The 124,748-nt window shown below is 40.3% G+C and overlaps 1 protein-coding gene across 1 annotated transcript; it reads left to right on the top strand.

The window, feature by feature from the left end:
• The first annotated feature begins 301 nt into the window (after positions 1-301).
• LOC126195286 (cytoplasmic dynein 2 intermediate chain 2-like) lies at positions 302-99,776 on the top strand. Its single transcript, XM_049933833.1, has 10 exons — positions 302-510; positions 632-716; positions 40,485-40,712; positions 40,788-40,909; positions 46,026-46,141; positions 68,633-68,825; positions 73,549-73,733; positions 83,905-84,059; positions 96,546-96,736; positions 99,161-99,776. Exons 1-10 carry the CDS (start codon positions 452-454, stop codon positions 99,243-99,245), a joined length of 1,419 nt encoding a protein of 472 aa, XP_049789790.1. The 5' UTR covers positions 302-451; the 3' UTR covers positions 99,246-99,776.
• Positions 99,777-124,748: the final 24,972 nt, after the last annotated feature.

Genomic DNA, 124,748 nt, shown 5'->3' on the forward strand with positions numbered 1-124,748 from the left:
TAATATTCTTTGTTAAGACACTGGTCCCATATTCCGGCGAATGGAAGCTCATGCTTAATATGGGCATCGTAATTTAGGTTTCGTAAGTCATTACAAATGCCCGGTTACTTTCTTCACTAAAGCACACCCGGCCCAGCCCTCGATAAAAACGTGTGATTATTCATGTATCTAAAGTGATTCTTTTAGAGTAACAGATTACTAATACTAATATGGAAACGTGTAGCTTATACAGCTAAAATAATAACATTAGCGCTGATGTAGGTACAGTACAGTGACTAATATTTATGTGGTCAATATTCCGTTGCTTTGGTAGCACTGAATCCCAAGTTGCGACAAGTTGTGTTGGTTGCTAAGGTAACCGAAAGTAAATAAACAAGGGTAGAGTGTAAAGTACGGAAGGTGTGAAGAGAAGGAGTGTTGACAACGCGGAATCTAAAACTAATAACTTGTTATGTTCAGCGAACATTCTTCTGAATCTGTAGGTTTCTCGTCTGCTTGGAAATCAGAAAGGTAACCAGAAGCGAAATGTAGCCCTGCGGTATTGTGTTCTGAACGTTGATCTCATTTCACTTGTGATTTAGAATTTCTTACACGTAGCTTCCTACTATGTACAATATTTTATGTATTTCAGAGCTGTCTGTGATGGAGAGACCCAAACAAATGATTGTCAGAGTGTTGACAAAGAGGCCCAATCGGTGACTTCGAGACATGCGGAGGTAATTCAATATGATTTAGGGTTAATAAAACAAATTGTTTTATTATCGAAATAGAATAATAACAGAATGTAGAAAATAACATTAAACGGAAAGGAATGTTTAGCGTTACTTAAGGCGACGTTGTCATTCTTGAGATGTATTATTGTACGCTTAAAGGCCTCATTCTTAACTCACATATCGCATAAAAAAATACCGTGGTAGCATTGATAACATGTCATTACGATCCTTGTGCAGAGACTATGGTATATTCCAACAGAGCATTTGGTAATTGCCACCGAAACATAACTCACTGTAGTATAGTTACACTTTTCCCAGTTCCAAACTGTAGAGTAACGCTATTTCAGTGAGGTCTGCATATGATTGCTGTAGTAATTCTAATGGTCTGAACGGTGTACTTACAACATGAAAAGTTTTGTATAATGCTAGCCTGTAGTTGTAAAATAAGTATGTAATATGGTGTAATTATGAATGTCTGGCCAAAAATGGCATATTTTGTTAAAGTAACAACTTTCAAAAGTTGCACACTACAATGATGAAACCTAACATATGATTGTAGAAGAATTGAAGTTCATAGAACAATACAGGTTTATTGTACTCCCCCCCCCCCTTTTCAGTGATAGAGAATATGTGACCTTCTCATTACCCTGTTGTATATTTATTAGCTATGTTATGTTTTTTTTTTTCTTTTTTGTGGTCATCTGAGTTTAAAAAAAGGGAACCTTTGAGAGGTGTTATAATTGCTTGTACAGTGAGTATATTGTACTGTTGTACACGAGGGTTCGGTTGAAATTTTTTTATTTATTTATTCGTCCAGGGATCATCTTGTATAATGGTGCTGGATTGGTCATCATAATACACTGAAAATATACATACCCACAGAATATATAAATATGCTTTATGAGGATAGGGCAGGTGGTTGATCTTGGCCCTGATGAAGGAATCACCTTGGCAGTCGCTTGAAATGATTTAGGAAAACCTTAATCAGCATGGCCAGACATAGTGAACTCCATCCTCTCGAAGATGAGGTCAGCGTATAAACAAATGCACTGGCTTATTTTGTTAGTCCTCATTGTACAATGTTCTTTGATAGAAACACAGTTTTCTTCTTCATTTGCTACACATATCAAGGACACCTGCCAGTGACTCCAGAACTGTGAGCTTGTTGCTATGCCCCTCGCACTTAACTCTGACCCATTCAGAAAGTTGATTCCATTCCTGTAAACATTCCACTATTCTCCATCTTCATGTCCTCGTATTAGTCCACCTGAAAAACTGAGTTATCATCCCCCACATGGTGAGTAAGATGTTGTTATTAGGAGAATATCGAGACATTACTATCATGCACTGTAGATCTTGGCACTTGATTTTCTTCCAAAAGCATTATGGTATTGTAGTGTGACAAAGTATTGTAGTTATCCACTTGCATTTTTAACCACTACTCCGAACGGTGTGTTGAAAAATACTAGTGTGTTCTCCAGCATTGTCCTCTACCATCAGACCTGCCACAGATTGCTGCCTATCCTGCTTAAGTGAGAGGCGAGTATCTGACCTCCATGTTCTTAGATGAGGTGTGTACATCTAACACATTGGCCCCTACTTGTAGTTCAGCTTGCTTCGACCACTTTTCATAGCTATTCACGACAGTAGGATGTGAGCAGCCAGACAGCTTTGCCATTTCAGAAAGGCTCGTTCCCAGGCACCAGGCAGTGTCAGTCTCCCCTTTAGTTATTAAAGTTACGTCTGTCTGTGGATTTTCCCTCTTTGAGCCTGTATCGTCATGAGAATGATTTCCCATCATCTCTGCTCCATGTTTATATGGACTGTACTGTCTCTCATGTCCATAACACAACCAGGTAGCATTCAGTCTTGCGGTGGACATTGGTCGTGACATTTTGAGTCGTCGTGTGCAGGCATACCAAACAACATGATGTGTGCCACCATCCACAAGAACTAAATGATGTGATGTAAACAAAACACATGAATAATATCTCCAACAGAAACTTACAGATGAAAACATACCAGATGTCATCTACATGGCATATGTCAAGACTTCAAAGAATTTACCTGTGGCTCAAATAGTTCACTAGACACTTTCACACTGTGTGTTGTGATATACCTTTTGTGTCAGACACAGTAGCATTTTGTCTAAGAATACTGTTGGTTGTGAAATTACGGAGTATATTATGTTGAGATCCGTGCAAATTGTGTGGTGCAGTGAGTGAGCACCAAAATTAATCCAAAGATCTGGGGCTCATCCCCAGTTGGTCTGTTTTTGGTAATTAATTGCTTCTTTCAACTCAGGATAATTCCATGTCAGTTCAACACAGAAAAGCAACATTTTCAACCTGACCTTCTCAGTTTTTGGTGCATACATTGATCCAGATAGGAGATGGAAAACTGCCAGTTTGCAGGGGCATATGATACTTGAGAAAAAAGTTACAAGTCTGCAAAATTTGGAATTTGTGTGAAATTTACCTGTTTCTGTCTCAGCATAAATGACTGGTAATTCTGGTTCTAATCCTGATGTAGCAGTGAAACTTGGACTGAGCGAGGTGGCGCAGTGGTTAGCACACTGGACTCGCATTCGGGAGGACGACGGTTCAATCCCGCGTCCAGCCATCCTGATTTAGGTTTTCCGTGATTTCCCTAAATCGCTCCAGACAAATGCCGGGATGGTTCCCTTGAAAGGGCACAGCCGACTTCCTTCCCAGTCCTTCCCTAAACCGATGAGACCGATGACCTCGCAGTTTGGTCTCTTCCCCCAAAACTACCCTACTAGTGAACTTGTATTATTGGAAAGCTAATTAGTAGAGCTTCATGTTGATATGCAACATGGCAGGTTTCAAATAATTTTCACATTGAATGTCATGGACCCTAAATTTCACATTGAATGTCATTGACTGTAACCTTTGAGCATGTTATCTCCAAACATCCCACAATTAACATTTTTTATAAAAAATAAATTGTATTGTTTCAGTATGCTACTATAAACATGTTAAATTTCAAGATGGCACAGCAAAGACATATTACCAAAAATTTATTTTATGAGCAACAGTACACTATCAGAATGCAGAAGGCAGCACATAAATATGAAACACAAATTATTAAAAAGTACAATTCATAAGTACTTTTGTATAGAAATATGGTTTATATTATTTTAGCGGTATTATGAACCATGTACAGTGTAGCTTCAGTGAAAAGGCAATAAAACTTGGTTAAATCTTGTCTCACAAATCTTCAGTCAAGTTAGTAATGTTCACCACATTTGATGCAGGTAGAGTGTTTGTCCTTCCAGTTGGTGTCACTGGATCCAGTCTTATGAGAATGTCACATGTTATGATAACACAAGTGTCTTGTTTGGCAGGAGACACTAGATAGAGATGGTCCATTTGGCTGCAAGAAGCTGGTTCTTCGTAAGTTTGTAAGACATATGCAATCCACCAGTGACTGTCATACATAAAAGCAACAGATCTGCGTATGTCTGTTAACTGCATTTCTTTCACCACAGCGGCCACTGACTCTTCTATGTTCTCTAAAGAAGCAGAATATGTGTTTCTTTTCACTATATCTTTGTTAATATATATTGTACAATGGTGACTTAAGACTTGACCTTATATTTTTAAAACATTGCTTCAGCTTGGCATTGTCTTAATTATGATTAGAAGCTGATACATAGTGGAAGACACATGGATGAAGTTTTTTTTTCATTGCACGATTGAAACAACAAGTTGTGATGTCAAAATATGGTTTTTATGAGGTTGCTTGAGGCTGTTGTGTGGCTAATATCTTCACAGCCCCTGTAACCTCATCACAAGGTCCTTTACCAGATACTGTAGCAAAAAAACAAAATTCCATTCAACTTCCTCTTGGTAGGACAGATTCATGAGATTCTTTATGTTTTTGTATAGGGCAGCACACCCATCCAAAAAGTAATAAATGTGTTTCGGAGTTGGAAAGTGACATTTTGAGAAATTGATGAACTTCTACTGGAAAGAATACACACACAATGTATCATGCTGAAGGCAGTCATATTTTTCCACATATGTCACATGGTATATTTCATTAGTATTCTTATCTCTGTAGTAAGCTACATATAGATGACTTGTAACGAATCACAAAGAAGAAGATATTCATCTACTTGGAGTTTCTCTGTGGTGATTCTAAAGAACTGTGACTGTCACCGTGTGATAAATGGGTGCGGTAGTAGCAATTGTAAACTTGCTACGAACACCTCAATCATAGTCGATTTTCTTATAGTCTTTATAACTACTCTGCCTGTAGTTAACTAACAGTTGTACATAGCTTCATCAGTGCAGTTTGTACCAAGCAGATAATCTGTCATTCTTGCAACACTTGGAAAACACCTAAGAAATGTGCTGTAAATGCAGGATTGCCTGTAACAAATGCTAATCAGTGTATGACAGTCATGCGCTTTCTTCACACTTACTTCTCTCCATTAACACACTGTAATCATTAATGTAAAATTCTGATGTGAGACACACACTACTCTTCCTGATTTATTGATGACTCTGTGGAATATATGAGTCCCCAAAAAATTATCCTGTTTGCCAATGACACCAGCATATTGCTTACTGGATCCAGCCCAGGAGACATTGTAGTCAACAGCGGGAAGTTCTATGAAAAGACTTTCTGAGTGGTTCACAAAAAACAAAGTCATTGTAAATATTGGAAAAGGTTGTTTGTCAATTTTCACTTATTTCCTCCATGTAATAAAATTCTGTATACGAGCACAGTCAAAAACTGATCCCCTATAATATATGTCACAAAATTTTTGGGTCTTTGGGTTCAGCAGGACTTAAGTGGGACATCTACATAAATAACTTGTCTAGGAAACTCTCATCCCTGTGCTATGGTGTATGAATATTAACGTCTACAGCAAGCTAAACAACAGTACTGCAGGCATATTATGCACAGTTCCTCACACTGTTTCAACGTGGGATCATTTTTTGGGGACACTCAACTCACAGCGTAAAGATTTTAGAACATAAAAAAGAGCTCTAAGAACAACTTGTGGCCATAAAAAAGGTGGAGTCCAGTAAATCTCATTTTATTGAGCTTGGTGTTCTGAATGATGAAAGCTTATTCATTGACGAAATTATCTTGTTCACTAGAGACTACCTCTTGAAAACAGGAGGGAAATCAGATATGCCAAAAATATAGCAAAAATGCAGCCTAGTACATGAGCATAATTAACATTGGAATTATATTAGCCTACACAATTAGATACCATAGAAAATAAAAAACAATGCTATGTAGCCAAAATTTAAAATTAAACTAAAGGTGTTACTAATAAAGCATTGTTTCTGCTGTGTAAAAGAATTTCTGAATATGTAACGTTACTTAAAAATTAAATTATAAGAAGAGGTACCTCATTTTAATTTGCTTACTATTTGCTAATACTACATATTATTGCAATTCTTCTTTGACCTGTCCAATATCAGTTGTACAATTTGTGTTGCATGATAAAACTGGACCAATAAAAAAATCAGTCAATCATCAGACAGCATGGGTCCCAGTGGCATTGGCAAGAACATAGTACTTTGGCCGCAGCTTCAAAATTTTGACAGTTCAGTATTTATATCTGGGTATGTATCTTCGAAATATGTGTACAATTCCTTAAGATGTGTAACACCAGCCACTTCTTCTTATGCACTTTAATTCCATTTCCTTTCATAAAGACAGTCTTCATCCTAGCATCACACAGCTTACATTGATATCACAGTAAAAATCACATTGAACAGTTTTCTCACACAATGTTTTATGTGGCTTTGGATTTGGTGTCACCAATATACTGTGTGCTACTAGCTATTTTGGTCTTTATACCATATAATCTGAATTTTGTTATGTTCCAGCTCTTTAAAAGTATTGTCAAAATTTGCATTTTGCTACACATAGAGTCTGAATTGTGAAACTTATCTTTAAGCTGGGCTGTGATCCCTCTTTCTTCATTTTTATCACACACTTCTTACTCCAGCAGTGCCACATAAGTATGATCCATCCTGTGCACACATTTTCTCATGATGGAGATTCACCTAAATAACAAAGACTAGTATTTAAAGAATCCAGTGTCAGATCTGATACTATTTCATCTTCACTTACATCTTCTCTGGTAGTACCTAACACAGCTGAGGCAACACCTGCAGGGGTTGGTGGGTTTTATGATGTTTGCTTTCTATACGTGCTGCAAATTTTTCCACCTAGCAATATGCTACAACATTTCTTTACCATCCACTCCTGAACATTCTTCAAATTATTTTATACTCTAGCATGATATTCTTCTTTAAAAAATGGATTTCAGCAGTACAGTTTTGACAGGAAATCCATATTTTACAAACTACTACTACATACTACTTCATGGCACATGTACACAGCAGTTGATTAAACAAACCTCACCCGCGAAACAAGCTAATGATGAGTGGTTGAAATAAAAGTGTCTCTAGTTGGGTGTTCGCAGCAATAAATGTTCACCAGTTAGTCAGAATAATAGTGATTGCTGCTGGCTGCTGTTTTCAATTAAAAAAGGATACATGGCTGCTTATTGCATTTTGTTAGTGTTGTGATGTAGAGAAATACATTTTTGGGCATGATGCCTTTGGTGTGCGATCTTGATGTTTATCATGTGTATAGTAACATATTGGAGCAATACAATGTTTTGTTTTCCAAAACTATTGGAGGTGGGTTGTTTAAAGATATTCAAGGTTAAGGGTTTAGGTCAGTGATTTTGAATGTGAAACTGCTTAGAAATTTGCCATGTTACATATCAGTGTAAAACCCTGCTCATTAGGCTTTTCAATATATAAGTTTTATTTTTGTATCTGGATTAGAACCAGAATTGTAGTCAAAAATGGTTCAAATGGCTCTGAGCACTATGGGACTCAACATCTTAGGTCATAAGTCCCCTAGAACTTAGAACTACTTAAACCTAACTAACCTAAGGACATCACACACACCCATGCCCGAGGCGGGATTCGAACCCGCGACCGTAGCAGTCCCGCGCAGAATTGTAGTCATTTATGTTAAATAGATGCATGTAAATTTCACACAATTTCAAAACTTTGCAGTAAGGTCGCTGAGTGAACCAAATTTGGAAAAAAATCCGAGTGTGACATATTGAGAGTCGCTTTGAATTGACATGGAATTATCTTTTGAATTGACATGGAATTATCTTTTGGCCATGGTATGTTTCATGTGAAAAATGTAAATTTACACCATAATATCGAGTTCATATTAAATGGTAGATCCTAGCATAACTGGCTGGATAAACCAGTTTCAAGGCCAGAAGAGGGCAAGGAAATCCACTCCCAATAGGATCATGCTTAGTAAAGCACAGTGGTGTTTAAATCAACATTCAGGATGAATATAGCTTTACCCTTTTATGTCCGTTGAAGATCAGATGTGTAGCAGTCATTTTAGGAAGGTGAGAACTTAGAAATTGCCCCCCCCCCCAATTTCCATGTCGAATGGACGATTATTTGTTATTATTTTATCCAAATGCATTGAAAAGATAGCAACAGGTTTTAGATAGTATTCTTCTCTGCATTTCTAATTCCCATGATCCACAAATAAATTGGTAGGCCCTAATTTCTGAAGATTTTTGTATCCAGGTATGTACTAAACAGGCTATTGGCTCACGCTACTTATTGGAACTTAATGTGCTTCCTGTCCAGTTGGAGCAAGTCACTCATGCTGGCAGAAATGACAGAAATCCTTCACCTCTGGAAAATTCAACACTGCCAGCAGGTGTTGATCCTCTGCAGGTCTTCCTATATTCCACTTCGGTTTTATAGAATTGTGACTTCACTCTGGCAATACATACCTCATTCTTCTTTTCAGACCGCACAGTCATCCACAGACAGCTACTCTGAGCTTCCAGTCTTATCCATAAGATCATTTATTTATTACATGAATAGTAATGACTATCTGACACAGCCTTGGAGTATACCAGAAACTGATTTCTTGTCTGATGATTTGATGCCTTCTGAATCTTAGGAACAGAAGAAGCCAAGTTTCAGAAGACATTTATGTGTAAAATCCATGTTGGTTCCTACAGAGAAGACTTTTGTTCATATAGTAGATATTGTAAGCAAGGATCAAATGTGTTCCGTAATTCTACAGCAGATTGTTATCAGCAGTGTTTCTTGAAAACAGAAATAATCAGTACATTTTTCAATAGCTTGGATTTATGATAAATTTTTTCTAGAAGAGTTACTAGTTATTTACAATAATCTGTCAAGAAACATATACATGCCCATCATGTCTAGTCACCTTTCCTCTAATGAACAATTTTAGCTCTTTTCCTCTATTCTAATAATAGCAATAGTAGTAGTTTGGTCATCTGTAGATCTCCTTTACAAGACTATTTGAAATTCAGAAATAGTATAATTCACATATACAGACATTTACGACTTTCAGGTCTAATAGGACAAGGGTGGAACCTCTGTGGCCTTATAGTAGGGACCATTCCACCATTCGCTGAAGTAATTTGTGGAAACCACAGAAAACATAACCACAGTGGTCGGATGAAGATTAGAACCATCCCCTCTCCAAATACAAGGCCACTCTTTTTGGAACAGTGTTGCATCATTTGGTTCATCCCTATTGTACAATACCATTGTATAAATAAGTTATTTAGTAATGTAAAAGGTGAGTGCTATGCTGTTCATTCACTTCTCACACTAAGTCACCACACACTCTGTACACACATCGTTTCATAATTCTGCACTACACATTCTGTGATTTCTCTTCTCAGTGTGTCATTTTAGCATCTGTGTGGTGAATGAAAGGGGGATCTGTAGTATAATCATTCTCAGTTAAACAGCTTTTGAAAGTGGTGTTCAGTATTTTGGACTTCTATGTCATCCTCTATTCTGGTGCCACTGTGATCACTGAGTGTCTGTGTAAGTAATTTTGAGCCATTTATTAATTTCACACAAGATCAAAACTAGGATTTTTTAATGAAATCATTGCACAGAATTTTACCATTAAATTCCTTTAATAATATTCACATTGCTCTCCTTGTGCAAATTTCGCTCTTGATTATCAACAACTCATCTACTTCTTCTGAAACTACGAGGAAGCTCTCTGCTTTAATAACAACTTTCTGACATGACTTCTAAACAAGTGTAGTTTTAACCCATCCCATACAACTTTTCTGTATATATACATGTCTATATTGTAATGTTCGTTACTCTGTTTTATCAGTGGCTGCTTCGTATTTTATCTCCATAAGGGGTATTGATGTTGCCTTCGCAGGTAAATTGCAATCTGTTTCTTTTTGTACCTTCCAAGCAGAAATATGTACCATTTTTTAATAAGATTTCTTTTAATTTGCCATTGATTCTATAGCAGTCCTGTGGTCACTGATTCCCTCCTCTGATTAACTGTACCAAAAAGTTCAATCATTTGTAGATGTAACATATCAGCGTCATGAATAGTTTTCCATGCAAATACTCAAGGTAATTTTGAGATAAGATGTTCTGTACAGTACCACATGATTTTGTCTCTGAAACCTTTCTGAACAACCCAAGTCTCCCAGAGTGCAGCTGATAAAATGAAATTGCCCCTGTTACCTTAGCCTGATAACAGACTTTACGCATGGTATTCACAGAGTTTTTCATAAAGCCTTCTTCCAGCACAGTGCCCGAGGCAGATGAGCTATAAAAATAACCAGTGACCATATTTGATCCATCTTTGGCAGAAGATAAGCACAAGATAATTCTACATGCAGAAACTATCCAAACTTCACTAGATATGATTGATTTTGCTATGGAAACAAATATGCCACCATCATTGATGTCTAGCTTATCCTTGCAGTATATATTCCACTGGAATTCACGAAGTTCTACCATTATTCACTTTTAGTAGCAAACAGTCTTTATTACCATTAATAAGTTAAATGCAGAGGCAATGCTGGACAGGGCAGGCAAGGACATTGTCATCTAAAGGAGTTCTTTTCAATAACCAAGGTAGTTAAAAGTCGACTCATTATATTCAGTGGACAAAGTACATATGGGCATCCTCTGGTTAGCCCTTGAGGCTGTCAGCCAGTCATAGTGATCATGAGAAGAAGTTAATTTCTGTCTCAGATCAAAGCCTGAGAAATAAGGAGAATAGAAATGAATTCATGCCAAGGCTCACTGAAAGCCAGCACCACAAAAAGCTTGTGCTGGGAGCCAACACCAGTCTGTGGAGCCCGAGAACAAGTGAACAGTGAGCGTGTCAACAGTTAACATTCAACAGGTACAGAGAACCTTTGCATAAATGATGGTCCTGTATGAGAATGTGAAAGTGAAAAAGTAGAAATAAAATAATATTTCTATTATTTACCCCATTTCCTTAAATGACACAAAATGCATATACTATATTTATAGATTTATTTATTCCTATTCAAGAATTCATCTAGGGTATAGAAGAAGTTGTCAAGGAGATATGATTTCAGTTTATTTTTGAAGCTACTACTGCTGTCAGTCAGTCACATTTCATTTCATCTCGTAATTTGTCAAAAATTTTTATAGCAGCATATTTACCCCTTTCTGTGCCAAAGATGGGTTGAGTAAAGGATAGTGTAAGTCTTTCTTTTTTCTGGTATTATAATCATGAATGTCACTGTTGTTTTTAAACTGGACCATGTTGTTGAGAGCAAATTTCATTAGTGAGTAAATGTACTGTGAGGCTGTTGTAAGAATTCCCAATCTTTTAAAAAGATGCCTACAAGATGTGCAACTATGAACCCCACACATTATTCTAACCACTTTCTTTTGAGCAGTGGATACTTTTTGTCTAAATATTGAGTTACCCAAAAATATTATTCCGTATGACATCAGAGAGTGAAAGTATGCAAAGTATGTTAGCTTACTAATTTCTATATCCTCAGAACTGGCAATTATTCTGATTACAAAAGTTGCTGAACCTAGTCACTTTTGAAGATCCAAAATATGAATTTTCCAATTAAGATTCTCATCTATATGTACACCCAAAAACTTAATATGCTCTACCCTGTCTACTGACTTATGTTGAGAGAGGTTCTCCAAATCTTTCCATGAAGATAAATTAAGCTCGATAAACAAAATTCAGTGTATACATCACACACAGCATGGGTCATTGTTTCTCCAAGAAATTATGAAAGTTACACATAGCAACAGGGTGTAGCCGTAACTACAAGTGGTGCTCATGTGGTCGTCAGGCACACAGAAAATCCAACAAAGTTGTATAGTTAATACACGTAAGTACAATCACATTACTCACAGCAGTGTTAGAAACTTGTTCACTAGAGGGTGTACGTTAAAAAAATTGTGCTATTATTCAGTTGAAATAATAGTGTGGAGCCCAAAGGAATAACTCTTTAGTTCTACTACAAAGAAAAATAGGGTAGTACAAAAATAATGCAAATATCAGAAAAAAGATGTAACAACAAACATGTGTTAGTCACCTAAATTTGTCTTATATACTAAGGGAAGATTGACAATATAAGAAAAAGGTAGAGTGCTACTCACCATAAAGATGAAAAGATGAATTGTAGATAGGTGCAATGAAAAGACTGTTACACATTTAGCTTTCGGCCATAGCCTTCTTCAGAAAAGGAAACACACATGCACATTCATTCACACCTAGCATGCACAGCTCACAAACATGTCTGCCATCTCTGGCAGCTCAGAATGGAGTGCAACTGTCACGTTGAATGGAAGCTGCAGTCTGGAGGGGACAGGGAAGGGGAAGAGGTAGCAGGGTACAGGTGGGAGAAGAGAAGATAACTGTCTGGCAGAGCGTGCAGGGACTAGAAGGAGGCATGACAGGACTGCCACCAGGCCCAGTGTCAAGAGGCTATGGTGAGGCAGGGAGGTGGGGAGGGGAAAAAGGAGAGGTGCAGGGAAGGGGAAAGATGGGTGGGTGCATTGGCAGAGGATGGCATATGAAGGGGTGAGAGGACAGAGGAGGTGGAAACAATTGGGTGGAGGGTATGGGACAGTAAGTTACCTTAGATTGAGGCCGGGATAATTTTGGGAGAAGAGAATGTGTTGTAGGGATAACTTCCATTTTCACTGTTTAGAAAAACGTATGGTGGGGCTGAGGATTTGTGTGGTCCAGGTTGTAAAGCAACCATTAAAATCAAGTGTGTTATGTTCAGCTGCATTTCGTGCCACAGGTTGGTCTACTTTGCCCTTGACCACAGTTTCATTGTGGCCATTCATCCTGGTGGAAAGATGGTCGGTTGCCATACCATTATAAAATACTGTGCAATGATTGCAGCAGATGTGGTGTATGACATGGCTGCCTTCACAGATGGCCTGGCCTCTGATGCAGTAGGATAAACCTGTGACAGGACTGGAATATGAAATACTGAGTGGGTGTATTAGGCAGGTTTTTCACCAGTGTCTTCCACATGGATATGATCCCTGTGGCAAGGGGTTTGGATTGGGAATGGCATAGGGGTAGACTAGGAAGTTATGGAAGTTGGGTGGGCAATGGAATATAACATTAGAAGGCATGGCAAGGGTCTTAGGTAGGATTTGCCGCATTTCAAAGCATGATGATAGTTAACTAAAGCCCTGATGAAGGATGTGGTTCAGTTGTTCCAATCCTGGGTGGTATTTGATGACGAAGGGGGCGCTCTTTTATAGCTCATTCTTAGAGGTTGTGGGAAAGTTGGCGGGGGGGGGGGGATGGAGAAATGACACAGGAGATATATTTGTGGGCTAGGTCTGGGGGTAGTGCCTGTCTGTGAAGGCCCTTGTTAACCCCTTCAACATACTGGGCTAGGGAATTCTTGTCACTGCAGATATGCCATCCCAGGTGCTCAGGCTATATGGGAGGGATATTTTGATTTGGAAGGGATTACATCTATCTAAATCTAGTTACTGCTGATGGTTGGTGGGTTTAATGTGGACAGAGGTGTGGATGGAATCATCAGCGGTCAAGAGGTCAATGTCCAGGAAGGTGGCATGCTGGGTTGAGGACCAGGTGAAGTGGATGATAGAGGAGGTGTTGAGTTTGTTAAAGAAGGAAGGTAGGGTGCCTTGGCCCTGAGTCTGAACCTCAACCAGACTGGGGGCTTGGCGTTTTGTGACTTTAGGAAGATCTCCTCTAGGTGGCCCATAAACAAGTTGGCATAGGAATGTGCCATGCGAGTGCCCATGGCTGTGCTGCAGATGTGTTTCTATACCTGCCCGTCGAAGGAGAAGGGAGGAAGCCCATGTAGGCAAAGGGTGAACAAAAGGAAAACATTTACAAGTTTTGCATTGAGGCAAACTTTATTCAGTGTAAATACCAGAAGGATGAAGTTTGGGAAAGACCTGCTATAGTGCTACCCAAAAGTATTTCCTTATTCTCATTTATGTAAAAATCCCAGTCGCTCTTAACAGGAGTATGGCCAGTAATGAAGAGACAGGAAACAGATTCAGAGTAGTGAACACTGTTTTTATTCTGGGTCAGCTCAGCTGAGATGATATGCACGAGAAAAAGGGGGGTGGTGCACATGTCTACATTGTCTGCAAGAGGACAGTCCATACAGGGAATGAAACCCAAGACAGAACCAGACTATAAATCGCATGTGGCATGCGGACTCGTATTAATTTAGGGTTTGGGTACTGTATTGTTTGAATGAAATATGCAAGCACAACAGAATACCTCTGCTACTATAACCGAGATTGCTTAGTGGCTACAGAAAACTTCCCAAACCTGCTTGTAATGTAACACATGAAAAGTGGATGGCAAAGGGAAACATAACTTGACATGTGAGGAACTAGATTTCGATCACAGAACAGTAGTGGAAAGACAAAGAAGGCACTTTCCGAGTGTGTCATTGAAAAGGGCACACTATATCAAGACACCTCTTTAGGAAATGTCTTGGAGGATGTGGCTACATGTTCAATTTGGGGGTTGCACAGGGTAGCCACACAGTCTGAGACACCTTGCCACAGTTCGCGCGGCTTCCCCCCTCGAAGGTTCGAGACCTCCCTCGAGCATGGGTGTGTGCTGTCCTTAGCATAAGTTAGATTAAGTAGTGTGTAGGTCTAGGGACCAGTGACCTCAGCTGTTTGGTCCCATACAAACTTACCACAAATTAAAAATTAAATTCTGATGATTTTTTGAAAACCACGAACACTATGCACTGTTTGGGTTCCCATTTGCCACTTAGATGGGAAGCCAGGGGTTCACAGTAAACAGATAGTCAACAAAATGGAACTCAGGGACTACAAGTTAAGACACGAGATTAAGCAACATCTCAGTCAAGGGGATAGTGGTTTGGAGTGTTTTAGAGTAATGTAAGACATTTTCAGATATGCAAATGAGTTTCTGTAATACATAAATAATCCTTGGTGACAGGACAGAAGAATACTAAGTCACAGGTTAACTTTATTTGTCTGGCTCTGTTATAGCTGCAAAACATATGCCGCACACACTCCTTGGCTTCATGTCTCATTGGTATTGCCTTCCAAAATGAGATAACAGTTGGCTATTACCTTGCCGTGGCACTGTGTAGTGTATAGAAGACAGCTGAGTGGGTAAAATTTTAGTTGTTGCAGAGGCGACATAGTGTGATGATGTTGGCAATGACCATTGAATGCTGGGAATTCACGACGACCAATCACCGCACAGGTGCAGGCAACCAATTGGATTTTAGCTGGTTGTAGTTAATTTATCTCCACAACAAAAACATAATTATTTTGATAAAGTTGATCAGGAGTTTCAGTTCCACGATGAAGGACAAATACTGGTCGGGGGTGTAAATTCAGAATTTGCCTAGGTGTTGATTATAATATGTATGTCTTTGATGCGAGTAGTAGATGCTCGTAAAATTGCTCCACCAGTGCGAAATCCTCTTGTAAACTGTTTGTTTGAAGTGTTTGTTAATGTTATATATATAGTCTCAGGTGTCATACACTTTAATTCCATGTCCGTAGCAGACTGCACACAGTGCTTCAGTGTCAGATGCGTTAAATTTGCTATGAAAAATGACGTCTTTAATGTATAATGGCCAGACGGACTGTTCGTGTGGAAATCATCTCTGGAAATCTAACCGCACCGGATCATGAGAATAATCCTGTCTGTTTTCCATCAATAAAATGTAGCTTTGTTGCAGTACTTCAGTAATTCATCGAAACTGGGCAGACATTTGGAGCAAAAAAACAGTGAAACATTTGTGACAAGCAGCATTATAATCAACGAGACGGAAGAAAATGTTGCAAGATGTCAATACGCTTTGAAAACAACCGTATACAGGGTGTCACAAAAAGGTACGGCCAAACTTTCAGGAAACATTCCTCACACACAAATAAAGAAAAGATGTTATGTGGACATGTGTCCGGAAACGCTTAATTTCCATGTTAGGGCTCATTTTAGTTTCGTCAGTATGTACTGTACTTCCTCGATTCACCACCATGATTTCATATGGGATACTATACCTGTGCTGCTAGAACATGTGCCTTTACAAGTACAACACAACATGTGGTTCATGTACGATGGAGCTCCTGCACATTTCAGTCGAAGTGTTCATATGTTTCTCAACAATAGATTCAGTGACAGATGGATTGGTAGAGGCGGACCAATTCCATGGCCTCCATGCTCTCCTGACCTCAACCCTCTTGACTTTCATTTATGGGGGCATTTGAAAGCTCTTGTCTACGCAACCCCGGTACCAAATGTAGAGACTCTTCATGCTCGTATTGTGGACGGCTGTGATACAATACGCCATTCGCCAGGGCTGCATCAGCGCATCAGGGATTCCATGCGACGGAGGGTGGATGCATGTATCCTCGCTAACGGAGGACATTTTGAACATTTCCTGTAACAAAGTGTTTGAAGTCACGCTGGTATGTTCTGTTGCTGTGTGTTTCCATTCCATGAATAATGTGATTTGAAGAGAAGTAATAAAATGAGCTCTAACATGGAAAGTAAGCGTTTCCGGACACATGTCCACATAACAGATTTTCTTTCTTTGTGTGTGATGAATGTTTCCTGAAAGTTTGGCCGTACCTTTTTGTAACACCCTGTGTAATGGGGGAATAGCCTTTTGTGTTGACTGAAGTAAATAAAGAATGCTATCCACGCTTTGTTTGACAGGTTCTTGTATGGAGCCTTGTCTGCTAAATTACAAAAATGTTTGGGTTAATATGAAGAGATCGACGTGGAAAGAATTCCATCAAAACAAAAAGTGAATGTCTTTGGATACCATATACTATCATCCGACCAGCTAGTACCAATGTCATATAATTCCCAGCATTCAACAGTCATTGCCAACAGCAGCACACTAAGCTGCTGTTTAAGTATAATGCACTCAAAAGGTAAATTTTAAATATACTAATTCAGAGGCAGGGTCATGACTGCAGGAGAGATTGTAATATGAAGGCAAAATGTTCAACGAATATGTAGTACATGTACAATAAATTAAAAAACGTATGTCCAAGGGTAAAATAAGACTTTTCTTCTTTAAAAAACATGCATATTACAGCAAGAAATGGTGTCTTATCACAATATGTAGTGATCATGCTGAGACTGTTATGAATGTACACTGAAGATTGAATAGTTTTGTTTGAGCCCCCACGTGCTATGACACGAAAATATATATATTTGTAACACTCAACATTCAGCTTAATTGAGCAGCCCAGAGATATGGCTGGTCTCAATGTTTGGCTACGTATTTAGTCATGGTGCCAGCTCACACCTGTCATAAACTCAGTTTTCAAGCTGAAATAAAAATATAAAAAACAATGCAGAAAAGGTATTGCGGTGAAATTTAAAAAAAAATATTGAGCCACTCACATGGACTTATAATTTGAACAAGTAGTTTATTTCTATTTTTCGACAAATAGTCTTCAATATATTGAGTAAACACTTGAAACAAAGTCAGAGGGCTTTTTTACGCAAGGGCAGTCGTTAATAACTGATGCTACAACACTTCACTATAAAATTAATATGTTGCGATCGCGGCACTCGATAGTCTGTTCACAGTTCATAAAATACACTATTGTCTGGTGTCCTAAACCACTAAATTGCGCTCAACATTATGGTTTTCAAACGTCGCTACATACATACTTGTCCCGAAATGTGGCTACAGCCCACTAGTACCCGAACATGGATGACATGTCGGCTCGTAGTGTCACTCAAACTCAACTGTCCTCAAAGATGGCTGCCCTATACACCATCAGAACGACTGCCTATCCCAAAACAGTGTTTGACAAAACAATTTCGAATATTCTAAAACTAAACACAAAAACACACATGATACATTGAAATATATGGAAATTTTCCGGGCAACAACAATCTCAAGTGCAATTTTTTGTATCTGCCACTATTTTTTCACAAATAATGTTCTTGTGGTGTGATTTTGCTTTTCCCACATTATTGATACCAAATAAAAATACATACTTAATTACTCATCTACCTCTTTAAACTTTAGAAGGCTGCCGCTAATTTCGTCTCTCTAAATTTATTACCAAAACACAGTTTCTCTCAGTCAAATCCCATATTCCGACCTCTCATGCAAATGATTGCTCAATGCAGCTCTACTAGCCGCATCTGTAGACACTTAAACTATTACATATTTTTGTGGCGCGTCTAGATAATTTAGCTTAACATACTTTTCTGTCTGAGTGCGAACTCACATCTCCGTGTCACTCTTAGTTTTGTTTTTATCAATTTTTCTCTGGAATATAAATTCCTCCAAGAGCGAAAACATGGTCATATGCGCCCCTGCCAAGTGCTCGGGTTTTTCCAAGGTCGCGTAAATGCTATCTGCTCGCCACAGCCCCTTAGCAACCGCTAGCCACGTGCTCTGCGGCAGGAAACTGCCACTCTAATCTCCCACCACAGCTTGTGTGCTCACATTCTACATCCTGAAAAATGCCAATTAATAACTTTAACAACAAACACAGCGATGCACGTGCATCCTGTCATTAACACTGGCACCTGAGTCGGCAGGTATATCGATGGCAAGAAGAGCAGGGTTTGACAGTTGTGGGCCATGCTGGGCTGGACGAGCTTTGCGGCGTGTCAGTAGGTAGAGGCACCTTCGACGCGCAGTGATTGGCGGAGCTCAGAGTATGAGAAAACTTAACTGCAGGTAGCAAGCTTGACGATCTAAACACGGGGTGGGAAAAACTCAACCATTTGAGGGTAGCCACCATGGCCGAACCAACTGAATAAAGAAAATATGCAATAAGGGAAACTCTAAATAAAAACTGAACCAAATCAGTGACAGAGAAACCAGACACATGGTTTTAATGACAAAACTTAGACGAGAGTGTGAGTGAAGATGCTACAAGTTATTAAATGTTACATGTTTTTGATGGTAAAAGCTCTATACAGATTAATAACTCACTAACGCCTTAAGCCATACATACAAACGTAGTGTCGATCGATAGGACTCAGTGAGCACTATCGAAATCGTCCATTCAGTTTCCTGCGAGTGTGTCATATTTTTAACCACAGGGGGGAATCTAAATACCGTACACGTAAAAGTGAATTTTGTTCCAATTAAAACGTGTAACAGAAAGTAGCGATAGCATCAGTGTATAGAGTTAATGAGAGATGTACGACTATAATTAGTTTAATTGTTTAATGTTTGTTAGTGATATAACAACACAAAACGGCGCCCATATGAGCAAAAACACTACTTGTCAGAAAACCATTAAGGTTACACGAAAACTACGATCAGCATTGAAAAGCTTATGAATTTTGCGTCCAGATTCACGTGTAATATGTCTTATACAGCATTAAATTTATAGTTCGTATACCATACGTTTTCCTAAGGCTAAATGTACACTGCCCATGATGCGATGCAATGCCGAGCAGAGCGGAGCGATGAAGCGCTGAAATCACTTGACAGTGGGAAGGCTTGGTTTAACAGTGGCAACAGAGCGGTGCCCGTTTAGACTGCAGGCTGGGCCAAGCAATGTGATGCGGTGCGATGTGATGACTACGCTGTAGTCGCAACTGAGCTTGCGTTTCGCCCAAGTGTTTGGAGCGATTGCTTGTTTGCGCTTGTGTCTGGAGTAATTGCTTGCTTGTGATGGACGTCGAAATTGAGAAACAAATGTTGAAATCAGAAACGCAAGATGACAGCTATCATTTTGTAGTGAGTTTGCTGCCAGCAATGCGAAAACTTATCACCAGCAGCCCAGTTGAGAGCCAGGATAAAAATTCAGCAGGTTCTTTTGGAAGAATTGGAACAATCAACCACTTCCACTGCACATTCATTGATGTCACCCTATGCACCTGAAAATCCAGTTGAAATCGTAATTGCTGGAAATCTGCAGAATGAAATAGTCATTTCTGAAATTCAACCTGATGACATTGTTATTTCAAGCCACCAAGATTCTGAAAACTTTGATACTTAAGTGAGTGAACTGTGATGTATTTTACTTCTCATTGTCATTTACGTCAAAATTTATTAAAAGAAAGTTTGAATCTATCACAATTTGTAAATTTTTCATAATAAAATGATTGCTGTAAACTTAATATTGTGTACTTACCTGATGGTGATCATAACTTTCTCTTCAGGGGTAATAGCCATTCTGAAATTTGTGTTTTGCTTCTGTAATCCATTTGAAACAGACAACACTATATAATCAAATGTGTCTGTACTCATTCTGAAATAATTCCAAAATTTATCATCTTTTCTCAAGTCACTGTACAAATGATGAAATTCTCCTAAAGCCCTCCTCTCCTTGTTGATTTCATGCACCCATTCACGACTGCGTTGAATTCTCAGAGCACTGATTTCTGATTAAAAAAATTTACTGGGTCGAGGAAACAAGACATTGTGCCGAGACTGCTCAGTTGCTGGCCAAATTTCACGCGTGCGCTGTATCGTGTGCAATGTAAACGCTCCATCGCATTGCATCACTTTGGCCATTATGCCTCACGTCGCGTCGCATCGCATCGCAGGCAGTGTAAACGTACACCAAGTCCGAAATATTCTGACACGTGCATTCAGTGCGAGGCTATGACGTATCGGCGGCCATTTTCACACGACACAGTTGGATTTCGGCGCAGTTGAAATGGTGCTCGTGTAGAAACAGATCTTATGTGCGGCTGAAGTCACCTTTTGTGTGTGTGTGTGTGTGTGTGTGTGTGTGTGTAACCGAGATATTTCTAAGTATTCGGCTGGGACTTCCAAAAGTTCCGCATAAGACAATTGTTAGGAATTCTGAAATAATTTCAGCTTGTGTGGATGTTGAATAAATTCACGACACGTGAAGGATTGGTTGCGACTATAAATATTTCACGAGTGTCGATCGCAAAGAGTTTGAAATAATGTTCAGCATTTGGTCTCTTGAATAACTTTGCTTAAGGCGACATTGTCTAAACATCTATGAACTGTTCAGCAGTTAACATTGACGGTGATCTGCAGTTAAAAACGTCATTAGTTCGCGATTACAGAAACTTCAGCTTAGAAGTGTGTTGAAGCACTTTGAATAATTTTGTGTACGAGGGCTATCCACAAAGTACATTACGTTTTGGAATTAAAAATAAATAAAGTATTGGAAAATTTTTTAATTATATACAGATGAAAGCCACACTTAAATACTACTTTCCTACATAGTTGCCATTTAAATTAAGGCACTTATCGTAGCGATGGATGAGCTTGGAAATTCCTTTATCGTAAAATTCGACCGCCTGTGCCTTCAACCACGTGGTTACCTCTTCTTGAAGCTGTGTGTCGTCATCAAAATGCTGCATAGCCAACCACTTCTTCATTCCTGGGAATAAGTGGAAGTCGCTCGGTGCCAGGTCGGGACTGTATGGCAGATGAGGAAACAACTCCCACTTAAAAGATTCGAGAACTTCACGAGTGGCATTTGCCGTGTGGGCCTGGGCATTGTCGTGAATCAGCAAGATCTTTGAGCTCAACTTTCCCCTGCGCTTGTTTTGTATTGATCTTCTGAGGTTGTGCAGAGTTTGGCAATACCTTTGAGAGTTTATTGTAGTGCCTCTTTCCAGGAAATCCACAAAAATCACACCTATTCTGTCCCAAAAGACAGTCACCATCACCTTCCTTGCCGACATTGTCTGCATGCATTTCTTGGGTTTTTGGGGTGAATTTGTGTGCCCCCACTGCATTGACTGCAATTTTATCTCGCAGTTCACATGCTTAACCCATGTTTCGTCACCAGTAACGATGCGATCGAGTAATGAGTCGCCATCTTTCTCGTAAGCGTCCAAAAACATTAACACTGCAGCCATTCGCTGATTTTTGTGAATCTCTGTCAAGATTTTTGGTATCCATCTTGCACAAAACTTGTGGTAACCAAGCTTTTCGGTAATGATTTCGTGCGACAAACTTCATGAAATTTGTGGAAAACTCATAGAGTTCCGTTATTGTGAAATTACGGTTTTCACGGACCGCGGCATCGACTTTTTCGACAAGTTCGGCAGTCACTATGCTGGGTCTTCCACTTCGCTCTTTGTCGTGAACGTTAGTTCGGCCATTTTTAAATTTTATGACCCATTGACGCACTCCACCTTCAGTGATTATGTTGTCTCCATACACTTCACAAAGCTGCCGATAGATTTCTATCGGTGTACAGTTTTTTGCAGTCAGAAACCTTATTACAGCACGCACTTCACACTTCACGGCATTTTCAATTAACGCTGATATTTCAAACTGTCACAGTAACTCAACGGAGTACAGCACGAACCTCTCACTAGTATGGCAGGATGCCGACTGAGCGGCGGAATGCCATGACACCAAGATGGCCGCGCTAGCCCTGCCCCTAACGGACACAAACGAAAACGTAATGTACTTTGTGGATAGCCCTCGTATTTCCTGAAGGTTAAGTGAACACTTGATGCTGGTCAACTTTTAGATTCTCGCACAGACATATATTAATTTAATAATATATTGTTGTGGATACTGTGAAAGAATATTTCGCTTGTTTTTCTGGAATAAATTCAGACTGTGAAAAATGAAAAGTGAACATCATTTCACCGCAAATTCCCACCTGCAATTTTAATAAACTTGTGATTTCTTTCATTTAGGGCTAAATGTGATGGATGTATTTGTTGGCTCCTGGACAGAGACGAAGTAAATATTTGGAAATCCAACCACACACTGGAAATCCCTATGAACGATTTTCTTGCTTCAATTAATTTTTTATTCGTGCTGACGCATGTGGTGGCTCACGAGTCGTACTTTGTTGGAAGCAGCAGTGAATAACTTCACCATTAGCCATTTACTCTTTCACTAAGCAAGTACCAAAAAGAAGGGAGCGTTTTAAAACAAACATTTTCCCTCCAAATATTACCCTTACTACGTTGCAATGTGCAGGCACTGCTGAAATGAGCGTTCTTTAGTGACAAAATGACAGTTTGATGCTGACAAAACTGGTTGAGCGTTAAGAGAGTAAACAAGGTGGGTGGAAGGGTGATTGCAGAAACTGGACTTAGTGGATTTTAGAGAAGAAAACATGGAAAAACATATTGAAATGGTGAAAGATTTAGATGAATGAACTCGGTGGTGTCACAACCTCAAGGTCTTCCACTTGCACATACCAAGAGTGACGGCAAGCGTTGCCATGAAGTGACTATTCATGTTAAAAGTTTAATGTGAAAGCCCTGTTGGGATTATGTGCATATACAAGTGATTTTGATGTTTTAACTTACATTTACTGCAATGAAAATGGCTACACAGTGACCGAAATCTGAATATCAAATAATATTTGTGACTGATTATTGTACCCTTCACTACTTTGTACGAAAATTAGTCTTTTGTGACCCATCAGTAGCCTGGCTATACAGTAAGGGCACGAGAATTGGCCGCTGGCCATTCCAATACTGATCATTAGAAGTCGGCACCGTACAGATTCACATTTTGCATTGACTGTTCTGTTTCATACCACTGTCAACCTCAACGATATGGTGTTGTGTTGTCTGCATGAGCAGATGGTTAATTAATAACAGTAATTATACTTACATTTAAACACATTATGCAATATGAGACACAATCACAAATTGAGACTGAGTTTTCACTCTGTAGCAGTGTGTGCTGATTTGAAACTTACTAGCAGTTTACAGCTGTGTCCAGATTAGGACGACTCGTACTTGGCACCCACACCTTATGCAGGTAAGTAATCTACCTGAGCACAACACATCAGCCAGCCCATTGCTTATCCTTTAACCCTACAATGGCCACACTTCTTACTCCTCTGCCCCTGAGGCAAGCAGCCACCTGTACTTAGCTTACCACTGAATTCACCAATGTCAGTTAAAATTAAGCACTAAATATTTTTGTTTGTTACTGAGCAGGGAAACTGCAGTCTTAACCTTATTTGACATTTTTGGTTTCAGTTCTTGGTTACTAGATGCATATTATAAAATAATGGATGAGAACCATGGGCCACACGAATACTTGATTAGGGTTGACAGTCATCCCCATTCCTGTGCACCAGAACAGCCCCAATGCCATAGGCAGACGTATCAGTTGCCACTACCAATGGGCAACTGGGAGAGAATGACGTGAGGCAAGGGGCAGATTTCAGCATAGTTTTCAATTGGGTAAAAGCCCAGTCACAGGCAGGAGTCCAGTTTATGGGCATCCTTTGTTGCAAATGCTCTTCACAGGAGGGTCTCGTGACAGTCATATCATCCTAATAATTCAAACAAGCCAGAATTTGCTGCGAGAGCTGTTCAAGTAACCTTTGGAAAATTGCGGGGACTGAGGCAATGCCAAATGGGAGGCGCATGTACCTGCACAATCTAAAAAATGTATTAATTGCAATGATGTACTGTGTACCTCATCTCAGGGTAACTGGAGGTAAGCATCAGTGAGGCCAATTTTGGAGTAGTATTCCACTCCAGTTAGTATGGTGAGGTCGTCTTCAGGCCACGGGATAGGATAAGTTTCCACCTGTGATTGAGCGTTGATTGTAGCCGTGAAATCTCTACACAGTTGGAGAGAACCACTGGAGTTTCTGATGATGACTGGTGGAGTGGCCCGTGTTCTAGATTTCACTGGCTCGATAACCCCAGCAGCCTGGAGACAATTTAGTTCCTGCTTCACATCAGCATGTAAGGCAATTGGAACTGGTCTGGCACAGTAAAAATAAGGTGTGGCGTCTGGCCAAAGGATGATATGCACTTGAAAATCTGAGGCACAGCCTAAATCTGGCTCAAATATAGATGCAAACACAGGCAGATATCATACAGTTCCTGCAGAGGAATTGCGGCTGATACAACCTTTACTTCGGCTGAAGTAGAAAACCCGAACCGTGTAAAAGGCATTGGGGCCAAAAAAGTCAGTAGTAGATGGACAGTCAACAGAATAATGTGATGACCCATGTAACACTTTTGTATGCCGCAGTGATTGAAAACTCCCCACAAAGTGGAATAGAATGTTCCGCATAGTTCACCAAATGCTGCGAGGGCAGTGACACCTGGACATGCCCAGTTCTGCATACATCACCTGATTTATCAAATAAACAGTGGCCCCTGTGTCCACGTGGAAACAGATGTCTTGGTGAGAAATGCGAAGCATGAGAAACAATTTCTGCATGGAGGGGTCACCTGAAGGGGACTCATGACTGCAGCACTATTGGGGGTAGGGATTCGAGTAGGTTGCACAGATTCGACACACTAAGTTGAGGTGACCCTCTTTACCACAGCATATGCAGGACGCCCAGCAGTCAAGATAGTATGTTAGTGAGCGGAAAACATTATGGCATGAATGGAGCAGTTCACGTGACCTCAACGAGGAGCTGCTAGAGGCACATACAGCTTAGAGATGTCGGACATCAATGAATCACAGTGTTGCTGCAACCTGGGGGACACCCTATGCCTGTGAAGTGGGTTCAGAACACTTAGTGATGCACGAACCCCATAACTTTTGGTCTCGCTGGAAGTCATTCGTTAGATGCCTGCATAATTTTGAACGAGTGTATGACGTGCAAGATGCCCTCCAGTAATGTGTTATCCAGTTTCGGTGCTGCTTTGCTTACCTCGGTATTGGGTACCAACTGAACCTCATCACGAATCAAGGAGTCCCCGTGAAAAGCCTTGCAGCCTTGACGGGCGCAAGTGAAATCACTTTTGCGGCTGAGACCTTGAAAGTCACCGATTCAGAAGCATGTTTATGGTATTGGTGAAACTTGAGCATGGAGGCAAGCAAATGATATCTCCATGAATAATAATTAGTCAGCAGAGTGCATTTCTCCTGAAAGGAGAGCACAGTGGGCTCAGACAATGGTGCCAATTTGTGGAGCAGAAGAAACATGTCTGGTGACACCTGAGACAGAAATAATGATCACTGCAATGAATTATTTATAACTTTAAACTGTGAAATGTTTATTCAGTCGATGCAGATAGGTGTCCCAGCTCTCCGTAGTGTCATTGAAAAGTGGAAACTACAAGGACAAATGGGGACATCAAGGGTGTGGGGGGATGGAACTGAGGCCTCGAGCAAAGTTGCCTTGTGTGCTTGGAGATTGTCCATCTGAAGCTGCATTGACTTTAGTAACAAGTCTGTGTGATGCTGTTGCTCCAACAGGCAAACAAATTCTCAAAAGCTTGCAAATTTGAACAAATAATGAAGCCATGAAATTTGTCCCTTGATCTGTATCATACCAGGACTTCCATTAGGTAGAATGAAATGTGTAACTAATGCTTTTGCTGCAGTTTCTGCTGTCACATCAGCAATTGGGGCGAAGGCTAGGTAACGTGAAAAGTGATCAATCACCAATAATATGTTGTGTCTGTGGGTATGTTCCTAGGGTGTCCAAAGCTACATTTCAAAGGGGCTGAGGACTTCAAGTAGTGTTTGGAGTAGGATTTTAGTCTTGGACTGTTGTGCATGCTGTGCACAAGGAATACAGTCAAGGATATGATATTCAGTGTTATTCCACTGACCTTTCTACCAATATTTAATGGTCTCACATAGACATTTATTGCTCACGTCCCACCGTGTCAAGCTGGAACACTGTCGTGACAGTGGGCAGTTACATGTGACTGAAATCCATTAAATCTTATGAGTAAGTTTCCTTGCAGGGTTTTATATTAGAAATGACCAACTTCCGACACCAATTCTGGTAGAGCAGAAAGTTGCTGGCATTCTTCATCTTTTCCCTGTGACACTTCCAATTCTTCTAACTGAATTTCGTACAATTTCAATACACGGACTTTCCTACTTAGTACATCAGCATTTTGGTGAAGTTTGCCACACTTATCTTGAATTTCATAATCGTACTCACTGAGTCTTATGGTACATTATATCAACTGTATACTTGGGTCCTTTAAATTTATATGTCATAGTAGTGCAGAACGGTCAGGGTTACTGTAAAACATCTGCCATGAAGGTACCACTTGAAATAATTTACACTGAGTACTAGAGCCAGCAGCTCGTTCTTGGAAGCAGTGTGATTAATTTCTACTCTGTGAATCTGTCGGGATCCACAAAAAATTGGTTTCTCAACACCCACTAGTTCTGACTGAGAACAAAGCCAAAACTAATTGCTGGTATCGTGTAACAACTTTTTCAAAGTCTCAATAGGATGGTGGATGGGATTTTGTCAAAACATCGTTAATTTTCTCTATTGCCATGTCACATTTAGTAATCTAATGGAAATTTACTCTCTTTTTCAACAATTTAGTCAAAGGCTTTGTGACCATTGCATAATTGCATTGAGTGTTTCATTGACATAGAGGAGTGGATAAGAGTCAAGTGTGATACCTCAATTTACTGCTCACATATAGACACAGAGGTGATAATTTCCTTCCCCATTTATACCTTTTTTAGTTACTATGATGATGCCCACACAGGCCAGAAGAAGGCTGAATTGTTTCTGGATCTAATTGCTGTTGAAGGCTTTCTTCTATAGTGAACTGCAAGTGATAGGGAATTTGGTAAGGCTTCTGAGTCTCTTCTCATGGCTTTGCATCTCCACCTGCGATTCAACTAGTTGGCTGAGCTCTGAGCACTATGGGACTCAACTGCTGTGGTTATCAGTCTCAACTATTTGGGTGAGGACACTTTCTGGGGTACGTCATCTTCTTACGTTGCCTCTTGTCCTCTTTTACCCCCATGACAATATTGGATTTCTCTGCATCCAATATGGTTGCCAGTCCGTTGTGGTGTGGCTGTCATGTATCCATTTGGTGGTAGCCCCCTGACAACACAGGGATCGCACTACTGATGTCTGAGCTGTAAACTCCCCACGTTATGCCAAGGAGTAGATGCCTGTCTTCCTTGGGCATCAGGGCTCCCAGCAACAGCCATCATGCCAATTGGCCTTTGCTGTGGCTGGGTAGCGTCTGTGGGGAGAGCCCCTGATCGGAGTGGGTGGCATCAGGGCGGATGACCCGCAATGGAGCGGACTAAGTCATCTCTTGCTGGTGACCGTACGGCACCAGCAGTCCCTAAGAGAGGCAAGATCGAATACAGTGCCGACAGGTATGACCCTAAATCGTTTCCCTCCCTCGCTACACCATGGAAGGAATGTAGGGCTCCAGAATGGAGAGAGCCATATTCACCTCAGTTTTTAGTCTGTAGCAGAACTGATGGAGACTCCTTTCTACCTACAAAACCTCAGTTTTTTTTTTTTTTGACCACCTTGAGGATAAGTTTGGAGAAGTGACAGTGCTGTCCAAGATGCAAAGTGGTGCAGTCTTGATTCAGACAGCATCCTCAGCCCAATCCCAAGCGTTAGTCACCTGTGACAAGCTGGGTGATGTTTCTGTTTCTGTCACTCGCCATAAAAGCCTCAACATGGTCCAGGGGATCATTTTCCATCATGATCTCCTCTTTCAGTCTGACAAGGAGCTCCGCGCCAATTTAAAATGGCAAGGTATTCATTTCATCCAGCGCATTTACAGGTCACCCAAAGGCAACAGGGTTGCTACCAGTGCTGTCATCTTCGCCTTTGAGGGTGATTCATTGCCTGAAAAGGTCAAGGTGACGGTTTACCACTGTGACGTTAAACCATACGTCCCTCCCCCTATGCGGTGCTTTAAGTGCTGGAAGGTCGGGCACATGTCTTCCCGCTGCACTTCCAGCACCACATGTTGATACTGCGGATGTCCACTGCACCCAGATACTCCATGTGGGCCACCCCCCACTTGCATCAACTGTGGAGAGCACCACTCCCCCTGTTTGCAAGACTGCCCAGTACTCCAAAAGGAGCAGAAAATCATGGAGTACAAGACCCTGGACCAGTTGACTTACACAGAGGCTAAAAGTAAATTTGAAAGATTACACCCCATTTGGTTGACATCAACATATGCTGCAGCTATGTCACCATCGCCATCCCAAGTGCCAGTGGTTCCTCACTCTGTACCATGAACAGTGAGCCCTCCGGGCCACTGGAATACACCTGCCCCCTTGGTGGTAGGGACAAATCTTCCTCCAGTGCTCCAAAAGCACCTACTTCAGGAGCAAGGACCCCCAGACGCAGGGGACATCGGTCCTCTCCCCCTGCTGGAGAAGCAACAGCATCCTCCAGCTCCTCTCGTGTGGGAGGGGGGACCCCTAGGGGCCCTCTCTCCCAAGGTATCCACTAATGCCACAGCAGACACTCGCCAGTGGCTCAAGGAGACAAAAGGTCCTGGACGAAGAGCTTCACAGTCTTCCTCTGTGCTCCCCCCTGCGGGTTCGGGGGTTAGAGTAGGCCCGCGGTATTCCTGCCTGTCGTAAGAGGCGACTAAAAGGAGTCTCAAACGTTTCGGCCTTAATGTGATGGTCCCCATTAGGGTTTGACCTCCATTTTTCCAAATTCCACAGAAGTACGAGCCTTTTGGGGAAGGACACCTTACGTGGTGCACCATCAGTCCTCTGTGCACCAAGGCCTTGGCACTCTTGATCGTCTTGGCGTCGTCACTGCACCTTCCATCCGTAATTTTGTGCATACGCATCTGATGGATAGTGTACGTAACGCCCTTAGTGCGTCACCATCTGCACCCACGATCACTATGGACTACCCATGGCACCCAAAATCCAGCACGGTAGCCAGCCCGTTGTGGTGGGGTCGTCATGTACCCTCTAGGTTGTAGCCCCCTGACAACACAGGGATCGTACTGCCGATGCCTGAGCTGACACCTCCCCTCGTAAGCCAAGGAGTCGATGCTCGTCTCTCTGGGGCATCAGGACTCCCGGCAACGGCCATCCTGCCAGGTGGCCTTTGCTGTGGCTGGGTGGCGCCCGTGGGGAGAGCCCCTGGTCGGAGTGTGTGGCATCGGGGCGGATGCCCCGCAATGAAGCGGGTGAAGTCTCAATCCGGTGGTCGCACGACCGCCAACGTCTCTAAGCGCGGTAAGACAGAATTTAATGCTGTGACATATAACCCCAAATCGTTCCCTTCCCTAGCCACGCCATGGGAGGAACGTAGGGCTGCGGACAGACAGGAGCCGTATTCACCGCGATACCTTGTGTGCAGCAGAACCGATGGGGATTCGTTTTTGGGGACTAAGCCTCTCTTCTTTGTTCACCATCTTGAAGATAAGTTTGGGGAAGTGGCATCCGTTTCCAAAATGAGGAGCGGGGCTATTTTGATTCAAGCAGTTTCATCTGCACAGTCACGAGCGTTACTCGCCTGTGAGAAGCTCGGTGACATCCCCGTTCATGTCACCCCCCATAAGTCCTTAAATTTGGTCCAGGGGATTATTTTTCATAAAGATCTTCTGCTACAGTCTGATGACGAGCTACGGGAGAACCTGGCACGACGAGGTGTGCACTTTGTCCGTCGTGTCTTTAGGGGGCCCAAGGATAATAGGGTCGCTACCAGTGCCTTCATCCTGGCCTTTGAGGGTGACTGCTTGCCTGAGAAGGTCAAGGTCATGATCTACCGGTGCGATGTCAAGCCCTATGTCCCACCCCCTATGCGATGCTTCCAGTGCTGGAAGTTCGGACATATGTCCTCCAGATGCACTGCCAGCCCCATGTGCCGTGATTGTGGACGACCTTCACATCCTAATGCTCCATGTGCTCCGCCTCCCACCTGCGTTAACTGTGGGGAGCATCATTCTCCTGCTCGCCAGACTGTGCAGTCTACCAAAGAGAGCGGAAGATACAAGAAATTAAGACCCTGGACCGTTTACCTTACCAAGAGGTAAGAAGCTAGAACGGCTCAACCCCACATCTATGTTGAGGAGTTATGCTGCTGCAACTCTGCCGCCACCGGTTCCTGCAAAGACTCCCTTCTCAGTTGGCGCACAGAACAGTAAAGTTACGCCTGCCCCACCGCTGGTAGGGGCCACGCTCTCTTCCACTGCTCCCAAAACACCCGGTTTGGGGGCAGTGGACCCCGAACAACTGGAGACATCCATCCCCACCTCTCAGCCGGAGAGGCACCAGCCTCCTCCGGCTGCTCAGCCGGAGAGGAAAGAACCTCTTCCGGCTCCTCAGCTAGAGAGGCAACAGCCTCCTCCAGCTGCTCAGCCGGAGAGGCAACGGCCTCCTCCGGCCTCACTCGTTCGGAAGGGGTCCCTTGGGGGAGTCCCTTCCAAGGATTTTACCAGTGTCTCGCTAGACGCTAGCCAGTGGCTGAGGAAGCCACCAGCTGCTGGTCGAAGGGCTTCACGCTCTTCCTCTGTTCCTGACACTGCATCAGGAAAGCACTCCCAGCATGCGAACCCTACTCCCAAAGACAAGAGAGAGAAGAGGAAGCTCTCTAAGAAGCCTAAGGACCCAGTGGCTTCCGCGCCAACGCTTCCTGTCAGCTCAGCCTCTGAGGATGAGGTCGAGCTCTTTGCGTCCCCAGATGACCTCGATCTCGCCGTCTCAGAAACGATGGCAGTTGCGACGTCAGTCACTCAGTCGGTGGCAGCATGTGACTCTGTGAAGTAATTTGCTTTTTCAGTACCTTCATGCCCTTACAGGACACGCTTTGTACGATCCTCCAGTGGAATTGTGGCGGTTATTTTAGCCATCTCCCTGAGCTACGACAGCTTCTAAGCCTGACACCTGCTTTCTGCATTGCCCTCCAGGAAACCTGGTTCCCGGCAATGCGGACCCCTGTCCTTCGTGGATACAGGGGTTATTACTGCAACCGTAGCACTTACAATTGTGTGTCAGGTGGAGCCTGCGTGTATGTCCTTACCTCTGTATATAGTGCTCCTGTGCCCCTTCAAACATCATTGGAAGCTGTGGCTGTACGCGTAAGGACTACCCAGGACATAACCGTCTGCAGTGTCTATCTCCCTCCAGGTGGTACAGTCTCCCTGACCGAATTGGCTGCACTTGTCGCCCAACTCCCCACGCCTTTTCTTCTCCTGGGGGATTTTAACGCCCACAATCCCCTGTGGGGTGGAACGAAGGTTACTGGCCGAGGCAGAGAGGTCGAGAATCTCATCTCCCAACTCGACCTCTGCCTCTTAAACACTGGCGCCGCCACACATTTCAGTGTGGCGCATGGCACGTTCTCGGCCATAGATCTGTCATTGTGCAGCCCAGGGCTTGTACCATCGGTCCACTGGAGAGTCCATGATGACTTGTGTGGTAGTGACCATTTTCCCATCTTCCTTTCACTACCCCAGCGTCGCTCCCATGAACGCTTGCCTAGATGGGCATTTAGCAAGGCAAACTGGGAAACGTTCTCCTCTGCTGCCACTGTTGACTCTCTCCCCCATGGTACCATCGATGTGGCGGTTGAGACACTGACTGCAGCGATTGCTTCCTCTGCGCAACGTACCATTCCTCGTTCATTAGGGTGCCCCCGGCGAAAGTCAGTGCCTTGGTGGTCTCCAGAGGTCGCTGAAGCCATTAAAGAACGTCGGCGGGCTCTTCAGCGACATAAGCGGCACCCATCTTTGGAGAACCTCATTTTTTTCAAACGTCTCCGTGCTCAGGCATGACGGCTCATCAAAAGGCGGAAACAGGAGTGCTGGGAGAGGTACGTTTCCACCATTGGTTCCCGTACTTCACCCTCCCAGTTGTGGATGAAGATTCGGCGCATCTTTGGATTGCAGCACTCTACAGGTGTCGCAGGGCTTACCATCAACGGGGCGGTATCCACCGATGCCGATGCAATCACCGAGCATTTCTCCCAGCACTATGTTCGGGCCTCTGCGTCGAGGAATTACCCGCCCGCGTTCCGCGCGCTCAAACGCCAGGAGGAATGCAAACGGCTTTCTTTCGCTTCTCGCCACCCCGAGGCGTCTAACACCCCATTTAGTTTGTGCGAACTCCAAAGCGCCCTGGCACAGTGCCCCGATACCGCCTCTGGGCCAGATGGCATCCACAATCAGATGATCAAACACCTGTCTCCGGATTGTCAGCAGTGTGTTCTTGCCATCTTCAACCGCATATGGGGCGATGGTGTCTTTCCGTCGCAGTGGCGGGAGAGTACCGTCATTCCGGTGCTGAAGCCTGGTAAGGACCCGCTTAATGTGGATAGCTATCGGCCCATCAGCTTGACAAATACTCTGTGCAAGCTATTGGAACGCATGGTGAGTCGACGGCTGTGTTGGCTGCTCGAGTCTCGGGGTCTTCTGGCTCCGTGCCAGAGCGGCTTCCGTCGGGGCCGTTCCACCGCCGATACTTTGGTCTTTCTTGAGTCTGCAATCCGCACTGCTTTTTCCAGCGCCAACACCTTGTCTCCGTCTTTTTCGATCTCTCCAGAGCATATGACACGACGTGGCGGCACCATATTCTCGCCACGTTGCACGGGTGGGGTCTCTGGGGGTCTCTCCCCATTTTTATTCAGAATTTTTTATCTGTTCGAACATTCCGCGTTTTAATTGGTACATCCCATAGTTCACTTCATATCCAGGAGAACGGCGTTCCTCAGGGCTCTGTATTGAGCGTGCCCCTTTTCCTTGTGGCCATTAATGGCCTTGCAGCAGCAGTAGGGTCGTCTGTCTCACCCACGTTATATGCTGACGATTTCTGCATCTTTTTCAGCTCCTCCACCATTGGTGTTGCAGAACGTCGGTTGCAGGGAGCCATACGCAAGGCGCAGGCGTGGGCCCTAGCCCATGGGTTTCAGTTTTCCCCTGCGAAGACTTGTGTTATGCACTTTTGTCGGCGTCGAACTGTCCATCCCCACCCTGAGCTGTATCTTCAGAATGCCATTCTCAGGGTTGTTGACACTTACCGTTTTCTGGGATTGCTGTTCGATGCCCGGCTTACTTGGCTTCCACATATTCGTCAGCTCAAGCGTCAGTGCTGGCAGCATCTGAATGCCCTCCGCTGCCTCAGCAACACAACTTGGGGTGCAGATCGTAACACGCTGCTGCAGCTCTACAAAGCCCTTGTGCTGTCCCGGCTTGATTATGGGAGTGTGGCGTATGGCTCGCCGTCGCCCTCGGCGTTGCAACTGCTGGACCCCGTTCACCACTGTGGGGTTCGACAGGCGACAGGAGCATTCCGCACCAGCCCTGTTAATAGCCTCCTTGCTGAGGCTGGGGTTCCTCCGCTTCGTATTCGGCGTCAACAATTGTTAGCCAACTATGCTGCCCACGTCCGTTGTTCTCCCCGTCACCCTAACTACCGTCTCCTTTTCGCCGATGCGGCAGTCCATATCCCACACCGGCGGCCTCGATCGGGCCATACCATTGGGATCCGTGTTCGGTCACTGTTAGTGACCTCGAGTCTTTGCCTCTTCCATCTGCTTTTCAGGTCCACCAACGTACACCACCTTGGTGTATTCGTCGGCCGCAGCTTCGGCTGGAGCTCTCACAATGGCAAAAGGATTCAGTTCCTCCTGCAGTCTTGCGCCGTCAATTTTGTGCTCTCCTCGACGCATCCCGCGACTCGGAGGCTATCTATACAGATGGCTCGATGGTTGATGGCCGTGTGGGGTACGCTTATGCTCATGCGGACTATGTAGACCAGCGCTCCTTGCCGGACGGCTGCAGTGTTTACACCACAGAGCTAACGGCCATTTTTCGTGCCCTTGAGCGTATTCGTACCAGCACTGGAGAGTCTTTTGTCATTTGCAGTGACTCTCTCAGTAGTCTGCAGGCTCTTGGCCAGTGCTACCCACGCCATCCCATTGTTGTTGCCATCCAGGAGTCCGTTCATGCTCTTGACCAGCGTGGATGTTCAGTGGTGTTCATATGGACCCCGGGACACGTTGGGATAGCAGGAAACGAACACGCCGACAAGTTAGCTAAAGCAGCCACCCGCAAACTGCCGTTGGAGATCGGCCTCCCGGCCACTGATCTCCGATCGGTGTTACGCCGTCGGGTCTTTGGGATGTGGGCAGACGAATGGCGCACTCTGTCTGTACCCAACAAGCTGCGGCGTGTAAAGGAGACCACGACCGTGTGGGGTTCCTCCATGCGGGCCTCTCGCAGGGATTCTGTTATTCTCTGTAGGCTGCGCATTGGTCACTCCTGGCTGACGCATGGTCATCTGCTGCGTCGAGAGGACCCCCCTCGTTTTCGCTGTGGTGCAACCATGACGGTGGCCCATCTGTTGTTGGAATGTCCTCTTTTAACCGCTCTCAGACGTGCTTTTAATCTCCAGGGTGATTTATCATCTCTTTTAGGTGACAATGTCTCTATGGCAGATCGTGTTTTAAGTTTTATTCGCGCAAGCGGCTTTTATAGGTCCATTTAATTTTATTACATCACCCTCTTTTGTGCTGTATCTTTTACTTTGTTTTGTGTTGTCATTTGACTCCACCCTAATCTTTTAGGCTGGAGGTTTTAACATGTTGCAGAGTGGCTGGCTCATCCTATTATTTTCGTGATCAGCCAGCCACAGTCCTCTGCTGTGCAGTTTTAATTCCTTCTGCCTTTCTTCTCTGTGTTGTTTTTGTTGCTGTGCTCCGTTTTCCATGTTTCTTTATTATTGACCTTGGGGATTTTCTTCCCCTGGAATTTTTATCTTGTGCTTCGATTGACTAGTGGGTGGTTTCCCTGTGCTCTGTGTGTTTATGAAACAAGGGACCGATGACCTCTGCAGTTTGGTCCCTTTAATCCTCAAACCAACCAACCAACCTTCCTCTGTGCCTGAAGCTGCTTCAGAGAAATCTTTTCAGCAAGCCCCTAAAGAGAAGCGAGACAGCAAGCAAACTAAGAAGTAGTCTGCTAAGACTACACTCCGTTTCAATTCTGCATCTGAGGATGTGGTGGAGATCTTAAGAGTCCCCTGCTGACCTTTATTTCACTGATGCCTCATCCACTATAGAAATGGCTGCAAATACTCAGTCTGTGGCAGCAGGTAACCCTGAGGCATAACCTGCCTCCTTGCACACTTCATGCCTTCCCAGCCTCACGATAACGCCATCCTCCAGTGGAATTGCAGTGGTTTTTTCCACCACCTGGCTGAACTACGGCAACACTTAAGCTTTACACCTGCTTTCTGCATTGCCCTTCAGGAAACTTGGTTCCTGGAAATGTGGACCCTTGTGCTTCACGGCTATAGGGGATATTACAAGAACCATAGTGACTATTGAGTGTCACGTGGAGTTTGTGTCTATGTCCTGAACTCAGTATGCAGTGAACCTGTGCCCCTTCAAGCCCCTCTTGAAGATGTGGCTGTCAGGATAAGGACAATGGAGGAAATAACTGTCTGCAATGTATATCTTCCTCCAGATGGTGCAGTACCCCTGAATGCATTGGCTGCACTGATTGATCAACTCTCTAAACCTTTCCTACTTTTGGGAGATTTTAATGCTCATAACCTCTTGTGGGGTGGCACCGTGCTTACTGGCCTAGGCAGAGATGTCATAAATTTACTGTCACAGCTCAACCTATGCCTCTTAAATAAAGGTGCCCCCACACATTTCAGTGTGGCATATGGCACATATTCAGCCATTGATCTCTCGGTTTGCAGTTCTGGCCTTTTCCCATGTATCCACTAGAGAGCATGTGACGACCTGTGTGGTGTGACCACTTCCCCATCATCCTGTTACTGCCCCGGCATCAGGCCCATGGACATCTGCCCAGATGGGCTTTAAACAAGGCAGACTGGGAAGCCTTCACCTCTGCTGTCACCATTGAATCTTGCCCACATGGTAACAATGACGTGCTGGTTGAGCAGGTAACTACAATGATCATTTCTGCAGCAGAAAATGTGATCCCTCATTCTTTAGGGTGCCCCCAGCGAAAAACAGTCCTTTGGTAGTTGCCGGAAGTCGCTGAGGCAATTAAGGAGCATCGGCAAGCTCTACATTGGCATAAGCATCACCCTTCCCTGGAGCACATAGCCTTTAAATGGCTCTGTGCCCACATTTGCCAGCTTATCAAATGATGGAAACAGGAGTGCTGGGAGAGATACGTCTTGACCATTGGGTGCCATACATCACCTTCCCAAGTCTGGTCGAAGATCAAACGAGTTTTTGGGTGCCAGACCTCAACAGGTGTTCCCGGTGTTAACATAAATGACGTGTTACCTACCAGTGCAAATCCGATTGCCGAGCACTAAGCTCGCGCCTCAGTGTTGGAGAATTCCCCACCCAGCCTTCCGTCCTGGCGGATGGAAGGGAAAGTCCTCTCGTTCACTACACACCACAGTGAACCCTATAATACCCCATTTACAGAGTGGGAGCTCCTCAGTGCCCTTGCACATGGCCCTGACAGAGCTTCTGGGCCAGATCGGATCCACAGTCATATGATTAAACATCTCTCGTCTGACTGCAAGTGACGTCTCCTCATGATCTTCAACCGGATCTGGTGCGGTGACGTCTTTCCATTGCACTGGTGGGAGAGCACCATCATACCAGTGCTCAAATCCAACAAAAACACACTTGATGTGGATAGCTATCAGCCCATCATCCTCACAAAGGTTCTTTGTAAGCTGCTGGAACGTATGGTGTGTCTGCAGTTGGGTTGGGTTGGGTTGGGTCGGGTCGGGTCCTGGAGCCCCGTAGCCTACTGGCTCTGTGCCAGGGCGGTTTCCTCCTGGGTTGCTCTAACACTGATAATATTGTGTCCCTCAATTGTGCCATCTGAACAACCTTTTCGAGATGCCAACACCTTGTTGCCATCTTTTTTGATTAACAAAAAGTGTGTGACACGACCTGGCGAAATCGTGTCCTTGCCACATTATACGAGTGGGGTCTCCGAGGCCCGCACCCAAGTTTTACGCAGAATTTACTGTCGCTTCATACTTTCCATGTCCAAGTTGGTGCCTCCCATAGTGTCCCCCCCCCCCCCCCCAATATTCAGGAGAATGGGGTCCCGCAGGGCTCTGTATTGATTGTATCTCTAGTTTTAGTGGCCATTAATGGTCTAGCAGCAGCTGTAGGGCCGTCTGTCTCACTCTCTCTGTGTGCAGACAACTTCTGCATTTCGTACTGCTCCACCAGTACTGGTGTTGCTGAGCGGCACCTACAGGCAGCCATCCACAAGGCGCAGTCATGGGCTCTAGCCAATGGCTTGCAGTTTTCAGCCACATAGTCATGTGTTATGCACTTCTGCCAGTGTTGTTCATCTGGAACCACAACTTTACCTCACTGATGATCCCCTCACTGCACATATTGATTTTTAGGACTGGTTTTCGATGCCCAATTGACTTGGCTTCCTCACCTTCGTCAGCTGAAGTGGAAGTGCTGGCAGCACCTCAATGCCCTCCGCTGCCTGAGCTACACCAACTGCGGTGCAGATCGCTCTACACTGCTGCATCTCTACAGAGCTCTTGTTCAATCCTGCCTTGACTATGGGAGTTTGGTTTATGGTTCGGCGGCATCCCCAGTATTGCATGTACTCGACCCAGTGCACCACTGTGGCATTCGACTAGCAGCAGAAGCTTTTAGGATGAGTCCAGTGACCAGTGTCCTGGCGGAGGCTGGAGTCCCTCCATTGCAGGTCAGGCATACACAACTGCTCACCAGTTACATTGCACACGTTTGTAGTTCTCCATGGTGTACACTTAGGCAGCGGCTTCGCCTGGACCTTTCACATGGCCCAAAGGACTCAGTTCACCCCACAGCTCTCTGCTGTCACTTCCTCTAGATTCTTGACATGTACTGAGGCCATGAAGTGGTTTACACCCATGGCTCGATTGCTGATGGTCATGTCGGCTTCGCATATGTCCATCAAGGACGTATTGAACAGCATTCCTTGCGTGATGGCTGCAGTGTTTTCACTGCAGGGCGGGTGGCTAAATCGTGCTCTTGAGCAGATCCATTCACACCCTGGGGAGTCGTTTCTTTTGTGTACTGTCCCCTGGAGCAGCCTACAAGCTATCGACTAGTGCTACCCTCGCCATCCGTTGGCAGCAAACATCCAGGAGTCCATCTATGCCCTGGAATGGTCTGGTCATTCAGTGGTGTTTGTGTGGACCCAGGACATGTTGGAATCCCAGGCAGCGAACTTGCTGACAGGATGGCCAAACAGGATTAATGCAAACCACTTATGGAGATCGACATTCCAATAACTGACCTCCGTTCATTTTTACGCCACCAGGTCTTTCGGCTTTGGGCAACAGAATGGCATAGTCTCAGTATGCACAACAGACTGCGTGCCATTAAGGACACTACGAATGTGTGGCAGTCCTCCATGCAGGCCTCTTGCAAGGACTCTGTGGTGCTCTGCCGGCTCCACATTGGCCACGCTTGGGTACCCCACGGCCACCTCCTGTGTGTTGATGACCTGCCCGAGTGTCGATGCAGCGCCCTGTTGACAGTTGCCCATATTCTGGTGCACTGTCCCACTTTGACTGCCCTGTGACGAAATCTTCGGTTACGGTCTCGTTGCCGATAATTTGATCTGACAACACCTCATTGGCTCATTTAGTTTGACGTTTTATTCATGAGGGTGGGTTTTATCATTTGATCTAAGTTTTAGTGCATGTCCTTTATCCCCCTGTGTCATCCACCGTAGTGCTTTTCGGGTGGAGGTTTGAGTGTGTTGCTTCTCCTTTTTATTCTCATGGTCAGCCAGCCATGGTAATCTGTTTTGTCGTTTTAATCTTTTCTACCTGTTTCTTGCGTTTCTGTGGGTTTCTTCTCCCCTTTTGTCAATTTAAGTGTTTGTTGCCATTCCATCGTTCTTGTAGTTTTTCCTTTCTCTCCATTTTGTGTTGTCAGTCTCGCTTGTTTTATTCTCACCCTTGTGGCATTGTTTTATTTGGAACAAGGGACCAATGACCTAGCAGTTTGGTCCCTTCCCCTCTCTTTTTAAACAGACCAACCAACCAACTATATGCCGAACACAATAGCCTTCCCTCTCGGTAGTGCCACATGGCCATCTGGAGCCCAGTCTTGCGACCGTACCTTTGCATAGCTACCATTGCCAGTGATTGTGTACATTGGCTGCATTCCTACCAAGTCTTTTTACAATATCACAGAAGGAACTCCCAGCTTCTCGTAGCCCTATTACATTACCTTGTTCAGTTTCAGTGAGGTGTTGATAACAGCATCTTTGTCGCCATAAAGGCATGCTTTGTTAACATCAACCCACTGTGTCCAGTCTCAAAGGCAACTAACACTCATTACTGTTACAGCATATATTTAAAGCAAACCTGATTTGCATCCTCATAGTGGTGCTACTAGCCCCACTCTTATGCAACTGGTGTGAAATTTGAATAGATGTCATCTTTAAGATGTAGGTAAATGCCTTCGAACTTCCATTTATGTCACACAACTCCTTCCTAGTGTTGCAACTTTTTTTTTTCCAGCAGTGTGTATAGTGCTGTGCTGCTAATACTTATCGCCATATTGATTCTGCATAGTAAAGTAAGTTAATTATTTGCTATGACTCTTGAGTTATTCTTGTCCAAATTTATATGAATATGAAAGTTTTACTCTTTTTTTCTTCAGTTGTGTTACACAAGTGTTGCCTACTAAGTAAAACAATGTCAGTGAACAAGTAAGTACTGTGTTGTATTTTGGTTGCCTATGTTCTTATCTTGTGTGTTCATCATTTCTGTTTTAGATTCAGACAGAGGATAAAGAGCAGACTTCCTGTGCTCCTCAAGTGGACTATTCTAGACTTGCTTCATTTTTAAACAGGGTTTGCCCTGCAGTCGTAACAGAACTCGAAAAGAATAACAGAAGCCGTGCATTTGATGATTTACGCTATGCAAACAATTATGAAGATGACATAACTCAAGCACAAAAGTTGTACACTCTACAGCCATCCAGTGCAGCATGTGATGTAGAGGTATGGGTCCAGTGTTCTTTATTGAAATGGCTAATATATTTATATAGTATATCTAACTTGTTGCTTCCAAAACAGGTAAAAGTCACAGGAGTGTCATGGAACTGCAATGGCAGTATCTTAGCTGTGGCATCCAGTGCTGTGAAGCATGAGGCATGGTGTGACCACAGGGGATCAGTCTCCCTGTACAGTGTCAGTAGGTAAGATCATGTTAAATACTGAGTTTGTGTTCACTAAAGGGTTAGATGTGCTCTGTAATATAGGCTAAATAGGTGGCTACTAGCTAAAAGGCAAGTTATCACATTTCAGTCTAATTCTATCATGGATAATAAAGTTATCAGGAAACCTGTCACAGACTCCCATTTGTTGCTTCAGGCAATCAAAGAAAAAGAAGTGGATAGTACATGCAAAGATAATTGCATAATATAATTACCACTACTTTTACCGATGCAAGTGATACCATTCTAAGCTGAAGTGCCATTTGCTGTACTTCAAATTACTGTCAGGCTCAGAAAGGACAAAGAAAAATATGACACAATTAGGTTCGTGCTGTTGATTCATTGAGGTGTTCAAAATTAGCTGCTGTGATGCATCTGTAGAGTCTGACAGAAGCTCACGAAACAAAACAGGTCAGATTTATCACACAGCATCTTTTAAATTAGTGGCAGTGTTAGGAGGTCAGCTCGCATCTCACCGTGTGGAAATATCTTCAGCAGTGGACAGGCAAGAAGAACAGGATAACAACTTGCCAAACCACAACTGTTCTATGCAGTGTAAAATTATTTATTGACTGAAGTTTTTACACTATCAGGTTTCAGGGACTGAGCCCTATCTTCAGGTGTGTCTAAAAACGTGTGCCTGTATCAAAGCTTACTGACAAGACACCACATCTGCCGTACATGACTTATCCAATTGAGTTTGCAGATGTGCCCTGCAAAAAACACTTCTCAGCTGTAAGTCATCTCATCCTTGCTGAGCAGCATATGTGTTAACTGAATTATCTGAATAGGTACCCATATTGAATGCTGCAAGTGATTGCAGTAAAGTTGGTGGATAGGCTGTTTGCCCAGGCAGCCCTACCTCTAATGTAGAAAAAATGGCAATGACAAGGTTGGGATAGTAGTCACTGTGTGACTGTTTGGAAGAGGCTTGCATCTGGGTAAGGGGCTGGAAGCAGTGTTAAAAGATGGACAGATGAGATTATTATGTAAGAATGAGCACTGAAAATACCTCTTTGATCAGAGTGCGAAGAGTATCCTCATTTCAAGGCACATTGAGAGTTAGTCTAAGATCTGTTGGAGAATGGGGTTCACTTGGTCCAGTCCTATGTAGTACTCGGTAATAGACGGGATACTTTTTCAAGATCATCATCAGTGCATGAGGGATGTTGGGTTTATATAGAGATATGTTTCAGGACGAATTGAGGAGTACAGATTCCATTTGCAAAAGCCTCAACCTGACACTGCAGATGCTGCAGCCATTGTTGGCAAAGCTGTTTAGAAGAGATTTTTCAGTTTGGAATGGGCTGTTGGCGTTCAGGTATTGCCAGTGACTGGTAAGTTTAATGTGAACAAACATTGTAATGAAACTGCTGTTAGGTGAAAGTTAACATCCAGGTAGGGTATCCTCTGAGACAAGGAGGGACAATTGGAAGAGAAGGTGTTGAGATTCTGGACAAATGAGGATAGGGTTTCTCTCTTTGGGTCAGGGTCATAAAATGTGTCGTCAATGAGTTTGATGCATGTGAGTGATTATGGATTGTAGGTGACTAGAAAAGATTCCCCTCATGCTCCTACATAAAATATCAGTTTCGTAACAGTGACCAAACCTGAAGCCCTGTATACGGTCATTTAAAGTTAAGCAAATAACTCTTAGATGTGAATGTCCTATAGTCGAATCAACATAAGGTCCCTCATAGTTGTAGTAGGCCGGGCTTGGCAATTTCACATATCTATCTCAACCGGTAATGTAACATGATAATGTAAACATTTCTATGGTAATGCCTTGGTGTTGCCAGAGCACTGTAGATGGCTATTGTTTCCACCTGCAGCCATTTGCACTTCACAGCTAAAAGCTGGCAGCAGTGCTACCGGCTGTCTGGAATCTTGTTACTCCAACTCTACTAGACAATGAAAATTTTCCAAGAATTAGATTTGTAATTACAAGAAACACAAAATACTAATAGTACAAAGGAATTCAAAATGAAATACCTGTGTTGGATCATCTTCATTTAAAAGCTTCATTTTTAGGGTTCCATAGGCTACCTCAGTCGGTAAACCCGGAACTCATACAAGATCACTTTGTTGTCTGCTCATCTGTTTGTCCATCTGATTGTTAAAAGCCCTTTTTCTCAGGAATGGATAGAAGTATCAAGTTGAAATTTATTTTAAATGCTAAGATCTACGGTTTCTTGGTGGTGTAAAGAATTTAAGCTTCTAAGTCAATACAGTCCAAAGATATTGCCACATATGTCACATTTTTTTAAACTCGCAAGCTCCTACATCAAAACCTATAGATGAACTATCTATAAGGGCCAGTGAAATGAAAATAAGACAGACAGAATAAAATTAAGTAAACTGTTTATTATTTCAAAAGTAATTGCTGCAGCTGTTAATACATGTGTCCCACTGTGAGACAAGAAGGTCAGTGCCTTCATGAAAAAATGTTTGCAGTTGCCGACAGAAGCACGATTTCATGTACTTCTTTGTCCGAAGTGTGTCTTTCTTGAGGGCTCCAAAAATATAGAAAGCACACAGAGAGAGACTGAAACTGTACAGAAGATGTGTAACGCCGTTACAACAAAATTTCTGTCGCATACTCGAAAGAACCTTGGTAACACATTTTCATTTGACTGCCCCTTATGTGTACAATCAAGCCTGGTGGTCTAGTGGTGAAGCTTGTGGCTGGTAACTGAGAGGTCACAGGATCGAATCAAATCTTGGTCAGACCACTTTATTTTTTAGTTTTCATTTTAACGTAGCCTTCACCTCTCAGTGATATAAGGCGGCCCCAGAAATATGTATTTTGGATTCCACTTTAAACTGTAGGTCCTCCTTCCCTGGTTGCATAATTGGGGTTGGTTAGGGACAAGTAAGTCACCAAAGTGGCGTCCGATGGAAAGATTTGCATCAAGCCAATGAGCCACATGGAACTGTTGTTATTATCTATATACATAATTAAGTTTGTACAGAACCCTCTGAGCAGGGGTCCTAGTTGTCAGTGGATACTTTTTTTGGTGGTGGTGGTGGTGGGGGGGGGGGGGGGGTGTTAATGATTTCTGAAACCTCCGGTGTGCCAGACAGGATTTGGAACCACATCAGTTGAGCTATCTAGTGTAGTGCCACCACTATTATTTGGTGCCACTGACTAAGGAAACTCCCTATCACACCCCTCCCAGATTCAGTGGTAAGAGTTTTCAGTGGACAGCCCATCAGAAAGATCCAGCATGAAAGTAGGAAGAAGGTGTACTGAACTGTGAAAAAAAAGCAAAATACAAACAGTGAATGGTCCAAGGACAAGTGCAGTATAGAGCAGCCTAAAAGAGCAATGGCATTGTGGTTAAGTGGTAACAATGTTGGACAGCCAAGCAGACGAACCGTTTTCAAATCTCCCTCCTACCAGTTTCTTTTTTTCCACTGTGTTCAAATTTGTGTCTGTGTCGTGGTGTAACATCCATTTGCAACAGCAAGGTGTGAGGAAGGGACATACAGTGACAGCTGATTCTGCACAACTACTCTATTAGCAGCCAAAAGGAAGTACTTTTTGAACGGGAACCGCAAATGTTTTATGACAAGTCAACCAAATCCTCCATCAGAAAATTCATGTGGCATTTCATACGCAGCATTAGTGACAGTATGTGTGTCACATGATAGTAATCTCTTATTGACGCAACTAATTTTTATGCCTAGTAAGTGAGTAGATATGCCTCCTTGCCTGATTTAGGAGTTCGTATTAATGTGAATGTAATCACTCCCAAGGAAATGATGAAAACATAATAGTTTGGCACAGAAGCTGCAACAAATGAATGAAACAGTTTCATAATGACACAGGCTCTATGCTGTGTCAAAGCATATGCTTTTAACATTTTTGAAGTTACGTTCTGTTTTGAAAGTTTTGACTCTTGAAGTCCTTTGTTGTAACATAGCTAACACCCGTTTATTTGTTGTTTTCATTTCTGTGAGACCTCTACATGATAGCTCGTCTGCCCTAACTATTCATTACATTTACTTGCAACAGTAATGTAATTTAACCACATAACACATATTCAATAATCATTGTATAGTATGACAACTGCCAAGACTACAGAAAGAGAACAAACATGTTAGTGACGGGATGGACAGTCCATAATGTTGTGAAGTTGGAGGGGGGGGGGGGGGGGGGAAGAAGTAGATAGCATGAGTGAATTTTGAACACAGCCCATCTGGCTTGCAGTACAACACTGTAACCAGTTAGCCACAATACCATGGCTGTTTGTTTTCAACCACTAAATCTGATGGGGTGCGATGGGGAGTTTCCCTTTGAGTAAAGTAGCAGTGCTGCCCTGGCTGTTGGAAAAGGCCACGGGAGTAGGCAAGTGCATAGCAGACCAAAGTACTGTTACATCAGCTGCAGCAATGCCACTGGTCAGTTTCCACAAAGCGAGTTTGGATAGTAGTAGAGATGTAATGGCAGAGCTGAAGCTGTGGACGTGGATTGTGTGTCTTTCTGCGATAGCTCAGTTGGCAATGTAAGGTTCCAGCTTCAAGTCCTGGTCTGCCACACACTCTTAATCTGCCAAGAAGTTTCGAAACAGCACTCACTGTGCTGCAGAATGAAAGATTTATTCTATGTTAATGATTTCTATCAAGGTGAAATAATGTTGGGAGTTTTTTCTCATACTTTGAAACTGCTACAAGAGGTCATGGAGAGGAGGCTGAAGAAAGAAGATTAAAGCAATATAGGCTTTAAGTTTGGTGTAAGTTTTGCTAGTGAGGAATATCGAGTGCATCAAAAACATATTTTTAGACAAGAAGAAGATTATTATGAATGTTGTGATCAGTTAAGGGTGGTAATGCTTCAAAAACATCTAAAACTGATTTTTAGACAAAATAATGAAAGGCACATTATTGCAAATCTACATCAGTAAAATGTGACCGTATGAGAAAGCAGCAATCATTGTGATGGATTATTATTAAATTATAGATGGAAGATTTCACTCTGAAGTTGACTTTAATTTTTGCAAATATAAATGATCATATTGTTGAAATGTTTTTTTTTCCCCATCTGGTTTATACATTTAGACCTAACACTTTTTTATTTGTCATTGCTACTTAACAGAAAGAATTTCGACCCTACAGCTGCTCCACAGAAAACATTGGAAACAACTTCTTGCACAACAGCCCTCGCATATCATCCATATGTGCCATCTGTACTAGCTGCTGGAACATTCAGTGGTATGTGAAAAAATGTCAGCTTTATGTCTGTAAATTATTTTATAAATAGTATTGACTGTGTGGGGCGGCAGGTACAGTTCTTCAAATGATGATAATAGTTGGTTATTTGTACAGTTCACTGTCTTATTCATGCAAGCCTGGCAATTAATTTTGTGGTCAGCCAGAAAATGAAGGGAAACATACTGACCTTAGTTTCCTGTCTGGACAGCCACATTCTGATCCAGCCCACTGAAAGAAATGTTTCTATTCTCCTTCTACTTAGCGGGATCAGGGCTATGATTTTAAATGACAATATAAATTTCTAGTTAATATCTTTTAACAGAATTTTTCATCGGTTCTTGGTAGAACAACATGAACATAAATGAAAAGTACCAGTTTGCTTTTGTTCTATTGTATTGCTTTTCATTTATTCTAGTTAATACATATTTTGAGTAAAGTCTCTCATGTATGAGGGTCACTCCAAAAGAAATGCACACTATTTTTGTAAAAATACAGTTTTCATTCTGCATGTGTGAAAGTTTTACAGTGTGTAGATACACCCTTCCCTCTTGTTTTCAAACTTAGTTCAACGTGAGATTTTTCACTCTGCAGCGGAGTTCAACGTGTTCCTGTGAGTGGCACCGTCACAGCATGTCTTCAAGATGGCTGCTACACTTGATGTTCGTCAGAAGCAACCTGCTGTCATAGAATTCCTGTGCTGTGAAAATGAGACAGTGGGAAACATCCACAAGAGGTTGAAAAAGGTGTATGGAGATTCAGCTGTCGATCGCAGTACAGTTAGTCGGTGGGCAAGCAGGTGATGTGATGAAAGCGGGCACAACAATATTGAGGATTGTCCTCGCAGTGGCAGGCTTCGTACTGCACACACATGTGCAGAGAGTTAACGAATTGGTGACTGCTAATTGTCATGCTATGTTGGGATAGGGAAAGGAAGTGTTTGCAGAATACTGAAAGTGTTGGCGTTAAAAGTGGTTTGTGCCAGGTGGGTTCCCAGGATGTTGACAGTGGCTCACAAAGAAACAAGAAAAACGGTATGCAGCGAACTTTTGGAAGAGTACAGGAATGGTGGAGATGAATTCCTTGGAAGAATTGTGACAGGTGATGAAACATGACTCCATCATTTTTCACCAGAGACGAAGAGGCAATCAGTGGAATGGCATCATGCAAATTCACCCAAGAAAAAAAAATCAAAATCACACCTTCTGCTGGAAAAGTTATGGCTACAGTGTTTTTTGATTCCAAAGGACTCTTGCTTGTGGACATCATGCCAAGTGGAACCACCATAAATTCTTATGCATATGTGACGACACTGAAGAAACTTAAAGCTCGACTGAGTCATGTTCAACCACATCGGCAAAAGCAGGATGTTCTGCTGTTGCATGACAATGCACGGCCACTTGTCAGCCAAAAAACCATGGAAGCGATTACAAAACTTGGATGGACAACACTGAAACACCCGCCTTACAATCCTGACCTGACTCCATGTGACTATCATCTCTTTGGGAAACTGAAAGATTCTTCATGGAACAAGATTTGAAGATGATGACTCCCTTGTACACGCTGCCAAACAGTGGCTCCAACAGGTTGGTCCAGAATTATACCGTGCGGGTATACAGATGCTGGTTACAAGATGGCATAAGGCAGTTGAGAGGGATGGAAATTATGTGGAGAAATGAAAATATTGTTCCTGAAGGATGTATCTACACACTGTAAAACTTTCAAACATGTAGAATAAAAGATGGATTTTAAAAAATAATGTGCATTTCTTTTTTAGTGACCCACGTACAACACTTTGAAATTCACTATGTACAATCGACAGTAGATATTTCTATTCTAAATAGCACTTTTAAAAGTTCTGAGGTGCCCTCTACGGTAAATTCCTACCAGATTGGAGCTTCAAAATAAATGTTCAAAATTAATGCTCGCCATAAAAATTGGAATAATAGTTGCCACTTACCACATGTATTTGTAAATATCATGGACGGCACACTAACAGTTACTTTGGTGAATTCTAAGTGATCTATTGTCTCAGTCCAGCTGTGACATCATCCGAGGCAGAGCGCGATCCGACATTTAACAGACGTGGATCTTACAGTGGCTAAGTGCGAAGTGAACCTCCTTACTGCCTCTCGGGCTGTATTTATATAGGTGCCGCTGCAGCAGACGGCTGAAGGAACATTTGTTGTCTACTGTTTTAACACACAGCAGCAGCCTCAGAACGATCGCTTTCTTGGACACACAATGTTTAATATCATAGTTATTAATTAATTCAGAAACTTCTTAATTTTTACATCTATTCAGGTAAGTTATTTGAAAACCCAGAAAAAGTTTCAGCTCGCTTGAATAAAAATTTTGCCTTCTAGAATTTTTATAATGGGACTAACGGTAGATCATTACCTCTGAACCATACCTTTACTAGAACATGTATTGGCTGTTATTAATAGTACAACTCTAAAATTTGGTATATTTCTATTATTTGGTAGGTTTTATCATCTGCTTAAACCAAACTTCTCTACTATTAAAATTACAGGTATTTAACCTACAACAATTGGTTATATTTTAGTTCCAAATCTGGTTTTTACTTAATTACTCAAAAACTATAAGAGTTAGCTTAACGTGGTCTCTTAGTTATGGTTTTTTTGGGTGAACTGAAGCATAAACCAAATTTTTACCTTTCTAATTGCAAGTCCCATATTTTATGCCTTCCATTTTCCTAAAAACATGGATTCCAGTGTTAATTTTCGTTTTTTAGCTTCGAAACTTGCACCACTTATTTATGAGCTCCATAGGCTCATTCTGATCAAATTCTGGCTTTCTAGCTTTATTATTTAGCACCACTTATTTTTCTCTTAAAACTGCATTTTTACCGAAACTATCAAGTCTAGGTACCTACAGACATCATATTTGTAACATTATTGTACTAAACTATGTTTTAACAAAGTTTTAAACGTTATTTTTGACTTTTAATTTCATACTTAATTGTGGCGTAATACTTGTGCGCTAGGCGCAGATGCGTTAAGGTGACATGTCGCTACTAGCAGTGAACTGGGGAAGTCCTGGCACACTCGCTCGCCTCTCACCCATGATATAGTGCTTTCTTTGCATCATCACCCCCTATTTATTTTTGTGTAACAATCTATTTTTGAATAAAATTAAATATCCAAAAAACAAGTGATGTAATGATTTAGTTTACCTCTTTTAAATAAAATTGATTTTTTTAGAAATTTCTTTATTGCTACACATACAAAATTAATCACACTTATATACACACATAGAAAATATAATGTAAAAGACTTTCACAAAATCATTTACAAAATGTACAAAGAAACATTACATAAATTTTTCAATAGTTACAAAAAATTTTTTGCTTATAAATTTTTCAGTCTTTACCTGAAAAGAAACTCGCATGCATTTTTTTCACTTTACTTGTACTTACATTTCTCACCACAATTGTAGGCACTAAGGTGGACATCTGTATTAGACTTTTTCGCTAACTGATTATAAATGTGGGAGGAGAATCTACTTTTTCATTCTATTTCATTATAAAAGGAAAGGAAATGTTTCACTGCAGTTTGGGTCGTCCATGCGTCCATTCCCACTGTAGCTTGAAGGTAGTCTTTCATGCAGTCTCCATGTCCCTGAGAAACAGGCAACATAGCCTAAGCTTCTGTTCTCAACTTACATCTAAGGGAGGACAAAGCACATTTTACTGTCTATATTCTGGCAAGAGTGCTAATAATTAAGATGTTATCAGAACGACAATTAGCAATAAGTTATATTTGAGAAAACAAGTCATTTTACTTCATAATTTAGCCTGAATCACAAACTTTGCATTCATGCTTTTCTTTTCTTTTGTAAATCATAGCTTTTATGTATTCCAGTTACCTATATGTTCTTAAACAGTGACTTTTTGGCAAATTTGCAGTTTATTTTATTATTTGAGATGTTCCATTAACTTAGAAGATTGAATAACCTTTGCAAGTTTTACTTTTGCTTGGCTCAATTATCATGTGGATTAGTTTACTAAAGAAGTCATTTGCTTAACAGCTCTTACTTTGCCTTCTTGTATGCATTATTAAAATTCGTTTTTATTTTCAACATATTGATTTTTATGATCTGCATTTCCCAACGTTTTTGTAGGATTCTGTTGTCTATTTTTACCAATTAAATTTACTATCTGCCTTAAGCAAAATTAAGCGTTTTTCCACCATTTTATGAGACGCGAGGAAAATTATTCATCAATTCTCCATTTAATCATATATCTCAGCCTATTTACTTCACTTCTCCATTTACGCATTGCAAAGTACATCTATTTCGCCACTTCTTTCTCTCTTTGTCTCTTTGTCAGCCCACTGATCTCCTTATTTATTTATATATTTGGTGTGATCCTCTCACCACTTCCACAAATCTCCCTTTGATTAAAGTTAAAATGCTATTGCTTGCCTCTAGGGGCATTACATTCCTACCCTTTCTTCTCCTCAGACAACCTTACTCCCACCGAAATTATTGCTTTATGCAGATTCTAATGGATTGTTTTTAAGCATTCCTAGCTTTAATAACATCATATAATGCAAAGTGTATCTCTACTATGTAGTTACTAACCCTTTTTATGGATCTTATTTTTATCTATTTATTTTTAGCCATGTTTATCATTTTATTGGTACCCAAATTTACTTTCACCATACGCTAGGAAGATTACTTACTAAGAAGACTTTATAACCTAATAGAATATATACAACATGAAGACATACATGAGTCTTACTTACTATGATAGAACAGAAGAAGCGAATGAAACTTGAAACAGAAATAAAGTTCCTTCCAGCTGGCACCGCGTGGTACACTGAACCGTATATCTGCCAAAGAGTGGCAGACTGCCTACAGTAACTAGTTACTGTTATTTTTAAATCTCTGAAGAGCTACAGTATTCCATAGACTTAATTCCTTTTTACTCCTTGGGTATCCCAATTCATTATTTTCCTAATAGGCAGTTCTGAGGTTTCATTATTACTGCCTATATGACTTCCTATAAAAGGTTATTTTATCACTTGAGAATCAGGTAAAGTTAAAACTAAATTGTTCTGGTCAAAATCAATCTTTCTCTGATATTTTGACAGGAAATCAGTACCAATCAACATATCAGCACTTAAGCCTAACACTATTAAACAAGGATGATCTATTACTACAGCACTTATACCAATGGGTATCAAAGCTTCGTGCGGAACTGGTCTAGAAACTTTTCCAGTAGCACCTATTATTTTTAAACCACTTACTTTCATGACTGTTAATTCACTTTTATTGGGAATAGAATCAAAAAATGCTTGGGACAAAGCATTTGCTTCACTGCCACTGTCAAGAAGGCAATGTATTGTTACTCCTGATATGTTCGTTTTGATAATAGGGTGAGTTATTTTACTCTGAACAGCTTTCTCATATACATCTTCCATTAAATCCTTCTCAATTTTCTTCCACCTCATCAATTTCTACATGTTTATCTGCCTTTTCCAACATGTCCACTAATTTTAAATCAAAGCACTTGACAACTCTCTCTACTTCTTTTTGCTGCATATCAGCCAAACCATCCTCTAACTCTGAGCAACTGTGTCTCTGCACAACATTGCTACTTATAATAATGTCATCAGCCTCTACCATTTGAGGCAAGTTAATACAGCTATTAGGTTCCTTCACCTCATTGCTATTGCTACCCCTTTCATTCATCAACTTCTCTTCTTTAAAACTTTGCAAAACTGAGTCCACTTCCGCTACCTCAACTTTAGCTCTTATTGAAGATGTAAGCTTTTATCTCATCTTCGTCCACATCAGATTCAAATCCGGTAAGTACTTTTTCCTATTAGTATCTATAGTGTATTCTTGTTCTTATTTGACCCATTTCTCTAGATTATCAACAATACTATCAACTATATTATGAGAGTGGTTTAACACATCACTGGTACTGTCTGTTCCTATTTCATCATCCTTTTGTTCTGTCTGTGTGTGTTTGCTTGACTGTTGCTTGGGTTTTTGTTACTGGCTGTATTACGGTTACCTCCTGTTGAGTGCCAGTTTCCTCATAGACGGGATTTAGTTTCCCACATGCAGCCTGTTGTGTTCATTTGCTAAAGTATTAGATATGGTAGCATTTTGTCCTCCTCCTTGTCTCAATGGCCCCGTGTTTACTTCTCTGCTTTTGTCGTGATAATTGTTACAAAAGCATGGTGAGTGACTACTGCCTCTTCCTCCGCCACAGCCCCAATTTTGATAATTAGTTCTTGTATTCCTAACCTCCATACGTCTAACATTTACGTTCCCATTGCCCTGGTTTCTATTTTGTACATGACTGTTAGAAGCTCTGTTACTATTCTGCATTTGCTGCTCCACAGTAGCTATTTTTTTCAATCTCTCTAGATATTCAATGAATCTATCTACATTATCTCTAGATGCGGAAACGATTCTTTTCTGCCAGTACCAAGGCAGCTTACCTTCTAAACCCATAATAATCATATCCGGTTTCATCTTTTCTGTTAGATGTGACAGTCGTGAAACACATTCCTAGAGAAATCTTTTACTGATTCACGTCCTGGGGCAAACTTTTTACCACTCCAAAATTCTCTTAAAACATAGTTTTATTTATTGTGTGACCAGTATTCATTAAGAAATGCAGATTTAAATTCAGACAGAGTTTACCACTTTATCATAACGTCAGCTGACTACCACAAAGCATCTCCTGACAAGTGACTTCTTACGAAGAAAATTTTCTCCCTTTATTACCATGCATTAGGCAAAACATCTTTAAAATCATTCCAGAATTCTAGTGGATGAATTTGTTTGTGTGCATCATAAACATACGAATTGTCAACACCCGATAAAAGCGGCGTCAACTGAAGCCACATGCTGCACAGTAGTATTACTAGAACTACTAGAGGTCAGTCTATTTTCTAGATTATCAAAGTTAGTATTCAGTTCTTTTACCTGTAATTCTACTGCTTCCACCCTGTCAGAACATATTTCCTCCACCTCTTCACAAAAAGTTTCTTTTACTTCCTCAATATTTTTCTGACACGTATCTACTTTAACCTTTACCACATTTATTCTGTTAGAACAAAGTTTAGATTTGTTGCCTATTCTTTCTCACAACCTCCCTTCCAAAAGTTCATCTGCACTTGGAAATCTTTGTCAACTTTGTCAGTTATGCAATTAACGGTACTATGCATTTTATTTAACTGTTCCCCTACTTTAACTTGTATATCATGGTGGATAGCATCAGTTTTATAATTTAAACTATTCATTTTTGAGGTCATTTCATCTCTTAACTCTTTATTACTAGAATCAATTTTTCTTTCCAATTCTTTATTACTATCTTTTAACACTTTAGTGTACTATCCCTCATTTCCTTAAGATGTGACTCAAGTTAAGCAAACAATAATTGCATCCAATATGGAGCCTCTACGTTGCCACTTGGCACTTCCACTGATTTCAAAGGAGTTTCTCGCATTTCTTAACCTGATGGAAATTGAGACATATTGAGCTCAGTTTCATTATCTTATAAAGTTATTAATTCTGTTTTCACTTTTTGATTTCAATCTCAACGACTTCCTTATCAGAGACTGGTTCTAACCTAGCAGTCTCATTTAAATTCAAATCAGATTCTACTTTTGATAAATCAACTTCTAATTTTATATTTATTGGCTCAACAGAAACATCCTCATTAAATTCAGTTTTCTAATTCTGAAGATTCATGGTCAGAGACCGGGTCCTTCTTGATGTTTACATAGGTATCCAATTTTAGTAATCTGTTAGCAGCAGTTAACAAATACTTTAAATATTCTTGACTTAACTTCAATGCTTGACCTTGCGAATGGTGTTGGAGCGGTGCACCAGCAACCATGATGCTACCTGTTGCAACGTAATGCAGGCAGCAGCAGCTATGGCGGTGAAGATGGCTGCAGGTATTGCCTTGCCTGCTGCAGTAGCTCCGGGAGGGGGGGGGGGGGGGGCTGGGCTGGGCACTGGTGAGCAGTCACTGCAGCTTGCAGATGTCTCACAGACCCACTCAGCTCCATGATGATGCACCGTCTCCTTTTGACCTCAACGCCGGAGGCAGCCACAATCCAGTGTCGTCTTCTTCCCTCCGTCAATCATGATCCAAGTTATCATTGTTGACATCCACTGTTTATTCACCATATTTCCGAGTAAATTATAGCACTGTTCTCGCACTGGTTTCTGCCTGTGTCACTTTGGTATCCTGTTAGTGCCTACCGAGTTCATTATTTCCTACCAGTCACTTTCACTGTTCAATCTCGTTGATTTCTTTCATTTCCCGGCTGATAAGCACCATATGTGGGGTGGCAGTTATAGTCCTTCAAATGATGGTAATAGTTGGTTATTTGTAAAGTTCACTGTCTTATTCATGTGAGCCTGGCAACTAATTTTGTGATCAGCCAGAAAGCAAAGGGAAACATACTGACCTTAGTTTCCTGCCTGGATGGCCACATTCTGGTCCAGCCCACTGAAAGAAATGTTTCTATTCTCCTTCTACTTAGTGGGATCAGGACTATGATTTTAAATCAAAGTATGAAGTTCTAGTTAATACATATATTGAGTAAAGTCTCTCACATACAACACTTAGAAATTCACTATGTACAATCAACAGTAAATCTTTCTATTCTAAACAGCACTTTTAACAGTTCAGAGGCGACCTCTACGGTACATTCCTACGAGATTGTTTTTTGCCCTGACTAGTAATACTCAATTGAATGTTCGAAATAAATGTTCAAAATTAATCCTCACCATAAAAGTGGGAATAATAGTCGCCACTTGCCAAGCATATTTGTAAATATCGCGAATGGTACACTAACAGTTACTTTGGCAAATTCTAAGCAATGCAGGATGGTGTACAGTCCTTGTGAGTCCATTGTCTGTTTTTACCGCAGATGCGTGATTTGGCATGGTCTGGCTGTGACGTCATCCAAGACAGAGTGTGATCCAATGTTTAACAGACGTGGATCTTACAGTGGCTAAGTGCGAAGTGAACCTCCTTACTGCCTCTCTGGCTGTATTTATATAGGTGCCATAGCGGATGGCTGAGGGGACATCTGTTTTCTACTGTTTTAACACACAGCAGCAGCCTCAGAAAGACCGCTTTCTCGGACACATAATCTTTAATATCATACTTACTAATTAATTCAGAAACTTCTTAACTTTTAGATCTATTCAGGTAAGTTATTTGAAAGCCCAGAAAAAGTTTCAGCTTGCTGGAATAAAAATTTTGCCTTCTAGAATTTTTATAGTGGACTTAACGGTAGATCATTACCTCTGAACCATACCTTTACTAGAACATGTATTGGCTGTTATTAATAGTACAACTCTAAAATTTGGTATATCTCTATTATTTGGTAGGTTTTATCATCTGATTTAACCAAACTTCTCTAGTATTAAAATTACAGGTATTTAATCTACAACAATTGGTTATATTTTAGTTCCAAATCTGGTTTTCACTTAATTACTCAAAAACGATAAGAGGTAGCTTAACATGGTCTCTTAGTTATGATTTTTTGGGTTAACTGAAGCATAAACCAAATTTTTATGTTTCAAAGTCATATATTTAGTGCTTTCCATTTTTCCTAAAAATTTGGATTCCAGTGTTAATTTTCGTTTTTTAGCTTTGAATCTTGTATCACTTACTTATGAGCTCCATAGGCACTTTCTGACCAAATTCTCACTTTCTAGCTTTATTATTTAGCACCACTTATTTTTCTCTTAAAACTGCATTTTTACGGAAACTGTCAAGTCTAGGTACATACAGACATGATATTTGTAACATTATTGTACTAAACTATATTTTAACAACAAAGTTTTAAACGTAAATTTTGACTTTTAATTTCATACTTAATTGTGGTGCAATACTTGTGTGCTAGGCGTAGATGCGTTAAGGTGACGTGTCGCTACTAGCAGTGGACTGGGGTAAGATCTGACACACTCGCTCGCCTCTGTATCTCACACATGATACAGCACTTGCTTTGATTCAACTGGAACTTCAAGTATTTCATTCAAAGTAACAAAATACTTGCTTGTGCACCTGCTTTTTACAGTGTTTACTGAAACAAAATTAAAGATGGCCTCACAAATTATTACAGTATTGCATGTAATCATTTGTGGGCAAATTGTGCTTGATAAAAACCAAAGAATGTATGAGACTGCACAGATCTTGACAGGTTCAATTAATAGGTCTTGGAAGTTGGTCATATAAATACTGTTGCAGGTGTGGGGCTACACTTCATCTACATCTACATCTACATCTATACTCCACAAGCCACTTGACAGTGTGTGGCGGAGGGTACCTTGAGTACCTCTATCGGTTCTCCATTCTGTTCCACTCTCATATTGTTCGTGGAAATAAACATTGTCGGTATGCCTCCATGTGGGCTCTAATCTCTCTGATTTTATCCTCATGGTCTCTTTGCGAGATATACGTAGGAGGGAGCAATATACTGCTTGACTCCTCGCTGAAGGTATGTTCTCGAAACTTCAGCAAAAGCCCGTACCGAGCTACTGAGTGTCTCTCTTGCAGAGTCTTCCACTGGAGTTTATCTGTCATCTCCGTAATGCTTTCGTGATTACTAAATGATCCTGTAACGAAGCATGCTGCTCTCTGTTGCATCTTCTCTCTCCCTTCTATGAACCCTATCTGGTACGGCTCCCACACCAGTGAGCAGTATTCAAGCATTGGGTGAAAAAGTGTACTGTTATCTACTTCCTTTGTTTTTGGACTGCATTTGCTTAGGATTCTTCCAATGAATCTCAGTCTGGTATCTGCTTTACCGACGATTAATTTTATATGGTCATTTCATTTTAGATCACTCCTAATGCCTACTCCCAGATAATTTATGGAATTAACTGCTTCCAGTTGCTGACCTGCAATATTGTAGCTAAATGATAAAGGATCTTTCTTTCTCTGTATTCACAGCACATTACACTTGTCTACATTGAGATTCCATTGCCATTCCCTGCACCATGCGTCAATTCATTGCAGATCCTCCTGCATTTCAGTACAATTTTCCATTGTTACAACCTCTCGATATACTACAGCATCATCTGCAAAAAGCCTCAGTGAACTCCCAATGTTATTCACAAGGTCATTTATGTATACTGTGAATAGCAACGGTCCTACGACACTCCCCTGCAGCACACCTGAAATCACTCTTACTTCAGAAGACTTCTCTCCATTGAGAATGATATGCTGCATTCTGTTATCTAGGAACTGTTCAATCCAATCACACAATTGATCTGATAGTCCATATGCTCTTACTTTGTCCATTAAATGTCTGTGGAGAACTGTATAAAATGCCTTGCGGAAGTCAAGAAACATGGCATCTACCTGGGAACACGTGTCTATGGCCCTCTGAGTCTCATGGATGAATAACGCGAGCTGGGTTTCACACGATCGTCTTTTTTGAAACCCATGCTGATTCCTACAGAGTAGATTTCTAGTCTCCAGAAAAGTCATTATACTCTAACATAATATGTGTTCCAGAATTCTACAACTAATCGACGTTAGAGATATAGGTCTATAGTACACACATATGTTCGACGTCCCTTCTTGAAAACAGGGATGATCTGTGACCTTTTCCAATCTTTTGGAACGCTATGCTCATCTAGAGACCTACGGTACACCGCTGCAAGATGGGGGGCAAGTTCCTTCGCATACCCTTTATCTTGTTTTATATGTGCATTTTGTATCTCACAGATATTGAACATAACAGCAGAGCACATTTTGAGAGCACATTTTGGAAACAGTTAATGGATTTTATATCTGTATTACACTAAAGTCAATTGATAGTGTACATTGATCAATCAAATCCTAGATGTTTTCCATGGATGTTTTGAAATCATTGACTGTAGAATGGCCTTTTGTCATTGGATTTCATATCTTTGGAAGGTAGTATAAGGTGAAGTTTACAATTTAGGTAGAGTAAAATGTTATGTGGAGCTTCAGATGCAAGGTCTTGCAGGGAATCAAAGAATTTGGAGCAATTTGTTTACTTATTTCAGTCACTAGAAAAGTCATAACACCAGTTGCTACAATTGATTGTATTAGAGAGTTAATGTAACCACTCACCCACACAGTGAACTGATCAGATACCACTGGTAAGGCCTGTTTCCCCCAAGAAGAATAATAGGGTGATTCCCAGTGTCTGCCTCCACAGTTGATTGGTCTGCATGACTGCCTACTGTGCAGAGGACCCTGGTTCCCCCCTCCCAGAGATTTTTCCCTGTTTGGAGGATGAAACAGGGTGCACTAAGCTGCATGATGCCAGCTGAAGAGACACTTGAACAAGAAGTAGTGGCACCAAGTTTGCCGAACTGATAATGGCCAGGTCTGGAGAGCAGTGTCTTGATCCCACACCCCTCCATTCCACATCCAAATAATTACATTGGCTGATTGATGAAACGGTGGTTGATCAGTCTCGATAGGCCTGCCTGTGGCCAGAATAACAGTGCTTTCCTTCCACGTTCAAATGATCTACTTTGAGGTGTTCCCCACCTGACAGTCTCAATTTTTGCTAAAATTTTGTGTGCAGGTTTACTAAATGACAGAAGCAGGATATAAATATTTGTAGCTCACAAGTTATAATATTTTGTGAGTAGCAGCCTCCTAAGTGAAGGACGATAAAACATCACAACATAATTTCGAAATTGTTTCCCATGAGAATAATAGTTACAAGACCATTGCTTCTTTTATTGTTTTATTTTTCTTTGTTCTCAGTCTTAGTATAACTATTGGCAATTATGATGCCAGAGTGCAGAGTGAGAGCTTGACTGACTTGAACAGGAATGAGTGCTCGAGAATGTGGCTGTGACCTGGGAACTAGTAGGAAACAAAGCAATATAGGAAGTACAAATAAGTGTAGCTGCGGTTCTGTTATTTTCAAGGAAAAATAATTTATCAGCTACAGATTCACACAAAAAAGCTCTCTGTGTAAAATAATACAGCGATCATGAAGTATTTCAAAAATTGAGGCAATGTTTGAAGTGCTGTAATGCAGTAATAGTTGTAATAAAGCTAAAAAACCTGGGAGGATAGTTTTAACAATCTGTGTCGTGTGCATTCTACATGTTCTGTGTAATTTGTTGCTTGTGAATCTTCCAGGTTGTATGGTCATGATCCATGAGCCTTTTAGTTCCTAATGTTTCATCCAGAGTTTCATTGGATGCCTTCAGAGATGTCCCTGTTCCATTGACTCTTGCCAATTGACCCAATGGAACCAGGTGTTGACTCTTGCCAATTGATTCAATTAAACCAGGAGCACCTTTGAAAATGTCTAGCACTGCTCTGGGGAAACTTTAGCAACAAACATGTTTTATAGACCACAACTACTCCCTGGACAATTGACCAGCAACTAAGACAACCAATTATGTAATTTGAGTCAATAATTTTGCTCCAAGTGCCATTCAGTCTTGAATAAACTTCCTCACAGTGAAATATTTCCCTAGTGTAAGCCATTTGGCTTGATCTCTACACATGCAAAAATCTGAAAGATCTATGTTTTCCACGTTCATATTTACAGAGCTAGATGAGGACGAATTGACAGAAAAAAATTTGCTGCCAAAAATGTGACTTTTATGCACTGACATCTCTGAAATGATACCTAATCCATGTGTATGTTAACCACTATTTGAAAGAGCATTCTTTTTCTCTAAGAATACCAAATTTCCAAGGTGATTTTCATTTTCCCTGTAAGTCTTTAATTCTCCATAAAGTTTCTCATGCAGATCACTATTTTGGAACATCAAGTTTAAAATCACATAAATTGTTGGAAAGCAGTAACAAGCACATGCATATATTCAGTAAACCGTAAGTGAAAAATGAAACCTAGGGTTGTTCTACAATTTTCAGTCTTTTAGAACCTCACCTAGAAGGTGAGGAAGACCTGCCAAAGTGTACTTTTGGTACAAGTTGCTTCAAGTTGCTATTTGCTATCTTATAATTTGGAGACTTTCTTTCTCCTGAACAAAAGAAACTGTTACTGGGTCATTGTAGCCTGATGTTAGTTGATGAATCTACAATTTGTCATTAACTCTGTAACAAATTGGCTTCTGTTATAGTTTCGGTTTCATCTAACGGCGATGCACACATGGATATGTGTGAAAAGTTTTAAAGCGGTTTTAACTCTTTCGAAGCATCCCTTCTTAAAATTCTTGTAGTCAGTAAACACGATTTAAAACACTGTCATTTTTAAACTCTTGTATCCCAGAAGGAGTGCCTAATACATATGTGGTTTAAACCACCATTTGAAGAGCATTCTGTCCCCTACAAAATATTCATAATTTCTCTCTAGTAGGTGCATCATAAAACATATGGCCTTTATCTTTTTTAAAATGATTGTCAGTTACAATGTAATTGCATTGGTCCATGGTGTCCTTTCCTACTACTGGTTGTCTTCATCACTAATGGGTTATGCCCTATAACTGTTGTGTCGGCAGACTTGCCAACACTACGCACACTAATTGAAAGAGGAGGCCAAGATGCACGCGCTAACTCACGAAGGATGGAGTGAGGTCTGAAACAGGAGACTTAATGAATGCTATAAAGAAAAGTACGTATCTTCTGGACTACTTAACTTTTAATCCTTCCTTTGTATACATTGTTCTTGATGAGACATCTGGAGATTGTGGCGATACAAGTGTGACTCTTTAGATACAAGCTATCTAAGGCTAATGGCGCCTTGCTAGGTCGTAGACATGAACTTAGCTGAAGGCTATTCTACTGTCTCTCGGCAAATGAGAGCAAAGGCTTCGTCAGTATAGTCGCTAGCAACGTCGTCATACAACTGGGCGAGTTCTCGTACGTCTCTCGAGACCTGCCGTGTGGTGGCGCTCGGTCTGCGATCACCCAGTGGTGACACGCGGGTCCGACATGTACTAATGGACCGCGGCCGATTTAAGCTACCACCTAGCAAGTGTGGTGTCTGGCTGTGACACCACAATAACCATTTAAGCCTGGCCATGGGTGAGAGACTTTTTCCAGGTTGTCAGGCCTGTTACTGATTTCTCAGGCTGTGCATGTGTTTCTTAAGTAGACTCTCTAGTCTTTGGGATACTTGACAAATGTTCCCGAGCACCTTTTTGGGTATCTTTATGACTATGAAGTCATAATACTGACAGTCATGAAAAAACAACACTAGTGATTTAAGATTTTTGCCAGTTTTTGCAGTGGTTGCATTGGAGAAAAAGTTTGATTGAATAATTTTGTAGGTGACAGGGGTAGATTTGTAATAATATGCCGGTCAGGGATCCAGCAAGTATCTTTCCAAACTGAGCGTGAAGCAGTCTCAAAGAGCCACAAGGATATATAAGATTTACCTATCTGTAACTTTCCTCAAATGAGATTTCACAAACCTTGCCAAACTTTCCAGCTGTTGTCATACACGCAAACAACATACTGCCACAGTTGGGATGTCCATCAGTTGGTCCTGATACATAGGACACTGGCTAATTCAGTTTGAGCCTTCTCAACAAAAAGATATTCAGATTTTTCTCACAGTGTGCATACAAATCTAATGGCATGAGATTAGGGTTTTCTGTGGATGCTGCAGGCTGACACAAATTTTGGAATAATATGAAGATTCCAAATTTATATAAAAATTTCATACTACTACTTTTCCATCTCATGCTTGAGAAACTGGGACGTATGAATGAAATGTGAAACTTATTTCCTAACATAAAGCTTTTTGCTTGTAGTAGTTCTAATAGGCGTATGATATTGGTACTTCGTGAATTATATTCTGTCGAGTTATAAAAATGACCATTTGTGCCAAAACAGTCTCGTTTATTTAGTGTATGTTACAATTGCTGCAATATTATAAAGGCCTATTTTGTTTCATCTAGCAGACAGTGACAAAATAGACGTAATGAGATTGAGAAACCACACCAGTCTTGGGTACTATTTGTATTAACAGCTTTTTCAGTATTAGACAACGACATTTCGATTTTTTATGTAGCAAAACGTGACGAACTTTGATGGGGTAATAGATTCTTTCCCAGAAAGGAAAGCACATCATGTAAAGCTGTACTAAGATTAGTGAGAAAAAAATGCTAGGAGCTAAGGATTGAAGAAATGTTTACTGTCTTGCTAGTCTCTTGTCTTTACTAATTTTATGTGCCCTATACTTAATTTTACATCACACAAAATAGCAAGAGCAGAGCAGTCTGAGTTATAATGGGGAAGTGGATAGTCTCCAAGTGACTCGCATTTACATTTAATGATTTTGCTGTTTCCTCTTCGTTTACTGCTCTCGCTTCAAATGAAAACTGATTTCTGTGGCCGGGAGCTGTCAAATGAACAAATGAATTAAAACACATTCATATAATTATGGAGGGTAAAATATGTTATTAGTTTCAGATTTTATTTTATTTCCACCTTTCTGACAGTCAAGCATTAATCGTCTTGCAGAGCAGTGAAGTTATTTTTGTCAGTTTGCTAAATAAATTTGTTTTTTTAAATCTTTTCCATTGAGGCAGTCAATGTGTTTGAAATGAAGTGTTTAATTCCACACAATTGGCTAGTTTCAACTGTTCACTGCATTTCAAGTTAATATTTTCATCTTCTAGCACATATGACATTATTCCATAATATAGAACCAAGCTTGAAATACTACTGTACTGGTATTCCAAGAAAATTTACATCCCGAAAAACACACTGGAAAGCTTAATATACTTCATTGGGAATCTTGGACGTATGAATGTGCACCTTAAGTATGCACCTTAACTGTGCAGATTTTAGTATTGCTCATGAAATTCCGATGCTCTTGGAGTATGTCTAATGTCTCGTTTCTTTTATGATACGCTGTAAGATCTTTAAATGTTTTACATGTATGAACATACGGGCTTCTTACGTCATGGTAGCTGCGCAAGCGGGGTGGCACCTGGTATCTGGTGACTGCTGAAACGAACCTATTTGTAACAAGTTGCGGGAAAATATTGCGAATGGTGGTTTGAAAAGTGTTACTTTCAAAGTGAATTTCGTATTACACAAGTTAAACTATGTGCGAGAATGTACGGTGAATTTCTTTAATCACAGAGCATGTGACTCTCATTTAAAAATCAACTCTTTGATGTTGGGCCATTTATATGAATTTCGAGCCCAGAAGATCAGACATTTATATGCCGTTATTAAAAATTTTCCTGCCACATTTGTGTGGTATATCTTAAAGTGTAAAATGTGCTAAAAGAATTTGCATATGTGAAAGCTTAGCTTCCATTGCAGCTTATTAACCTTAGAGACCCATATTATATGTAAAAGTTTTGCTTTTCTTGTAGCAATACTATGTATATTAATTTAATTTTAACTTTTCCTGTTTGTGTGTTCACTTTAGTCAACAGTGATGCTGCTATTGGCTGACTACATCACATGTCCTGTGCTCTGAATAACCTCTGTTATCGGCTGGCGAGATCACGTGACATAAGCTATGACTGGCTTGCAAAAGCAGCATGCTTTGGAAAGTAACAGGCAGTGTTTGATGGAATTTGAATTTATACTTTTGTAATGCGGAAATATGCAGCTACAGGTTGCTGCACATCAAAGATCGTTCCAAAATGTGTTTTTTTCCTCTGATTTTCGTTTTCTAAAGTGCTGGGAAATTCTACACCCACGTATAAAACCATAACCATAAGTTTTACAGTTCTGAGGTAAAATATACTGTCACTTAACACGGAAAGAGTGTGTTTTCACCTGGGATAAAGTGTATTTTTAACTGGGAAATCCGGAATTTTTTTTTCCTTGTCCACATTTACACCCTGTAATAAGAGCTGCAATCTGTTTCTACTCATAACAGATCTTCAGAATGTGACATTGTAAAAAGGACTTGTACTCCAGTAATGTTCTATCAATAGAAAACAACTAGTTCCCATGTGCAGCGACAGCCCCTGAAATACTTCCGTTTCCACAACATCTGTATCCCTCCATCTTGAGAGCCTGGTTGATCTTCTCCTCCCACATTTTTCTGCTTCCTGGCTTGCATATAGATTTGTTTGTTCTCATAATGGCGTTGGGTACTCTTGGGGGGGGGGGGGGGCATTGATCTCTCACCCTCGTTAAACACAAATACTGGTGTGTCTTGAGGAATGTTGCTCCACTCATCACTGTTATTTCTAGTTCCTGCCATTACACCAACCTGCTCATCTTCTTCATTGTGTTCACTGTTGTGTGCATCTGCATCTTCACGTGAATGGCTACATGAAGATTATTCATAGAGGCACCATACAAGGATTCATCCATAAACTCGTCCCATTCTGATTCATTCATGTTAGCAAGCTGTTCAAGTTCTACATCACTCAGTTTCCTCTTATTACTAACCATTTTACAAGGAAAATTGAACACAGGATTACGACAAACGTCAGTGAACCATTACAATGAAAGACTGAACAAGTACCGAGGCAGTTCCAACAAAGACATGGATCGTGTTGTCAAACATGCATCAAAATATGCAAGCTGGTGACTGATTGTTGACAATGAGTTATCTTGTAGTTGGCGTCTGAGCTGAACTTTCCGCTTTGTACGCCAAGTATGAGATAACTCGCAGGCTCTGTTTTCAGTATACAGGTAGACTGCAAGTAAGATGATGAATCATACTGTCTTAACTACTTAGCATGGCTTCTGGGAGCAGTTTACTCATTTTGGCCATGGCATTCCAGGTGTTAAACTACTAGCAAAATCAATTTGATATTTTGGTGAACTATGTACATACACTCTGAGTGAACACCTGGGGAACAAACAGTGACACTCAATTTTAGCTTGAGTTAACAGAATGTGTAAATTTCTTGAAAATGCTATTTAATGAGTAATGGACCTTTCTTTCAAACTGCTTAACAAGTCAGTTTTGTGTCCGAACATTTATGTCAACAGTTCGGACAGAAACACAGTCTTTCATGCCAGAGCAGAGTCTACCGAACTCATCATCCTTGAAGCATTCAAGAACTCAATTCTTTAAACTATCAGAAAGAACCTAGGCCGTATTTCCCTAGTTTCTGCTCTGTTGCTAATGTGACAACCTAAATTTCAAAAGATTTCTTCAGGCAATTGTCAGCATCAGATATATGTTTCAGGAAGCTCATGACACTTGACTGCATTAGGACAGTTTATTTCATTTGCTGCCAGTTTTGGTCAATGATCATCTTCTGGCATGAAAAATTGACTGATACAAGTCACACATCAACTGCACTGAACTGTAAAATTGTATTGTCCACCTGCTTGGTAACGTGTTTGCATACTGTGCAACAGGCCCGGGTCCAATTTTCAGCTGTATTGGAGATTTTCTCCACCCGTGGACTGGGTGTTGTGTTGTCCTTATCATCATCAACACACAAGTCACCCAGTGTGGCGTCGCCCGGAATAAGATTTGCAACCCAGCGGGGGAAAACTTCATGTTTGGGCCTCCTGGCCAACAATACCACATGATTATTTTTTTCATAAAATTGTATTAGATGTCAAACTCAACAACTGTAATTTTCTCCACATCAACCAGCACAACTTTCATCATGCACACACAATAGGAAACTGGACATATGTAGCCTCATCATAGCATCTAAGTACACACACACACACACACACACACACACACACACACACATGGCTGCATGTTAATATGTGTACTCTTGCTAGAAAAAGAACGAGAACACAAAAGCGACTGTAAATATGGTTTTCTCTTTCGGGTATCTATGCTCTGCACATCAGCCTACTGTAGGCGAGTGGTTGTCTTTTCCTTACTTTATTGAATGTCCATACTAGGTGTAAGTTGTTGCTTTGTGGATAAGTCAGTGAGTGTCAGAGTACAAATCCCAAGATCCAGGTTTAATCCCCAGTTGGTCCAAGGATTTCCTGCATCACTTATAGCTTTTCTCACCTCTGCCAATAATTTATTGATATGAAAAATGTCAAGTTGCACCATGGTTCAAAATCCACAATAAACTGTTGATCCCCTACAAGTCAGTCAGTTCAAAGGTTGTAGGAAGACAGGAGCAAACCACCTCCAATGGTTCCGTGCTCTGTAAAGCACTGTGCTGTTCAAACCAGACTTCAGGATGAAGAGAGATTTACTATTTTTTTCTTTTACAGTGTACTACATTTCCATGCTTTCTGTTTCCTAATGGTCGATGTTACACCTTTTTCAGTAAATAATACATTAAACAATTCGTTTTTCCCAATGCAAGATATTTTCCAAGAAAAATATTAAAGATAATATTACTAAAAACAAAGATGATGTGACTTACCAAATGAAAGTGCTGGCAGGTCGACAGACACACAAACGAACACAAACATACACACAAAATTCAAGCTTTCGCAACAAACTGTTTTCCTGATGAGGCAACAGTTTGTTGCGAAAGCTTGAATTTTGTGTGTATGTTTGTGTTCGTTTGTGTGTCTGTCGACCTGCCAGCACTTTCATTTGGTAAGTCACATCATCTTTGTTTTTAGATATATTTTTCCTACGTGGAATGTTTCCCTCTATTATAAAGATAATATTACTATATACAAAAATGTTTATTTTTTTAAAATAATATTACTATATACAAAATGTTGGAGGAAGGCAATGGCAAACCACCTCCACGAGGACCTTGCCTAGTACTGCAGTGCGGGTCTCCCGCATTGTCTGCTACGTTCTGTTACGGAGTATGGGACTTCGTAGTCAGACAAAATGTTATGATTTATGACTGTTTTAGGCATCAATTTTTTGTGAGTGGAAAAAGAGAAGAAATTCACGACACATGGGCCTAAATTCTTACTAAAAGAGTTCTCTGTGTGCTAAGAAATGGCTTTTTAATTGTCCAAGGTCACTAACTAAATGCTGCCAATTCCTGCCTACCGATTTTCTGCCATTTATTTTAGTTCCATTGTAAATATTTGTGTTTTATTCTGTCTTACCGGTTTCATAATCTAAAGACTTTTTGTTTGCGATGATACAAACATTGCAATAAATAGCAAATCAAGTGTAGTCTTAGATCAGCTAATAAAATATTTGTGGACATTAATCACTGGTTCCTAGCCAATTCTTTACCACTAAATTTTGAAAAAACACACTACATGCAGTTCAGAACTTGTAAGGAGTGTCCCACGAGTATATGCCGAACATACGATGACAAGCAGATAGAAGAAGTGGACAGTGTTAAATTCTTGGGATTACAGTTTAATAATAAATTCAACTGGGAAAAGCACACCACAGAACTGCTGAAGCGTCTTAACAAATCTCTATTTGCAATGCAAATTGTGTCAGACATATGGGATATAAAAATGAAAAAGCTGGCATACTATGCTTACTTTCATTCCATAATGCCATATGGGATTATTTTTTGGGGTAATTCATCAAGCCAAGCTAAAGTTTTCCGGGCACAAAAATGTGCAGTAAGAGCTGTATGTGGTGTGAACTCAAGAACACCCTGTAGAAGCCTGTTTAGGGAACTAGGGATACTAACTACTGCTTCCCAATATATTTATTCTTTAATTAAATTCGTCATTAGAAATATATCACTTTTTCAGACCAACAGCTCAATTCATGGAATCAGTACTAGAAGTAAGAGTAATCTTCACAAGGCTTTAAAGTCACTTAGCCTTGTACAAAAAGGTGTGCATTGTTCAGGAACACACATTTTCAATAACTTGCCAGCAGCCATAAAAAGCTTAACAAGCAATGAAATTCAGTGTGTGTGTGTGTGTGTGTGTGTGTGTGTGTGTGTGTAAGTACAATCTAACTTCTGCACTATTTCAGTGCGGTAATGTGTTCATTGTAAATAAGTATTAGAGTGGTTGTATTACACATTTATTACCTTATAAATGAATAAAAAACTTTTTTATTTTAAATTCAGTGCATTAGTATTTGTAAAATGATTCTTTCATATAGTGTCCATTAAAAAATGATGATCATTCCACTTGGGACCTGTGGAATGGTACATTAGCGTGGAATGGTACATTAGCGTGGAATGGTACATTAGCTTATTTGTTTGAATTGTAAATATTTGTCATGTATTGTTGTTGTTTTTTGACGTGTTCCACATCCTGGGGGACCTCCTCACTATGGATCAATTGGAATGAAAGTAAATCTAATCTAATCTCTGTTTCTGTTCATTATGAAGTCATAAAATTTATGTTCTAGCACTTGGAAATTTTAAAAAATTATTCCATTTACAGCTCGTCGCTCAAACCTGTGTTAGAAATTAATATGTGCAAGTATCAAAGATGTGTGTGGACTAACAATATGCAATAAGTACCTCTTTATACTGAACCTCTTTGACTATAGTTCTGTTCGGATGTTTTGTTTTTATGTACGTGTACCCAGTTACGTTATGCTGTGTTAATATGTGCAAAATAAAGTGTTGTGCGCTTATTACTTGTATTTTGTGGTTGATATTAAATGTTCATATGTAGATCCACACATCTAATAAGCATGTGAAGCCATGATGTGGCAGTGGCTATTACATTGAGCTATTGATGCATTATTTTTGCAGGTCATGTTATTGTATGGAAGGAAGGTGGTGAAATTGAGATGAGCTCATGTTTACATAAGGATATGGTCAGTCAAGTTCTATGGCTTTCAGAGCATATGAAGTCTCAGCCATTACTAATATCATCAGGCAGAGATGGTCGCCTACTATCTTGGCATGTCTCTACCACTGGAAGTAACTTACAGCTGGCTGTTGGGTATGAGAACTGAAGCACTTACATTATGTTGTACTTATGAGTAGTTTTACCCTACCCAAAGTAATAGAGCTACAAAATGAGAGTATTTGCAGTAGTATCCTTAGAACTGAATAACAAGTGAGATTCAGAGAACACAGAAAAAGTGAGAGAGAAAAATTGTGTAGAAAACATTTGGATCATAAATTGAATGAGGGGCAGTTGAAGCTAGAGAACAGTCTAAAATGTGAATAAAAAATGCACTTGTGCAAACAAATGCAAGAAATTAGACTTGATCTGAGAGCTAGTAAATAAAGTACACTAGAATACTTGGCAATCATATTTCAGAATCCATTCTCCAGAAAAGAAGAAATTAAACTAGATTGATAGGATGATAAATGAAACTAGATTGAAAGGATGATAAGAAAAAATCAGCGCTGCTCGGAATGCAAGAAAATTTAAGACCTGGAAACTGAAACATGAATATTTATTCCTGTGATCAACGATGAGCCGAGCCATGGAGAGGTTATGGAAAGAGGGGAGGAGTGCAGTTGCAGCAGCAATTAATAAAACAGGCCTATTGTCAGGGCTGATTACTGGACAGAGATAATGGATGAAATGAAAGAAAACACCATGGAGAATGTGGCTTGAGAATACCTTAAGTGGTACATTGAAATATAGTAGTGCCAACAAATTCAAGGCAAGTAGCTGGCTAAAAGTTGAGATTCAAAAAGTTATAAAAGATATACTGTATAAGAGCAAAAATTTTGCATGTTTCTCTAGTATATATTTAACTAAATTTCATTTTTTATTGTGGAAAATCTGGGGTGGAGTGTAACAATATTATTAAAAGGAAAGTTGCTACTCACCATATAGCGGAGATTCTGAGTCGCAGATAGGCACAACAAAAAGACTGTCACAAATAAAACTTTCGGCCAGTAGGGCCCTCGTCAAAAATAGACCCTGCACACACACACACACACACACACACACACTCACACACACACACACACACACACACACACAGTCTCAGGCAGTGTGCTTTCAGTTGCCTCAGACTACAGTCGTATCATGACTACTTCATTGTGTTGGCAGGTTTCAGAATAGTTGTGTACAAGAGTGGTACCCAGCTTCTGAGCTAGGTTTTTGTGGGAGAGGAGGTTAATGATGATATAGTTTTGAGATTTCATGATAGATGGCTCTGAGTGCACATGCTACTAGTCAGTGTCCATATTCTGAATTTCTTCAAACTGATACATCTGTCTGTCTGGTTGTGCAGGGTAAGAGTACAGTTTACAGACACACATTTTGTAATTTTTGAACAGTGTTTGTCATTACTAGCTGAATTATTACCAGCTTAAATTTATTGCAGACCTCATTTAGCCTTTCTCCTCTCTCATTATTATTACCGAGCCCATATTCTTCAGTGCTTCTTTCTTCTACCACTACTACATTTCATTCGCCCATGATTATTAGATTTTCATCTCATTTTTACATACTGAGTGACACATTCATTATCCTCTAGCCAGATGGCTCTCTCTCTCTCTCTCTCTCTCTCTCTCTCTCTCTCTCCTTTCATTCTTCATCTTCTGCTTGTGACATCTACATGTATACTTGAACTTTCATTTGCTGCCAATTCTGTTAAAAATAATCCTATCGCTAAACTGATCACAATAACTCACTCTCTGCCCTAACACTTTCTATTCATGATGAATCTTCTCCTGTTACACCATTTTGTGTCACTGTTGATATTCATCTGGCCAGAAATCTTTATCTCCTTTTCATTTAACTTTACTGACCCCTCTATATCTAGACTGAGCCTTTCTGTTTTGTTTTTCAAATTTTCTGACTTCTGCACGATAATCAGACTCCTCATATTCCATGCCCCCACTTGTAGGATTTGTTATTCATTTGTTATTCAATCTTTTTCTCATAGTCACCTCCCACTTAGTTGTCCCCTCCCAGAGACCCAAATGAGGGACTAATCCAGAATCTTATGTCCATGGAAAGATCTTCACGACACTGTTTTAATTACAGTCTACATATCCTGTGAATACACATTATGTGTCTAAATCAGTGGTGTCCGTTGTCCTCTGCATCCCCATGCCACTGAATATTGCTGAGTCTTCCAGTTTTCAGGGGCAGTTTATCACCCCAAGGGCAAGAAATTGCTCTGAAACTCTGTCTGCTTCTCTGCCTTCTTTGATAAGCCCATTGGGAGAATGAGGGTGACTTCTTAGAACAGAAGTCTTCAGCCAACATTGCTGCTAATTTTTATTCAAAATTTTAGCAGTGGGTAGGATCAGACATGGAGCCCACAATGTTTCATTACTAGTCAAAGATGCTGTCCGTAGACCATGGGGACTTCATCAGGTTTAACATATTGGTGAGGAAAACACTTGACAGGAAAATGAGATTTGAGCACTAGCAATTATATCTTAAATGTGCTATGATGCTGTTGTCATGCTCTTCAGTCCAAAGACTGGTTTGGTGGAGCTTTCCATGCTACTCTGTCCCATGCAAGCCTCTTCATCTCTGGATAATTGCTGCAGTCTACATCCATTTGACTTTCTTATAGTACTCCTCTCTTGGTCCCCCTCTACAATACAATTTTCACCCCCTCCACCCCGCACGCACACACACACACACACACACACACACACACACACACACACACACACACACACACTCCCCTCCAGTACTATACTGATGATTCTTCGGTGTCTCAGAATGTGTCCTATCAACAAATCCCTCCTTTTAGTCAAATTTCTTTTCTCCCCAATTCTTTTCAGTACCTCCTCATTAGTTACTCAGTCTGTTCTTCAGCACTCTTCTACAACACCACATTTCAAAAGCTTCTATTCTCTTCTTGTGGGAATTGCATATAGTAAACATTTCACTTCCATACAAGGCTAGGGTAAGGGGAGGCCGCAGCCCCCTCCCTCCTCCTCCTCCTCCCCCTCCCCCTCCCCCCCCCATCCCCACCTCCAGTTCACAGGGAAAGGAAAAAATGAGTGTATTCAGGTGGTTTTTTTCCTCAATAAAGTGATTTAAAAGTCAGTATTACACTGGCTTTTACATGGACAGATCTGAGAATTGTTTATGGCTACTTACAAGATGCCATTTGTCTTCCAAAATATTAAAGATATACCATACCCCCAAAGTCTAGGCCCACCCCCTACAAACTATTGTATGGACACGCTTGCTACACTCCAAACAACTTCAAGAAAGACTTCCAGTCAGTTAAATTTATATTCAATGTTGACAAATATCTCTTCTTTGGAATCGCTTTTCTTGTCATTGCCTGTCTGTATTTTATATCCTCTCTACTTTGATAATCATCAGTTATTATATGGCCCAAATAGCAAAACTCATCTTACTTCTAGTGTCTCGTTTCCTAATCTAATTCCTTTCGCATCACCTGATTTGATTTGACAACATTCCATAGCCCTTGATTTGCTTGATTTTGTTGATGTTCATCTTATTCCCTCCTTTCAAGACACTGCCCCTTCTATTCAACTGTTCTTCCAAGTCCTTTGTCATCTCTGACATATTTGCAATGCCATTGACAAATTTCAAAATTTAAACAATGGAAAGCGCAGGAACAAATATGTACAACATTAGTAAGAGGATAGATTGCTAATCAAACAAGAAAGCGCATCTCACACACACAGGATTGCTATCTCTGGTCACAGTGGCCTGAGATAGAGGTCATGTGCACTTGCTTTGTGTGTGTGTGTGTGTGTGTGTGTGTGTGTGTGTGTGTGTGTGCGTGTTTGTGTGTGTGTGTGTTCTTTTCTTTTCTGTTTGCTGAAACAGGCTCTGGCCAGAAGCTAAATGTGTAACAGTCTTTTTGTTACGTATGTCTGCATCTCAATGTGTCATCTTTAGAGTGAGTAGCAATCTGCCCTCTGAATAATATTGTTGAAACTTCAAGTTTTTATTTTGTCTCCCTGAACTTTAACACACATTTAGAAACTGAAATAAACATACCACTGTATTCACAGTATGTAAGATTAGCACGCACAGACAGTTAAGAAAGCCACAAAATCACTGGAAAGTAATGATGTTATTTAGATAGACACACAAGTTAATGCTCAGACAGTGAGAAACAACTCTTCACTGAACAGAAGCATTTGGAGGTACCCTTTGTTTTCACAAAAATGTTTACTGAAAGAGTTGATGAAAACTGAAATTGATGATAACTGAAATCGATATAAACAAAGGTACTACCGCACTCTAATAATTCAACATGCATCTCAGTTTCTTTTTTAATTTTGTGCTGTCTAATTTTTAATGAAATGTTGGAATTCAGATAAGAACAATATGTTGAGAACCTGCGATGGCTGTGGCTCAACCCTTTTAGGAGCAATGTCAGTTAAGTATTATTTTTAAGCATGCATTTTCACATCAAAGTAAAATATTCAGTTTTATTCCTGCAATGTTTGAAAGGATTGAAATAACATCAGATCATAAGTTAGGGTTGAGATGAAGCATGTTCAGTCTCTATTGGAGGAAAAAAGTTTTTGCCTTATGTTGTGTCAGAGTAATTTGGGCAGTGAAACTATTCCTGATACTGTTACATACTTTCAGTATAAAAACTATGAATATTTGTTGTCTTACTTTTTTAAACAAGAAATAACAGCAAGATTGGTAGTCCAATAAGCATACTTTGGATATAAATAACATTACATTTTCCTGTGTCTGAATGGAGGGATTAAAGTATGATTTGCTATGTTATGAACAGGTTTATGATTACAATGGATCATGGAATTCAACGAGTTCATTCACCTCTAGGATCACATGGTGTAGGCAAGGAGTTGGGCATCATGTGCTTCAGCTTCTTTAAGCAGGATTCGTCGTCATTTGTGGTTGGAGTGGAGGGCGGAGGAGTTCTTTGCTGTTCCACACTTACTTCAAAACCCTCAACAGGTAAATTGTTACAATGATATATGTGCCAAAGTATTTGTAATAAAAAAACGTGCATTTTCACACTGACAGGATCACAAACAGTTTCTTTCACGTAATATGCCACTGTATAAGAATCTATGCGTATTCAAATCAAAGTCTGTATATTGGAGCTAATCTCAGAAACTAATTAAGGGATTTTGATGCTGTTTTCACTAATAGATAAACTGTTCATAAGAAAGATTTTGTGAATAATTTGTAAATATTGTGTGCAAATTGGCTGAATTGTGATGAATTCAAGTCCCCAGCTTTTGTAAAAATTGTGGTGTTGCCATCTCGTGGTGAATGGCAGAACTCCTTGGAATCGTATAAGATCATCTTACTGCAGCACTAAGCCAGCACGAACTATCGCTACCAGTAAGCTGGCAAAAGCTACCACTACTAGGTGAGGCTGGTGCAAGCTACTGAACCTGGGGAGGGGGGGGGGGGGGCTGGTGCGAACTACCGCTACAGTGAGGGGGGTGGGGGTGGGGGGAAGCCTGGCAGAAGCCACTGCTGCTTGAGAGGGTTGCACAAGCTACCGATACCAGGAGCAATCTGACACAAGCTACCACGAGGGGGAATATCTACCGTTACTGGGGAGGCTAACATGAGCTACTGCTACCAAGTGAGGATGACACGAGCTCCCACTACTGGAAGAGGCTAGTGCTACTGGGATAGGCTGGTGCAAGCTACTGGTACTGGAAAGGCTGGCACTTCCTAAATGACATGCAGTGCAGGATGTGTTAGATACTAAGCTAATATGAACATATTTTTTAGTATAGAGTTAATGTGTAAGGGGTGTGAGGTGAACTTAGGAAAAGGTCACACACAAAGTGTAGCTTGCAGTGAACTGGTGATGGATTGGGTGGCAGGCAAGTGGCCATAGCTCGCATCAAACTGGCACTGAAGTCAGGCAGTCTGGGTGGATTGGGTGACACAGTAGCTCGTAGATCCCATCATTGCCACAAGATGTCACTCCAAATGCCAATTAAGTGTGGAACAGATGACATTTGTGCCCCTGAGAACTTTCTTGACGTGCACTGCTTCGATTGTGTTTAGTTGTATGAAAAGTGTTGATATTCAGTTGCCTAATGGTGTTCTCCTATTTTTAATCATAATTCTACACAGTGGCTGTAAACAGAATTACCACTATGCCAGAAAAGTTGTCCAGCTGTACATACTTCCTGCTACCCCATGCAAAACTGGGGTGTATTGATAGTTCGTAATGATTACCAAATACCAATGTATGCTCCTCGGCCCCACCGTCAAGGTACTAGTGCAAGAGTTGTACTTAATACTTAATATATTGTCATGCTAGTCAAAAAATAAGTTTTACTAGATATTTGTAGTCAGATGGAAGAAAACAAATATGATTGAAGACTTTCACTGAGCCTGATGATTTTCCGATACTTTTTGAGAAAATAAACATGCATTGCTCAAAGTAACTGTTGGCGAAGGATTCCCTTCCCCATTTGTAATTGGTCTATTTTTAATTTGTACTCAAAGTAAACATCACAGTATCACATTTAAATATTTTATAGATTTTTTAAATTAACCTTTCTACTACATGAATGACACTTATTTCCTTGCCTGCCATGGCAGAAACAGCTCTCACGTGCATTCTTCTAAATACATAAACTGTTTTCTGTCTTGTAAATCTTGTGTTGCAAGTTGTCATCATCATCTGCTGCAGCACTTGCCATAACCCTTTATGACTTATTTTGATTCCTATCTGCTTTGTACTGTAATTATTGTTAGGGTTCATTTATATTTTAAGTTACCTCATTGTGATCTTCAGCTCTGAGTAGTCTGCGAGCTCCCAGATTGTTAAATATTCTTATATGTAGAAAAACTTAATTTTTACTAAAAACCAGGACTTGGCAACTCCAATATTTTAAGGCTTTTACTGCACCTTTAAATACAACACACATTAGATGTTAATTACCTTGTTACAGGAGACATTCTGGGTAACAAATAACAAGTTTTGTTGTTGTTGTTGTGTTCCCCCCCCCCCCCCCCCCCCCCCGCAATACATACATATACAGGATGAGTCAGGAGGAAATGTACATGCTTTGACGGACGATATTACTGGTGATTCTGAACAAAAAACTTATAATAAACATATACCCTTTCCTTAACTGTCTCCGGGTAAACCAACGAAAACAGCTACGAATGGGGAAGGTGCAGGTGATGATAAATTAAGATACTGTTATGTTATGGTTTGTTTAATGGTGTACGTTTCCTCACAGATGATGTTCAAACAGTCCACTGTCAACTTCAATGCATGTTGCTGCTCCTGTAGACGGGTGTTGTGTCACCGATGACAGTTCAGTTTTGCATTCCTTTACCTGGGCACAAGCACGTAAAATACAAGTGAGAAGTTCGTCTCATGTCCACTAAACGTTACTCTTCAGCCACCCCCACAAACAGTAATCCAATGGGGTAAGATCGGGTGACCTTGGTGGCCAAGCAATGACTCCACAGCGACTGATCCAATGACCAGGATACATTGTATTGAGATACTGTGCCACTGGCTGTATGGAATGTGTAGGAGCTTCGTCATGCTGAAAGTACATACGAGCTCCTGTTGCCAAAGGGATATCCTCCATGTATTCTGGTAACACATTTTGAAGAAACTCAAGATACCGTGTCCCAGTAAGATGGTTGTCTAAAACAACTAGACCGATGAGTTAATCATCAATAATACTGCACTACACTTTGACTGAGAAACATCGTTGAAAATTCATTTCCACAGTAGCATGCAGATTTTCATTTGCCCATACATGTGAGTTGCCTGTGTTGTTGATTTCGTTGCGGTTATATGTTGACTCATCAGTGAACAGAATATGTGGAATTAATTATTCATTGGCAATGATCCATTGACAGTATTTTTGCCGGGTTTTGTACACTCTGCAATGAAAGGGATACAGACCATGCTCATGTACTGTGTATATCACTCGTGTTTGTGGAATACCAAGTTGAGCAGCAATTCATCTAGAGCTAGTAGTAGGGTTGCGTTCCACTACTTGAAGAATGTTCTCAACTTCATTTAAGAGTTTGTTGTACGGGACGTTCAGAGACAACATTTACGCTGGGAAGCATACCACGCTCACGCAATCCGTGAAATGCCCTGCTAAACGTCCTGCTATCCAACACTCTGTGATTCAGAAATCGTTGTTGGTATTCTTGCCACAGCAGCTCCAGAATTCCCATTGGACAAACCAAAGAGAAACACTATGTCAGCATACTCTGAATGTGTGAAGATCAGTGGCATTTTCACTACTCAAAACTGTGTTCATTGTTCATGTAACAACACTGTAGTACAGTGCACTACGACAAGCACTGTTGGACTAAGACTTGAGATAAACAACTGCACCATGCTCAAGTAAACTACGTACTAACACGCTTAGTAAGGACGACGCTACATGTTTCCCGTTCCTAGTTGTTTTCATGTTTACCCGGAAACGGTTACGAAAAGGGCATATGTTTATTAGTAGTTTTTTTGTTCAGAATCCCCACTAGTATCACCCCTCAAAGCACGTACCTCTCCTCCTGACTCACCCTGTATATATTATTGATATAAGCTTCTGGTCATTGGTATTCCTTGACAGCGTCGCTGGTGCAGAAGACTCGATGCTGCTTTGACTAGTTTGCCCATCAATACTCCTCCAAATACATCTTCAGCTCTCTTGTAATGGCACAGAGGCCAGGCAGAATACCTCTTGCAAATAATAAAATACACAAAATAGGACTTGTTCTCTAATAAGTCTTCTTAGATGATAATTAAAACTTTATATTCTGAACAATTATCTGGGAAACAAAAATGCATATAATTCTACCTAAGAAAGTGATTTATATTCAAAATTAGTTTGAAGATTTCACTTTCACTCGACAAAATTATTTATTTCCAAACTATAACTATGTAAATCAAGAATATCATGAAACTTCCTGGCAAATTAAAACTGTGTGCCGGACCGAGACTCGAATTCGGGACCTTTGCCTTTCGCGGGTAAGTGCTCTACCAACTGAGCTACCCAAGCACGACTCACGCCCCGTCCTCACAACTTTACTTCTGTCAGTATCTCGTCTCCTACCTTCCAATCTTCGGTCCGGCACACAGTTTTAATCTGCCAGGAAGTTTCATATCAGCGCACACTCTGCTGCAGAGTGAAAATCTCATTCTTCAAGAATATCATGTTCCCTCACATTATGATGTATACCTATCTTGGTGTAGGAGATGACAATGTCATTTATCTCTCTACTGTATTGCTGTATTTGTTAAATTACCTACAGTTACGTGTTTACTTTGGTACATGCTGTCCTTGCAGTTCATGTTCTCATATTCTCTTAACACTTCCTCAAGTAAGTTACAGTAGTTCAAAAAAAAAAAAAGAAAAATAAAACTCATTTCGCCTAGTTACAAGGCATCTTCAGTGGATGTCCTGAAATAATTCATGTTTTTCATTTACACATATAGGTTATCATTTGCACTTACAGGATATAGATTTAAAACAGTTCATCAAGGTTTTTATAATAGGTATAAAATTACTTATAGATCAGCATCTAATTCATTATTTTTAAGCCAAACAGCTTTCTCTTAGGTGGCAAACTGGTTGAAAGTTTGCACTTTTCCTTTTGATCACTGTTTTCAACATAGTAATTTAACTGCTATTTTCTTTGTATATAGTGTCATTTGTTTCTGTATATGTAGCCAACTTTCACAGGTTTTTCTTTCAACTGTTATTTCTGTGAATATATGTGTGCCGATGTACACTCTGTTGTTGTTGTTGTTGTTGTTGTTGTTGTGTTTGTGTGTGTGTGTGTGTGTGTGTGTGTGTGTATGTGCGCGCACGCACTTTTTCTTTATTATCTTTGTATTGTGTTTTTATTGTATTTTTTCATATACATTTATATTTTTGGGAGAGAAATGGGATTTGTGATTATCTATTGGGATTACTGTCTGTTATATGATCAGTAGGTGCAACCAGTGATTAGTTACTCATATTCAGTGGGTCATTTGGTAGCATCCTCCTTTCAGCCTTTGTTTTGTACATGTGGTAATTTTCTTGTAAGATTAGGAGGTGTCTTTCATTATTTATTTAACTACTTTCTTGCCTTTCTCACTTGTGGCAGGTCAGTGATTATTTTCTTGTAAATGTTCTACAAAAGTTGAGCTCATGTCCCATATTTCCATGCTTTAATATGTTCTTTGTACCAGGTGTCAAATGTTCTACTGGTTTGTCCTACATATCTTCCATCACATGGGTTGCATTGTAGTTGGTATATTCCTGCTTTCTAGTAGATGTCTGTGTCTTTTGTTATTTTTGAAATGTACTTTTAGATTGAACTATCTGTTTTGAATGTTTTGTTTACATCCTGTCTTTTGAATAAGTTTGTTATTTTATGTGAGTTTGTGCTTGTAAGTCGGTGTGTACCATCTTGGATCTTCTTTCGTGTTTTCATGTACTCTTTGCGCCATTGTTGTTCTGTTGCTGCGTACTTGTTTGTGTTGTGTTGTGTTGTGTTGTGCTATTCCTTTTGGCTGATTATGTGTCATGTTTATTGACTGTGTTTGTTTGTTTAATTTTGTGACTAGATTACTATTGTACCCACTGTTTATTAATATTTGTATGATGATGTCAGCTCTTTCTGGTAGTGAAGATTAAAAACAGTTCATCAAATCTTTGTACTCAATAAACAGACTTTATCTCAAAAGTTGCATAAAACTCGTGTACAGCTTGCAAATAACGTTAACAATACAGCTGTTTTCTCTTATCTGGTTAAGAAGGTTGAAAGTTACACAGACACTATCATGAAAGAAATTTAAGAAAAATGTAAGAAAAAGATGACACAGCTCATGAGAAAACAAATACAACACATAAATGTGAACCATAAACAACCTGAGCACTCACACCAATTTTACCCAAGACTGATGAATCTCACAGCCACACATGTAAACAATGAAAAATATGAACACAAAAGTAGATGAATAATACATAAAAAAGCACACACACTATACAGTCAGAAGCTGTTCTGAAATGGAAGGAGAAACGTGGAAACAGCAATGTGAACACTGGGCCAACAAGAGAACTGATAAAAAAGAAATACATAAAATTGTAACAGACATGAAAAAGCAGTATTGCAAGAACAATAAAAACACAGATTCCAGAATACTCAATAAACTTGGAAAGAAACTCCAAAATGAAAATGTAAATATTTCCAAAGCAGACAAAGGAAATGCAGGTGTCCTTATGGAGAAACAACAATACATTGATGAAACACAGAGGGTTCATTTCACAAAATAATACTAAAAAACTGAAATCAGATCCAACAAACAGATTTCAGGCTAAGGCAAAAAAAAAACTTTAAAAATGTAGACTACACATTATACTGAAATTACTATGTGAAACGTATAAAATAGAAGAAGATGAAACTATAAGAAACACCTTCAATTTAATACAAGTCATAAAAGATATAAATCCCAGACACAGCTACCACTCTCTCTCTTGACATGTACTTTAACATACCAATAGCAGAAACAATAAACATCATAGAACAAAATCTGAAAGATAACAGCCAACCACCAGATGAACACATCACAGAAATATACAAATTGCTGGAACTGATAACTGAATAGAACTTTCAGTTTAATAATGAGTACTGTTTACAAGCAGATGGCCTGCCAGTGGGATCCCCATTGTCAATGTAGTGGTTGCCATTCTTTTAATATGTCAATAAAATTTAAGTCTTCGACCCGCCAGGGTAGCAGAGAGCGCTAATGCGCTGCTTTCTGGACTCGGGCCGGCGCGCCGGCCCCGGATCAAATCCACGCAGCAGATTACTGACAAGGGCCAGTATGCATGCCAGCCTGGATGTGGTTTTTTGGTGATTTTCCACATCTTGCTAGGTGAATACTGGGCTGGTCCCCACATGACTCGCAGACATTTGAAAATGTTCGCACTATTCCATGGCTTACACTAGACGCAGACAGCTAGGGTACACTATTTCCGTCCCGCGGGATTCGGGGTGGCAGCAGGAAGGGCATCCGGCCACTCTCTGCAACTAACATTGCCAAATCAATAGTAAGAAGGCTGACCCCCACATTGAAGCAGGACAAAGGCCCCGTGAAAGAAAGAAAGAAAGAAAATTTAAGTCTTTATTGTCTCATGTCACCACATATGTCTGTGTATTCTTCTATTTCCTTATTACTTCTTAGCCTATAAGTTTCTCCATCAGTAATTTTGGGGCCTAATATTTTCCTAATAATCTTTCTTTCTTTTGAATTTCTTCAGTACCTCTCTTTATGTTTAAAATTAAAGTTTCTGCTCCATAAAGACTTTAGAGTTTGATTACAGTGCTGTAGTGCCTAATTTTTCTGAATTTAAAAAATTATTTTTTATTATAAATATTTTGTGTTAATTTGAATGCAGTTGCCATTTTTTGACAGCAAACTTCATGCAGCTTTTTCATGACTGTTTTCTTGTATGATTTAGGTATTTGATATGGGAAACCCCTTTTATTTTTCCATATTTTGTGTTCAAAAACGTTCGTACTTGTTTGTTGCATGTCATACATTTGTTTTTTCGAATGATGTTTGTAGTCCTACTTTTCCACAACTTCTTTAAGAATTTAAATTTGTTTTTGAGCTGTGGTAATATCCCTAGTTAAATTTGCCACATCATCTGCAAAGGTGAGGCAGCCTAATATTACTTCTACTTAACTTGATTGATTGGTCTGTGTTTTGACTCTACTTTTGCTCTCACCATTCTATAGTTACCTTTTTCAAAACACAGCTGAACATTAATGGGGAGAGTACATTTCCCTGTCTAACACCAGTCTTTATATTAAATAGTTCAAAAATTTTTCCCATTAATTTAATTGTAGAGCTAGTGTCAGTTTATGTTTCCTTAATCAGTGTTAGAGTTCTATTATCTAGTCCCTTTTCCTTTAAAATTTTGAAGAGAGATTCATGATCAACTGAGTTGTAGGCCTTTTTAAAAATCCACAAATGTACATACAATGTTGTTACTAGAAATCCTTTGGTGCCCAAGGATTAGTTTTAAATTCAGAATTTGCTCCAGGCAGGATCTGTTTGGTTTAAGTCTGCTTGGTACTCACCAATTTTAGCTTCTAACTGTTCTTGGGCTCAATCAAGTAAACATTGAGAGAGAATTTTGTATGTGACCGGGAGAAGAGAGATTCCTCGATAATTATTAACATCAGTTCTATCCCCTTTGTTGTGCAATGGATGAATTAGGGCAGTTTTCCAGTCCTCGGGTATTTTCTCTGTTTTCCAAATAAGTCCTATTAGTTGGGTGATCTTTTTATAGTGTTAGAACCAGCTGATTTTAGTAGTTCTGCAATTATACCACCTTCTCCAGATGCTTGATTGTTGTTACCTATAAGTCTCGTAATTTGCTTAGCTATTTCGATTTCATCGGGTTCTTTAGAGTTACGGTTGGTGTTATTAGTTTGCTGTGGTTGGAATTTATTCACTAGTTCTTGACAGTTTAATAGTTTTTCAAAATTATTAGCAATTACCTTACAATTTTCCTGGTTGTTAAGAGCCAAACTGCCATTTTCATTTTTTAAGCAAAGACTTTGAGATTGTTAGATGGTTATTTTTGTTTTGAATGTCTTATAAAAGTTTCTTGTATTGTTCATTTGGAAGTCTTTCGGTTTCTAAAAGATGGGCATTTTCATAGTTTCTTTTAGTCTTTCTGATTAATTTAGATGATTGTTTTCTTACAGTTAGAAAGGTGGTGTATGTAATTTCAGTGTGGTGGTGTATGTAATTTGTGTGTTGTTATTACTCCAACTTTTTAATGCTGTTTCACTATCCACATTGTCAAATTCGCTTGTTAGAGCTAGGATTATTTTAAACTTGGACATTTAAAATTTCTTTATAGCTAGGGTGTGAAATTGCTACATGATTAATATGAAATTCCTCAATAAATGTATTGGGTACCTGTCAAGCTTTTTTAGAAGGGTTCTTTTTAAAATGTGTTGACATGATTTTAAGGTTAAAATTTTTGCACCTTTCAATAAATCTTTGGTCATTTTGATTTGTCCATTTAAGCATAGGAAATCCACCCACTGCTTTCTTATATTTTTTGTCTTTACCGAATCGAGCATTAAAATCACCCATTAAAATTTTAACATGGTTTGGGGGAATTTTTAAGATTAAGATTTCTAATGTTTCCCAAGCTTCATCAATTACTTCAGGTTCTTTACATTTATCCTCATTGATTGTCATATGGGCATTACTTGAAGTGTATGCTTTATTTGCTCATTGAAGAGCAATTGTCATTAGCATATTATTAATGAGTTTTGCTTCCATTACTGAATTTAAAATATTTTTGGAGAGTGCAAAAGCAACTCCCAGATGTAATGTATTGTTAAGTATTCTTTTATCAGTTTGATGTTTAAAAAGACGAAAATAGTCAAAATCCATGGTGGTGGTGTCCATCATTCAAGTTTCTTGAAGTGCCAAAATTTGTATCTTCTGTTCTTGTAACATATCTCCCAATTTATGAAGTTTACGTGGTTGCAAAAGTGTTGTAAAAAATGTTCCCCCCCCCCCCCCCCCCCCCAGAGGAATCAATCTTCCTGTGTTGAATCACATTGCATTTTAACCTGGCCATCCCAGAATTCAAAAGACCAATTGCACCGGTGCTACTGCTGGTAGATTGTTCTGCTGGGGTAATACTGTGATTATCAGAGTGCTCCACATTGATTGTACCTGGAATCAGATGGGGTTGAGTAGACTCATTGAGTGAACTCAGAGTGTTAAGACTGGAAGTGTTAGTTCCAGAATATAAATTTCAGCCGCACCACAGGTAAACAGACTTTTCCATTTATTATTAAAAACCTTGAGGAACTGTTTAAAATGTGTTATCTGTAAGTTCAGACGATAACGTGCAGGTGCAAATGAATAAATAATGTATTATTTCAGGACACGCATTAAAGATGCCTTGTAAGTAAGGTGGAACACATCTGGGTGCAGAAGATAAATAAAAAAACTGAATACGCAGCTTGCAAAATGCGTTTTTTCTGTTGAACTATGTAATTTATATAAAGCTGCTGCAAATATGTCCACCATAAGGAACTTGTTATTTTTTGTTTATTTATCAAAATCTCTCTTTCTTTTCAGTATCTGATCCTGATATTCCACTGACAGATCCAGTACTTAGTTCATTTCAGCATCACATTGGTGCTGTAACATGTGTTATGTGTTCACCTCATGATCGTGATCTGTTTGTATCATGTGGGACTGATGAGATGCTCCACATTTACAGCTATTTGCAGGTGGGATCTCAAGTATAAGCCATTTCCTTATATAAATTAATCAGTAATACCAAGTGCTCTACCATAAAGTATGTCTACTTTGCACGTAGAGGTGTTTCACTCATTTCCGATACGTGGCACCACCTTTCTTACCACCAGATGCTGGGCCTTTGGGGGATGGTGGGTGACAGGAGAGTTAAGGAGCAGGAGATCTGTTTTGGGAGGGTAAAATTAGTCTGTGAAGGTCTCAGTGAGACCCTCAGTGTATTTCAAGAGGGACTGCTCGTCACTACAGATGTGACGGCCACAGGTGGCTAGGCTGTATGGGAGGGACTTCTTGGTGCGGACGCATTCGGGAGGATGACGGTTCAATCCCGTCTCCAGCCATCCTAATTTAGGTTTTCCGTGATTTTCCTAAATCATTTCAGGCAAATGCCGGGATGGTTCTTTTGAAAGGGCACGGCCGATTTCCTTCCCAACCCTTCCCTAACCCAAGCCTGCGCTCCGTCTCTAATGACCTCGTTGTCGACGGGACGTTAAACACTAACCACCACCTTGGTGCGGAATGGGTGGCAGCTGTTGAAGTGAAGGTGTTACTGGTGGTTGATAGGTTTGATATGGAAAGAAATACTTATGTAGACATCTTTGAGGTGGAGGTTAACATCGAGGAAGGTGGCTAGTTGGTTTGAGTAAGGCCAGGTGAAGCAAATGGGGGAGATGGTGTTGAGGTTCTGGAGGAATGTGAATAAATTGTCCTCACCGTCAATTCAGGTCGTGAAGATGTCAGTAGTGAATGCGAACCAGGGGAGGTATTTGGGATTCTGGGTGTTTAGGGAGGATTCCTCTAGATGGCTCATGAATAGTTTGGTGTAGAATGGTGCCATTGGGTGCCCATAGCTGTACCCCGGGTTTGTATTTAGGTAACGCCTTCAAAGGAGAAGTAGTTGTGGTTGAGGATATAGTCAGTCGTGACTAGTAAAGAGGTTTTTCAATAGCAGTAAGGCCATGGGCAGTAGGAATATTAGTGTAAATGGAAGTGGAATCAATAGTGACAAGTAGCACACTGTGTGGTAAAGGAAGAGGAACTGTGGAGAGTCTGTGGAGGAAATGGTTGGTGTCTTTTATATTGGAGGGTACGTTACGGGTAAAAGGCTGAAGCAGAGTGTCTCTCTGTAGGGCCACAGTAACCAGCCACAATGGGGCATCCTGGATGGTTGGGTTTATGGTTTTTAGGAATCATTTAGAAGGTAGGAGTGCGGGGAGTGGTAGGGGTGAAGAGAGAGATGGAATCGGGGGTGAGGTTCTAGGATGGGTCTAAGGATTTGAGGAGAGACTTGAGATCCTGCTGGAGTTCTGGAACAGGGTCACTGTGGCAGAGTTTGTAGTTGGAGAAATCTGACAGCTGGTGGAGTCCCTGCCAGGTAATTCTTGTGGTTCAAGACAACAGTGGTGGAGCCTTTTTCAGTAGGTAGAATTATGAGATCAGGATCAGTTTTTAGTTGGTGGATATCGTTTCTTTTTGCAGATGTAATGTTTGTTAGCATTCTGAGGAATCTGGGGAATGATGGCAAGGCAAGGTGTGAGGTTAGGAAATTCTGGAAAGTTAACAGGGGGTGATTCAAGGGCAATGGGGGGAGGGGGGGGGGGTCACGGTGGGATGGAGGAGTGAACTGTGTATCAGGTAGGATTCAACATTGTTGGTGAAAATGTGTTTCCACTGTAGGGACCAGGAGAAAGAGGTCTTTAACAAGTCATGCATGGTTGAATTTGGGAGTGGGGCAAAAAGTGAGGCCTTTGGAAAGAACTGATATTTCTGCAGGGCTAAGGCCTTCTGAGAAAAGATTCATGACTGTGTTTTGGGTCTGTTTATGTTCTGGATTGTGTCTGGTGGTGGGAATGCGTTTTGGAGGGTGGGGTAAATGTAGTAGGTCTGCGAGACAGGGTTTGTCAGCTGTGAGGGGATGTGGGGGAGGTTTGAAGGTTGTTCTAGAGGTGGTGGACAGTGGTAGTCCAAGGTGGGAATAGGAAGTGAGCAGGGAGGAGAGTTTTGTGAGGTGGTGTAGTGCTTTTTGCTCTTGTTTCTGAAGGGCAAATGTTTCAATGTGTGTTATGGGATCCAGGAATTTGGGATTACATAGCAGGAGAATTTTACCAATGGAGAGACGATATTACAAGGAGGTTTGGGTTTGATTGATATGGTTTTGCAGGACTATGTTGGTGAGTGCTAAGGATTGGCAGAATCTGAACAGATGCAAGTCATTGTGGAAGGAAGGGTGACAGCCAGAGTTGGGTAATTAGATTGTAATGTCTGCTTGTGTCTGTGTATGTGCGGATGGATATGTGTGTGTGTGTGTGTGTGTGTGTGTGTGTGTGTGTGTGTGTGTGTGTGTGTGTCCTTTTTCCCCCCTAAGGTAAGTCTTTCTGCTCCCGGGATTGGAATGACTCCTTACCCTCTCCCTTAAAACCCACATCTTTTCGTCTTTCCCTCTCCTTCCCTCTTTCCTGATGAAGCAGCCGTTGGTTGCGAAAGCTTGAATCTTGTGTGTATGTTTGTGTTTGTTTGTGTGTCTATCAACCTGCCAGCACTTTCGTTTGGTAAGCCACATCACACTGAGGGTCTCACTGAGGCCTTTATAGACCGTAATTACCCCCCTCCCCCCAACCTTTCTGTCACCCACCACCTTCCATGTCCCACTCTCTGGCCACAGAGGAGCATTCCCCTAGTGACTCAGTATCACCCTGGACTGGAGAACAGAATTACATTCTCCACCAGGCTTTTGAATACCTCTCATCATGCCCTGAAATGAGAAATATCTTACCCACTATCCTTCCAACTGCCCCCCTCCTCCCCCCCCCCCCCCCCCAAACACACAATGGTATTCTGCCAACCACCAAACCTACACAATATCCTTGTCCATCCCTACACAACCCCTGCTCCCAAACCTTGCCTTTTGGCTCATATCCCTGTAATAGACCTAGGCACAAGACCTGTCCCATACATCCTCCCACCACCACCTATTCCAGTCTGGTCACAAGCCACATATCCCATCAAAGGCAGGGTTACCTGTGAAACCAGTCATGTGATCTACGAGCTAAACTGCAACCACTGTGCTGCATTCTACGTGGGCATGACAACCAACAAGTTGTCTGTCCACATGGATGGCCACCGCTAAACTCTAGCTGAGAACAAATGGAGCACCCTGTTGATGAGTACACCACCCAACACGACGTTCTTCATTTCATTGACTACTTTAGAGCCTGTGCCATCTGTATCGCCCCCACCAACACCAGCATGGGAACTCTCCTTGTAATATATCCTCCATTCCCATAATCCCCCTGGCCCAACATTCATTGGTCATTGTCCTTACCCATATAGCCCCTTCCCTGTTCCCATTCCAGCACTACACAGCCCTCTATTCCACCAACGCACACAGTCCTTTTACTTTTCTCCTTTTCTGCTAACCCCTGTCCCCACCCTCTCTCCTGCACACCGTCTAGCCTCCCAACTGTACCTAGCTGCCCTACCCTCTCTCCACCTCACCCTGCACCCTTACCCTGTTATTCCTCCCCCTCCTTGTCCTAGTCTCTTCCTTTCTCCCGCCCTGTTGCCTCTCCTATCATACACCGCTTTTCTTAGTCTGGCTCCAGCTGCCAGAGACTATGGTTGTGTGTTGTGAGCTGCATTTGTGTGTGTGTGTGTGTGTGTGTGTGTGTGTGTGTGTGTGTGTTTTGTCTATTTTAGACAAAGGCCTTGTTGGTCGGAAGCTCATTTTGTGACAATCTTTTTGTTGTGTCTATCTGCGATTCAGCATCTCCACTATATGGTGAGAGTAGCAACTATCCTTTTCATAATATTGTTAGATTCCATCCTGGATTTCCATTCTTTAATGTTACTATTCGCTTTTCACAGTGGAACGAAACAAACAAATCTTGAAAATAAAACAGTGGAAACACCAGGTTGGAATAAATCAGTATAAGGAAAAGATAGCTTGCTACTCACTATATAGATGACAGTGAGTTGCAGTCAGGCACAACAGAAAGACACTTAAACATTAGCTTTTAGCCAAAGCCTTATTCAGAAAAGGAAACCGGCACACATTTACACAAACAAGCACACCTCATGCACACTTAATAGAGCTGCCGGAGATTGCGGTCATGTGTGCCTGAGGTGTGCTTACTTGTGTGAATGAATGTGTGTTTCCTTTTCTGAAAAAGGCATTGGCTGAAAGCTAATGTCTTTTCATTGTGCCTGTCTGCAGCACAACATGTCATCTTTACAGTGAGTAGCAATCTAACCTTTCCGTATATTGCTAAATTTTGAAAATATTCTACAACTACCAAGATTTGCATGAAATTCCCACAAGACTTGCAAAGAGGTCCAAAAAGATGTGAACAAGTGATCTCACCTACTTTTTTGGCAGAATATTGTGCTTGAATTCTTTGTGCTGCATTGTAGACACTTTGGTACACTGGCTTAAGTCACATTCTTTAATAATCTGTCACACTAACTGAGACTTATTGTTGAAAATCACGTGTTTTTGAAGTTGCTGTAAATATTCCTTCAGATCAAAATGTGCAAAACTGTAGTATATATATTTCATTAGAACAACAATCATTTGCTGTGATATACAAAGGTCCATGAGTCTGAATTCAAATCTGTTCTTTGGTACGAGATATTGTTGTGAATTAAGTAAAGTGTCAAATTTTAATCTCTGTTTCATCTGAATACATTGCCTTTACCATTTTTAATATCTCATCTGCCTCTTGCTCTGTTTTTATATTATATAAACACCAACCAATTTTGGATTTTCCACTCCTCTCATGACATTAATTATGATATCTTTTTACACATGATGTCTCAATGCAAACATGTTTCAAATTCTGTGGAAGACATGACAAAGCCTCAGGTACCACATTTCTTTCACCTGGTATGAATTATGTCTCAAAACAATACTCCTAAAGAGTGAAGGCCCATCTGACAAGATGATTATGCAATAATTTACAGTGAAGAAGGAAAAATAATGCCCTATTGTCTGTCCTTACAATGGTGTGTCAATCAAACAGAAAATAGTGAAACCTTTCAAAGCCCCAAATTATCATGAGTCCTTCTCGCTCAGTCACTGCATTTTTACTTTCCCACATTATCAAAACATGACTTGCGAATGCAGCTGTACGATACTGTTCTTCACCTTCTTCATTAACTATTTGATACAGATGAACACCAAATCCAAATTCGGTAGCATCCAGCCATAGATAAAATGGTTCATTAAGGTCTGGTAGGTGTAATAGTGGAACTTCCGAAATTTGTTTCAGTACCTCATCAAATGCTTCTTCTAGCTAGGTCCCCCATGTCCAAACTCAATTCTTCTTTATTAACAACACCAATGTAGGTGATAACAGACAATGATATTTCATATATCAGTAGTAATATCCACAAAAACCAAGAAAAGATTGAAATTGCTTCTTACAAGCTGACAATTAAAAATTTTGAACTGCTTCTAATTGCTGTAAATCTGTTTCAATCCCTTCTAACGAGATAACTTGTCGCAAAAATTGTATCTTCTTCTGCATGAACTTCGACTTTTGCAAAATGAGTATGGCTCCAGCGGATTTAAATGTATACAGAACTTTACTTAGTGTGTGTATGTGCTCTTCCCACGATTGAGATACAATCAAAACATCGTCACATCCTAAAAGTGGTTTTCCAAGAATCTCATTCAAAGCTCTAACAAATGCTGCTGGCAAAATGTTTAAACTGAATGACATCTTTTTGAAGTGATAACAAAGTCTATTGTAGAAGAGCGCAGTGAATTTTGGCTTCCCCCCTCCAGTTCCAGCTGCCAAGAGTTACTTGTCATGTCCAGGATACTAAGGTAACAAGTATTAGCAAACTTCTGAAAAATTCTTCAATATTCTCAGGCTATCCTGCTGGGGTAGAATAATGCAATTAATAGCTCAAGCATCCAGAGCAAGTCTGACCAACCCATCCTTCTTAATTAGTGGAAATATCGGATTGCAATATTCACTATATGACCTCTCAATTATGTCACGATTTATAATGCATTTAATCTCCTTCTCTGGAGCTTCTCTTCTAGCTAATGGCATTGAATATGATTTAATTTTTAATGGTTAATTCAGACATACTTTAATCTGACATTAAAATTCCTTCACTAGTCTTGGTTTACTTGAAGAGTCTTCAGCATGCATAAGTAAAACTTCTCGTGATTCTTCTCTGCAGGAAAAGAGACAGTTACTCAAATCATCTGTTTTCTCTTGAATTTTTCATGTGACATCCTGAATCTCCATTCATTTTTTTCTGTGGACCTGTGATGAAGCAAGCTGGGATACTTTTAATTTCCTTATTGTTTTGCCATCTGCTTCCTTAAAATTTGTTTTGTTACTTTTAACTATTTAACATTAGCATGTGTGAATATAATCCGCATTTTCATAAAAGAGAAAGGTTGGCCCTCAGTTTTATATAATATAACACCAGATCTAATTTCGTGCTTCGTTTTATGTATGTAATTGATTTTCTAATTTAATTTGACTATTTCTAGTTGGTATCTTTTGTTATAGGGTGAAATCAGTAATTGTTTTGTAACTTAAATTCTATTGTTGATGTATAAACAAATATAAATTCTGTACTAATCGTAAACATTTGGAAGACCAAATACTAGTAATCTTAAAGAATCTATTTAGCTCTATTTGAAAACATGTTAGCAAAGCAAGCCCTTAATCAATTCCAAAGTAATTAACAGTTTGTCCAAAGTATTGTTTGTGTACTTATATTTGTTAATTTCATGATTTAAACATACAATTTGGCTTAACCCTCATAGTAGAAGAAACTGTTAAAAAGAACCAATTTTTCAATGTATTCAGTTAATTTAATGAGATAAGTTTTAATTTTAATTCCTGTAAATTAAACTTTGAACAATGTGTAGTTTCAGTACCTATTATTGCGAAGATATATAAGGGCCCAATTTTTGGTCACAAGACAGTCAATCCACAGCCAAGTTTCAAACGAGTAACGTGTGCTGGTTAGAACAACAACAATGCTTCAACTTAACTGTGGAATAAGTGTTAAACAATTAGACCATGTGTAAAAACAATGACAGTGTCTGCTCCATACATACCTGTTTATTCTTCAAGAACTGTGAATTATGTGGTTATGCTTTTACTGCTCGTAGATGTTCAATAGTAAACTATTTTAGCAGTATGTGGAGGTTCGCCTGCAAACTATTAATGAGGCTTATCGAAAGTTAAATAATAGTGCACTGGCCATATATAACTGTGTATTATTGGGGGGTTGTGAACATAAAAGTCAAATATAGTGAAACGCAACTGTGCATTTGTCGGCTACATTATTTATCGTGTCAGTTTTCAAATTACAAACCCCCATCTTTCAGCCAGTGTAGCAACGCAGTACATCGACACCGAGGACAACATAAATAACCACTACAGACCCATCATCTTTCTTATATACTGGTACTTCAATTCCTTCATCTACTGTCTTCTCAGTAATTCTAATTCCTAACACAGCAGACACTTCTACCTTTTCTCCGACGAACCTGATGAAATTAACCTCCAATTCTTCACTCCTATCACAGATACTTAAACAGCCTCTTCCATAGTCAATATTACATCTTATTTCTGCCAGCCAGTCATTACCAAACATCCAATCCACAACCAAAGAATCAATACAACATGTCAAAGTATCTATCTAAAGTCTTACACCTAATTTACACTTAGTGACAGCATGAACTCTGTGCCCCATTGTCATAATTAAACCTAAAAGTGCTGTAAATTTCTGGCCATTTACACCAAGTTCAATCAATGAATTCAACACCTCATTAACAACTTGCACATCTTCTCTCAGTATTTCAGTCCTAATATCTTCATTTTTGTATTTTATCATTTGTATTGTCACATCTGTCCCATTAAGCTGTCCATACGTTCCAGAGCGAGCCTCATCTGAAACTAATTTTAGTTGACAATGATTGCACGTGTTATCAGTTTCTGTCATCCATATCTTGGAGTAGCGAATGATCCTAAAATCTTCCATCAAATACTACCCATTGGTTTTGTCAGCCAAACTCATTTTCCCTCCTCTCACCATTTCAAAACTGATCATCATTGTATACACAGTTTCATGAACATTCATCTCTTTGCATTTCATCATGTACTACTGTTGATTGTTATTTTATTGATTCCATGTTGGACGTCCAAAATTATCATGCTGCAGTGCATCATGATGCTGTATATGTTTATTGCAATGAGTCAAATTTTGCTCCAATCCCACTGATGTTCCTTTGTTGTCAGTCTCTTCCAAATGATCTATAACTCTTAATAACTCATCATTATCATCAAATGTTTGTGATGCTAACTGTTTTCTTATTCTACATGGTAGAAGCTTTATCAAAATTATAATCAAATCGTCATTGCTAATAGGATTGTCAAGATAACTATTATGTTCCCATTGTTTCTGACGAAAGTTACATATTGACTACTCATGCTGATTGTAATCGTACATGGAAAATAATTTATTGTACAAACTGCAGTAGTGCACCCGTCCTTCCTGCAGCCTCAACACTATTATTATGTATTCCTGCTTCACATGTTTCAACATCTACATTTAAATGTAAATTTGCATTTTCTTACTGCATCTACATTTTGAATTCTGCTAATTAACTCCATTTCATTGACAAAATCCATATCAACATTGTTCTGGGTAATGCTGTTCTCTCCATAATTACAGCAATTTATAATGAAAGTAATTGTTCGCTGTCTATAATACCAACATTGTTTGGAAATCAAGGCACCACTAAAAATATCCAAATTCACTCACGACACTTTGGCGTGTCAATCAGACTCTGGATCTGAAGATCATTGCAGGATGTGACATCCTTTTCACCATTGCCCATGTATAATAGACAGTGGTGGCAGTGCTGTAATTATGTTAATTCTGCTGCCTCTTTTAACTCCATTCATTAAGAGACAGATATCATCTAATGATTGATCCTTTGAGAAAGCGAATAGTGACAGGTACTTGAAGAACAGTTACTGTTAGGAGGTCACGAACGGTTCTATTTATTTTCGAAAACATAACACAGCTAATCCTATGAAACATTCACAATTAATTAATATTCTTCATGCCACTATACAACTTCTATCATTCCACTCTGAAACTCTCAAATGAAATAATGTGGTGCGAGTTGTCATATATTAAAAAGATTAGCAACTTTAACCAAACATTGCTGACTCATAGTTATTCTCAACCCGACTGTGTGGCTCAAGCAACACAGCTCTCCCAGCTGACTGCATACTGTCAATTGCTGCACAGCACCAGTGCTTAGCAACAACAACCAGGCTTATTCAAGGCATTACCAGTGGGCAGCAATAGCTACATGCAACATAGTTACTGTGATTATTGAATTCGGTAAATTTATGCTCAACTCTTAGAAATGATAGTAAATAACTAGTTTCTGGAAGCAATAATAAATTATATCTTCACTTGATGTAAATCTGCATTGCATTGTAATATTCAAAGGTGGACCATAAACTACAAACTAAATCAAAGACACGTAAAACAAAACAGTATTTTCCTTCCTCATTGACATACGTCATTGAGAATCTGCATCCCCACTTTAAGAAAAGTCTAGAAACTGACTTCCAGTAATGCAGAATTCGTCCATGTGATGTTGAACCTTTGCTTGAAAAGCTAGCCAGCAGACAAGTTAAGCTATTACCTATTACCTCTCTTAGAAGCTCTGGAGTGTACAAGAGAGGCATGAAGCATAAATCCAAGGCTTATAAGGAAGAAAAACGTTAGTGTATCTGCAGGAAGAAGTGTCTCCCATGAGGATTTGGTTGAAATGCAACTAAATGTCGTTGGACGAACTGCAAATGAAGATCAACAATGCCCTGCTGAGGGTCAGCCACAGCCTGGTACCAACAAAATGTCCAAAGAAGACAAACCGTCTAAGAACAGAAAGAGTTGTAAAGCACTTGGCTGTGCTGAACTTATTCTTGATGATAGTTCAGATGATATGCACCTACATATATATTCTGCAAGCTACCATATAGTGCATCGCTGAGGGTATCTTGAATTATGCCAGTCATTCCCTTTCCTATTCTACTTGCAACCGGAGTGGGGAAAAAATGACTATCTATACGCTTCCATATGAGCCCTGATTTCTCTTGTCTTATCTTCATACTCCTTCGTAACTTTTCCAAAATCTACCCCTTTTCCTAGACCTCTCCAGTTCTTTTACTTAACCTCTCTTCTCTCCACTTCAACCCTTCTTCCTGAAGAAGCTGCCACTGACTCCAAAAGCTTGCCTAATTATAGCCTTCTTTTATGTGTTTCTCTGTCACTGCTTGGTGAAGAGATTTTTTTATCTATCCATTGGTATTACTTTATCGAAAATGGATTGATTTCATTGTCACATCCTCAGAAAATCACTCAAAGACGACACTTTCCTGTACACTGTAGTTTCATCAGCAAACAATCACAGATCGCTCCTTACTCCATTTGTCAGATGGTTTAGGTTTATAGAGAACAAGAGCATTCTATAACACTTTCCAGAGGCACTCTTGACAGTCCCTTTGTCTCCAACGTCCAGGGCAACATACTGGGCTCTGTTACATAAGAAGTCTTCAAGCCACTCACATACCTGAGAATGCATTCCATATGCTCAGACCTAATGATGATTGGGAATTGTACAGAAACAAGAAAACAGAAGAGAGAAACACATCTGAACAGAATGAATGAGCCCTACAAAAATCTGCAGCTTCAAATGAGCAAATTTGTTTGTTGACAATGCACATAAATGTACATTCCTAGATGTCATTGAAAGTTATGATGAGGATGGAGAATTCACGAGTGTCATGATAAAATCTTCAAATAATTAGAAGTGGGCTGTAAATAATGATGTCCTTTGGGAAGAAATGCACCTCTCTCTCTCTCTCTCTCTCTCTCTCTCTCTCTCTCTCTCCCTCCCCCTCTCTCCCTCCCTCTCATTTCCCTCTGTCTCTCCCCCTGCCCCTCTTCCTCTTTTATACCTCTCTCCCTTATTCCCCCCCCCCTCCTGTCCCTGTCTCACCTGCCATCACCACCTTCCTTTCCTTTCCCCCCCCCCCCCCTCTCTTAATCCCTTATGTGCACTACCCTCTGTACTCCTTACATCTTGTTGACTCAGCAGCTGCACATGTGGTGAAAGAACTGCCTCACATTACCGTAGTACCACTTCCTTGCCCTGTGCATCCTTCACTATTCACTCCCTACCTCTATCTACCTAGGCAACTACTCTCAGTAATCAATATTCAATTATCAGTCTCATTGCTACCACAAGCACGTCCGTTCAGGGTGCCTGTGTGATTGTGTGTGAATTTATGTTCTCCTACTAGAAAAAAAGTAAGAACTTGAAACTAGTGTTCACTATTTTCTATAAGTTAGTCATTGCCTTTCTCTTCTTTTACATATATTGTTCACTTTTTTATTCATTTTAATTAACTGTGAAATTATGTACATTTTTATTTTTGGACTGATGATAGTGGTGCCATGCATGCTATTCCAAATAACAAAATAATATCACTTATCATTTTTATCCTATGTTACATTTATCTTGTAATATTTTTTATCTCCTTATCCGTTATCTCTTTGTGCTGCCCTACATCAGGCAGTATAATCCATACTTTACACTTTAATATCTTTTATGTCGAGTTCCACAGCCACAAATTTATAAAGACAGTTCCACATTCCACTTTGGCTGTTATATACTCTGTCATTTACTTTATCAAGTGAGCATTCCATACTCGTTAATGTCATATTTCATTTTAAATCATTTATAAGAATGGAATGGTGCTCCCACTCAATGAGTGTGGAATGTTGTTCACACATGTGCCTTCTGTGATAGTGGTTACATATTAAAATGACAGTAACACATTTGTAAATACCCACACAGTGTGCCCGTATGAAATCACTGTGATAGGTGAAGCATAAGAATCTGACAAATTGCCAAAATCAGCTGATCATATAATATAAATGGCAGTGATTGTATAACAGCCAAGGGCAAAATAGAATTGTCTGTACATTTTGTTTTAATTTCCAGTATCTTAAAACCCTCATCTTTCCTTTGTTCCATTTATTATAATTACTACTAGTGATAACATGGAGAAGATGTTGGGAGAAGAGGAGGAAAAAATCATAACACTGGGAGAAAGTCTTTCCATATGCGCTGCATAATTTTTGCTTTCCTGAATTTCAATCTTTTGAGGTGGAGGAGGGATGGGGTTAAAGATATTCCAGAAGATAGGTATTTGGTTACCATTCATCTTTCAGCTGTCTTATAGACATGGAACAATACACAAATCTCAAAGTGTATTTTTGGGACTACTCTGTCATAGAAGTATTTCACTGTTTCATGGAACAGACTAAATAAATCTGTTTAATCTAGAATTGTCATTTATGACACTTCTTCTACATTATGTATGTGAATCTTCTTTCAGAATGCTCCAATGCAGTGTGTACATACTAGAGGCATTGGAGTGTCGTTGACTTGGTGGCCTACTGAAGACAATTTGATTGCAGTTTGGGGAACCTCACTTGAAATCATCAACGTGCTCAACTGCGATAAAATAGCTGCTCCAAAGCTAAATGGGTTGTATCCCATCTCTTGTGTCAGCTCTCATCCCCAAAGGTAAAGTATTCAGTATGTTATGTAGAACTGATTATTTCTCTTTTAAGAGAGGAAATCAGAAAGTTAAAAACTGAGAGAGGCATAAAGTTAATAATGTTATTGATAGAAAATATGTATTTATTATGTAGAACTGGCTGTATGTATCCCACCCATTTTCCTTTCAGTTTCATGCTACATGTGTGATATCACATAAGTAAAAAAATGTGTTTGTATTTGAAGTGAGTAGTGACTTCCTTTTCCTTATTGTCAGTGTCAGAAAATCATTTCCTCAGGTGCTTCTTCTTCTTCTTCTTCTTCTTCTTCTTCTTCTACTTCAAGGAATTAGTGTTGTCCCATTCCAAAACCAAAGGAATTACACAAAACTGTAGTCAGTAGTCACCTCTTCGTTGGCCATCCTATATCCCATTTTCCAGTTTGGTTGAAATGTAATGCTTGCCATAGCAAGTGCTAAAGGTGGCATCCTGTTGATTTGATCATACCATTCCTCTTCTTCTTTTTTTAAAAACTCTCTTCTGTCATTGCGGTTTTTATATCTAGTTGTTATCTTATATCTTCACTCCTCAGTCGGTCCAAGAAGATGTTGCTCCTGTCGTGCGCAGTGTTTGAAGGAAGGATGACATCAGAGAAACAAAAAATATTACACTGAGGAAATCTGAATAAAAATTACAAGAATTTATTAGTGCTGTGTCTTAAAAATACAAACATGGGGCTTGGTAACATTCTTACAGGAAAATTAAACAGTGGAAAATCCAGGATGGAATAATGACAGTATTCTGAAAAGGATTGATTGCTACTCATCATATAGTGGAAAGGCACAACAAAAAGAAACAACTTGTTTAGCAGTCGTTTTGTTGTGACTGTTTGACTCAACAGTTCCACTATTTGGTGAGTGCAGTCTATCCTTTGTCTTTACAGAAAAAGTAAATATAAATGGAGAACTGATGACACTGTTGCTTCAAATGAAGGCTAGGCAGCTGATAAAATGAGAAACATACTGCTGCAGCTATATTTAGCAGTATTCTTGGCTTGTTAATGAGAAATGAGACATCTTTTATAAAAATTTATTCTGAAACTGTATTTGTAACCTACAGGCATGGGATGGAAGGAATCTTGGGCCAATTAATAAGATATGTTCAGAACTAAGAACATAGATACAAAGCACTGGATGCAGAGGTCGAGAACCCCCTCTAGAGTGAAACAGTTAGAAAATGAGGGATATTAGTAGTAGGAGACAAGACTTGGGAGTTCAGTACCATCAAAGGTACTTTTGGAATGAAAAGCGATTTTGTGCACTGTCAGATAAGTAATACATGTAAAAATTTGTAACATGAAGCACATAAGGTTTATTTCATGAATTACATGCCAGGGATAAGATGTTGCATGAATGCTACCAGTGACTGAAGTTTCTTTCATCCAATAAAGACAACTAGAATTTAGTTATGTGCATCGAAATGAATGATCAGAGTTACAATGTACACCAAAGAATCACACAAAAAAAATTTATGGGGAACGTATGAAATGAACAGACTTGGAGTACAAAGACAAGGCTTACAGTTGAAGCTGGACATGTCACATGTATTTTATTGTAATGCAGGTTGCAAGCCATCTGCAGTACAGTATTTAAAACTAGAACTGGCTAAACAGTAATCAATAACAATTCATAGCATTCAACAACTTTAAATGCACGGAAAGGATATATTCCTACTCTCCACAAAGAGAAGGCTTTGAGCTGCAGACTGACACAATGAAAAAGACTGCTAAAATATTAAGCTTTTGAACAAAATCCTTCTTCTAAAATAGAAAACACACCCACACATTCCAGTGCCTGGAGACAGAGGCCATGTGTGTGTAAGTTAAGTTTGCGTGTTTTCCATTTAGAAAGAAGGACTTGCCTAAAAGCCTAATATTTCAACAGTCGTTTCCATTGTGCCTGTCTAAGATTCAGTGCCTCCTCTGTGTGGTGAGTAACAGTCTATCCTTTCTGTTTTGTAGTTATTCAATCCATCCAGGAATTTCCGTTGTTTCACTTTAAATGTATGACACATTATAGAAAATGTTTCAGGAGAGAATTCTCTCACAAGCAATAAAACATATTAGTTTATGGGTCCTGTCTTAAAATTATCCACTTCTGTCTTTGTGAATCTCATCATACATGCAACTATACCAGGTTGACAACCTGGGAGGGCATTGTCTCTTGAAACACATTGATGTAGTATGTGAAGTACATTTTACGTAACTGAATACTATCACCAGTTACTACTAATAAAATATAGCAGTTATTATCATACACCCAACAAACAGATAATGTTAAACACATGAATCATTTTTCTTTATATTTCTAGCAGTTTGATGTTATGAATATTAAGTATACAATCATTTAGTGTTATAAAATGAGTGTAAAACATATATGTTTGAATTTTCCAGTACTTACATGGTTGCCATTGGAAATGTTAGAGGATCCGCAACAGTATGGAGAGTTCCTTTGAAAATGGAACTTGGGAATCAGTAGAGGAACAAGAAATGGGAAATCTAATTTAATATTATAAGAACAGTGTATTTTAAATAAACAGTATTATTTGCTGAATATTATGCAGATATTATAAACACAAATCTCCTTGGAATGAGAGAGAGAATGTTTGTTTGTGTGTGTGTGTGTGTGTGTGTGTGTGTGTGTGTGAGAGAGAGAGAGAGAGAGAGAGAGAGAGAGAGAGAGAGTAATGTTTGCATGGAAAGTGAGAATGAAGATGATAGAGAACTTAAAAAGGCGTAAGATGAAGTTCCACATGAGATAAGTCAGCCAAGACTGTACACAAAAGAGCAGCAGTTAATGTTATTGATTCTTCAGTAAACTCTTCAAATGAGGAAATATGACAAAGAACATATAAATAAAAATTAGTTTTATATAGAAACTACTTCTGAATCCAGTGGTCAAGTGTTGTGTAGCACCTGTTGACGATGCAAATTGTTATCCATGTTAATAGACTCAAACAGCTTCATGTACTGTAAATCACTAAATAAACATGTACCTTGCAGAGCAGTATCCCTATTGCATCCTTTCTACCTACATCCTCATTTTTTAATTGTCTGTTTCAGTTGCATATGATGGGACTTTCTTGAGTTGTCGGGTGTACAGCCAGATGTTATTTTCCTTGTCTGATGTTGTGTTTACGTGACCTGTCACCCTCATTAGGTGCTACATTAGTGTGATCATTGGATGGAGTTTGTCCATAATTTATACCCTCTGTCTTCCCACTCTGCCTATGGTCTGCTCCCACAGGCACTGTTTGTGGTCTGTTTCCATTTTGGTTGTCCTGGCATGTTCTGGTGCTAGTCTGTTCAACCTTACAGTGTGCCTGATGTTCCTGTGCTGATGAGTTCTGCATTCATCATGTTTTTAATAGATCCAGTGCAGAATCCCAAGCTTTACTCAGCTGAGAGCACATGTCTGATTGATTAAGTGCTCCATCAGTTAAACCTCGATCGACTCTCTCACAACATTGTCCTAATGTCTGGGTACCTGGCTAGGATTATCATCTCTTTGTAGTTCATGAAGCATGAGGAGATTCTGGGTGGAAAAACTGTGAAATTTTTGGTGTGGGTTTCTTCATCAAATTGAAATTAATCAGTAATTTTCCTGTATTAATATTTTCTTCAGAATAATTTTCAACAATCTTAGGTGAAGATTAACTTTTATTACAGATTCTGGTAAAGAGATCTGTTGTGAGTGGATACTAATTTGTCACTAACATAAAACTAAAGACTTTTTACAAGAGGTTTAACATAAATAATACTCGGCAAAGCTACGATCCCCCTTGTAAATATCTTCTGCAGATGGGGATGAAATGTTGGGTTTTTAAAGGGAAATCCCTTTGACCATTGCATAATAGCCCAGAATATTTTATTAATTGTGACAGTTCTGGCTGTGAAAGTTTACATTTTACATAAATGATATTGGCATTCTTGTCTTGATGTTTCATTGGTGACCCTTCTAGGTTACTATTCTGAGGCCCTCCTAGGTAGTCTGAGCAGTTGGTAGCTCCATGTGGCACCACCTTTGATGAAAATGAATTCCTAATAATTGGCGGCTCTCTGTTGAAAATGTTCTGTTTGCAACTGCAAAATTGACATTCAACTTGAAGTTAGAACACGAAAATTCAGCAAACGTTTTAAAAATATGGTAAATTCAAAACAAATGTCTACAGAATCAGATCCTGAACCAAAACAGAATTATAAAAGTGTTTTTGTACGTGTTGGAACAAACTTATTGAGACAGCAGTGAAGAAGAATTCACAAACAAAATGATAAACATGATTTCCACAGCAAGAAGTTTCTGTGAGGGATCCAGGCTCATATTCAGCAGAATCATGAAAGAAAGGTCAGTGAGTGACAAATATATGTAAAAAATAAAGACTGATATCAAAGAGCAATTCCATGGTCTTGTGGCTGTCTTCATAGACCCAAACAAATTTCTGTGTTTAAACTGCCTAGGAAAAAATGGCAGACATTGTAATGTGACAACGTGCCATTTAGTGAAGGCCAGGCATAGTCAAGGCGCTATGGTAGAGAAAGTGGACACTTATGCCATCTGTGGGCCAGAATCGAAGGCAAAGCGGAAGTGCTTCCGCCTGGTGGCAGCTAAATTAAAGAACGCTATGCGGGAAACAGTGTCTGGCTTGTGCTGCACTCTGACAGCGAAATAACAAAAGAATTAAACTAAATAATATTGTTACTTGTAGTAAAAATATAAATGTAATATTACTTTAATATATGAAAATGACTGTAATTGAATATTGTAATGCTATGGTATGTTTAATTGTAAATAGAGAACTTGGCATAATGTAAAATAATGTTTAGGTGTGGGGGGGAATCCCTGAGAATGAGAACAGTGTACAGGTTGGCATGTAATACAGGCGGTAGAAGGAAGTTGGCGTAGCTCTGAGGCAGAACAAGTGTTAAGTGGCGTAAAAGTGACAGCCGGTGTGTGCGACGGTAACGTTGCTAACAGACCATTTAGAAGTGAGCTGAAAACAGATATAGACTTTGTTTATCATATGGTTACAAGCTAAATGGACACTAAGGCTTGTAAGATGCGGTATTTCGACGGAGATGGACTGTGAGCGGCAAAAATAGTACGGTTTCCCGCTCTGGGGTACATAGCACTGCATGGTGCAATGGTGTTAATTGCGACGAGTTGCTTGTCCCAGTGGCGAGGTGTGAAGGGACCAGTAGCCACATCCAACGGAGTATTGTGATCTCAATAACTGATGAGGTCCATTGGTGAGGTCACTTCGGTAGCAGCGAATTAGAAGTTATCTTACAGGAGTATTATTATGAACAGTGGTGGTTATACAGACGCCATTACCAGTATATTTATATTCTGTGAATCAGTTGGTGTAATAGTCAAACCAAGTTCTCTACAGTGTGTAAAGTTTGGAGGCAATAATAATTTTGTGGTTTAAATTGCATTCCCCGAGTGTAATCAATTATATAAAGGAAATAGCTCATTATTACCCCATATCCAGTGATTTCTATGTGCTGCAACATCAGTGAAAAATTATGGTACGTGAGTATTGGCGTAGCTATATTGCAAGAGAAAATAGTCGGAATTAACGCCGAAATTGCGAGCAGACGCCACTTCATGCAACTGAAGGAGGATGCCAGGTACTGTGCCACCTTAATTACTATCCAGCTCGATGTGGTGGCTCTTCAGTACATTGCCATAGTCAAAAATTACTCATTTCCATCCGAGCAATGTGATTCACAATTAGTGTTTTCAGTAACTATATTGACAAGCATATCTATATTGTTCTTTAATTAAGCGTTCAAGGAAATTGCTGCCACCACAGTACACATTGTGCCTTCAGCACAATGCAAGCTCAATAACATTAAATTCAGTAATTACAATTTGTGTAGTTTACATTAACCTAAAACAAGTTCAAGTGTTTATCAAGTGTGTTTATGTATTGTGAAACGATTTCAGGCTGTGGTAGTGTTTTTAATGAATAATGTCCTCCTGCTAGGCAATATCAAACATACAGAATTAAGTGCTCCCTGTTCAGTCACTTCAAAGAGATTATCAGTGCTACTAATAATCAAATATAGACGTAAAAATAAGTTGGTTACACGCCATTATCATTATTTATTCCAAAAATTCCATGTAGTAGTTGGATCACCATAGGGTGTCTATTCAAACCTACTACACGCGAGTGCCGCTTTCCGGAAGTCGGATGCCGCATGGTCTAATAATAATAATACAGTAAATTCGGGTAGTGGCATTGCAACATGTAGAAGCAACAGGCCAAGAAATAAATTTAAGTAATACCTCACTGTACATCCTAAACATTTACAGACCACCAAATGGGTGCATAAACTCTTTCATTAAAGACATTGTTGAACTCTTCCATATCATTCTGAGCAAAAGTTTTGCACTTTTACTACTAAGTGACATAAACATATGAGGGTTGGAACTTTAATAGTGGCAACTATTTATTTACAGCTTGTACAAAATAGATACGTGTTTCAAAGTTTTACTGACCTTCCAAGTAGTCACCAGGTTTGTGTATAACCTGTTGCCAACAATGTGGAAGTCGTAGCCTATTCTTAGCAGTGCCAGTTGTGTTGACAGTTTGAGCGGCGTGGTCTATTGCCCAACAAATTTGTAGCAGTTCTGAAGTGAATGCCGTGAAGTGTTTCCTTCAGTTTAGAAATCGAGTTGAACTCACAAGGGCTTAAGTAGGGGAGTGCAGTAGGTGGTATAGCACTTAGCAGCCCCATCAGTCAAACAAATCAGTAACAGCTTGCACTGTACGTGCGTGAGCATTGTCCTGCAAAATGATGGTCAGATCCTGCAGAAAGTGTCATCACTTCTGTCTCTACGACCAGCTTAGAGACAGAAGTGATGACACTTTCTGCATGACCTGACCATCATTTTGCAGGACAGTTTTCAAGCACGTACTGTGCAAGCTGTTACTGATTTGTTTGACTGATGGGGCTGCTAAGTGCTATACCATCTACTGCACTCCCCTACTTATGCCCTTGTGAGTTCAACTCGATTTCTAAACTGAAGGAAACACTTCACGGCATTCACTTCAGAACTGCTACAAATTTGTTGGGCAATAGACCACGCCGCTCAAACTGTCAACACAACTGGCACTGCTAAGAATATGCTACGACTTCCACATTGTTGGCAACAAGTTATACACAAACCTGGTGACTACTTTGAAGGTCAGTAAAACTTTGAAACACGTATCTATTTTGTACAAGCTGTAAATAAATAGTTGCCACTATTTAAGTTCCAACTTTTGTAGATACTTTGCAAGATTCCAATGATTGTAGGGAACTCCTTAACACAGTGAAAACATATGGCTTGGTCAATGCAATATCACATTGAACACATACACCTGCAAACTCTTATACACAAATAAATCACACATTCTTAAATCTGTGTAACTTTCAGTATAAATATGAAGTAATAAAAACAACTCTGCCAGACCATGATGCAGTCAAAATATGCTTAAATCATATAACCACAAAAGAAAAGGTACCAAAAGAAAATGGAAAAAACAAAGTGTTAATGAACCAAACTTAACAGCCCATAGGCTTAAACTTAAGAAGGGAGGATTGGAAATGCTGGGAAAAGATTCTTCTCTGGATCATAAAATGATACATTTTATAAATACTTTTTCCAACTATCTCAATATAACATCCTCAGTAAAAAAAGACTAATACTGAAACCACCAATAAAAACAAAAAATGGATATCAAATCGTATTTCGGTCTCTAGATACAAGGAAAAAACATTGCACAGGATATGCAAAACTAGCAATGATGAAAACATTGAAGAGTTTTACAAAAAATACAAACGAAAACTTGGTGATGTACTCAAACAGCCAAACAAGTAGATGCAAGAACTTACATAAGTAATGCCGACAATGAAAGCGAGGCTTGCAAGTCTATTACAAATACAAATTGTAGACTATCAAACTCACAGGAACATAGCAGCTAAAGCATAACAGAATAATATAAACCTCGTCAATGGCTATTTTGCCGCAGTAGACCAAAGACTAAAAGGAAAAAAACAGATACTAAATACAACAACACATGGAAAACCTTTATTGGCCACCATGAAAAAAAAACTATAGTGCTGTTTGCAGCAACAGAAGAAGACACGCCACAGATAATAAAAAAATGTAAAACGAACAAAATTGTGTGGAATTGGTGGAATATCATCTATAGAAATTAAATACTGTATGTAGGAGTTCAAAAACCTGTTACACACCTAATCAACACAACAATCCTGAAAGGAATTTTCCCAAATTGCTTAAGGCAGCATTGATAAACCAACACATATAAAGAGAAACAAATGTGAACCAGAAAATCGTAGACCTGTAGCTCTTGTACCAGTTGTATCAAAAATATTTGAAGGAACTTATACACAAAGAGTCATTGTATTTGTTGTGAAATTAATTAGCCAGCAAGAGCCAGTTTGGCTTCCAGAAAGACAAATTCTCCATAGATGCAGTCATAAATCTCACCAAGAATACCATAACCAACTTATACTCTAAAGTAGTATTTATGTATCTAACAAAGGCATTTAATGTGTAGACCACAAAACTTCGGCAGAAGTATATGGAATAAGAGGGAATAAAGGAGACTGGAGCATATGATACTTGACAAGTGGGAGACAATACACAGAAATCACAAAAATGACAGGAGAAAAAATTAAATCTTAAGCAAGAACTCTGCACGCCTCTGTGCCACAGGGATCAATTCTTGGCCCATTGCTTTTTATTTTATATGCAAATCACATCCCAAACATTACTAATTATGGAGAAGTTGTTACATATGCAGATGACACAACTCTACTGTTTGTGGAAAAGCGACAGAAAATCTAGAAATAAAAGCCAGCTGAAGAAGTAAATTATGCCACAGGAGGGAGTGGGTTAAGCTGTGAATGGTTCTCGCTCCTTGCTAAAATAATTTTTATTTTATTTAAACAGGTTCTGAATATTTTTCTCTAAAAAATAGCACAATTTAGAAGACAGTTACTTTTAACAGACCAAAACTGTTACAGTGTGGGCAAACAAATCAGCTTTGTAGCTACACAACAAGAATAATTTACTCAGCACAAAATGCTCGCTTAACAGTATGAAATCCCACTACAGTGAAAACACATAAAGTATCAATGCTGCTTTGTAATAAAAAATTGATTTAAAATATACACATATTAAAGATTACACAGAAAACCAATACGCAAGAAGCAAATTCTACTCCAAATCTTTAAGTGACTTTTTATAACAAAAATACAATCCAAATAAGCATCACTTGCATTGTGACCATTAAATGAGGAGGGAAATACAGAAGCGTCCGATCCCGCCCGTCTGCTTTGACCCATGACGTCACAAATATGGCGGAAACAAAAACAAACACACACACTTTCCACAAGAAGCCTAATGACACTAACGGGACAAGCGCGGGAAATGGGGTGTTTTGGGTGGGGGGGCAAACTAAATATAAACAAATTTAGACGCCTTGCGTAGCTACAACGTGTAAGTGAAGACAGCCATGCATGAATACCCACCCACCACCCCAGGGGTCGTAACCCCTGCAACCCATAGAAGATAAAGATGCTTCAGTAGCTGATTAGTGTTTTTTGTCTTTAAAAAAAAAAATCTCATGGGATAGAACGAACAGATCAAAAAGATAAATATAATAAACTAAAACAGAAATTGGAGGAAACAGATAATTAAAATAAGTAATAAGTGTTTTTAAATTAAAAAAAAAAAAAAAAACTCACGAGATAGAACGAACAGATCAGAAAAGTAAATAAAATAAGATAAAACAGAACTGGAGACAGCCACACTCAAACCAAACTCCATGCCGTCATGACGTCACACACAACAACACCCTTACGTCACGGGTCAAAGCCGACACGTGGGATCGGACGCTTCTGTCGACCCATGAGGAGTAGGTTGATTGCATAGAACGAACAGATCAAAAAGATAAATATAATAAACTAAAACAGAAATTGGAGGAAAAAGATAATTAAAATAAGTAATAAGTGTTTTTAAATTAAAAAAAAAAAAACTCACGAGATAGAACGAACAGATCAGAAAAGTAAATAAAATAAGATAAAACAGAACTGGAGACAGCCACACTCAAACCAAACTCCATGACGTCACACACGCGTGGGATCGGACGCTTCTGTCGACCCATGAGGAGTAGGTTGATTGCATAGAACACAACAAAAAATCAAATGACATAAGATCCAGTGGCCAGAAGAATATAAGATGTTGCCTCATGTTATATAAGTCTTGTCTATCTTCCCTTTCCTCAAATGCCCCTTTATGTTTGCCAACTCAGTATCCTTATCTTACTGTTGACCAATATCCTGAAAAAGGAGGGCCAAATATGGCATACAACTGCATCAGGATCAACACCAATGTAGTGCATTAGCTCATTGGCACCAGCACGCCTGTCATTGTCATCACTAAATATAAGGCTTAGGCTATCTGCAACTACGTTCTCAGTTCCTCTAATATGTTTAACCTTAAACTGAAAAGTGGATATCCTTATGGCCCACTGTGCGACATGCCCTGTGCGCTTCGGCCGTGCGAGCGCCCAGTGGAGAGCTTAGTTATCTGTCTATTACTGGAAGCTTCCATGCTCCAGATATATTCTAAACTTCTCGAAAGCGAACAAAACTGCCAAAGTTTCAAGTTCATACACCGAATATATAGCTTCCAATGGTGACAGACAATGAGACGCATATTCCACCGGTCTACTTCCACGAGAATATTCTTGCAGCAACATGGCTGCCACCCCAGTGATGGGGCATCCATCTGGACAATACGTTCTTTTTCACAATTGAGTATAGCTGATACTGGCACACTTGCCAGTGCAGTTTTGAGTCTTTCGAAATCTGCCTGCTGAGAGGGACCTCATTTAAACTATTTTTTCGCACTTTATGCAAAATTAGGGATGTATTTTCTAAAAAAAATTGCCATGCCTACAAAACGAATGACCTCTTTAACATTCTTTGGTGTGGGACATGCATGAGTCGACCGGTTCGTGTTTGATCAATACTAACACCCAGTGGCAACACAGTGTGCCCCAGAAAGGACATTTCAGGCTGGGCAAACTTTACCTTTGTGGGTTTAACGTAAATCCTGCTTCTCATAATCGCTTCAGCACTTCCACACACGGCACATTCTTGAAACTTCTGACTAAAAATGACAAAATTATCAATATAGTGACAGACACAATTGAACTTCAAATCAGGAAAAATATTATCTAAAATACACGATAGCACTGCCACCCCATGGACAACCCAAATGGTGCTTGATTGTACCCATATAAATTCCAGTCTGTTACAAAAGATGTATTGTATTTTATTGTATTGTATTGTATTGTATTGTATGTTAACCAGAGACCTAAAAACAACGGAGAGGTCCCCGCCGCAGCCGCAGTGGTCCACAACCCCACGACGACTACTACAGTTCACTGTACCCCTCCACCGCCCCACACCGAACCCAGGATTATTGTACGGTTCAGCCCCCAGTGGATCCCCCAGGGAACGTCTCACACCAGATGAGTGTAACCCCTATGTTTGCGTGGTATAGTAATGATGGTGTACGCGTACGTGGAGAACTTGTTTGCGCAGTGATCACCAACATAGTGTAACTGAGGCTGAATAAGGGGAACCAGCCTGCATTCGCCGAGGCAGATGGAAAACCGCCTAAAAACCATCCACAGACTGGCCGGTTCACCGGACCTCGACACAGATCCGTCGGGCGGATTCATGCCGGGGACCAGGCGCTCCTTCCTGCCCGGAAAGCCGTGCGTTAGACCGCACGGCCAGCAGGTCGGGCTACAAAAGATGCAACTGACAAATTCTTCAGCAAAGGGCAACTGGAAATATGCTTGATTGAGATCAACGGTCGTAAAAAGGAGTGTGGGTCTGTCAAATGAATAAACTGCAAAACTATTTTCTTATTAAGCTCTCGGTATTCCACCACTGGTCAACTCCCCCTGTGGCTTTGGAATTAAGAAAATAGACAATGCATAGGATGACTGGGAAGGTCTAATTATGCCATCTCTCAACATTTGTTCCACTGTTGCCTTCAGTTGTTTCATGTGCTGTGGAGAGAGGCAGTATGTGGACTGTCTCACGGGGGTACTATAAATCAGTTGTGTTCCGTATTCACTGTATTTTACCAGACCTAATTTATCAGTAAGAGCATTATGAAAATCTTGGCACAGGTGTTCTAATTGCTCCTGATGCTGCCTATTTAAATGACAAATCATAGCCCATTTCGTCATCACTGCTCTCAACAGCGAGGTGCCATCTGCACCCTATGCTTACAAAATTCAAAGACCGAACTTGGCTCAGAATGAAATGAAAACTTCTTATAATGCCAATTCATCTCCAGTCCCACATGACCAACAAAGTCTGCCCCCAAAAGCAGCTTGTGTCTGTATATGTGTGGATGGATATGTGTGTGTGTGTGTGTGTGTGTGCGTGCGAGTGTATACACGTCCTTTTTCCCCCTAAGGTAAGTCTTTCCGCTCCCGGGATTGGAATGACTCCTTACCCTCTCCCTTAAAACCCACATCCTTTCGTCTTTCCCTCTCCTTCCCTCTTTCCTGATGAGGCAACAGTTTGTTGCGAAAGCTTGAATTTTGTGTGTGTGTTTGTGTTTGTTTGTGTGTCTATAGACCTGCCAGCGCTTTCGTTCGGTAAGTCACATCATCTTTGTTTTTAGATATGATTATTGGTAATATAATATAAATGGATATATGAAACATCTACTCACCAAATGGCAGCAGGGGGACTATTGGTAATATAATATAAATGGATATATGAAACATCTACTCACCAAATGGCAGCAGGGGGACACACACCCAACTTTTACAAGCTTTCAGAACCAATGGCTCCTTCTTCTGGCAGAAGAGTTGAAGGGGAAGGAAGAGGGATGAAGGAAAAGGATTGGAGAGGTTTAGGGAAAGGGGTACAGTTAAGAAAAATCACTCGGAATCCCAGGTCAGGGGAGAAATGGTATTATCAAATGGAGAAATGGAGATATCAAATGTGTATATACCCTCGATGCTACGTAAATCTTTGATCCTATTCATATAATGTGACACATGAGACTGAACTCATGCCAATTTGAGAATATGAGGGTTCACTTACTTCAAATACTCCTATCACAGAAGCTAGGTCACTTAAAGCAGATTGAATGGCAAAGATGGCCTCACTCACCTCTGCCAACAGCACATGTGGTGGTACCACAGGTTGGTTGACTACCTCACGAAGACACTGCACTGTGTCAGTTGCATTTCCACCAGTATCTTGTTTCTAATTTCCAGTTCGCACTGCAGTTTGGCTTTGCGCTGATCGATCACTCCAGTCACCCTCTTGCAGTCATTCCGAAACAGATCGGAAAACAAATAGTATTTGCCACAGCAAAGACCCCAATCATAACACTAAAATACTGCCTAAACACACGTCTACCACTGACAGCTCACCATAATTGCAACCACACACTGCTACCAAGGTATGCTACCAGAGGGAGCGGTAGGACTGGGTTGAGCCATGTGCTCCTTGCTAAAATAAATTTTATTTTATTTAAACATGTTCTGAATATTTATTTTCTCATAAAAATGTAACAATTTAGAAATTTAAAAGACATTTACTTTTTCTAGACCAAAACTGTTCCAGTACGGTCAGACAAATCAGCTTTGTAGCTACTCAGCAAGAAGAATTTACTCAGCACCGAAATGCTCATGTAACACTATGAAATTCCACAACACTGAAGTTTCAGTAGACTTTCTTAGTGAGAAATTGACATAAAGTACATACAAAACCATTTGCAAGGAGCAAATTGTACTTCAAATCTTTAAGAGAACTTTTATATCATGTCGATTAAATAAGGAGTGGGTTGATTGCGTAGAACATAACAAAAAATTCGCTCGGTACACACAGCAGCGTACACTGTTTCATAACATCTGCAGACCTCCAACTCAAGAGAAGAGCCCTGTCTAATAACACACTCGTAAAGGCAATTCTGTTGTCTGCAGGTTCTGCTTTGCTAACAGCCAGCCAGATGCCCTGAGGCAAACTGTGCCCAGTCTTGTTGTACTGTAAGCGTGTAGCTGACACCCTCTTCCTTGTTGTTGCTGTCCATCACGGGTTGCAGTTAAATCCAGCAGCCACTTCCACTAGTAAACTCTCTTCCCAGTAGGTATTCGACCACCATCCAAAACCAGACCCCTCGTACTGCTAGCTGTTCAGCGAAGGTTTGCTTGATGCTGCCCGTGTCACGATGCACGTGGCGCACCGCCGCCGATGAGCTGCTCAACTGTGTATGGTGTTTAGTGGCTGCCTGATTTCTTGTGACAGAACAGTAATGGTATTCAAAGATGTACTGAGTTAAATTTGCATAACATCATCATTAAAACACTCTGTCTAAGTTTCAAACTAAAACGTCTTCACAATGAGTGAAGACATTGACATTTGCATACATGAGTGCGTAGCAGAAAACTCCAAGTACACTAAATTCCTTGGAATAATAATCTATGAAAATGTAAACTGGTGTAAACACATTGAATATATAAGTGGGAAAAACAGCCTCAGACATATATGTACTGAAAAACTCAGCTACCTAAAAGACGTACGGTAGATAGTATGAAAATGATATACTGTGCACTGCACCAGTAGACATTACGTTATGACATAGGTTTGTGGGGAGAACTTCCGAAACAAAGATTAATAGAATATTCAAACTACAAAAAAGAGCAATAAGAATGGAAATGGAGATAATTATGAAGGCCAGCACTTAGAGCTCTTAAGATTCTAACACTATCCCGCATATACATACACAAACTCTATGTTGAACAAAATTCAGATGTGCTTGTGATATCAAAATGATAAGACTCAACACCCCAATGACACAAGGAAACAGAACCTCATCCGTGAGCCCATACAAAACAGTACCTTCATATGGAGGACAGATGTCCTAGAAATCTGCCTTCAAACTTGAAAGAGATAAACAATATAAATACTTTCAAAAAATCTCTCAAAACTTATTTGATTGAGAACCGTTAGAACAAGAATTAATGATTTTATGTACACTACAGTTAAACTGTAAGACAAATTCCACTGCAATTACTGTATCAAAAAGAAATGTCACTTACATGTACAAGTACAAACAGCATAAATGATGTAAACAATAATTGTAATTTACCATGAAATAGGTGTACAATATTATTGTAAAAAATTATAGTTTTAACTAACACAGAATACCACATGCATTGAAGGATGTACTCAAGTTTCTGTGGTACTTAAATATCGTAACCATTATAACAACATTAATTACAGACACACTTGTTTAATTATAAACTTAAAGGATACAGAAAACGTTAAGCTCTAACTTTTATTGGAAAAATCTTGAATTTAATTTAGCAAAAATTGTGTACCCTCACAAATGATCATGTTTCAAGCGGTGTTTAACAATGCCTGACTTTATTGCTTGTCGCGGACAAATGTGACATTGATATTCTTGATGACTGATGTCAAATAGGTTCTTGTAGTTTGTCCAATTTTAAGGCATGTCACAGTAGCAGGGTATATTATCAATTCCTGGCTTTTATAAACAAAGGTCATCTTTCATATTGCCAGTACTCCTATGAATGTGGCTGATGGGCAGGACACAAACTCCATATTGTATTTTCTTTGCATAGTCTGATCCTACATAGGGCTGATAAGCCACAGCCTTGGGTTTGTTGAGTTATCGACAGGCACACAAAAAGAGAAGGAAAACTTGCTAGCTTTCAAAGTTATCCTTTGACAAGGTAGAGTAAATACACACACCCACACACCTCTCTGCCCCTACATGGTGCCAGGTATAATGACGCTACCAATGCTATTTTGCGGCAGGTGGACTGGCTGTGGTGGGTGTAGTGTCAGACAGGGTGGATGGAGGGAGGGGAAGGGGGAGGTGGGAGGCAGTGAGAGGACTGGGGGTGGGTTGCTAGCAGCTTGGAGGCAGACAGTTGGTTAGGAATACAGGTGGGAGGGATGGCTTGATTGTAGTGGCCACTGGGAAGCGGCACATACTGAGGGAATGAATTGGGAGGGGTGAAAGGACAGAGGAAGAGGAAACTGTTGGGTGAGATTGTGACCAGGATGATTACAGGAGTGGAAGATGTATTGTAAGGGAGTTTCCCATCTGCACAGTTCAGAGAAGCTTGAGGTGGGGGGAAGGATCCAGATGCCTCAGGTTGTGAAGCAGCCACTGAAATTGAGCGGATTGTGCTCAGCTACGTGTTGTGCCATTGGGTGGTCAACTTTCTTCTTAGCTACAGTTGACAGTGGCCATTCGTCCTGGTGGACAGCTGGTTGTAGTCATACTAACCTGATGGAGTAGGATAAATCTGTGACATGACTAGAGTAGGTGGTACTGGGTGGGTGAATTGGACAGGACTTGCACCTTGGTGTGCCAAAGGGATCATATCCCTGTGGCAAGGCGTTTTGGGTGGGAGTGGCATAGGGGTAGACTAGGATGTTGTGTAGGTTGGGTGGCACCAGAACACCACTTAAGGAGGGGTGGGAAGGCTCTTTGGTAGGATGTCCCTCATCTCAAGGCAGGATGAGAGATAATCAAAGCCCTGGTGAAGGATATGCTTCAGATGCTCCAGTTTTAGGCGATACTGGGTGATGATGGGCACTCCTTTGTAGCTTATTCTTGGGGATGGTGGGAGGACTGGGGGGGGTGTGAGGATACGTCACAGTAAATGTGTTTGTGGACTAGGTATGGGGGGTATTGCCTGTCAGTAGATGCCTTTGTGAGGCCTTCAGCATACTGGGCAAGGGAATTCTTGTCACTGCAGATACATTGTCCATGGATGGCAAGGCTGTTTGGGAGGGATATTTTGGTGTGGGAGGCAAGGACGTAACCAGGATTTTGCCCAAAGGGGGGTGGATCTGAGTATTTTTTCTGGCAATACAGTAACTTCACTCTATTGCCAAACAAATTAACATTAAAATATAATGTATTAGCTCTTTGCTCAGTCTTCTAATATAAAGTTTCCTCATAAAGCTAAACATGTTCAAATGTCTTTTGACAAAAGCTATCTTTCTCCCACAATAATCCCGTACTTTAAATTTATAACTTATCTGAAAGCACATCAAAGCATTCCAGGTTCCTCAGTTCAATCTCAAATTTATTAAAGTGTCTTTAATTTAATAAAAACTCTTCATTTTCCGTATTTTATCAAGATTTTTTTAAATTATTATTTCAGTGGTCAACCTGAAACTATAGCAACCAGAGTTATATATTAAACAAAACAGAATACACAGACATATCTAAAAACAAAGATGATGTAACTTACCAAACAAAAGCGTTGGTATGTTGATAGAGACACTAACAAACACAAACACACACACAAAATTCAAACTTTCGCAACCCACGGTTGCTTCCTCAGGAAAAAGGGAAGGAGAGGGAAAGGCGAAAGGATGTGGGCTTTAAGGGAGAGGGTAAGGAGTCATTCCAATCCCGGGAGCGGAAAGACTTACCTTAGGGGCAAAAAAGGGACAGGTATACACTCGCGGGCGCGCACACACACACACACACACATATCCATCTGCACATATACAGACACAAGCTGTGTTTGTGTTTGTTAGTGCCTCTATCAACATACCAATGCTTTCATTTGGTAAATTACATCATCTTTTGTTTTTAGATATATTTTTACCATGTGGAATGTTTCCCTCTATTATATTCATATCATTAATTTGAACCCAAAGAATACACAGATACTATGACCTACAGTTTTGGGATCTTAACATTGATTCACACATTGATTTCAACATGACTTCTAACGTACGCAGACTCGTAAGTGAGTTTGTATTTATCCATGGTACTATGGTTATATAGCCTTGATGCTAATAAAGCCCTCTATGACGTACAACATATGTTGTCGGTTGTATAACTTTTATTTACAAATATGCTAGAGCTGTGATGGTTGGACTTGATGTTTATTTATTTATTTATTTATGCATTTATTTTACCTGGCAAGATTAGGGCCTTCAGGCCCTCTCTTACACGTAACCAGGCGTACTCAGATTCAACAAATTTCAGTTTCTACAGAACATTAAGGACATATTACATGTTATACAGTGTTAATGTTAAGAAAAAAAATAGAGATTATAAACGTAGTACAATGATAATTATAACAATCAAAAATTAATTATAACAATCAAGAATAATAATAATAGTAATAATAATAATAATAATAATAATGACTATGTATATGAAAGTAAACATATTTTTCTTTTATGAATGTCAGTCCTATTGCTAGTTGGGAATTTTCTCGTTATATTCTTGCAGCTTGTGAGTTATTCTCATCAAGCAGAGACATAAGACGATAGAATGGGGTGAAAGAGATATAGAAGAGGTAGATAGGTTAGAGGAAGAGAAATAGAATGGTAAAATTCGAAGCTATGATGGAGAGGAGAAAGAAAGAGATGAGAGGGGCCCAACAATGGTGGCTATACCGTCCCTAATATGTAAGTCTTGAGTTCACTCTTGAATGTTGAGTGGTTCCGGATAAGACGCAGATCACAGGGGAGCGCGTTCCATAGTCGTATGGCTGAGATGGAGAAAGATTTTGTGTTATGTAAAGGTACAGCCAAGATGCTAGACGTATCCGATCTGGTATTGCGGTTGTGGAATGATGATAGATGTTTAATGTGAGAAGATAAGTATTGGGGGCACCAGTGGCTAAGAAATCGATGAAGTAAGCACATCGTGTGGAGATCGCGTGCCTTATGTGGGCGTATCCAACCTAGCTGGGAGTATGAAGGACTGATATGATCATACAACCGTATATTGCATACGTATCTAACGCAAGCGTTCATCACTAGCTCGAGGCGTCTCGAATTTTCACTATTTGTGCCGTGTTGAACTACATCACAGTAGTAAAGATTAGGCAAGACTAGTGTTTGGACTAATTTTTGTTTAACATGGGTTGGAAATATTTTTCTAAATTTCTGAATTGCATGTAGGGAGGAGAGCGATTTCTGGCAAGCTGTAACTGTTTGTTCTTCCCAGTTTAGGTGTTCATCCAAGATTATTCCAAGGTCTTTTACTGTTTTTTGGTATGGTAGTTGGGTACCATTGAGGTGTATTTGAGGGACTGTTTCGTGAAAGTGCCGACTGATTAACTTTGGATGAGATATAAGTATGACCTGGGATTTCTTGGGGTTTAGTTTCAGACCTAGGTTCTGTGCCCATCGAGAAACAGAGCAAAGATCTGCGTTCATACTCGCTACTGCGTCAGCAATGTTCTTGGGGCTTGCACTTATGTACAGTTGGATGTCGTCGGCATATAGATGGTAGTTGCAGGAGTGAATCACTGAAGAAATATCATTAATGTACAGTGAGAAGAGTAATGGACCAAGGACGGAGCCTTGGGGAACTCCAGAGCGCACGTTTTTCCATGATGACTTTTCCGACCCACAAATGACTTGTTGACTTCTGTTTTTGAGGTAGCTGTCGAACCAGTGTATTGCGCTGTTTGAGAAATTCAGCTGCTTCATTTTAATTAGTAATATATCAAAGTCAACTGTATCAAAAGCCTTGCTAAAGTCAAGCAGTGTTAGGATGGTAGCTTCACATCTGTCCATAGCATGTTTAATGTCATCAGTTACTTTGATTAATGCAGTTGCTGTACTATGGTGCTTTCGAAAGCCTGACTGATATTTGTCATGGATGTTATGAGTTTTGAGGTAATCCGTCAGCTGTTCATCGACGATGTATTCTAGGGCTTTAGATATTGCAGGTAGTATGCTGATCGGCCTGTAGTCACCTGGCGACTTAGGGTTGTCAGTCTTGGGTATAGGTTGAATTAAACTTTGCTTCCACTCAGTAGGATATGTACTACTGACAAGAGACAGGTTGAAGATGTCTGTGATAACTGGAGTAATAGTGTCTACGACGTTCTTGATCATGCCAATGCTCACTCCATCATTTCCTACTGCCTCGGAAGAGATTCTCGTAATTGCCTTGTGTACTGTGCCGGTAGTGACATGTTTTAGGAAAAACTTGTCTCTCGAGAGATAGATATCTTGGGGCTGGTAATTTGTCGCTGCGTGGCAGTTTACAGCTGTTGAGAAGAAATCGTTTAATTCTTCTGCAGACGCTTGATAAACAGCGTCAGATCTTCGCTTCCCTATACCGAAACTGCGCAGCTTTTTCCACAGTGCAGCAGGTTTTGATATGCCGCATACGACAGAGCGGGCATGTCTGATTTTGGCATTCCTCACGCTCTGCTTGGTTCTATTTCGGAGTTTCCTATAAGCTTCGTACGCCTCGGGAGTTGGGTTACGCTTGAAGGCCCTATGTGCAGCATCACGTTTATTCATTAACTGGCGTAATGCAGTGGTGAGCCACGGAGCAGGAGCTCTCTTTACCTTGACAGTGCGTTGAGGAGCATGTTTATCATACAGTGCAATGATTTTGCGACATAATTCCCGAATTTTTCCGTCTAAAGTCGGTTCATTGCTTATATCGTACCAAGGGATGTCTGAGCAACCCTTTTGAAGAGCGTCATGGTTAACATTTTTTAGGTTTCTGTAGGTTACCAGGTGAGATTTTTCTTTGGTAGTATGCACTGAGTAATTTAAGAATATCACGTCATGAGCAGAGAGTCCTGGAGCGGATGTCTGATTGGCGCGAATTATTTTATCTGGTCGCTTTGTTGCCATTATATCTATGAGTGTATGGCTGTGTGGCGTGTGATGAGTTGGGTCCAGCGGTGTTAAACTCATATCATTGGAGTGGAACAGTCTCCTTAGTTTTTCTGCAGAGAGAGATTTTAACTGTAAGTCGATGTTTGTGTCGCCCATAATGATTATGTGTTCATACAGTGTCACGAGCGAGGACAGGGCAGACTGAAAGGAGGACATAGCACCGACGTTTGGAGGTTTATAGATTACTCCAATTAGCAGTTTCTGATTTGATGTATTTATTTCGAAAAACAAGAACTCTGCTTCTCCTTCGCACTTTGCATCCGATGTGCATAGTATAGTAGGTCTCAGATCAGAGCGAACATAGGCACCCACACCACCCCCGCGTCGTGTTTCACGATCTGCCCTTAGGAGAGTGTAACCAGTGATTCGGATAGCGTCGGAAGAGATGTTTGGTTTCAACCAAGTTTCAGAGACGAGGATAATATGGAACAGCGATTGGCAGAACAGGTTACAGAACTCGTCGAAGTGAGCCGTTAGCGACTGAGCGTTCGCGTGGGCCACAAAGAGCCCGCCGCCGGAACCGGTCTGTCCCATTGTGGCCGCCTGTAGGACCGAGCGCGCTCCGTTTACCTGCTGGCCGGAAGAGGGACAAAAGCTGGATTTCGCGGGGGAAGACATATTTACAGGTGTGTCCAAGGTCGTGACTGACTCAAGCGTCTGTGGGCTAAAGGTGAAAGACAAGCTGGAGGTATCGGAGAAGGGAGCGAAAAGAAAGATGGAAAGTGACAGTGGTGCTTACGAAAAAGATAATAGTAGTAGTAGTGGTAGTGACGAGGATGAAAATAACAGATATAGAAAGGCGGTTTTAAGGAGATTCCTGTTAATGGTGAATGTTAATTCCCGTTTGACTGACAATATGAATATACATGAGCACTTATGATACACAAATAAAGAAGCAATATCTATGTGAAACAATTGACTGATTTTAAATAGAGTACTTATGGTACTTATAGAATTAACGAAGCAATATTTACGTAAAAAAATGAAAAGAAAGAATACTAATTAACTTATATTAGACAGAGTACAATATGAGACTTTGTGTCTCGCGAGATTTCGCTCAGTCTTTCAGTTCGGACATGTTCGTCACCGTTTTCCTCCCTCCTTCCATCTTGACTACGATCCTGCCATCCTGGGTCCATACATTTTGAAGGCCGAACTGTGTGATTGCAGTGTTCAAAATTTTTAGTCTTTCGCGCGTCAGATCTTCCCTCAGGGTAACCCCACTCTTGGCGAGTTTTCTTTTCTGAGCAAACACTTCAGCTCTTTTCCGGTATGACACAAATTTAATTATTATGGGCCTGGGTTTCATGGCACCTGGTATCATGCGCCCAACATGGTGGCTTCTGTCAATATCGGCCACGTCGATTCGCACGCCAAGTTTTTCACGCACGAGGCTAATGACCAGGTCGTCGGTGTTTTCGCGATCATTTTCAGCTACCCGAACAAGTGCAAGCTGTTCCTTCACTGATACTGCTCGATTTCATCGGTGGCCGCAGACAGTTTAGCTTCTAGGTCGGCGGCTTTTTTCTCTTGTGCGGCCAGGGACTTTTTAAGAGACTGGATTTCGGTGCTGTTGCGCCCGACAGACTCTTGCAGTTTGTCCATGACCGCGGCCGTCACAGAATCCGTGATGGATTGCACGATTACGTCTAGCGTGTCTTTGCTGTGCAGCGCCGCACTCACCTGGGACCGGACGAGCTCCCCGATGTCGGGGAGCGAGGCCTCACCTGCCGCCGGAGACCGGGCGCCCGCGCCGCCTGCGCCCCTGTAGCCTCGCCTGCTGCCGCTTACTCGTGCTCTTCCCATTTTTCACTCACTTATCACTTATCACTTGTGGTAATCAACGGAGAACAACACACCACGGCAAGTAACTCTTGTTTAGTCTGATGCACACATTGTGGACTGCCGCACTTCTCTGTAACACCTTCAATGAGCGGAAAAACTCGCGAGCCAAAGAAACGCGCGTCACTCAGTGGCCGCCATCTTAGCTATCTTGTTCCAGGGATATTACTAATATCCAAAAATAATACAAAAATTTCTCTGCAGAACATCGTTCTTTTAGTAAAACTCGAAGAAATGATATATCAGCACATCCTTGGAAGAGATGTTACCTCTCCTTTGATGCGGCCTTTCTGTGTAAGTATCTTTAAGGGAATTGGTATCTTTCAAGAAAGAAAGGAATTCAGATGGAATTGGCTGTTGCTTATAGTGCAGGACCGACCCCAGCATTTGCCTAAACTGAAAACGGGAAACTACAGAAAACTATTTTCAAGATAGCTGGCAGATGGATTCGAGCCACCTCGTATCCAAGTACAGGGATTGCTAGCGCAGTGCTTCAAGGTGCAGAGCTACTTGAGTTGGTGGGGAATCTGGAAAAAACAGGTCGTTGTATCTTGTTTCAAAATAAAATGCATCACAACAAAAGATGGAATTCTGATACTGAACAGATTTACTTTGATTGTGCATGTTTAGTCATTTGATAGTCCATGGATGCATGCATATTTTAAGATTTAATTGCGCATGAAATTTCTGACTGCAGTTGTTATAGTATTACAAGCATGTAAACAGATTTTGGCCTAACAAGGGGTGGGGGGCGGGGGCGCAGTCAGCTCGGACCTATTGAAGCAGCCCAATTAAAAAATTTTTTGGAAGTGAACTGTAGAATGTGCTGTAATCGCATCCCCTTTTGTACTCCAGAAACCCCTCCCCATCATTCTGTATCTGAATTGGTTTTAATAGCGGAGTACTGCCCGGGTGATGAGACTGGGCGATATTTTGCCATTTGGACTACTAATGACAGAATGTTGAGCAATTGTCTTAAAGGAATGAGGAGCATTTAAAAACGTATTAAATGCAGCCAAGAACAAAATAAAGTTTGATGCGTTTTCATCCTGATTGTGGTATGCTCTTTAACGCTACTGAGACAACTCGGCTTATTTTGGTTTCTTCCTCATAGTAATTTAGTGTTGAAAAACATGAATTGGAACAAATCATATTATGTACATAGCAGCTCATGGTTCAAAATGTATTATGTTCATGGCAAGTTTCCCGGTCTGAGTTTTTAGCCCACTCTTTTGCTTACTATTTTCACCTTGCAGCTCACAGTGTGGTGTTGATTATATGAATGGGGACTTTGGATCTCCGCAGACAGACATTTACCCACAGCAATTGAAAGGGAATGAGAATTAGAGCTGCAAAACTAAAAGACAGTATACAAGTGAAGCTTGTAAATAATTCAGCTGATATATTTTACGAATGATCATTTTCAATGAAATTTTTAATGTCGGTGCATTGCTGTGTTATTCATGTGGGAAAGATTGCACAAATGCATGTTTTTATACTTTGATTGAGTTTTACTATCTGTAGTTAGGACCTGATGAGATGTATTTCACTTTAGGTTCTTCAACCGAGATACACATTTAAGTCATTTTGAGCTGCCTTTTAACAACAAAGAAGGCAGATTCAAGTGTGGAAGCATTTTAGTATTCCACCTGGCAAAAGCAAAAACTAAAGTTCACAGCATATGAAACAAAGTGGAACATCACAGAGTCAATTATATGATGAAAAGCTGGGAAGTGTTAAGCAGGAAAGTGCAGTCAAAGTTCCATTGATAAACTGGATTACCTGATGTTAAGAAACTGAATGTCAAAAAACTGTTGAAAACAAGATTTGGAGACAACTTGAAAGAAGTTGATGGTTTACGGACACTAATTATCAATGAGGCATCAGGTGAAACTGATGGGCTGACACATGAGGACGATGACGGGCTGTTTGCATAGGGAGAAGGACTAAGTGCAAGACTGTAACACATTTATCTACCATCAACAACATGTTAATAACTTTACTTTCTTACATGATGGGCTGTGCCTGACAATAAAATCAAGAAAAAATCGAAATTAATATTTCAGATCATATTACATGAAAACATGATTGGATCAAAACGTATTTTGCTAAGTGAATTGGCTCAAAACAGTTTAAGTACAATCTAAAAATTAAAATGGTGCCTTCATGCAGTGGGAAATCATTTGGATCATGACTGATTTTGAAACATAATCTAAATACTTAGATCCTGCAGTAAAGAATTTTGACAGATTTCATTCACTTAGGAAGAGAAACTTTTTTTAATTCCTGTAAAATTATGCTTTGCACACATTTTACGATATGAAAAGATGCTCCTGAAATGCAACAATCGCCATTTGGAAAAGATCTTTGTTGATCAGCATGAATTTTGTGTGACACAGACAAATCCAAATGTATTTTTATGCATCAAACTTAATTTAATGTCAGTAATGATGTTTACTGCTCTCCTGTCCTGTGAAATAGTGAAATATTCCAAACCCAAAGATCTACCAGTCTCCAAATAATAACACCAGTGATAACATTAAACTACTGTAGATACGTAATTAGGCTATAGTAGTGTGCACAAAAACAATAAATGGCAGCACTTACATTAAATTCAACTGCAGGTAAGGCCTGAACTGATTAATAAAATAACAGCTGAGGCCATGAAGGCCAACAATGTACAGTAGTTGGTCTTAGCTAGTATCTGATAGTGCTATCAATATATTGACAGTTTAAATCTATCAATGGTGATGTTTACTGTCAGTAGTGTGTATTCCTTTTTCGTTGTATGATTGAAGATCAAAATATATTTCAATTTCACCACACAGCACCTGGGTCGCAATTTCATTCAGTTGATAGACCCAGTGACCCCTCTTTGGCTACATCCTTATGGGTGGGATGGCAGACATCAAACTGCAGGTATTGTTGGCAGTTAATGGGTTTAAGGAGGACGGTGCACTCTACATCTACATCGATACTCTGCAAGCCACCTGACGGTGTGTGGCAGAGGGTAATTTGAGTACCTCTATCGGTTCTCACTTCTGTTCCAGTCTCGTATTGTTCGTGGAAAGAAAGATTGTCGGTATGCCTCTGTGTGGGCTCTAATGTCTCTGATTTTATCCTCATGGTCTCTTTGCGAGATATATGTAGGAGGGAGCAATGTACTGCTTGACTCCTCGGTGAAGGTATGTTCTCGAAACTTTAACAAAAGCCCGTACTGAGCTACTGCGCATCTCTCTTTCAGAGTCTGCCACTGGAGTTTATCTATCATCTCCGTAACACTTTCGCAATTACTAAATGATCTGTAATGAAGCACGCTGCTCTCCATTGGATCATCTCTATCTCTTCTATCAAACCCATCTGGTACGGATCCCACACTGGTGAGCAGTATTCAAGCAGTGGGCAAACAAGTGTACTGTAACCTACTTCCTTTGTTTTCGGATTGCATTTCCTTAGGATTCTTCCAATGAATCTCAGTCTGGCATCTGATTTACCGGTTAATTTTATATGGTCATTCCATTTTAAATCACTCCTAATGCCTACTCGCAGGTAATTTATGGAATTAACTGCTTCCAGTTGCTGAACTGCTATATTTTAGCTAAATGATAAAGGATCTTTCTTTCAATGTATTTACAGCACATTACACTTGTCTACATTGAGATTCAATTGCCATTCCCTACACCATGTGTCAATTCGTTGCAGATCCGCCTGCATTTCAGTACAATTTTCCATTGTTACAACCTTTCGATATACTACAGCATCATCTGCAAAAAGCCTCAGTGAACTTCCGATGTTATCCACAAGGTCATTTATGTATATTGTGAACATCAACAGCCCTACGACACTCCCCTGCGGCACACCTGAAATCACACTTACTTTGGAAGACTTCTCTCCATTGAGAATGACATGTTGCATTCTGTTATCTAGGAACTCTTCAATCCAATCACACAATTGGTCTGATAGTCCATATGCTCGTACTTTGTTCATTAAACGACTTTGGGGAACTGTATCAAACACCTTGCGCAAGTCAAGAAACACGGTACCTACCTGGGAACCTGTGTCTATGGCCCTCTGGGTCTCGTGAACGAATAGCGTGAGCTGGGTTTCACAAGATCGTCTTTTTCAAAACCCATGCTGATTCCTACAGAGTAGATTTCCAGTCTCCATAAAAGTCATTATACTCGAACATAATACATGTTCCAAAATTCTACAACTAACCGACATTAGAGATATAGGTCTGTAGTTCTGCACATCTGTTCTACATCCCTTCTTGAAAACAGGGATGATCTGTGCCCTTTTCCAATCCTTTGGAACGCTACGCTCTTCTAGAGACCTATGGTACACCGCTGCAAGAAGGGGGGCAAGTTCCTTCGCGTACTCTGTGTAAAATCAAACTGGTCTCTCATCAGGTCCACCGGCCTTTCCTGTTTTGAGCGATTTTAATTGCTTTTCTATCCCTCTGCCATCTATTTCGATATCTACCATTTTGTTATCTGTGTGACAATCTTGAGGAGGAACTACAGTGCAGCCTTCCTCTGTGAAATTGCTTTGGAAAAAGACGTTTAGTATTTCGGCCTTTAGTCTGTCATCCTCTGTTTCAGTACCATTTTGGTCACAGAGTGTCTGGACATTTTGTTTTGATCCACCTACTGCTTTGACATAAGACCAAAATTTCTTAGGATTTTCTGCCAAGCCAGTACATAGAACTTTACTTTCAAATTCATTGAACGCCTCTTGCGTAGCCCTCCTCACACTACATTTCGCTTCGTGTAATTTTTGTTTGTCTGCAAGGCTTTGGCTATGTTTATGTTTGCTGTGAAGTTCCCTTTGCTTCTGCAGCAGTTTTCTAACTCAGTTGTTGTACCACGGTGGCTCTTTTCCATCTCTTACGATCTTGATTGGCACATACTCATCTAACGCATATTGTACCATGGTTTTGAACTTTGTCCACTGATCCTCAACACTATCTGTACTTGAGACAAAACTTTTGTGTTGAGCCATCAAGTACTCTGAAATCTGCTTTTTGTCACTTTTGCAAAACAGAAAAAATCTTCCTACATTTTTAATATTTCTATTTACGGCTGAAATCATCGATGCAGTAACCGCTTTATGATCACTGATTCTCTGTTCTGCGTCAACTGTTTCAAATAGTTTGGGTCAGTGACCAGAAGGTCTAATACGTTATCGCCACGAGTCAGTTCTCTGTTTAACTGCTCAAGGTAGTTTTCAGATAATGCACTTTAAGAAATTTCACTCGATTCTTTGTCCCTGCCGCCCATTATAAACGTTTGAGTCTCCCAGTCTATATCTGGCAAATTAAAATCTCCACCCAGAACTATAACATGGTCAGGAAATCTAC

The sequence above is a fragment of the Schistocerca nitens genome, chromosome 7 (genome assembly GCF_023898315.1).
Source record: "Schistocerca nitens isolate TAMUIC-IGC-003100 chromosome 7, iqSchNite1.1, whole genome shotgun sequence".
Lineage (NCBI taxonomy): Eukaryota > Metazoa > Arthropoda > Insecta > Orthoptera > Acrididae > Schistocerca > Schistocerca nitens.

What these genes read in the sequence shown, in the direction of transcription:
- LOC126195286 (XM_049933833.1), top strand. Translation starts at nt 452, where the DNA reads ATGTTCAGCGAACATTCTTCTGAATCTGTAGGTTTCTCGTCTGCTTGG. An exon ending in AACTTACAGCTGGCTGTTGG is followed by an intron (nt 68,826 to 73,548) that starts GTATGAGAACTG and finishes TGTTATGAACAG; the next exon opens with GTTTATGATTACAATGGATC. An exon ending in TACTTCAAAACCCTCAACAG is followed by an intron (nt 73,734 to 83,904) that starts GTAAATTGTTAC and finishes CTTTCTTTTCAG; the next exon opens with TATCTGATCCTGATATTCCA.